General features: G+C 35.3%; 1 long non-coding RNA gene and 1 pseudogene across 5 annotated transcripts; one reads left to right on the top strand and one right to left on the bottom strand.

Moving 5' to 3' along the window:
* Positions 1–21,294: 21,294 nt before the first annotated feature.
* LOC150007323 (small ribosomal subunit protein eS1 pseudogene) lies at positions 21,295–22,137 on the bottom strand (annotated as a pseudogene).
* Positions 22,138–44,526: 22,389 nt separating this feature from the next.
* On the top strand, positions 44,527–128,925 carry LOC150007322 (uncharacterized). Of its 5 annotated transcripts, XR_016511806.1 has the most exons (8): positions 44,527–44,645; positions 86,226–86,370; positions 98,498–98,667; positions 110,616–110,726; positions 112,110–112,255; positions 114,284–114,401; positions 120,396–120,570; positions 127,449–128,925. It is a non-coding gene; the product is annotated as an uncharacterized LOC150007322 (long non-coding RNA). The 5 variants fall into 5 exon arrangements; XR_016511807.1 differs by lacking the exon at positions 120,396–120,570 and having other exon boundaries at positions 98,603–98,667; XR_016511805.1 differs by lacking the exons at positions 112,110–112,255; positions 120,396–120,570 and adding an exon at positions 112,281–112,374.
* The last annotated feature ends 15,254 nt before the right edge of the window (positions 128,926–144,179 follow it).

Raw genomic sequence — 144,179 nt, 5'->3', positions numbered from 1 at the left:
CCCCCCCACTAAAAAAATTTTTGTTAGTTTTTCCATTACAGTTGTCCCACATTTTTCCCCCTCTTGCTTCCCTGCACCCTGCCCCCCTTCTCCCATATTCGGTCCCCACCCAGTTTTCCATGTCCATGAGTCATTTATCATGTTTTTTGACTAGACCCTTCCCCTTCTTACCCCCTTCTTTCCCTCCCATCCCCCCCTTTGTTACTGTTAGTTTATTCCTTGTTTACATACCTCTGGTTCAATTTTGCTCATTTGTTTGTGTTGTTCATTAGTTTCCCATAATAGGTGATAGCATAAGGTATTTTTCTTTTGTTGTCTGGCTTATTTCGCTAAGCATAATTCTCTCTAGTTTCATCCATGTTGTTGCAAATGGTAGAAGTTCCTTCTTTCTTTCAGTACTTCTTCATTGTCATTTTACCCCTTTGTACTCGTGTTCCTCTCTGTCTGTCTCTGTTTCTTCATCTTCTTAAAGCAGACCCTTTAGCATCTCCTGCAATTCTGGTTTGGTGGAGATGTATTCTTTTAGCCTTCTTTTGTCTTGGAAATTCATTATTTCACCTTCCATTTTGAATGAGAGTCTTGCTGGGTAGAGTATTCTTGGTTATAGTCCTTTGTTTTTCATTGCTTGGAATATTTTTTGCCATTCCCTTCTGGCTTGTAGTGTTTCTGCTGAGAAATCTGATGATAGCCTTATTGGAGTACCCTTGTATGTTATTAGTTGTTTCTCTCTTGCTGTTTTTAGGATTCTCTCTTTGTCTTTGAATGTTGCCATTTTAATTATGATGTGTCTTGAAGTGGGCCTGTTGGGGTTCATCTTCATTGGGACCCTTTGTGCTTCCTGGACTTGCATGACTCTTCCTCTCCTCATGTTAAGGAAGTTTTCTGTCATTAGTTTTTCAAAGAGGTTTTCTATCCCTTTCTCCTCTTCTTCTCCTTATGGAATTCCTATGATATGAATATTATTACGTTTCATGCTGTCCTGCAGCTGTGCTAGAACATCTTCAATCTTGTTCAGTCTTTTTTCATTTTGTTGCATTGTCTGGGAATTTTTGTCTACATTGTCTTACAGCTTGCTGATCTGATCTTCTGCTTCCTCTAGCCTGCTTTTAATTCCTTCTACTGTGTTCTTCAATTCAGAGATCGTATTCTTCATGTCCTCCTGGCTCTCATTGATAGCTTCTATGTCCTTTTTCATGCTGGTGTAATTCTCAGTAAGTTCCTTGTAGTTTCCCTGGAGTTCTTTGTAGTTTCCGCTGAGCTCATTGAGCTTCTCCATAATCCATGTTTTGAATTCCATGTCTGATAGTTTGCTCCCCTCTATTTCATTTAGCACTCTTTCTGGGGATTCTACCTTCCCTTTTGATGGGGGGTTGTTTCTCTGTCTCCCCATTTTAGTGACTCCTATTGTTTGTTGGTGCTTCTTAGAATGATCTGCACTTCCTGGATCTGCCCCTGGTGGGGTCAGATCCTGTACCAGTCTGGGCCTAGGCAACCTGTTGGAGACTTCCAGAGATCTACTGCCTTTGTCTGATTTCATTAGTTGTTAATCTATTCAATCTGTGATTAGCCATCAGGCTTAAGGGCCATGGGTGTGGCAGCTTAATTCCTGTCGGCAGGGCTTTTGCTTCCCCTCAGGCTGATGCCACTTGGAGGGGGGTGATGGTCTGCCTGCAGTACCGGGGATGAGTCAGTACGGGGGACCTGGTCAGCTGCCTCCTCAGTTCTCCCCTCAAAGCCACCACATGAAACTCTCCCCAAGCACCTCTAGTCCTCTCTGCCTTTTCTCTGCTCGAGCCCAGGGTAAGTGGGGGCCAAAATATTTTGTATGTGATCCACTTAAGAGCTCTTTTACTCCCGTTGTTTCTCTCTGGCTAGCAAGAAACCCTGTGGCTTTTCACTTTTCATAGCTGGATACTATTTTACTTTCCACTCTGTTGCTCTAGGCTGAGAAGCTCAGCTGGGGGTTTAGACCCTGCCCTTCTTAGGGGGAACCCCCGGCTGCTGAGCTGTTTCTCAGTTCCTTCAGCTGCCACCCATGTGATCCCAGCCAACTCTTCCGCATCTCCGCACTCACTACCGGTCACGTTGTGATGTAGTGGCCTTTTCTGTCTCTCCGTGGTTATAAGACTTCTCTCCAGCCAGTGTTCATTTGGTTATTTCAGATGATTTCTCCAAAATGAAGTTGTAAATCCAGACTAGTTCTGGGAGGAGGTTAATGTAGCTTCCACTTACTCTTTTGCCATCTTGTTTCTCTGTCCATAGTTCATTTCTTTTTAGCACTGAATTATATTCCATTATTTATCCACTTAACCATGAGGACATCTTGGTTGCTTACAAGTTTTGTAAATTATGAGTAAAGCTGCTCTAAACATCCGTTTGCAGGTTTTTCTGTGGATGTAAGTTTTCAACTCCTTTGGTTAAATACCTAGGAGCATAATTGCTGAATCATATGGTAAGGGTATGTGTAGTTTCATAAGAAACCCCCCAAATGTCTTCCAAAGTGGCTGTAGTATTTGTTATTCCCACAGCAATGAATGGAAGTTCTGTTGTTTCACATTTTTGCTAGTATTTGGTGTTGTCAGTGTTTTAGATTATGGACATTCTAATTGGTATGCAGTCATGCAGTTTTTGTGTGGATATAGTTTTCATATCAGTGGAGCGACTACCGAAGAGTGAAATCGGTGTGTCACATAAATCTGCATTCAGCTTTATGACAAAGTGCCAAGATCTTTATCAAAATGGCTGTGTCATTTTGCATTCTCATTAGCAATTGAGAAGAGTTCCCATTGCTCTGCATCTTTGCTATGTTATCAGAGTTTTAAATTTTAGCCCTTGTAATAGGTGTGAAACAATATCTCATTATTGTTTCTGTTTGCATTTCCTGAAAATGGTTTACAACATTTTTTCATATACATATTTTCCATCTGTATACTTTCTTGGTGAAGGGTCTTTTCAGATCTTTTGTCCACTCTCATACTGAGTTGCCTGTTTTCTTATTTTTAACTATTCTGTGTATATTCTGGATACAAGCATTTTATCAGATACTTGATTTTTAAAATTATACTCTTAAATCTTTAGCTCTTTTTATTCTCTTAACATTTACAGAGATGATATTTTTAATTTTAATAAAGTACTATTTATATTTTTTTATTTCATGAATTTTACACTTGCTTTTATATATAAAAACTTAACATTAGATTGGGTAGGTTTTCCTCTATGTTTTCTTCCAGAAATTTTACCATTTTTTATTTTACATGTATGATCTATAACTTTGAGTTCATGTTTTTGTGTATGATGTGATATCTGTGTTAATGTCTACTTTTCTTTGCATATGGATATCTAATTGTTTCAGCACCAGTTTTTAAAAAGACTATCTTTTCTCTAATGAATTGCCTTTACACTTTAGTCAAGAATCAGCTGGTTATATTTGTGTCAGTCATAATACCTCCTGATAATTAGTACTTAAAATATACATGGTTTTTATTCCCAACCTTATACTCTTAAATACTGCAATCATATTTATGTTTAATGTTCATTAGTAAATATTAGCTACCATTCTCCATTTCTTTTTTTTTTTTTTTCTTGGAGCATTTTATTGATTAAATTATTACATTTGTGCCAATTTCCCTTCCCTCTGCTCCCCTCCACCCGGTGGCCCCCCTCCCTCCAGTTGTCCCCCCCTTTTAGATTATGTCCATTAGTTGTGCATACAGTTCCTCCCAATCTCTCTCCGTCTATTCCATTCCCTCCTACCTTGATCCCCAATTCCTATATCATCTCCCTCCCTTTCCCCATTCCCCCTCCCTGTTGACCTCCCCCCAGTATGCTTCCTGTACCCACAGTTCCTCTTTCCCTCTCGTTGCCTATTTAGTTTGCCTTTGTTTCATCTCCCTAGCTTCTGTTTTTTTTTTAAACCAGTCCCTTTAACATCTCATATAACAGTGGTTTGGATCTAATGAACTCTTTCAGTTTTATTTTGTCCTGGAAACACTTTCTCTGTCCTTCTATTCTGAATGACAATTTCGCTGGATAGAGTATTCGTGGTTGTAGGTTTTGGATTTTCATTACTTTGAATATTTCTTGCCAGTCTCTTCTTGCCTGTAGGGTTTCCCTTGAGAAGTCAGCTGATAGTCTAATTGGGACCCCTTTGTACATAATTCTTTTCTTCTCTCTTGCTGCTTTTAAGATTCTCTCTTTATCTTTAATTTTTGACATTTTGATTATAATGTGTCTTGGAGTGGTTCTCCCTGGGTCCAGTCTCTTGGGAACTCTCCTTGCTTCCTGGACCTGCAGGTCTATTCCCTTTCCCAAGTCTGGGAAGTTCTCCTTTATTATATTTTCACTCAATTTTTCAAGTTCTAGTTCATCTTCCTCATTCTCTGGCAAACCAATGATTCTTATGTTGGGCCTTTTATAGCTGTCCCAGAGGTTTCTGATCCTTTCGTTGTTGCTTCCTATTTCCTCTCGCTGCATTGGTTGACTGCTTGTTCCTTCTCCATATTCCAGTTTGTTGAAATGAACTCTGGATTCCTCACCTTCTGTCTCGTATGTGGTTTTGTTCCTTTCGTTATGAAAGTTTTTCGCTTCTTTCATATCTTTTTCCTGCTCTTTTGTGAATTCTGTAAGCCACCTGATAACAATGGCCCAGAACTGAGCCTCTGACAGGTTTCTTATCTGTTCATCTGTCAAGTTCTCTATCTGCTGCCTGGTGAGTTGTGTTACCGGTATTTCTAAAGTTGCCTGCCTCATTTTGACAGATGCTTTTTGTTTTCTTGGGCTGGCTGTGGGGGCAGTGCCTGTGTACGCGTCACAAATTAGTGACCGGCGCCTGCTTGTCCGCGACCTATTTCGCAGCCCTGTGGTGCTTTCTTTGGGGGCGGGGGTCCAAGATGGATTCACACAGTTATTCAGGTAGGAGACCGGGATCCGTCCTCCCGCCCCCCTGGGCCTCACTGTTCAAGGCGATGCGGCGGCCGCTCTCCCCAGCTCCGGAGTCGCGCACCGCCAGGGACTTGGCCACCGGGCCGGGGTCGCGCACCGCCAGGGACTTGGCCACCGGGACTCCTCGCCGGGGTCGTGCACCGCCAGGGGCTTGCGTAGCCACTCTCCCCAGCTCCGGAGTCGCGCACCGCCAGGGGCTTGGCCACCGGGACTCCTCGCCGCGGCCGCTCCGGGTGCGACCGCAAACAGCACTGCCCACTTTAACTCTTACCTGCCCAAATGGCACCATTGGTTTATAACTTCATATGTTGGACTTCTGCGTAGTTTTATTTTCTGGAATTTCTAGTTATCCTTTGTTTTGAAGTAGTTGTATTCCTCTATAGTTGTAGAGGGAGACCTAGCGTGTCCGTCTAAGCCTCCATCTTGGCCGGAAGTCCTCCCATTCTCCATTTCTAATGGAGGAGCTTGGCAGTTACAGAATGAATGATGATGGTGACTGGAGAGCAGCAGGATACAGTGCAAAGAAATGTGGTTCAGAATTTTGGAAACCTAGGCTCAAATTCTCTCTGTTCATTTAATATTTATATGAATTTGAGCAAAATATTTATTGTGTCTAAGACACATTGTATTCCTCTGTAAAACAGAGCTAATGAAGGTTACTTTACAACCTTATGATATGGATTAAATGAAATATGCATTATATTTGACCTCACAACAGCATTTGAAATAGTTGTTCACACTCTCCTTTAAGATAATCCTTTACTGTATAATTTTTAAAGCATTTATGAAGTTACCAGTAGTGACAAAATAAATATTGTAGCTACTACCTGTCTTAAGAAAAACATGGCAAAGACAATTTAAACCTCCAGTTTACCATCCCTAATCACTTTTTAGATGTACTCTGGAAATAAATAGTATAGTGATTGCCAGTCATTATCCCCTTGTATGTTCTTATAATTTACACTTAATGTTTTGCATGTTTTGTAAGCTAAAAAAATTGTTACCATATTGTTTGTAACCTTCTACAACTAATGGAGAAAAGTAAGAATGAGTCAGTTACTGTTTTCTTCATTAATAGGGTTGAATTCCATTTTTAGGTGTTAAAACTTTGATTGAACTTGACTAGAATAATAAGATAGTAATAATTACATTTAAAAATTATAACTGAAATTTATCAATTAAAAATCTCTGGAAAGATGTGAAGGTTAAAGAATAATGTCTATGACAGAAATCTATTAAAACACAAATAAGAGTTACTCTGATAATGCTACATTGAGAAATTCAACAAGCAGGTGAACACTTTAAAAATCAATCACAGGAGTTGTTTTGTGAATAATTTGGAAAAATCGTCGTCGTCGGCAGCTGTCTGTCTCGAGAGACGATGGTGTAGCTTCTTAAGAGTCTATCTGCACCGCCGAGAATGGCTGTGCAGTCCAACTCGGGAGTGACACGGTATCTGTCTCCTCCCGTGTTGAATTGACATCTTGTGATGACGCTGGAGTGTCCTCTCCAGTGAAGCTGAAGCTACAGAGCCTGGGCAGGGTGATATGGAGGGTCTGCTGTTGCCCATGCAGCAGACCCCCCCTCTCTTCGCAGCTGAAGGGTCCAAGGGAAAGACGGAGTCAATACAGCTTGGCTTCAGGTGCGCCGCAGGAGTTGCCGGTGTTGACTACAATGTCAAACCGCCTTAGGGACTCCGGCTCCGGATTTTCTGTCGGGGTTTACTCCCTTAGCCCTTCCCCTGAAGAGGTATGCCGCAAGGCAGCGGAGGTTTTTTGGAGTCAGAGTTTTCCTTCTCTGATGTGCCCTGACTGGAAGATCGAACCAGCAACACTTAGCTCGCAGGCCGACGCTCAATCCACTGAGCCAAAATATATGATGTAATAATTAAGACATTATTTTGTACTGATATTTTCACAACTTACTACATTGTTTTATAACTGAGTTTTTTTCTCTTAACTCAAAAGTGAAATTAGATGATTTCCATTTCTAGTTTTGAATGGCATAATAGGAACCAGATTTACTCCAGTATCACAAGCAACTAGAAAACCAGATCCCATAATGTCCCAAAAGGAAACATCACTCTTTAACATTGGACTACAGACATCTCAGGACCATCATCATTGAAAGAAGAAAAACTAGGAAGGTTTTTCTAATTGCCTCAGCTTACTGACTAGAAGCTGTGCTCAGGCTGTAGTGAGCTGAGAAGAAACCCAAAGAGATACCAAAAATTGCATTAAGTTGTGGAGACAGAGATTGGAGATTGGGGAAACCATGACAACTAGAATTTGTGAGACAGAGAGGAGAAAGCTACACAGAATAAGAACTTTGGAGATCTGCAGAGGTGGACCCTCAAGTCTTTGAGTGTTTATCTGTGGCATGTACTAGAAGAAATTACTCAGGTCTTGGAAGAAACACTGGAAATCAGTAATCCAAAAAGATATGGAAATATTTTTTGTTCCCTCAAACAAGAATATAAAGACATCATAATAGGATATTGAGTTGAATCCTCACATAAATATAGCCTCTGTAATGAAGTTAAATTAGCCTTACCCTGAAGATTAAAAAAAGATCAGTTTTCAAGTACGTTAGCTACGTTCACAAACTAATACTTTTTAAGGGCCTACAACAAAATCTAACAAGTAAACAAAGTGAATTCACATTGTCACCATCCAATTATCAATTACAAGACAGATTAAGTAGAAGGAAAATAGGACCCATAACAAGGACAAAAAAAAAAAAAATCAATGAAAAGGAATCCAGAAATGACACGTTTTAAAAAATATATACTATTAATTATTGGATTTTTCTCCTTGTAAGAACTCTACCCTATGTAGCTTTTTCCCAAACTTGTTAGTGTAATTCTCATACATTGCTGATGGAAATTAAAAATTCTATAGCCAATTTGGAAAACATTTTGGAAGTTCTTTATAAAGTTACACATACATTCACCATAAGATCTAGCAATTCCTAGGATTATATCTGAAGAATCTCGAAACACCAATTAAAAAAACCTATGCACCCCTATGTTCGTAGCAGCGCTGTTTACAATAGCCAAGTGTTAGAAACATGTAAGTGCCCATCTGTAGATGAGTGGATCAAAAAACTGTGGTACATCTACCCAATGGAGTACTATGCAGCAGAAAGAAAGAAGGAACGGCTACCATTTGCAACAACATGGATGGAACTAGAGAGAATTATGCTCAGCAAAATAAGCCAGGCAACAAAAAACAAATACCATATGAAATCACCTAATACAGGAAACTAATGGACAACTCAAACAAATGAGCAAAATTTAACCAGAGGCATGTAAACAAGGAGCAGACTAACAGTTACAAGGGGATAGAGGGGGAAGGAGAGAAGGGGCATAAGTAAGGGAAGGATCTAGTCAAGGAATTAGTATAAATGACCCATGCACATGGAGAAGGGGTGGGCTGTAGGGGGGAGCAATGGGGGGAAAAGTGGGACAACTGTAATAGAAAAACAAAAAACAAACAAAAAACGTCTAGTAATTTCTAACTGGATTTTCTTAGGCATTTACCTAAGAGAAATTAAAGTTTATGTCCACATATATATTTGTGTATAATCATTATTAATAGCCAAATAATTTATAGTACACAAATGTCCATCAACATGTAAATAAATAAACAAATATTAATATAACTATATAATGGAATACTACTCACTAAAAAGAAAAATGGAAAATACCTACAGAAACACACAATGTGGATAAATCTCAAAGTCATTATAATAAGTATCAAAAGCCACATGTAGGTATTTATAAAACATTACTAAGAAAGGCAAAACTTTAATGACTAAAAACAAATCTGAATTTTCTAGGGGCTGGAACTGGAGGAAGAAAATTCACTGCAAAGTGGCATAAGGGAATATGTACATATGAATTTATATTTTCTCACACATCAAATTGTACACTTAAATTAGTGAATTTTACTGTATGTAAATTTTTTTCTCAGTAAACTGATGAAAATAAGTGGAATGGATCTGAGGTAGAGAAAATTTCTAAGACTTGAGACAGGTTGACCAAATTTTAAGTTTACTGTTTTTAAAAGAGAAACAATTTGGTTGTAAAAATCAATAGAAAATAACAACTTTTGATAAATAAAGCTTCTTGAGTTAATGTCAAACATGGAAAAGTCTGCTCACATTCACAGAAGGCATTGAAATAATTCCAAGTAAACTGACATGCAGTAAAACTGGCAAAACAAAACAAACACTACATCAATGTTTTAGGAAAGCTAAGATTTTTGCAGGGTTAAAGTAAGTTTTAGAATTAAATGTATGGTTTTGAGTTCATTACCAGAATGTTTAGATTTTTGTCCTCCTTTGATTTATATGGTATCAGACACTTAAAATGAAAATAAAATTTCAAGGAGAAGAATTGCATACAGTCAATGACACAGCTCATAGGCCTTCTCAGAATTGGTACACTCCTCATGGAAAAAGGCTGTCATCATTCTCATTTTAAAACATTTGGGTGGGCAGCTCCTCCCCGTTCTGGACAACCAAGTTATTTGTTCAGAGGGTTTCTTGAGGATTGTTTATTGCTTTTACACAGCAACTGATGCAATTAGGAAAATATGTTACTTCCAATATCATAATTCTATATGTTGACTGCACCATTGTTAACATGAAAAATGTGTATTAACAACTTCACCCATGATCAGATATCTGGTCCTTTATTTGAGAAACTATATAGAGCTCCTGACATCAGAGTATTCAGCCTAGTAAAAGAGACAAACTTTCAATTAAAAGGCCACAAAAAGTGTTATGATTAATGACTTTTTTTGGTATTAGATGTTTTTTAAATAATATATTAGGGTCACAGAAGCTTAGAAAATATGACATTCAAACAGAGAAAAAAGAAATCTGAATAAAATTTTGGAAAATGATAAAAATTAATGCATTTAAGATACAACAGAAAGTTGGAGCTTGGTCACTGAATCTTGACAAAAAAATATTTTTAAGAAAAAAAATCAAAGTGACAAAAGCCTTTCATAAGAATCCCTTTCTCTTTAAACCATAGTATTTATACAGTTTTCTTCCCAGGACAGAGAGGATCACTTTCATCTGAAGAAAATAAAGATACTTAAACATATTTCACTGTAAGATAAGTTTTGCTTATTTATTTATTTACTAAGAAAATGGTCTATTATTACATGGTTTGACAATGGAAATAGTTCCTCTCTTTCTCCTTTCTGGCTCTTCATTTGGTCTCCTCCTTTCTGCCCAGACACTTTCATAGACATGTCTCTGCCGTGCGCAGGGGGCACTTGTGCACCACATCACTCCAGGGAACCTCATTCCCATCAGGGTGCGTTAGAGGCATCTGGTTCTTGGCATGTGAGATAAGCCCCAGTAGCATGTCCTCAACCTTCTTCTCTCCACATGTTCCATTCTTTTTGGGTGATTATCTCCTATGTCTGTTTCCAGGACACCTCCACTCTGAGCCCCAAACCTTGTACGGTTAACTATTGACAAAATATCTCCCAGTGGCCATGTTACAGACACCTCAAACTGTCAGTGTGTTTCCCCCTGGATTTATCTTATCTTCTTTAAAGCTCTTCAGATATCATTTCCAGACAATTCAGGAAACATCCCCTAAACACTTAAAGGAAGCAGTCTTCAAGGCACTGTGAAATACCATGATGTTTACAAACAAGAGATTCCTGGACTGGAGGAGCTCCTTAGCAAATATGTTCTGTGATTATTTTCTTTTTAAAAAATATTGTATTGTTTATGCTACTACAGTTGTCCCAGTTTTTTTCCCTTTTGCATCCCTCCACCCAGCCCACCCCCCAATTCCATAGTCAGTACCCACACCATTGTCCATGTCCATAGGTCCTTCATACATGTTCTTTGACTAATCCCTTCACCTTCTTTCAATCAGTCTCCATGGGGTAATTCTGTGATTATTTTCTATCTTCTTTTTCAGCTATTCCCTGCAATGCTAGTCCATTATCACCAGAATTAGATTGGTATCAGAAATGTACAACAGATGTAGAAAATCACTCTTAAGATTTAAGACAAGAGTCACTGGAATTCTTTGATAGTTACCAACTGAGTGAGAAATTCTGAAAGATTTCTTTGAATATGGCTTATTTACTTATTTGATATAAACCATGCTTGAATTTTTTTATGTGAAACCATGGACATTGAAAAGTTTGTGAGAGATACATTTTTTTCTTTGACTCTTCATCACAAGCTGTTCTCTGTGTTAATCAAGCCATTTTGTTTTCTGTCTTTCTGAGGCTTTGGTATCAGAGGCCCTGTTGACTCTGGATTGTCCCTCCCAACACTAGCTAATTTCAAAAAATAGTAAAAAACAAAAACAAACAAAAAGACTTGTAGAGTATACCTTTCATATGCAAACCAACCAATCCAGAGTCCACATCCCCACCATCTCCTCTATTGGGCTTTGGCATTCAGGGCCATCATTCCCTTGCCCTCATTACCCCAGATACCGTTACCAGAAAACTAGGAATCACCCTTATTCCCCTGAATCCACTGAAACTATTCAAACCAATCCTAAACTTGCTTACCCTGCCTTGCCAGTTCCTGCCCACAGAAACCACTATAGAGGCTTTTGCTCATGTTTTTATCACTCTCCTGCATCGTGATCAGCTCTGATGCTTTTCTATGTGACATGACATGCCTCCCTCCTTTTGGGAACTGTAACAAACTACCTTTAAAATGCCAGTCATCTCCTGATCTGTTGGCTTCACCATACCTAAAAAATGATAAAACACATTTTAAAACATTCTCACCCTTTCAAAGAAGAGCTAGATTTTATGGTTTGTGAAAGTTGTTGTTTTCACACCTGACAGAATTGACTTGACCAATTGCCTTTTCCTCTTTCCAAAGCATGTACTATTCTTATGCAAGTTTATCAATTCCATTAGTCACTATAGCCTCTCTGCCACTCAGGAAAATTGGTAAATATCATTGTTCATTCTTCTCTGAGGAAATGTCCTGTATTCTATGGCATCTACAATAAAATACATATTACATTGGTCGTTACTTTATGGTTAATAAGTATTCCAAATGTATTAATTACTTAATAGTATTTATTAATTAAGACCTATACACACACAATAGAGACATAAATTGTCATAAATTTTATCTGTCTTGGAGATGAGGGAACTGTGTCTCCAAGGACTTATATGGTTTGCCCAGGTGCATATTACTAACGGGTGGTGGTGGTGGGTGTTTTTTAATCTATTACCCAGGATTTCTGGTGTCCATCAACATGTGAATAGGTAAACAAATTTTACCCAAACAAATTAATGAAGAAGATTTCTAATATCTATAAATCTTGTGTATTAGTAGAATAAAAATTCTAATAAAAACTTCATGGAATTGGGGGTTGGGCTAGGTGAGGGGAAACAAAGGGGGGAAATGTAGGACAACTGTAATAGCATAAAAAATACTAAAAAAAGAAAAGGCAGTAAATTGAAATGATCTCTGTATCAGTTAAATTAATCACATTTATAATTAGAATGGGAAAGATTGAGCTCATTTCTTTCTTCTGCTCTGCATAAAGTTGCAGTGCATCTTCTGGGTATGTATTGGGGAAGACTGTTTTCCCTGGCTACTTGCCAGCATACATATATATCATAGAATCAGGCTGATCCTGTGTTAATTTCTTTATAGTTTTGAATTCATTTGTTATTATACTGATTTTTTAAAAAGGGCTATAATTATAATTCCAATTGAACTTTTCAAGTAGAAAGCCACAAATGCTGCAGTACAACTCTTACGCTGTTAAGGAGAGATAAAAAATTAGAGCTGGAATTAATTTTACAAATCACGCAGTAGAAACATTTATCAAAAAAGCATAATATCAGTTTGCCCAAGAAACCACAATACTCACTCTCAAAAATTTGTCATTTTACTACTAAAGTTCTAGCTAAATTTCATACACCCTTGAGGATGTTTTAGCTCAGAATGTCTGTATTCTAATGTATAAGATCTGTCCAGAAAGTATCCAGGCATGTACTATGGAAAATAGAGACATTTATTGAAGAAGACCCAAGATACAAGAAATATTGTACATAGGAAAATGATGCCCCAGTCCCCTTCAAAGTAAGCACCTTCCCAAACAAAAAACACAGTTAATCTGGTCTTCATCTTGCTGCAACTTTGCTGTGCCTTCTTTGAGTGTGGAGAACCAGGTGACTTCCATTGGGATGACTAGGCCTTTGTTTCTGGATCATAGTCATAGACCCATGGGTCATCTCCAGTTATGACTTCCTGGAGGAAATCTGGTTCATTGGTAGCAGTTTGAATCAAGTCATTAGCAAGTGCAGCACAATGTTCCTTCTGCTCTGGTATCAGAAGTCATAAAATGAATTTTGGCACAACACATTTCATGCCACAATCCTGCATTAGAACCTTGGGCACAGTAGTTTTTGGAATCCCCAGATCAGCTTCTAGTTCTCACACTGTCAATTTCTAATCTTTGTTGATTGTGGCTCATAAATGTTCAACATTCTCAGGTGTTCTGCTTGTTGTAGGCCTTCCAGAGCATGGATCACTTTCAACAGATTCTTGGCCATCTTTGAAGTATTTTTGCCACACTTTTATTTGTGCTGCACTCATTGCATCATCCCCGAAAACCTGAATCACCTGAATATTTTCCACAGAGGAAGGTTCAAGCTTAATGCAAAATTTGATGCAGACTCATTGCTTTACTTGCTCAGTCATTTTGAATATGAGGGCCACACAGTACACATACTCACTCAATGGTGTCTACTGCCCCCACTGACTAGTACAGTGAAGTCATCATTGTTCACACATGTGCATTCCAGTCCACTCTCCTTGGCTGCCAGGTTACATCAATGTTGCACAAACTGTTCTCATTATATTAACATGGCTGGACTTTTCCACACAGACCTCATATATTGAAAAATCCAATATCTGGTGTACCGTGAAGGAGGAAAGTAGTCTTGAGTCATTGTTTTAGGAAAGTAATCATGTTCTCTCTTGTAGGAGTTAAACCATTTGAAGATGGGGTGGAGGGAGGGATAAGAGATAGGATCCAAAGTTTTAACAAAGTTTGAAAGTGAAAACTTTAAGGAGAATTTCAGAGGCCATTCATTCTGTACAATCTTATGGAATCTTGGTGTATTTCAAGTACTAGTCTGATCTCAATCTTACATCTTATTTCCCTTGAACATAGACTCTGCAAGAAGGAAGGTCTCCCAGTATTTTTCCTTGATTCCAGAGTATTGGCCCCGAGAAGCCAAAACTGTCTTCAAATCTATGAAAATAATTTAAAAATCCTGTAGTACATTTGGGCCTTTTTAAATAAAAACTTTAAAAGATTTCTGATGTTTGTGAAAGATTCCTTTTATTTATCACTGAAGGTTGGAATTACTTAAAGCAAATTTGCTTCATTTTTCTTTAATGGAAGGCTTCCAAAATTCATAGAAGTTCTGAGAAACAAAGTACTGAAATTTTCTTCAGCTTGTGAGCTATTGAAACTGGACTGAGTTATATTTATTAAACCCATCTCTATATTTTTGGCAATTAGTTTCTCACACCTTGACTTTAGAAATCTGGAAATCATTGACATGTTAAACCTTCAAAATATAGAAGGCCACTTTTTCATAAATCAACGTGCTTAATCACTGGTATTATTTTTTGAAATGTTTTAATTCCTGACCCTCCCAGGATTCATACATGGCTAATGAACTTAAAATGTCATCTACCATCTGGACCCCTACTTTCAAGCCCTCAGGAAAATATTTTTGTAAACAATTGGACCTTGAAAGTATCCTTGGAGCCAGGAAGCTCATGTTTCATTGGACCAAGAGAAGAAGCACATTCCAAAGTCAAGGATCCTCTAAGGACAAAACTGTGATTCAAGGTTCATCATGTAATATCATTAAGCAGCTTGATTAAAATGATGTCATAAGTCCAGGGTCAAAAAGAACTGATAAATTTTACCTCAAAAGATCCACTGTTACACCTTCCAGGGTGTCTTCTGAAATTTTCATTTTTATTTTAAAAATTGAGACAATGATTATGAACTACAAAATTTGAAAACCAATGAAATAAGTGCAGAGTTTAGTGCTTAATCAACAGAGAATAGAACAAAATGCATCCAACATATGATGAACAATCTATACAATTATGATAACAAGACATTAAAAAGTAGTCATAAGTAGTAACTAACAATGAGATTGGTGACATCTACACAGCTGATTTGAGCCTTTTGAAGTGTCACTTGGAAGGATGATTGGTAGACTTGGCTAAAAAGAAAACTTCTCAGAGCCTCTACTCAAGACATTGTAATAAAAACCACCTGAAATGAAAATTAAAAACATGATTCCTACTCTGACCAGTATGGCTCAGTTGGCTGGATGTCATCACAGAAACCAAAAGTTCACCAGTTCAATTCCCCAACAGGGCACATGCTTGGGTTGTGGATTCAGTCCCTAGTTGGGGCGTGTGCAGAGGGCAGCCAATCGATGTTTCTCTCTCACGTCGATATTTCTGTTCCTCCCTTTCTGCCTCCCTTCCCCTGTCTCTAAAAATAAATAAATAAAATCTTTAAAAAATTTAAAAAAGTAAAAATCCTGATTCCTGAATATCTCCCCAGTAAGAATTCAAAATAAAATGCAAGTTATCAGTTAAAATTGAATTTTATATAAATGTTCCTATATTTTATTTCAGATAAACATTAGATAATTATCTTTTTATTTGATAATGCTGGCCATATCCTGTGAGCACATCCAAACTTTAAAATCCTGTCCATTTCGTTTGAAAACAGTGTAACATTTGTGAATCACTCAACCTTTCTGAACCTTGGTGACCTCTCTGTAAATTGGAGGTGATGGTTGTTGTAAGGATTAAATTCAGTAGCATATAAGAGATGACCAAGAAAGTGTTGTAACCTAGTAGACATTCAGTGAATTAGGTTTTGTACTAATTTTCTAGAGTTGCCATAACAAATTACCACAAACCAGGTAGCTTAAAACAACCAGAAAAGTATTGCCTCACAGTTCTGGAGGCTATAAAACCGAAGGTATCACAAGACCAGGCTCCTTTTGAAGACTCCAGGGAAGAATCCTTACTTATTTCTTTCTAGCTTCTGGTGGTTCTCCACAATCCTTAGCATTCCTTGGTTGTAGCTATATCACTCCAGTCTCAGCTACCCCTGTCTTCACATGACTGTCTTCCCTTTGTGTGTAGCTGAGTATCTCTAAATCTTTTTCTCTTTATAAGGACACCAGTCATTGTATTTGGGGCCCACCTTAATCCAGGGGGGCCTCATCTAAACTTGATTACATCTGCAAAGATCTTGTTTCCAAATAAGATCTTAAATACAGGTACCAAGAATTAGGACTTCAACTGATAACAGGGTTTTATTATAACTGGACTAAATCACTTAATCTTGTTTTCTTTTCTCTCAAAATGAAGCAACATCACAGAGGTTGTAAAATTTAAATGAGGTATTTCAGGCAAAAAAGCCTGTCATGTGTCTGAACCATCCAACACAGAAAGTTGATCTGAATTTTCCTTTTAGTTTAATCATAACCAGCCATTCCACTTCTTAATTTTTATACACTATTTTTAAATACAAGAGCCAACTCTTCCACAGCTTAAAAAGTGTTGTAGAATTTTCCCAGTTGAGAAGTTCTCAACTGTATTTGGAGCATCTGGGTAAACACAGTCCCTATCACTTACATTCACAGATTGAATTTGACTGATTAGATGACTAACATGTACACTAAGCCCTTCCCTTTAGCTCATGGGGCCTGTTTGTGCCTTCTTTTAAGGAGTGAGTAAGGGAATCAGGGGAAACAGTTATACTATTCTTTGCCTGAGTGACCTACATAAGTGACTTCCATGGAAAGATGTGGTTACTTAGTTTTCCCTACACACAGAAAAGAACTAAGTGTCTTTTTCTGAGCTGCACCAAGAGATATTTTCCCAAATTTGAAGAGGGCAGGAGTGTTAACCACTATTGTGAAACAGAACCACTTAAATTCCTAAAGAAACTTGTGCCTTGCCCCTGGGGAGAGAATGACAACAGAAAAGGTAAAACAGAAAATCCTAGAGCAAGAATGCTTTTGTCTTGTATCCAGGTGCAGTCCAAACATTCACTGTCCTTGCAAAAAACACCACATCAAGAATGGTGCACATTTGTGGGCAGCATGGGCAGAATTCTTATGCTGTTAGGCCCTAAAGGAAGCTTCAGATATTAGGGAGGCAGGAAAGAAGGAAGCCAAAAGGCTGCAAGAGCCTTTAAAATTCAGGTAGAGAAGAGCTCTGTGAACTTGGACATCCGGTATCATAGTGAATCTGAGGACCTCAGCAGCAGCATTAGCAAGCACATTGTGACATGACCAAATAGGAAGCACAGTATCTCAGGGGAAGCTGATGTGAAGAGATAATCAAGGATCAAGATAAGCAAGAATTAATGCCATGAACTACTAGTACATGCTCCCCAGAACCTCAGGAGTGGGAGGGAGAAAATTCTTAATTATACACTTCAACTCAGTGAATTTAAATCCACAGTTGATAAAATTTAGAGCCTGAATAGATCAAGTAATTATTGCTGAGTTTACTAGGTAGTGACTAGATGGTGTTTTTTTGATATTAGTAAAAAGGCAAGACTAAGATAGAAACTGCATTTGATTAAGGAACAATGACAGAAGTCACATTCTTGAACATTGAGTTTTGTCTTGGAAAACTGTAATCAGTCACACACAAATAAAAGTGACTCCTTCCATTCATCTGGGAGCACTTCAATTTTTTTCTGTTGCTCTCTGCACTTCTGATTTCTTCTTTTTAAAGAAAACAAGTTTCTCTGCTGTTTTTGCACATAAGTCAAACATGGATGCATCAAAATAAAGCTCTCAGTCCCTGGATGTGCTTCATCTCAATGTCAGTGACAGCAGAGACTAGTATTTTAACTCCAAATATTAAAGATTCCCAAAGAATCTGATTGTCCTACTGGAAATTTTATCCACTGTTGATTAAATCACTTATTGTTAGGGGGTTGGATTTGTGATCATGTAATACCAACCTGGTTTTATACCAATAGATGAGATAAAGGAGGAGGAGAAGAGGAAGAGGGGAAGAGAGTTGAGGAGAGAAGAGGGATGAGCTGAATATGTCAAAATGCATTTGTTACAAAAGCTACATATCTGAGGCAGTGGAATCAAGTGACTATATTTATAGACAGTTTGTCATCATTTTCTACAGTTAGCATGAAAGTTAAGAAAGCATATTAGGGAGTAGAAAGTCATTTGGAAATGTGTAAAATTCTAGTTTCTCAAACTCAGCAATAGATCCTGAATTTATCACAACAAGCAATCATTAAAAAACATAATTTTCTTGAAGTATATGCCATATCCATAAACAGTTATTGATCATCTTCTATGAGCCAGGCAGAGTAAGTGCAAGGTGGTGGATGGTGGCATACAAGACATGGCCCACACCCTTGATTCTAGCGAGAGAACTTTCAGTAAGAAGAGAGTTATAATGTAAGATGACAACCACTATGGTAGAAGTAAGTACAGGGTACCCTGAGAGTAAAAGCAGTACACTCAATTCAACAACAACAACAACAACAACAAAAAAGAGACATGGGGCATACTTTTATTTAGAAAAAATCTAAATACAAATACAAAAAATGTGTTAGTGTTATTTGTGATTTACTACATCACAAATAAGGTTTAACCTTAATTCTGGATAATTAAAGTATTCACTGTAAATTTTAGGAAAACTTTTAGTAAACTTTACAGGAACATAACAATTTTGTACAAATAGAGATGAAATGTGAAGTCAAGAAGCATGAATTTAAGAAGAGGGTGAGGATGATCATCCTGTTACCTCCAGATCAATCACTCGAGGTTTTCTCAAACAGGCAACCAGTAACAACAGTCTCTTCATTAGCTGCACCTCAAGGTCTGTTCTGGTAAAAGACTGAATATTTAAATTCTGCATCTAAACACTGTAATTCTTCACGTTCTCTTTTGTGTAGCTAGTCACACATTCTAGGAAGAGCACAGCAACAACAAGAAACGAGTGATTCAGGTATTTCTAGAAAATAAAAATTCTGATTTAAAAATCAAAATAGGTTTTGACAATACCATATACTTAAAAATGTTGGTAACAAGAAAAGTGCAACTCAAATTTATAATGTCTGATATTATATACCAATTGGGAAAAAACACATGACAATTTGGAACTGGAAGCTTTATGCCACTGCTGAGTAACAGAGGACTGGTTGGATGTTTACCTCTTCAAAAGGGAGAAAATGTAGTAAATTGTGGAAGCTATGACATAGTAATTTATAAATGTATGCTTTTCCATCTGTTCTTTAAGTAATGATAGTCAAATGTAGTAATTAGTAATAGTCACACAAAAAATATCTTGTTTTAACTTATGATTGTTTGTTGGCAGAGACAGCACTATGTGATCATGAAATTTCACCTAATTTTCCTCTTTGGACACACAGAAAGTTTATGTTTCTGAACCTCCTTGGCTGAGGATGTGGGTGGAAATAGTGTATAATTTCTAGTAAGCCTGGACATAAATCTTTACATGCTCTCTCTTCTCCTTCTGTGACAAACTTAGGGAGCACAAGTTTAAGACAACAATGTCTCAACTGGAAGGAAACTGCGTCCCTGAGTTACCACTTCGAGGAGGGTCACTAAGGAGAGCAATTCTACCTATATATATTGTGATGATGAGGAAATATAAACCATTGTAATGCTGAACCAACAAGACAGGGGGGCTTGTTTGTTACTAGAGCTTGGGTTAGCTTATCTTGACATATATGTTACTTTTATAAGAATCCCAAATTAATTTTTAAGAGTTGAACTTCTTATTCAGATAGGAACATTTAATAATGAGTGATAAATAACTCTAAACATTTCTGTTTTTCATTGAAGGTGATTTGAAAGAAAACTTCAAGTAACAAGTAAAATGTTAAAAAATGAGCAATTTCCTCAGTACCTTGTATAGTCCATGATGCAAAATAAGCATGCAAAAATTTTGTGAAAGAATATTACTTCATAAAAGTTCATAAGATTTTTTCTTCTGAAAGTGTAGAAGAAAAAATAATCCAATAGAAAAAATACAGAAAATTAGAAAGAGAAAAAAATAAATATTTAAAAAATTAGAAATCACATCTTATAATCATTTGGAAAAGATGCTCAGACTCCCTCATAAAAGTACATTGAGACACTATTTCTCACCAGAAGCAAAAATTAAAAATACAAAGTTTCACAACATACTTTGTTGAAGATACTGGGGGGAAACAGCACTCTTTTTGTACCTGGTTCCTGAGAATGCAAATGATATAACCCCCATAGTGAGAAATTTGAAAACTCTAGAAAAATTATTTATCCATTTATCTCTTGATTTAGGAATTGTATTTCTAGGCATCTGTCCCAAAGATATGCTACTAAGATAGCTACTGTGTCTGTATAAGGCTATCCAAAGTAGAGCTATTTGTAACATCAAGAACTGGACACACTCAGATATCTACATGGGATTAGTTGGATAAATTTTAATGCAAATGCATTCAAAGGACAAAAGGCAAGGTAGAAAGAAAGGGTGGATAGTTTGCTATTGCTTAGCTCTAAAAATGTATATCTACTTGTATTAAAATTAAAAAAAGACAATGGAAAGTTAAAATGCCATATTTTTTAATATACTGACTTTTTGAAAAATTCAAACTATGGTTATCTTCATTTTTTACTGTCATTTAAGTGAGGAGTAGTAACTAATCTTTAGTACTATGTTCTGGATGTTTGAGAAGACCTCAGTATCTAAGGAAGTACCATCTATGAATTATTTAAGTTTTGACCTATGAATTTTGGTTCAGTTTATAAGAATGACCATTTTGTTGTAGTTTTTTATAGGCTAGTACATTTTAGATAGACATATGATTAATTAAATTTTAAGCCTAGACAAATACATGATAAGAAATATAAACTTTCATTATATCACTCTATAGTATCTATTTATTCATTAGTTTACATTTTATATTTAAATATAAAATAACAATAACAGGATTTAAAAGTAAATAAAATATTAATTGCTTTAAAAATAAAATTTTCAAAAATGTTGCTTATAAGGATTAAATGGAATGGGTCAAAGGGAGAAAATATAGAAACCAGATTTTTTGAATTATAGCTTTTCTTGACTTGGGCCTATATAAATATTTCACCTACTTACAAAATAAATAAATAAATAAATAACAATTCTTAAAAATGAACCTAACTATGTAGTCAGTGCTGTAATCACATGATAATATTCCAAGTGATTTTAAAATATAATTTTTTTTTAAGTATCACAAATAGACCTTTTTATTTGTCACCATTAAATGTCTGTATTTTAAACAGATTCTTGAACTGGGGGCTCATATCCATCTGCTCGCTCAACATTAGCACCTGTCTCATCCCCAGTAGTTTTTCCAGAACTGCTGCCTTCACCATGAAGCTCCACGAGTTTTCCCAATTCAAACTTGGGCTTCTTCAGCATTTTGACTTTTCTAACAAAGACATCATGAAGCAGATAAATAGATTGGCAAGCCTTTTCTATGTCTTTTCCAATGCTATCTGGAATCAATTTATTGACCATTCTTTCAAGTCATTTGTCTGTACCTCTCAGGTCATGATTTCCCTCATCTTCTTCCGGATTTGGCGAACCTGTTGAGGCTGCGCATAAGAGGTCTTCCGAATCTGATTGTTGCGCTCTTTAGTAAAACCAACACAGAAGAGACTAAGCAAATACCCATCGGTAGTCTTGACATCAACATGAGCTTCAATCATAGTCTGCCACTTTTTGACCAAGGAGCAAGCACATTTTGTCACGGGTAAGATCCATGTCGTGGAAATTAGTCAGGCAGTTTTTGCCCTGAACATCCTCAGTAATTAGCTTGAATTTTCTAAATGCAACTTCATCGTTCTGCAGATCAGCAAGGCTCACTTCAAAAACACGACCCTTCAGACCATCAGAGGCGATTTTGGTTCCTTGAGTTCTTGTGACTAGTGTTTTTCCACTATTTCTTATATTGAACATAGCTGGTGCTTTCACATCATACCAATCTTTCTTAGAAAATGGATCAACCACTTTCTTCTTTGCTCCCTTTTTGCCGCCTTTCGTAAGGCGCTTATTTTTGCCCACCGCCATGGTGCTGCACAGAGAGCCAAAAGGAAAATATAATAATTTTAATAAAACAATATAGTAATTTGGCTATACACTTAATGAGATATATCCAAAAGATTAAAAAACTTTAAAAAATAGTTGTAATTATGCACTCCAAATCTCATTTCTTCTAAAATAAGTAGTGCTTCTTGAGAAAATGGCTAGATTACCTAGATTTAAATGCAATTTCTACCTCCTTTTTAATCAGGTCAGGTCAAGCACATTACGTAGCTTTCCTATGCTAAGAAAATTAGGGCTAAAATAGTACTTTTCTCATAGAGTACTACTCAAGATTAAAGTAACTATCATGTGACATTTTTGTGGACATAGGGCCTGACAGTTGCCAGATACTCAGTGAATGTATGATTTTCCTTTCATTCTCCTTCAGTTCCCTTAAAATGTAATTTTCCAGGAATATAGAGGCTACCTCGAGGTACATATGTACTCTTCAGCCAGAGAAAGGCTTTGATGGAGCACTCCACACTTCAAGGATGGTAAGACCAGCTCTCTGAGAGTAGACTTACATAGGGATTAGCATCGAACAACTCTTTCATGCTCAAACTTTATTATTTTATTTGAAAGTCAAAATAATCATATAAAATAATTATTATGTCTGTTTTACAAGTAAAAAAACCAAGGCTCAGGAAAATGTTGAAAACTTGTCTGTATTCAGGATACAGGTGAGAGAGCCAGGATCCAAGTTTTAAGCCTCCCTGAACACTGAGCACTTTCCACATCACTGTCTTTCTAAGGAAGGCCTCCCATGTCTTGCTGAGTGATGTCTGAAGTCCCACTATTACAGATTTATGCTCTGCCTTACCTCGTTTCCTCTGTTAAATACAGATGTCTTTGCAATAACTCTCCTTGCAGTGTTATTGCTCTCTTGGACACAGAAAAAAAGATATATTTATATTTGGAAAAATTACACTTTCATTTTATATCTTAATTTGTGTTCTCTGGGTCATTCTCTTTGAGCTTGTCTTAGAATTTGAATAAGAAAAAGCTCTTCTGTAATGTCTGGTGGGAAAAAAATATATAACTCCTCCAATAAAAATTGCACCTTGCTGAACAGCTATGGAGGAAGGGGTCTCCAGAAAACAAAAGTCCACTGGGTTATGTTCTTTAATTTTATATTACTTTATTCTTGTGTCTTTCTCTCCTTTCCTAAAATGCAATTTTAGATGTGAGATAGTCTAAGACACTTATTTCAGACTCTCATATGTTTCCAAATATGGCTAGTAAAAACATTTGGAACTGATGGTGGTAGTTATAAAATTAAATCCACTTTTGGTATAATTAGTCAAAAAGTTAGCATGATAGTTCAGAGCACTTAAAATACAGCCAATTTTTACCATCTTCTGTTCCTAATTTTAACCTCAGGAAAATTAGATGTGATGAGTTGATTTATATTTCCTTAATTACATAAACATAATTTTCTTTTATACCAGAACTATGCATGTGATAAAATGTAAAAATGGATGAAAGAGGAAGAGAAAATGAATTATGTGCAAAAAAGGAAATGCCTTCAATAGGTGGTTACCACATAGTACATATTTCTAGGAATTATTTTTGCATGCTTGGAAATGGCTATCTCATATGAATCATTTGTTATTCTAAGAACATTTGGCATAGTTGAAAAGAAATAAGTGAGCTTTGTATGAGTTATACATATTTGCAAAGGAAAATTAAGTGTTGTTTATGAACATAGAGCAATTAAATTTAAAACACCAAAAACTCCAGCAGAGAACGAAGTTCATATTTTTTCAACTGTTAGTATTTTATATGCACTCTAATTAATATTATTCTAATTTCTTAAGAAAAATGAATAAATAAATATAGTAACTATAGAAATATCTAAAATTAACTTCTGTGTCTGTATATGAATTTAAACAATTTGTCAGTTGGGGATTTATTTCCAAAGTCTTAATATTAGTAATGTATACATACTGACAGATACAAAAGGCTTAAAAGAAAAGGATTAGGTTTGGAAAAATTTCTGCAAAAAACAGAATTAGATAACCTTTTAAAACTTAATTATTCTGTAACTGACTTCACTAAAAGCAGTTTGATTAGTAGAAACAGAGTGGAAGAAAGAAGATATAGACCATTAAAATCCCATTATACATTTTATGAAAGTTGTCCATGCCCCTAACACCTCCCCCACACAAAAGAATTACTTATTATGTTGAAAAAATGCATTTCAAATGAAATCTTTGAAATAGGCAACATCTTGTCTATTTCTTACACAGTCTTGGGGGCTTAAAGATTCCAGGACTTTCAAATTTCCTTCTAGATTAGTTTTATGATCTCTGGGTCAGTTTTCAATATGGGAATTTAGGAAATTCTTGATTTTACTTACAGGTTAAACTATTATCTGCAGAAACCAATTAGAAAATAAATTTATTTTGTTGGTATGGTATTTTTAAAGCCCTTATTTTCTCTAACCGTAATTAGATAAAAGACAATACAGAAATATAATTTGGTTAAGAGTCTGTAACAAGATGCATAGTCTTCCTTTGGTATTTCTTTATTGTGTATAAAAATACCAATTCATGAGAAAAGTATGGTTTGATTTACAGTTTAATTGAGGTAAAGTTGCAATGCGATGGCATGACATTAGCCTTTGAGAGTCTGGAATTCCCATCTTAACTGAATTGTTTCTCAAGCCACAATGTTCTCTATGAGAAACTAGTTTTTTGTGTGTTTAAAACCCTTGACCTCTCATCATATTTCTAGTGTTCCTGGTCCTTTTTAATGCTGACCCCTCCATCCTAATTTGTTGGAATTCAATAACTCTTGTTATCCCCTGGGACCCTAGAGTTACCTATAGGTAGATTCAGCTGAGCCTGCTCCCTTATAAGAACATCTAGTCTATATTTCATATTAAATTCATTTTCACCTCATAGCCATGAACTCAGTTTACAACATGGTAACAACTTTCCATATACTTTCCAGCATTTTCCTAATTTTTCCTGTCTTTTCCCATAATATAAATATTTCCATTATTTTCTGGGTCAGTTTAGATCTGGCAAGACTTTATTAGACTTGATGAAAATTGACTGCAATGTTTATATTTCCACTAAACTAAAATTAAGACTATTAAACTATCAAGACAGTTCAGGATGGGCCAAAGTGACCCTTAAACAATGACAGGGACAGGTCATTTCAATGATACTAAAGCAATGGCTGAGGCTGAGTGGGGACGCAGCTGCACATGGAGCACAGTTAAAGGGTGTTAGAGAATCCTGTGTACTGAGAGCATGGAGGATCCATTCAGGATCCGCTCCTGTCAGCAGTCTTTCATATTTTCTGTCTCCATTCCCTCAGATGTGTTCATGTCCTATCACACTTAGCCCTGTACCTTACCCCCTAAACTAGTAAAATCTACTCATCATTCTTCTGCAAGTTTTATTTCTGTTTCATCATTGTAACTATTCTCTCTCATCTTATACCTTCTTCACTTTATACCTACCTTGTACATTTGCCTGCCCCCTCACTTCTACAACAGTGTCTTAGATTGGGCCTCTTGCTGCTTCCTCACTTTCAGAGGGGGATTTGCATTCAGGAGGTTTCCTAGACAGGCCTGTCTGGAGTTACATGTACAAGGAAAGAAAGAAGCAGGATTGAGCAGAGTGAGAAGTAGAACTTTAATGAAGCTGCAAGAGAAGCTCCAACAAATCTTACAGGGAGCTCTGGAGTTGTCATAACCTTCAGTGTTGTGACCATGAAGCAAGAAGGTGTGTTTGTCTTCCAGCCCATCCCCCAGTTCAACCATTTATTGGATTGGGGTGAGTGGGGGGATGGTCACCACCTATAACTTTAAACAAGCAACCTGCTTCTGCCAAAGTTAATTTCTATACTCTATTTTTTGAAGATGAATTACTAAACTTAAACCACACCTGAAGTTAAGTTTCCCCTCTTGGAGGGGTGGTTATCTGCTTATATTATTTGAAATTCTTTCATATGGAAAATTTGTCTCTTCTCCCTCACTTTTTGATTAACTCAGTCATTCGTTTATATCAGTGTGGACTCATGGTATTTCTATTGTACTTTGGGAGGTAATATTGTATCATATTGTTTATTGGTTGCTCAATTTCTTCTAGCTTTGGATATTGAAGCTCTTACTGGTTGTTTTCTGTATCTTTTTTCCTGATTTCATTATTCTGATTTTTTTTTTTGAGCACTTCCTTACTTTCAGGCACTACAAGATGATCCAAGCTCATCATTTGTATTCTGTACCCAGCTTTAGACCCTTCCATTTCTCTAAAAATTCCTGTTTCCTTCTAAATGGTACTTAGAAATCAAGGTCTGAGTGTTAAGCATGTTTATTGCTAAGTGTGCCTTTTTTTGGTCTTTTATTTATTATAGTCCTTTATTAACATGAAATAATTTAACTCAGATGAATATCTGTGTTTAAACTATATTAGATGCAATGTTATTGACTTTTCCAGGCCAGGGACCCAAACCAAGTTTCTTCTGTCCACTACCAGTGCCATTGATGCCAATATAACAAGACTGAGTTTGGCAAAGCAGGGCAGAACATTTATTCTTTGATCAAAAAATGAAGAAGAGTGATCTCATGCTCTAATGGCACCTTCTCCCCTACTGAGGAGGAGCCTTCTGTATTTATAGGCTTTGGTGTGATTTTTAAAAAACTTCATACATTAAAATTCATTTTGGGTCCTGACCGGTGTGGCTCAGTTGGTTAGGTGCCATTCCACAAAGCAAAAGGCTGCTGGTTTGATTACCGGTCAGGGTACATGTCTGGGTTATAGGTTCAATCCCTGATTGGAGCATGTGCAAGAGGCAGACAATTGATGTTTCTCTCTCTCTTTTTTTAAAGTATATTTTATTGATTATGTTGTTAAAGTAGTTCCAATTTTTTTCCCCTTGACCACTATGCCCAGTACCCCTCTTCCCTCCGGCAGTACCAACCCCCTTAGTTCATATCCATAGGTCATACCTATAAGTTCTTTGGCTTCACCCTTTCCTATATTATTCTTAATTTCCTATGTCTATTTTGTACCAACCGATTATGCTTCTTAATCCCTGCACCTTTTCCCCATTTCTCCCCCTTCCCCCTCCCAGCTAATAACCCTCCAAATGAACCCCATACCTGTGATTCTGTTCCTATTCTGGTTTGCTTAGTTGGATTTCGTTTTTATTCTTTAGATTCAGTTGTTGATAATTGTGAGTTTGTTGTCATTTTAATGTTCATAGTTTTGATCTTCTTTTTCTTAAATAAATCCCTTTAACATTTCAAATAATAATGTCTTGGTGATGATGAACTCTTTTAGCTTTACCTTGTCTGGGAAGCATTTTATCTGCACTTTCATTATAAATAATAGCTTTGCTGGATAGAGTAATCTTGATTGCAGGTCTTTGCTTTTCATTCCATTGAATACTCCTTGCCAGTCCCCTCTTGCCTGCAAAGTTTCTTTTGAGAAATCAGCTGAGAGTATTATAGTCACCCCTTTGTAGGTAACTCTCTGTTTTCTCTTGCTGCTTTTAAGATTCTCTCTTTATCTGGAAACTTTGTCATTTTAATGATGATGTGTCTTGGTGTGGTCCTCTTTGGGTCTAGCTTGTTTGGAACTCTCTGTGCTTCCTGGACATGTATGTCTATTTCCTTCACCAAATTTGGGAAGTTCCCCTTCATTATTTTTTCACATAAGCTTTCAATTTCTTGCTCTTCCTCTTCTCCTTCTGGCACCCCTATGATTCAGATGTTGGTATGTTTAAAATTGTCCTAGATGTTCCTAAGCCTCTCCTCATTTTTTTCAGATCTTGTTTCCTCATTCTATACTGGTTGACTGTTTTTTAATTCCTTATGTTCAAAATCATTGATTTGAACCCTGGTTTCCTTCCCTTCACCATTGGTTTTGTGTGGACTTTCCTTCATTTCATTTAACATCCTTCACTTCTCCTCTTATGTGTTTGCCCTAATTAAGCATATTGGTCAAGCCTGTGAGCATCTTTATCATCAGCGTTTTCAGCTCTATGTTAGGTTGGCTATCTCCTCATCGCTTAGTTCTCCCATTGGAACCTTGATTCATTCCCTCTTTTGGACCATATTTCTCTTTCTCTTCATCTTGACAGGCTCCTGTGTTTGTTTGTCTCTGTGTCTTAGGTAGAGCTGTTGCACCTGTTATGTTGTAAGGGGCGGAGCCTTAGGTATTCATCAATAAGGGTGACCTGTTTCACCACGTTGTGGCGCTGTATGTGGGGAAGGGGTCTGAGAGGGAACAATGCCGCTTGTTCAGCACTCGCCCCCTTTCCAGGCACTTCTCCCACTTCTATATGGTACTGGTGCCCCTCTAGCTGTTGCCCTGGCTGCCATTTTCAGAGTGGGTGGATCTATAGATGTTTTAGGACCACGTGGGTCCTTTAAACAAGTGGACTCTATTGAGAGATCGGCAGTTTCTTCCTCTACCCCAACCCCCAGTGGTTTGCACAGTCAGAAGCAATGAGGCTTCATTTTCCTTGGCACTGGAACCATAAGCTATGTGGTCTGGTCTGGTGCTGGGAATGCTCCCCAGGTGTCCCTCCCTACTTTTTAAAATGTGTGACTGTGCTTTCCACTGGTCTGCCACTGCCACAGCTGCTGCCACTACCACACTGCATCCTCTCTGCCCTGGCTCCATCCCTCCTACCTGTCTGGATTAATATTACTTCTTTATATTTTTGTTTGTTGTACTTCCATGCAGCTCGATTTTCTGGAACTTCTGGTTGTCTCTAGTTTTGAGGTAGTTGTATTCCTTCTTAGTTGTGGAAGGAGATGCAGCATGTCTGTCTAGGCCTCCATCTTGGCCAGAAGTCTCCTGTTGTTTCTCTTACACATCAACATTTTTCTGCTTCTCTCTAAAAATAAATAGATAAAATCTTTAAAATTAAAAAAATTCATTTTGGGAGATGTATAGTTTTAGGATATTTGACAAACACATATAGGCACATCCCACCTTTCCAATACCATATGGAACACTTTTATATCAGGCTCTCCAAAAGCCAGCTGGTATTGAGGCATCAAATCAAGGACTAGTTGAGGAATGCACACCTATAGACCCTGTATTTGCCTGGGTCTTCTGAGGTTTGATTCAATGTGGAGAAATTTTACTAAGGGAAAAGCTTGTATAAAGAAAATAAGATTGGAGCTAGAAAAGGTTAGGAAAGACATGAAACCAAGATGCAAATTGACCTCAAGTGAAGGAGAAGGTAGAGAAACTTGAGTGGAGACCTCTGAGATTTTTACGCAGTGTAAGGAAGGTTTGACAAAGGCATCAGGATTTCTTGAGCCCAGATTGGCCTATGAAGGAGTCCCATGTTTTCCAGGATTCATCAGCTTTAGATGCCTGCAGCTCTTGGTCAAGGGTAGGGAGTGATGCACAGGTTCTAGCTGCATTTTTGCCTCACTCTTCTCTCCTTCTGTGGCTTTGCTTTCTCTGTTTAAGGATGACATGTATAATTGACAGAGAGAATCTCACAAACAAGAGAATTCCCCAGAGAAAAGCACGTAAGTATATCTATATATGTCTGTTTATGTGTTACATGTATACATACATATGTTAATTTTACATATATTCATTTACAGGTCAGTTAAAAATAATTTTAAAAATTTAAAATAAAATGTAAGAGGGATAACTTTATTAAAAATGACATAAACTTACCTTCAATTTGTTAAGACTATTTTGGGTTTCTTTGAATCTTGCATTAATCTTTCATTGTGCCAGTTTTCAGTAAATCTCTCTCTGCTGATTTCAAAATGCTATTTATACCTAACCTGTAAGACTCTATTAATATTTTGTAAGTAAATAAAGCTATACCTGACTTAAGAGGGATTTTATTCTAGCATCATAAAAGGTAAAAATAAATAAAAACCCTTTTCAATAAAAGTTCTGTGTAGAGTGAACACAGTCTTGTGTTCTTGAGTCCCTTGATTCCAAATGTATGGTAGTCATAATTGTTACCATCTCAGAAAACCCAGGCAGCACCAGGAAACTGAAAAATAACTTAAATCTATTTGCTTCAATGCAAAGAAAGCTAAAAGCAAATGTTCTAAAATGTGTGAAAAAAAGAAAATAATTAAATAATAATTATTATAGATGTCTAGATCCCCACCTCTACTACCCCTGAGGAAGGAGCAAGGCTATTGGGACACAGAATGTTTAAGTAGAAATTGTGCTGTAAATAAAAAATCAGAAGAATGTCAGGAAATCAAGAGGGGCAATAAAGAAGAGAAAGCAGGGACGAATTTTTTTCTAAACATTATTTTTAATGTAAATTGGCTTCACTGGGGAATTAAGCTTTCCAGAGGTTAATGAAGAACACCTTACAGTGAGATTTAATACTGTAGAGAAAATAAGGATAAAGAAGATAACATAAATATGTAACTCTAACTTAAGTTTTCTGATTTAGTGTCTGAAGAACTGAGGGTTTTATACGTTTTCCAAAGCATTTTAAAATGAATTACCCAATTAGTACCTTCCTTTTCATTGTTCCCCTTCCACTTGCACACAATAGCAGTTTTTGGCCTTGCCCTCACATTCCTTCACTCCCACATTCCTGGAATGAATGAGCTACATCAGTTCAAGTCACCTCATTGACTATAAATCTTTCACCCTTAAAAATAAAATAGGGCATAACTCTTAGTTTCTCATCATAAACCCAAATCTTCATTATTTCTGAAAGTTGCAAACATCAATATTAATTGCTATGTCAGGAGCAAAAGTTTCCAGTAATATGGATGAGCCTAGCTAAATTTTACTACTCCTCTTAGTTTTCTGAAAAATTTTTAATGTATCAAAAAGATTGACCAGGACTAAAGATCTATATGTTAAGGAGATTTCCATATTTGCATCATTGTATCTGCAAGAATAGATGATAGAATATATAATAGATATTGGATGTATAAAAACATATTAGAAATATAAGAGTAATATGTTATAATATAAATATAAATTAAGTAAAGCCCAACTTTATAAGTCAAATCTAAATTTTTGGAGTTTTGGTGAATTTTGAGATAAAGAACATACAAGTTTTAAGTATAACAATGACACATAAAATAAGCATACTGAGAACTTATGTATATTAATCAATTTCTTTAAATTTCAAATTATTTTGTTCGCTTTCTGTCAATCACAATTGTTTTCTAACTTAAATATTATAATAGCTAGAAATATCAGTATTCATTTAATGTGGCTGAAGTAACCTGTAAACACTTAAAAAATTCTCTAGATAATTGAATGAAGGTTTTACATCAAGAAATAATATGAGAGATTTCAAATGATGGTTAGGTTTGCATCTTCCAATGATGCTTTTCTCTTATGAGAATTTTAATGTTCAGGGTTGTAGGATTGGTTCACTGCCATATGGAAGATTTTTGAATGTAAATATAAATTATTCCAGGGTGTCTATTGTTTTAGTCAAGAGCTGACCAAATAGAAGGATAGAAATGTAATCTGAATGAATTAATGGATAAGTGAGTGTGAAGGGACTATGGCATCATGGGTGATCGATTGGTTTGGTTGATGAAACTTACTAAGCAATTTATCCTCCTTCCTCAGTTCTACACATGTGTCCTTCCAAAATCTGAGCAGTTAAAGGGTATTATTCTTTTAGTAATAAAAGAATCAGACTTCGGTCAGTGGGATAAAAGTAACTGGTGCACCTTACTATAATCTTTGTAAGAATCAGCCAGCCCTCTGACTGAAATTTGTTATAAGCATAATTTGATTATGTTAATAGCTTTTACATATTTTAGAAGATTTGGGATAGGTTAACTCTAAATCGAAGCTTTATTCTGAATTTTAAAATTGAAATGATATTTGCTTCACATGCTTTTGTTTTCAAATAATTATCCTGTTTGAAATGATTTTTCTTCAACACTTGCTAGTAGTCATCATTTATTCTGTTTCATGACAAGAAGGCTTATAGACAGATGTAAACCAAACAAACAGATAAAACATTATTTTGTCTTAAATAAGTTACTGTATTTTTTGCATTATAAGATGCACCTGACCATAAGATGCACCTATGTTTAGAGGAGGAAAACAAGAAAAAAAAAATCCAAAACAAATGGTGTACTAAAATATTTAATAAAATATAACAGAATAATATTTCAACCATGTAAAGGGAACAGCAGTCAACAGAGGTATTAAGGACCATCATCACTGTCATTAACAAATGAGGAGAGACTTTAAGGTTCAAGCACGCTTCTAGTTTTCTGGGAACCCCAAGAACTCACCATTGCTAGTGTCAGAATTTATGGAGGCCTTTAATAACAAATATTGAGGGAGTTAAGAATGTATCGCTAGTTGTAACAGTCACTAAGAGTATCACTATCCTAGTTACAGGTTCTGAAGGACTATCCCAGTGCCTGTTATGAATAGTGATACCCCTTAATCCCCTCAGTGCCTGTGTTGCTACTAGAACAATGACCCCGCCATAACCCCCTTTATATACTACAAACTTCAGCATTTATGTCTGCTCACTCAGTTACTGCTGGCCCCCTCATACAGAAATCTGGTGTGCACTGGGAACAGTATGGAGGTAGATGAGATAGCTGTAGCATCTAAGGGAGCCAGTAGCCAGACAAGAACATGTTACTTCAGCTCCACCCATCTGCTTTTCATGATTGGCAGAGCTTAAGACACACTAATTAGTGATTGGAGGTGATTCTACTGACACAGACCTCACCCAGTGTCAAAGACAATTGGCAATTGGCACTGTGCCTCATACTCGTTATTAGCCTCCGCTGATGCAACAGGTCGGCAGTTGTGGCTGGAAGTGTCAGGTGACTTTCTGCACACTCCCAAGTCCTGGGTGATGGGGAGAGGCAGACAGCAACTGACCAGATGCTCTGAGATTCAGCAGTAAAGTGGGACATTTACACATTCCTGGGGGTTTTGTGTGGACCCACCGCTTCCTCTTCTCACAGCTGTCGCCACCGCTGACAGATACGGTAATATACATCACACTCAGTGATGCAATATTTGCCCATAAGATGCAGCCTCCCCCCACAACCAACTTTTGGGGAAAATAAGGTGCATATTATGGAGCAAAATATACAAAGTATTTGGAACTTGAGTAGAGGCAATCTATTTGCCAATCAAATTACACTTTCTGCATTGCTTAGTAAAAGAACACTGGTTTTTAGCAGGTCACACATTTTCCTGGAATAAAAACAATACATTTCTCAGTGTCCCATGCAGGTAAGTGTGTCTTATGACTAGCTTCTAGACAAAGAGATGTAAAAGGAATGATCAAGGGAAAAAAGAGCTCACTGAAATTACAACCATGACAGCTGATACACAAAGTTCAATGGAGTTGCAAGATGACAGTGTAAAAGTTTCCTAGAAAGAAAGAAAAAAAAGATGAAAAGAGAACATGGGGAGAAAAGATAAGGACTTAAAGGATCAATTCAGAAGTTGCCATATCCATTTTAAAAAATATTCCAAATAGGATTCAAAATGGCAGAAGAAGGAATTATCAAGAAATGATATAAGAACATTTCCCAGAATCAAAGGACATGATTCTCAAGTTTTAAATGACTCACTGCATCTCCAGTTGAATGAATGCACAAAATCACATACAAAGGAAGAGCAACACTGCAGTTTAGACCAGTGCTTCTCAAATAGTAATGTGCATACAAATCAGCTAGAGATCTTGTTAAAATGCAGATTCTAATTCAGTAGGTCTGAGGTGGAACCAGAGATCATTTGTTCTAAAAAGCTCTCAGATGATGCTGATGATGATGCTGGCCGTGTCTATAACTGGAGTTACAAAATGCTAGGAGATGGATGTAATGGCTTCAGTTTTTGAGAGAAAATGTCTTGAAAACCAGAATTCTATGTTCTGAAGGTAGAATTAAGTCATTTCCAAACACAGGGACCTCAATGCTATCTGTTATGTCTGAAGCTAGCAGAATGAGGGATGAACCAAAAAGGAGAAAGCACAAGATCTAGGAGAAAGCAATATAATGTTACAAAATAGTGACTTTGGTCACAAGACTGAGATATAAATCTGATGGAAAAACTAAAACACTGCGTAAGAAAATAATAAAGTATGATCAATTTCAAGATAATATAAATTTTATAGGAGGTGATTTATAATCATGGAATACTGCTTGGCTCAGGAGTGATCTATTTTGTTTTTATAGTTATATGAGCAAATACCACACTGACAAAAATGAAACTAAGCAAAACTTACATGTATATATGAATATGTATATCATTTAGATTTTTACATATGTAATATGTATATATTAACTTATGTAATTTACATATCTAGTTGTTTTTCTGTAGTCAGAAACAACCACAGAAGAAAAAGCTACTAGAGTTAAAAGTCATTGTTTCTGCAGAGCAAATGGATGAAGATTAGGAGACATCAGAGATGAGAGACTGCTTAAATTAGTTTTAAACTTTCATTACTGTTTATTTTTATACAATAAGAAAATAAAATACAAAAATAAAGCAATCTGTATATTTTAATGTGATCAAACCTTAAATACCACAGTGAGCCAGAAATCCTCTATACTTATTACTGTAACTATGTTACTGTGAGACATTATCTTTTTCTAGTATTTTTAAAAACTTTATTTTTATTCTTGACACTATTACAGATATCACCCTTTTTGTCCATCTCCACCTAGCTCCAACCCCCTTTTCCTTCAGCTATCACCACACTGTTTTCTGTGTCAATGTGTTATGTGTATTTTTATTTTGGCTAATCCTTTCACATTCTTTCACTCAGTCTTCCAAACCTCCCCTCTGACAGCTTTCAGTATGTTCCTTGTATCCATGCCTCTTTCTATTTTGTTCATTAGTTTATTTTGTTCATTAGATTCCACATGTAAATAAGATCATGTGGTATTTGTCTTTCTCTGACTGGCTTATTTCACTTAGCATAATCATCTCCAGGTCCATTATCTTTAATAAACAACTGACCTGGAATTACAAAATTATGTAATTTATTAATTCACAATAAAATGATAAACTTGAAAATACATATTTTTAATGCTGCTAGTAGTAGTAACTAAATATTAAGTCATTCAACTCTTTATATATATTTATATTTTAATTATAGTTGATGCTTCAACTGGAGGACTATTGTTGGATTTAGTATTTTAAAAGTAACTACATTTTATGTTTTCTACTTGACAGGAGGGTCTACAAAAGAAAATTTAAAACACATATGTGAAACTAATCAATTTAGTCTTTTAAGCATAAAAAGTACCAACTGAAATTGGCATTACCAATAGAGAAACTTAAATTTTAGTATAAATTTTATTGATTTTGAAAAATACAGTTTTAAATACAACTTAACGATTTAAGAATTCAAGACATAACACATTTATTTACTCAATAATAATTAGACATTCTTTAGTCTGTAATAAAATTTTAAATACAATAATAGTGCTTTATGTTTATTTATAAATTAAAAAAAACTTTGGTGATACTAATGCATTAACAATATATTTACTTAACTAATATTAAACTAATTGTATTAACTATACAATTATAATCCCCCCAAATTGTATTTATGCATCTCAATGTCACAGGAGAGATCAAGCTGGGAGATGGGGTCTTAGTTCCTTAGTGGAAGTTAAAATTATGAGAATAAATGAGCTAGTACAAGAAGAGTATGTAAAGAAATAACCATGGATCCAGTATGCAACTGTGAGGTGCACCAATATCTAAGGCATATTTTACAAACAAGTTCAGCATGTTTGCTTTGGTTGATACAGTCAAATTAGAATATTTTATAAATATGTAAAAATCAGTAAGTTCACTTTAAAATGAAGATTTCCAGATTCTCTTAAAACCGAGAGTTCTGGACCCACTGGGCTTGCATTTTCACATAACAACATTCTGCCAAAACTGAATAGTAGCTTCCCCATTTAAATGGGATGTGTGTTCTCTAATTCTTTACAGCCTTCACTACTCTCCACTTTCTAACACTAAGGCTACTGTAAACTCTCATTAATTGTTACTATGGTGCTGCTATTTCAATACTTGCTGCATTTGTTTATATTACTTGCCTGGCCCTGGTAGATACTTGACTTTTTAATTCTTAGCTTAAAAGATAAACAAAGTAAGAGGATCCCATGGAGAGATGAAGAACAGTCAGAGAAATGGAAAGAAACCAGAAGAGAAATTTCCTAGTAGCCAAGAAATTTCAAGAATGAGAAGTTTAATAGTGTTAAGTACTATAAAGAGATATATATAACAAGATAAGGATTGAAAAGTGCTTATTGGATTTGTCAACACGAAGAACATTAGAGATCTTTGCCAGAATCATTTTCAACAGAGGGATGGATAATGGAAGTCAGATCTCAGGGTTGAGAAGAGTGAATGGGAGGTGAGCAAATGCAGAAGCAAGTTAATTTTTCTCTTTCCAGATACTTGGCTAGAAAAGGCAGCAGAAATCTGAGCAGTAGCCAGAGGCTCTGGGAGGTGAAAAGGGCCAAATTGGAGCACTTAATCCATTTACATTAGGGTTATTATTGGTAGGCATTTATTCACTGCCATTTTTTTCCCTTTGTACCTGTGTTTCCCTCTCTCTCTCTCTCTCTCTCTCTCTCTCTCTCTCTCTCTCTCTCTCTCTCTCTCTCTCCATTCATCTTCTTAAAGCAGTCCTTTTAGCATCTCTTGCAATGCTGGTTTGGTGGAGATGTATTCTTTTAGCATTTTTATTTTTTGTCTGGGAAACTCCTTTTTTGCCTTCCATTTTAAATGAAAGCCTTGCTGTGTAGAGTAGCCTTGGTTGCAGGCCTTTGCTTTTCATTAGTTGGAATATTTCTTGTTGTTCCCTTCTGGCTTGTGGTGTTTCTGTTGAATAATAAGCTGATAGTCTTATTGGAGCTCCCTTGTATGTTAGTAGCTGTTTCTTGCTTGCTGCATTTAAGAGTCTCTCTTTGTCTTTAAATTTTGCCATTTTAATTATGATGTGTCTTAGAGTGGGCCTCTTTGGGTTCATCTTGATTGGGATCCTCTGTGCTTCTTGGGCTTGTGTGACTTTTTCTTTCATCAAGTTAGGGAAGTTTTCTGTCATTACTTTTCCAAGCAGGTTTTTTATCCCTTACTCCTCTTCTCCTCTGGGATCCACATGATATGGATATTATTATGTGTCATGTGGTCCTATAGCTCCCTTAAACCTTCCTCATTCTTTTTGAGTCTTTTTTCATTTTGTTGTTCTGTCTGGGAATTTTTTTTCTACTTGTCCTCCAGCTTGCTGATTTGATCCTCTGCTTCATCTAGCCTTCTTTTAAATCCTTCTACTGTGTTCTTCACTTCAGATATTGCACTCTTCATTTCCTCCTGGCTCTGATTGATAATATCTATGTCATTTTTCATGCTGATGTAGTTCACAGTACATTCCTTTTAGCTTCCCTGGAGCTCTTTGTAGTTTTCACTGAGTTTGTTGAGTGTCCTTATAACCATTATTTTGAACTCATCATCTGATAGTTTTCTTGCCTCTTCCACTTGGGTCTCTTTCTGGGAATTCCTCCTTTCATTTTGACTGGGTGTTGTTTCTTTGTCTCCCCATCTTAGGTGACTCTGCTTGTTTGTTTCTGCATATTAGATTGATCTGCTCTGACTCCCTGTCTTTGTGATCTGTCCTTCTGTGGTAGGAGACCTGTGGTACTCAGTGGTGCAGTCTACTTGATCTCATGAGATTGATGCTTTTGGGATGCCTTTTATGCCATTTATGTGGGCTCTCTGATTGTAATTGGTTTTGGTTGTCACTGGGTCATTATTTGCTGGGTTCTTCCCCCTGGCTGGATGACTGAGAGTCACACCGCCTGCCACATTTTGTATCCTGCTGTACAGGTGCTTCAGAACAAAATCAAACAGCGCATAAAACATACCCATACCCACAAAAATAGCCTCCATCCATAATAATACTATAAATAGCAAATGAACTGATATTAATAAAGGTATAAAGAAATTAAGGCTATTATAAGAAAGGAAAAATGAATATGGCATGACTAACTGAAAGAAAAATTATTTTGAGAGAGTAGAAAGAGGAGAAATAATAAGTAAGGAATAAAAACAAGTTAAAGATAGAAATAAAATAGAATTTACATTATAAATAAAAAAGAGATGGAAGAAGGTACAATGGAATAAGAGAAGGGAAGCCTATAGTATTAAGTTTAAATAAAAATTTTAAAAATATGTAGTAAAAAAAATGGAACAAAGTTGGAGAAAAAAGATCCACCACAGCAATATTAGCAACAAATGAGCAAAGATTAGTATAGGTGGGATGGGAATAGGAGGGAAATAATAAGGAAAAGCATAAGAGATGTCTAGAGGAAGAGTAGTGATTTTGAGAGGATAGAGTGAGAAAGAACAGTAAGAGGGAGAAATGAAATTCAGGCTCATACAGAAAAAATTAAAATTTAAAATGAAAAAAAGGGTAGGAGAGAGGCAAAATGGAGTAGGAGGGGGAGCAGTAAAATTTGAGATTTGAATTAAAGATCTGGAAATCAAATTGAAGAAATGCAACAGCAATCATTGTATCCAGGACCAACAAGCAAAGGTCATTAAAGGTGGATAGAGGATAAAGGATTTAAGAATGGGAAAAAGAATGTGAGATGACTAATGACAAGAAAAATGGCTTTGAGAAGCTGGCAGGGGGAGAAATAGTAAGAGTGTGGAATAGAAAAAAGTCATTGCAAGAGCGAAAATAAAATTTAAAACAAAAATAAGAAGAGGAGGGAAGCAGGTAAAATGGAGTAAGTGAAAGGAAAAGCAAAATATGAGATTTGAAATAAGCTATAATATCAAGACTAGTGACACATAATAGACACAAACTTGAAAAAAAATTAATGCTAAAAAGCTATGCAAGAGAGAAAATACTGCAAATCATGAAAAAAAAAACATGGCAGAATTTGTCTCAGTAGAATCCAGTGTTTACCACTGTTTTATCTTTCTGGATCTGCCCCTGGTACTGTCAGATGGTGTCCTAGTTTGGCCCTAGGCAGCCTGTTTGAGGCTGCAAGTGATCCATAGTCTGCAGCTGTCTCCTTCAGATTTGGCTGGTCCCCACTGTTCTGCCCTGCTGAGTTTCCATCAGCCCTGGGCCCAGAAGTGGTTCCTTTAATGACCTTAGAGGACTGCCAGTACCTTCTCCACCTGCCTACCAGGGGGCTTCTGGGGCAACTGGGCAGATAGGAACCCTGGGTTACCCATGGGGGCTCTGTTCAGTTTTCAGGGAAGATAGTGGGAGTGTTTCCCCATCCCCTCACCACACATCTTGGTCTGTTCCAGATTCTTTCCAATAATGTACAATTTTTGGTGAATATGCTGACCGTTTCCTGTGAGGGGCCAATCTGTGTAAAAGGGGCAGCTCTCTCCTGCCTGGCAAAGGCAGCAGCTCTGTCTAGACTCCAGGGCTGGGTGGGGCTCTAAACCCCCCTTGTTGCTCCTGTCTCTATTCTCTCTGCTCTACTGGGTTTAGTGGATCAGGGCTGGAGGAACAGTGTCTGGTGAAGGGCCCTTTCAGAGCTTTTTCTTTTTTACCCTGTGGCACTGCACCCAGCAGAGGGCTCCTGAGCCTGGACTCAATGGTGTGCAGAGCCTGTAATCCTCCAGGTGGGAGCTGGGCTTGCCTGTCTGTGAGGGGGTCTGGCTGGCTGCAGCAAATCTCAGGAGTTCAGCTCCTGGCCTTCCAGTCCCCAGCTTGCTGCTCTTTTAGGAGGTTTGGGCCCAACCTCTCCACTCTGAACAACACCCTGCTCTCCAGCCATGCTGGGTTGGGAGCCACAATCCCTTCAGTGTGACTCTATCCCTCTAAGTTCTCTGTTAGCAGAGCCTTGTGCCTGTGCACACACGCACATGTGAGCCCTAGGTCTCCGCTGAGACTCGGGTTTCGCCTCAGCTCCACCTTTAAAAGAGTTTCTTTGTGGCCCCCACATGGCAGCACCACGTCCTGGGGGACCTGTTCTTCATGTGCTCCTCCTCCCCCCAAATCACAGAGTCTTTTATTGTCAGGTTGGCCACAGCCTGTCAGGGCTTCCGACAATTTTAGATAAAGTTTCTCTCTGGATCTTTCCCAAATGGTGTTGGGAAGAGCCCCACAGCTCTAATATAATAGGGAGGTGGTGGGGTGCTGTTCCTGCTTCCTCCAGAGATTTTCAGCCTCTGGTGCTGTTTCTGGATCCAGCACCTCTCTGGCCATCTCTCTCTGCCACCAGTGCTCATGGCTTCTGGACCAATCTGCAGCCATCCTGACTCTGAGCAGCCAAAAGTGCTGGTTTGCATTGCAGTGGCAGCAGCCACTCAGCTTGGAGAGCCTGACCTGCCCGCTCCCGGTTGCCCTGCAGGCAGGCAGGCTCTTGCCCGTTCCCGTGCATGTATGTGCTCACTCACACGTGCTCTCACTCACTCTCTGCTGGATTTTCAAGTTGATTACTCTGTAGTTTGGCTGCATGACCAGTCTGGGCGTGGGAGCAAGTGGACAGAACTTGCAGCTACTCTGAAGCCATCTTGGATTCCCCCAAATATACTCTTTTGATTTTTAAAATTTAAGTTAAGAAATTTTGCTATAGATATTTGTTCATTTAAATTTTTGCAGTAATCGAAAGACAATTTTTTAAATATTAAAGGAAAATATCTATGTATATTTCTTATTGATTCAATTCAGAAAGATTGAAAATTAATGTATTAATAAATATATCAGTAGTAATATTAGCCTTTATTTAAAGGACATTCACTCTGATCCAGATATTTTAATAGAAACTTGTATATTTTGTCTCATTAGTTCTTACAGCAACTTTATGAACTATGTGTTATTCTCATTTAATAGATTAAATACAGAGGCTTTAAATAGTTTGTCCAAAATTTCACCACTAACAAGTATTAATCAGAGCATGGAATCCAAATCTTTCTATTAACCATGATATATTTAGGATAAAAAAATCCACACTGAGAATCAAATTACTTAAATAATTTGCTATATAAGTAAAATAACCAAATTATACAATGTTCAGTTCAACAACCAATTCAATGTATCATACTGAAATAAACATTAAAAATAGTGGGGCACAGAATGGCTGAAAATGTTAACAGCTGCCTGTCTAATTTTTCCCTCACCCAACACAAGAATTGTCACAGAGCAAATACTCAATAAATATATGTTGAATTGAAGCATCGGCCTGTAAAAAAAAGAAAGCATAGGATGTGGTGCTTGTCTTCAAGTAAAGAACTTGCCACACTCCCATATGACAAAAGTTTTACTGTCAGTTGGACAAAGCTGGATTGGAGCCCAGCTTTTCTCAGGTTTTTATTACTGAGAACTATACCCTGAGGCTCATCAACAGACCTGGTTTCAACAACTTTGCTACATAAACAGCTCTTTCCTTTTAATAACTGCTACATAGCACACCTGTTTTTATAGATTTTAACTGGGAAGTAATGGTAAAATAATTTTTGCATATTGATAAATTATAATTCATAACCTATTTGAACATTGTTCAAAAACTAAGAAAAAAATTTTAAAATAAATTATAATTCAGAATGAAATCATGCCATAGTTATATTGGTACTGAGTTATAGCAAGTTATTTTAGTACTGAGCACAGGAGTATTTTCTCAGTCTTCTTTGCTTCTCTGTATTATATATATATTTTTGTAATGATCATTTAAAAATCTGTTAGAATAAAAAATCTATAACAAATTGCATTTAAAATGTGACAGTTTTTAAATAAATGAAAAGAAACCATTAGTCCAGAGACTCAAGAAACGTTTAAACCTTACTTAAATTAAGTAAGGTTTTTAGGAAGTAAAAGAGTGGATAAAAACACTTATTTCCTCCAAAATGTTTTATTGTTGTTTAAAATATTTGTCTCAACAGCTAAAACATGTTATTTATGCATTTAATGAATTTTTTAACCAAAAGGTTGTAAAGGCCAGAGCATTGAAACAGTACAAATTAATTTTTTTTCTAGATGTCATGCACTGGAAGGTATCTTTTATTTACATGATTTTGTTTGAAAAGTAGCATTTTTTAATATGATATTCTCTTGGCATCAGTATTTCTTTATCCTTTAGACATATGGTTAGACTGAGTAACATAAACTGCTATTTGAAAAATAAAATCCCTTCAAAAGTTTAAATATTCATCTTTCTGATTTTTCTGTATGACATGCTAAGGAAAAAGCATGTCAATGTGATCTGTTTCATTTTTACATTTTCTATCAATTTTTATCCCAATAAGAAAAAGAATAAACTTCATTTTTTATTGTTTTGTTTTGTTTTGTTTTAATCAAAACTTCTGAATTACAGTAATTAGCTTCACTGTGAATGCCACAGATCAGGAAGTCTGTACAATATCATTTGTTAGAGTAATAATAGAATGTTTAGATACATAATATATTCAAGGATGTCACAGATACAACAACAAATACCAACTAGCTTCAAATCAATATACCTTCTCCATGTACTAGGTCAGGTTCTCCATCCTAGTTGTAGAAATGGTGATAACAGGAGATGATTTACCTTTAGGATGTGTTTGGTAGAGGTTACCTAGCATTTGAAAGTCAGTGGGTCTATTTCTGAGTGGGAGAGGTATTAATTCAAACCACAAGAACAAAACAATAGGCCTTGATCTTTTCTAAATGATTAACAAGTTCTGGGGAAATAAACACTAACAGGTAACATCTACTGAATGTGTACTAAGAGCCATGCTCTCATTCAAACAATTTATACATGACTTCCTTTAATTATCAGTTATTTTCAACATTTAAAAATGAGAAAACAGTGGCTCAGAACAGTTAAATATCTTCCACAGGATCACACTGCTATAAAAGGGCAAAGAGTGACCCACAGCTGTTCTTGCAAACTGCATCATCACAAGAGAAAGGGGTCTGACTCCATCTACTCCAGAAGCTTCACCTCTATTAAGTGCTCATAACTGAACATACACATTCACAGTCAGTTCACCTCTCTCCCTTCAGAATTCAAGGATAAACTAGACACTGTGACTGAGATATTTAGTGGTGGGTAAGAAGAGTACTGCAGAAACCCACTCCTCTCCACTCTGCAGCACCTGCAGTCTCTACCTTGAGTCCACTAGGCCAAACCTTCTTCTGCCCTTTCTCCTGTTCTCAGCTTCAGGATAAGCACTGGCTCCCAAGGCTTCCAAGGCCTGTTTCATGTCCTCCTCTCTTCTCCAGCTCTTTCTCTCTGTCTTCTGGCTTTCTTGGTTCATCTTAAGCAAGAGTCTTTATTTGGTCAACCTCATGCCAGGTTTGACTCTCTCCGGAGTACCCTGTTATCCCTAGGGCTCTCTCAAGTTGTGCTTTATTTTTATATTTCTGTTTTATTTTTCCTCTTACAGCCCTTGTTCTACCTGGCTTAGATATTGTCTGGGTTCCTTTTTGTCCATTCTTGATCTCCGCATATCCTTCCCTAAAATATCCTATATTTAAATCCCATGTCATCAGATTAACACCCTGGTATGGCCATTCACCCTCAGGTAATCATTTCTCCTTTCCTCTTGATCTTAACTTCTTACTTTCTTTTTTCTAATTCCACCCTTGTTCTTATTTTATAAGTATACTATCTTTCTGCAGTCTTCCTTTCCTCCAAAGCTGCCGTTCTCCACACTTCCTCAGCTACTCACATTGATGGCCATTCCCATTGCCATCACCAATTCCTGAACCCTGTATAATTTTAACTACGGATCCCAATTACTAACTGATAACCTTTGATCTTTTGAGCTCATTCTGTCTAGAACCTCAATGCCAACAATGCAGTTGCCCTAGAGGGACCTCCAATTCATTGATTCTCTTAGCTTTCTCTGATTTTTACCTCACTGAGGTGCTTTACCCTCATTACTCAAATTAAACCTTAAGGCCAGTTAGTTAGCCAGCTGTAGCCTAAAACCACCTTTTTGTGTTTCCTCACATCTGATTATTAAATAAATTCTTACAAATAAGGGAATATTCATTAAGAACAAGGTATATACTACACAATAATATTAAGGTCCTATTTCATTTTGGGTGTGAACGGGTATATGTATAAGGAAGTATCTGTTAAGCTTTGGGGTTAAGTTTAAGTACCCAAATGCTGCTATCATTAATCCTCCTATGCTTTTGGAGTTCTCAACTAAGAGATGGTGGCACATGAAGAATAAATGTCATGTATGAAACAACATGGCAATTTTATCAGACCTTTGGGAAGTGCTTGATATGACAGAGGAAAGATTTGGCAAAGATTGGATTTTTGAGTGTGGCCTAGATATCATGCCAAATTGGGGCTTCCTCTTGAGAATATTCTGAATTTGAATATTAAAGACCACAAGCTCACACATGCCTGCAGGAGAGAGTGATATGACTGTGATTATGGGGAAGATACCAAATCTCTTTACCAAACAGACTCATATAAAAGCTGGATTAGAAAGTAAAAAGGACAGACTTCTCCCAGCAAAAAGAAGCCCTGTCCAGGTGGAAACAGAAAGAAGAGAGCCTGGTGCATTGGTAGTAGAGGAAGTGAAACTGTTGTTACCCACCAGGTAGAGTAAGCTGATCCATTACTGAGCATGGCCCAATTGTTTCAAATTCTGAGCAATTGGATTAGCAACTTCTCTTCCCAGGAAGAGTTATTCGGAAAGTGCTTGGGAGAGGAGAATTTGAATGGGGGAGGGGGGGTCAGAAGCTTCATTTGATCATTCGATATATTAATTTAATACACTTTATGGTTGTTCATACTGAAGATGCAATGATAAACTTGATGAAGTCCCTGTCCTTAAGGGGAACACATTTTAAAGGGGGATGATGGGCTACTAACAACAACAAACTGTGGGTTATGCTCTAGCTATATAAGATTACATGGGAACCAAACAAACTAGAAGTCATTTGTGAAGTAAAGGAAAAGGGATGATACTGTTGGCTTGAGCTAGGGAAGCATTCTGGCTTCTAATTTTTATTTTGAGAAATTGGCTGTCTATTGTTACTTTGTAGTTAATCTGTGTTTTCTCTCTTGGTTTGTATTTGGTTTTGTAATTTCACCATAAAACGACTATTATGAATTTTAGTTTATTTATATTGTTTAAGATTTTGCACTTTTAAATCTGAAAATATGTGTCTTTTATCAATTTTGAAAAATTCTCTGTGATTATATCTTTAAATCTCTCCATAATTCTTTCTGTTACTTCCTTTGGGAAATTTGGTTAAGTGTATATTAGAGCTTTTCAGTTTTTGCTTATATTTTCCAATTTTTTTCTGTTTCTCCTTCATGCATTTTGAGTAATTTTTTCAGAATTGTCTTGTAACTTGTTAAATATCATGAGCAGTTTCCAGTCTGCTGTTTAATCTCTTCCAATGCATTCTTTTACCTTTTTAACTATTATATTTTACATTTATAGTAGTTACTTGTAATATTTTATTTTTACATTTGTTTAACCATTTTTGATAACCTTTATTCCTTGGCATGTTCCTAACCCCCTCCTTTATTTTAACAAGCACACTAATTTGACAGTTAAAGAACAATTTCAATATGTTAAGTCTTTGAAATTGTTATTTTTCTCTTTAATGTCTCTGCTTACTCTTAATTTTGATACTTTTTTTTATTTTTGGTATATTTTGTGTGACTTCAAGTTTATAGGAAATTTGTCTGTAAGAAATCAATGAGATCTGAGTTGAAGATGTTCTCTTTTTTTTTTTTAAAGAGAATAATTTCTTTTTTTAAGTTACCTAGGTATGATGCCTAGATATCCATAAACTAACTTACCAGTTAAAGATTTGTGGGAGTTTTTAGTAGCTTGAAGTTACTGTCAATTTTAACCCAGGTACTTATTATCTTCCCCACCCATTCAGCCCCATACCTTTCCTGAGAGTCAAGGCTTTGTCAGACAAGCTTCATTGTTTTCACTTGTGGGGTAATTTCGTCCCTAGTTTTCTCCTTTTCCTAAGGTAGTAACCCTGTGGGGACGCTGGCCTGATATAAAGGATCTCTCATTGGAATCCCCATCTTTAAGTCCCTGTCTCTTCTTCCTTGTGCTCCAAGAAGACTTATAGATCCCTGGAAATCAGCAAATGTCCCCAGGTCAAGCTTCTGGCTTTCGGCATCATTTTAACCATTGTGAATTGGCATTCTCACTTTATTTTTGCCTCCTGAAGATTCTCTGTACTTTCTTGTAAGTGTGGCTATCCACTGAAAAAAGATATCTCAATATTATAAAGATTTTATGAGGATAAAAATGTCAGGATTTATAGTCTATTATAATATCAAAAATAAAAGTATGTTTTTGCTAAATGATTTTAGAGTTATAATTATCAATTGATTCTCATTCTATGAAGGCATTAAGTAATTTGAATAATTTGTAGTTCTAGTGATAATAATAATAACACAAGTTACTATGTAAGTAAAAGATGCTTTGAACTTATTTTTAAATACTCTAATTTTTTAAACTTAGTAACCCCCTTCACCACTCCCCCCCAAAAAACTCATTATTTTTGTTCCAATTTATTGAATAATACAGCTGCACTCTGATGAGATCAGCCTAGTTAACATCTGATCCTTGGTGGCTTCACAGAATTTTAATCATATAAAATTTTGGTTCTCATCACAAGTGCATAGAAAAACATCATCATGACATCACATGTGCTTTATAAATGAACATATAGACAGTGGAAGAAAATGTGCAATGTGGTTGACTTTTAGGGAGATACTAATATGTCCATATATATCTTTGCTTTTAAGATTATTACACACCAAAATCTTTAACATGATAATTGTAGGTCATGGTTTCTTAGGTGTCTGTTATCACCTCTCTATCATATAAATGTTCTTCTTAATTGATGTAAACAAATTTCAGAGTTATACAACTTCAATTATTTAAGATCACTTATATCATATAATAAGTACTTCATGGTTTTAGGAAGTTGGCGTTGAATATACAATAATAGTTTTTAAGCATTGACATAACCACAGAAATATGTTTCTATGTGTTTATACGGTAACAGAACAAGAAACACCTCAAACATTTTCTTAAGAGTAGGCTGGGCGTGTTTGTGTGTGTGTGAATGTGCGTGCAGAATCATGTGTAGGTACGTGCCTCTCCATATTTTAATTAACTTTCCATGTTGTGTTCTGGTCTCTTAGCATGTCATAACTCTGTGTTAGGGAATCTGTTATGAAGTGACTTGTTTTCTAAGAAAAGTTTCCATTAAAGAGAGTATGTTCAATCCATGTCCCTCACAATCAAATATAAACTTTTTGCCTAGAATGGATATTAATCTGACCTTTAATTGGTAATTTTCTGTCAATTGGAACTGACAGAAGTTTAGTAGTGATTTGGGTAAGATTTCCCTTTGTTTTTGCTAAAGATTTTTTTTTCAAAATACACAAAATTTGGGGAAAATGGTAAGATGCACCTCATATTCAGCAGCATCATAATACTTACTTTTCACAGAAAAGGTAAAAAGACAGGAAACAAAGAAAATACTGCAGAGAAGTGCTGTTCACCATTGCTAGACATTGTCTGAAGTCTTATTAAGTGATGTGAATCCAAGAAAACTCTGCCTCTCTGCTTCTCTTTTCCCACCTTGCTTATCCTCTTTCCTTATTGGCTTTTGTCCAGGCCCTTGGTTTCTCTCCTTTTCTTATTTTATTGGCATATTTCAAACCTACCCCAATAATGGCCCTCCCAGCTCCACCACTCCCAGGGGAGTGGCCTGGGTTGACTTCCTAATCCTCTTTCATCTTTGCTCCTTCATGTCCATAAAACAAGGAGGGCAGGATAAGCAGGGAGAGAGGGTGAAAGCAGATCATGTCTTGGCAGTGCCTAGTGCAGTTGCTGGAACATAGTTAGTGTTTAAAATAAGCATTATAAATAAGTAATAAGTGTATACATATTACTAATAAATAAAATATAAAAATAAATAATAAAATAATAGGTTATATTAATTACAATGCCTTGACTAGACATGTTGGATGTCGGATCATGAGAAAGTAGTCCAGGCTTGAATATTATTGATAAAAAGACCCTGAATGATTAAAAATAGATGGCAGTTGTTTCTTGTAATTATTTTTCTTTCTATGTTTCACATTGCTCCTAGCATCTGATAATTGATAAATCAATTTGACACCAAAATCTATAGTAGAAAACATGTTATCAAGGCCTTTCCTGAAGGATTACTATGCTGAAAGAGAAAGTCACGGCTGTGCTTTGCATTTCACTGAACTGCTACTGCACCAATTGCCTGAAATAGAATTTAAGGGCCTTTCGGAGAAAGTCCTGTTAATGCCTTCTCCCTAGTGACCCAATTCCATGTCATGCTTCTACTAAACAAAGAGCTTGACTTTGCAACCAGCACTGGTGCCTGCTGCAATATATGCAAAAGGATGTAACAAAGTGTTGGATTTTTTAATTTAAATTTCAGTTTTAAAGTTTTTTTATCACTTCTATAATGGAATAGATTAGACAAATTCCACTTCCTGGCATCTAAGAAAAATAGGTAAAGTGTTGTGCCTCATTAGATTGGAGACCTAAGCTAAATTAATGAGATAATTTTTTGCAAAAATCAAACATAAAACAATATTTAACATTTTACCAAAAAAGACTTATGGCTCAGTGGAATTTTTAAAATTATTATTATTGTTAATTTTATTATTACTATTTTCTTTCCTAGGACTCATACTAAATTTATTAATGTCACTTCAACCCCCTACTTCTCAAATTTACCAGTGGCAGAATTGATGGAGCTCCTTGGAGAAAACACAGATTTCTGGGCTCTACCTCTAGGAACTGATTCAGTTGTCTCCAGCAGCAATCTACTATACAACAAGCCACCTAGATCAGGGGTCAGGAAATCATGGTCTGTGACTTGTGGGCAAAATCTGGCCCATGGTTTGTTTGTCTTTGTAAAGTCTACACAAACATAGTTTTTACATTTTTAAATGGTTAAAGAAAGAAAGAAAAGAAAGAAGGAAGAAAACCAAACAATATGTCCCACAAAGCCTAAAATATTTATTATCTGCCCATTTCCGGAAAAAGTTTGCCAAACTCTTACCATAGATGATCCTGGTTCATTCACTTTACAAATGTCTAAGGACAGCTCACTCTGCGTTGGGCCTGCTCCTTGGCCCTGGTGGTAGGGGACTAGAGACCAAAAATGGCAGAAACCAGTGCCTAGTCTCATGTGGGTTACATTCCAGGTGGGACTGATAACAATAAACTTGCAGTTACTGTGAACTCACAAATACATCAACGTGATAACTTTAAATGTGTTACATAGAAAAGAAATGGCATCTCCAAAATAACATTTGAATTAAACCCTTGGCCATAATGTAAAGATCTGTGGAGATCCCTCAGCAGAAGAAGGGCAAAGGCAAAAGCCCAGGGTCAGGAATGAGTTTGTGAATTCAGGTTAGAGAGTAGAGAGAGAGCTAGAAGAGTTGTGGTCAGAGAGCAAACCTTGCAGGCCTCCGCAGGTTATCAGGAGGAGTGTTATGTTTTATTCTAAATACAATGGTACTCACAGTGGCCTGTAAACTCCACTTTTAGACACATGCTCTAGAAATGAATGAACAGTAAAGCACTATTATAAGACATACTAATTCAAATTAGAATGATTAAGCTCAAAGAGAAATACCTAAAAACAATAGTAGTATCTGTCTTGCAGATCAGACTTGGTATTTTTCCTCATTTGTGTTCATGCATAATCTTAAGGAATATAAAATACAAAATTAATTATAGACCTATGTACTAAAATAAATATATTAAAGTTCAGTTTTTAAAGAGGAAAACAAAGGTTTAAAAGCATTTTGTTTTTATTAAACTATGTGCATAAGACTGAGTTCATTAAAGATAAAGATTATGTTTTATTTAAAGTTATAATACCAATATGAAATAATCCTTAGCCCCTGATAATGGTTTTTAAATATATATATATATATATATATATATATATATATATATATATGAAAAAGAAGTCACTTTAAAAAGACTAGTAATTTTTGGTTTTAGAAATTTAACATTCTCCATGGTAACTATGATATATTATGATGACTTAACCATAAAGGCAAGTGTGAGAACCCAATGAATAATTCATGCTGTCTGACCCTAACTTCATGCATTAATTCCATTAGACATCAGCTTAAGCTTTCAATGGAAAATCCATTTAAAAATAAACTGAATAGCACTGAACACAAATAGGAAAGAAAAGTTTTTAAAAGACCATATGGCAAACTGCAGCATTTATTTTTTTTAAAGTTAATTTTGTTTTGCCAAAGAAAAAATATAAATAATGCTTAATATAAAACTTATTCATATGCTTCCAACACATTTCAAAATAGAAACATTCAAAATACGTTTTTTTAAAAATCACATCACATCCAGCTGGCTTTCAATTTAATGTATTTGAAGAAATAAGTCTGGGACTAAGAATATGGTAGCACAAGTTGAAAAAATGCAGTGATTTCTCAGTTGCCTGGCAAATCATTAATGGTTGTTATGACCTGCCCGTATGTTCGTCTCCCTGATAAGCACATGAGCTTATGATGATAGAATTTACTCTTCGGTACCTCATCTTTGTAAGCACTCAAGATATTTGTTAAAAGAATAAATGAATTTTCTCTGGGTGCAAATATCAAGCAAAATACTAATAATCCTAAACTAAGAACAAAAGAAAGACATATTATGAGATACATGTGATAAATAGAACAGAGTTAGTATCGCTGCCTTTATGCAATCACATTTCTCTGGATGCCAGAGAGAAAGTGAACTTTGTTTATTTTTCCAGGAATGGAAGTGAGCAGGGATTGACTCTTTTCTGGAGTTCGAGAGTAGGCAGCATTGGAAGCAGTTTACTGGGTGGCTTTGTACTCTGATGAATGAAGTCCTAAGTAATAAATGAAATGATTAACCTGAAATGACACCTTCAGATCAGGGAACTTCTGGTCTAATGCTGTCTCTGACTTACCTTGATTACTTATCTTTCCTTGTTTCTATAGATATATTTTTAAGAATAATAATGTCATTTTCTATAAAGGTGTCCCCTTAGCACTGAGTCAGGGCGACGCCTTGAAGGGTCTGTGACGTAGCAACACTAACTCTCTCTTACATTTAATGCATCTAAGATATAAGAAATAATACTGCTTCCCTTTCTCAGGACATGAAGAGATTAAGCAAGGAAGCTGATGGTCAGCAGTTCTAAAATGCTTACACCTTAAGTTTTTACAGCTGAATCTGTTCACTAATTCTGTACAACATTTGACAGCAACGCTTTTCAAAGAACAGGTTAAATTTGTGCATCTACTGGTTCATCAGGCCCTGGCTGGTTTGGCTCAGTGGATTGAGCGTCGGCCTGCGAGCTAAGTGTCGCTGGTTCGATCTTCCAGTCAGGGCACATCAGAGAAGGAAAACTCTGACTCCAAAAAAAAAACCTCCGCTGCCTTGCGGCATACCTCTTCAGGGGAAAGGCTAAGGGAGTAAACCCCGACAGAAAACCCGGAGCCGGAGTCCCTAAGGCGGTTTGACGTTGTAGTCAACACCGGCAACTCCTGCGGCGCACCTGAACCCAAGCTGTATTGACTTCGTCTTTCCCTTGGACCCTTCAGCTGCGAAGAGAGGGGGGGTCTGCCCCATGGGCAACAGCAGACCCTCCATATCACCCTGCCCAGGCTCCGTAGCTTCAGCTTCACTGGAGAGGACACTCCAGCGTCATCGCAAGATGTCGATTCAACATGGGAGGAGACAGATACCGTGTCACTCCCGAGTCAGACTGCACAGCCATTCTCGGCGGTGCAGATAGACTCTTAAGAAACTACACCATCGTCTCGAGACGGATGGCTGCCGACGAATGCATGTTTATTACTTCAACCAATACACACACATACAATTTTAAATCCCACTACCTGGAAATAGATATTATTAACATTAGATAAACATAATTCCAGATATTTCTACACATACAATTTTAAATCCCACTACCTGGAAATAGATATTATTAACATTAGATAAACATAATTCCAGATATTTCTATGTGCATATACATATGATACACAGAAGAAAATTATATTTATAACAATGTTACACCATGCATACTATTTTATATGAGGAAATTGAATTAATTGTGGGACTTCAGTTAGATATTTCTACACAAGAAATATTAATCTGTAAAAGACCCACCAAGTTTAAAGAAATTATGAAAAATGCATAGTTATATTTTAACTAAATGTTTACTTTTAGATGGTAACAATTGGATCCCAGCTATGAATATAAAGAAAATAGTGAATTTCTACTCTGAATAACCTCCTGCAACCTGAACCTAAATTATGTTATTTAGATATTATTAAGTAATTAAGGGCATAATAACATTCACATACTATTGTATATAGATGATTTTCCATTGCACTTAGACTTTCTGTGGCTTTTCCATTTCTGACCTCAATTTAAATCATCTTTCAATTGACTGAATTTCACTGTTTGTTAAAGAGAGCTTCCAAGATTTTACATTCCTTGAGTCCTTACAGGCTTGAGAATGTCTGCCTATTGCCTTCTTAAGAGAATAAAATATCCAACTACAGAGTTTGGTCACACTGTTTCCTCTTGGAGTTTTCTAGACATTGCTCTATGGTCTCATGATGCTGAGTGCCTTTCACTGAGACTTCCCCATTAATGACTTCATTAGCTTGATTTAGTTGTATGGTAATTCCCCGCCCCCGCCCTCGACCCCTCCCCCAAAGGGGCTTCAAAGTACTTTAATTCCCGAGTTCTTTTATATTTGAAAGGGTCTACCTCTTTCTTGCCTTTATACTTGAATGACAGCATGAAAACAGCGTGATTCTGTTGGAGTCTTTCCACACATTTTGTAGACGCTGCTCCATTGTGTTCTGGCATTAAATGTGACTGGGATAAAGCTTGACCTAGTCCATATTGCCCCCATCTTTCCCTCTAACTAAGTTGGTTGTCTACATGGATGCCTGAAGAATTATTATTTTGGAAGTAACATAACTCACCTAGGATATGCCTGAAAGTTGATTACTCCATATAAATTTTTTTATTGGAAGAAAGTAGGCTCTTGCACTCTGCAGATGAAATTCTACCTTCATTTCAGGGATCTGTTCTTCGTATAGATTATTTTCTCCTCTGCATTTACTGTGATTATTTTAATCATTTCCTCTATTAAAATAATTTGATTTCAGCTCTATTATGTTCCTTGTTATTTCTAATTTATTTAGAAATTTATCATCAGTTTTGAGTGAAATCTTAACCTTCAGAGCTTTTCCACTGTAATCCCAGCTCATTTCATTCTATGGTCTTATGAATACTTGTGTTATTCTATTCATATGAATATTATGTTTTCTTTTAGTAAAGCTACATGGAAATTTTTCTTCTATTTTTCAGGCTATGTTCCTAAATTAGGTTATGCATGACTTCTATATTGCTGTAGTACTCCGCCCCAACTTTTAAAAACCCCTTCATACATAAAAGGTCTTCTAGCCAAATTAAAAAAATGACACTATTATTGCTTTTATTATTTTGTCTATTTCAACTGATGGTATCTTTCATTAATATTATATGAACCTAGCAAAATATATATTTATCATCAATAGCCATGTAGTAATTTACTCCAAAATGTCTTTAGAGTTTTTAAACATCTTCTTAATGGTTTGTAAGGATGTTATTATTGTGTGAGTTCAAGAGAGAAAAGAATAGTGGCCACATGGAATATTGTGAAGAATTCTTTTCGTTTACAACTAGCTTTACTCAATTACACTACTTTTTTGTATCTCCCAACCAAATGTCTCTACTGTAACAGTGAAAGCGTGAGGATTCTTGAGTCTTTTTGACATAAAGATAAATCAGATTTTTGCCCGATGTTTTTGCTTACTTTTTAGCATTCACTACATATGAATTATTCTAATGTTATCTTAGAAGGATCATATCTACATGATAGCAAATGCTTTAAGCTTTCAGTTAACATTTTACAGAGATGAGAGGACATCTACCAAAGCATGTAATTGGATACAGGCCAGGTATTTCATTATAAGGGCTGCCTGAAATCTGGGGAAGATGTTGGGAGGAGGCATTTTCCAACAGTTGTTCTGAAACTGGATTTTGTGTGCTATAACAAGCTTCCTAGTTGATACCATTGAGATTTAAAGAGATATATATGGGTGATTTGTGATCTTCAAAGATACATCTTGCATTTATAAAATTTATAATTTGAAATATCACCAATATTAATTTAGTCAAATATTCTTCTATAGAGAATGTGAGAACAGATATGAAAAGTAGAGAATTTTATTTCAGATAATTACCCAAAGAGAAAACTCTAAGAAAATGTATTTCTGAATTACTGGCACAAATATTTGCTCTAGTAGGCCTCACTTTTCTCACAGTTATCAGTAAATGATAATTTTTACAAAGCTAACTGCCTTAATAGTTACATATACCATACAATGAGAATTCACTTTGTGCCAATGTTAGGCATTTTATACTTTTTATTTTTAATTATTACAACAGTTATGCACATCATATTTCCATTTTATGAATGAGGAAATGTATGTATAGAGGATTTAAGGAGATACTAAGTCTAAAAGCCCAAGGTTTAATCTAAGACTATCTGACTCTGAACACTAAGTACTGTTTCTTCTATGAGTCACTCAGCAGACATTTATTGAGCATCTTTTACATTCCAGATACTAGTCTCAATGCTAGGGAGATGGAAAAAAACCCTGTTCTTATGGAGCTTAAATTATGAGATCCTCAAAAAAATCTACAAACGAGTGATTGTAATTTCAGTGAGCTCTTGATAAGTATCTATTAAATAAATACACAGTATGTAGGCATGCATGATTGAATGGTTTCAGTGGACTATGGAACCAGCTCTAATAAGGCCTGAAAAAGTACAACATTTAGCTTAAACACTAGTGGGGAAGGAAATTGTGAGAAGAGAAGGGTGGGTAGAGGTGGGAGAGGGTATAAGGGGGATAAATGGTAATGGAAAAAATTATAATTAAAAACTATTAAAAAAGAAATTATGTTATGAACTCCATACAGAGAGAGAACCTTCTCCAAATCAACAAGCATGAATAGTATTTTAATAAAAAAATTATTTTGAAATTGGAGTAGGAAGCTAGCAGTAGTTTTTTTTAGCTATTGGACAACTATTTGCAAAAATTACAGAGAAGTAATAGAAGAGATTCTTACACGATACATGATCTAGCACTATATATAACTTAACTTTCATTCTGTGGCTTATAATTTTGGCTAATCCCTATAAACAAACAATTAAATAATAATTTTTAAAACCAGGTAGATGGATCTACCACCCTAATAGTTATTACAGTACAAAACTGAGGTTTTCTGTAGTTAAATGTAGAGGCTTAAACAAATAATAATTATATTTTCTACAAAATGAGCTTAAAAAGAAAAAAAGAGTATCTTTAGTTCTTGAGTAATTATAGGGTAATATGTTTGATGTTTACTGTTTTTAATTTTTCTTGATCACTATATGCAGATAGTTTTAAAAGGCAAATAAAAACCCTAAATAAAAAATTAATAAAAACATTATATTAAAAAGAACAAAACAACTGACTTCCACTTTCCCAATTTTTTAGACGTTCAATTATTGATTAAAAATTTAATTTTTAAAATTTATTTTTAAATTATAATTGACAATAATATATCAATTTCAGGTGTACAACATAATGGTTAGACATTTATATAACTTAGAAAGTGATCCCACAGAAAGTGTAGTATCTGACACCATACAGAGTTATCACAATACTATTGACTATGTTTCCTATGCTGTACTTTACATCCCTATGACTATTTTTTTAACTGAAAATTTTTACGTTTTAATCTCTTTCACCTTTTCCACAAATTCCCCTCAAACACCCTCCCACTTGGCGACCATCCTTTCATTTTCTGTATCTATGAGTTTCTGTTTTGTTTGTTCATTTATTTTGGTTTTTAGATTGCATGTATTAGTGAAACCATGTGGTTTTTGTCTTTCTTTGTATGACTTATTTTACTTAAGTCCATCCATGTTGTTGCAAATGACTTATTTCACTTAGGTCCATCCATGTTGTTGCAAATGTCAAGTTTATCCTTTTTTATGGTCAAGTAACATTCCATTGTATATATGTACCACATCTTTTTTATTTGTTTATTGATGGACACTTAGGTTGCTTCATATCTTAGCTATTGGAAATAATGCTTCAATAAACATAGGAATGCACATCTTTTCTAATTATTATTTCAGACTTCTTCAGATAAATACCCAGAAGTGGCATTTCTGGGTCATATGGTAGTTCTATTTTTTAACTTTTGAGGAACCTCTATACTGTTGTCGATAGTGGCTACTCCTAATTTACCTACTCACCAACAGTGCACAAGGGTTCCCTCTTCTCCACAGCTTTACCAATATGTGTTGTCTGCTGATATATTGATGATGGCCATTCTGAAAGGTATGAAGTGATATTTCATTGTGGTTTTAATTTGCATTTCTCTGATAATTACTGACGTTGTGCATCTTTTCACATATCTATTGGCCATTTGTTACCTCTTTGGAGAAGTGTCTTCAGGTCTTCTAATTTTTTAATCAGATTTTTTTGGTGTTAATTTATATGAGTTCTTTGTATATTTTAGATATTAACCCCTTATTGGATATATTATTAGCGAACTCCTTCTCCTAATTAGGGTTGTCCTTTCTAAGATAAACTCAAAATGGATTAAAGACTTAAATGTAAGGCCTGAAACCATAAAAGTCCTAGAAGAAAACATAGATTTTTAAAAAATATATCATTTTTACAAGTAATATGCATACAGTTCTGTTTCTTCAATGACCAGTTTTAGGTTTCCTATTGATTTTTCTTTTTCAGTAGATAAAAACTTTTTTAGCTCTCTTTTACTTCTGCCTTCTTTCCAATTGCTCAATATAGTTACATAATATTTTAAAATCTATTATATGACTATATGAATATTACTTATTGATTATTATTGTTTTCACACAGCAAATATACAGTATTTACATTTCCTTTTATTTTCCTCTTCATATGAATGCAGTATTTGGTTGTGGAAATTTTACTCTTATTACTTCTTTGGTAATTGATTTTCCTCTATTTTCCCTTTACTCTTCATGGATTTTGTAACTCTTGGATTGATTTTACCCCCTTTTTTTCTCCATACCTCCCTCCTTTTGGGTTATTTTCTTATTTTTTGAAAAGCTTTTCATCATATTTTTAATTTCAAAGAATTTCCTTCTTTCCTTTCTTCCTTCCTTCTTTTCTCCTTTTTATAACTTCATGTCTTTGTTTCATGAACACGTCATCTCCTTTCTTTGAGGACTTTTTCTGGCCCTTCTATTGTCTCTTCTTCAGGTTGTTTTGGCTCCTTTTATCCATGGTGGGAATCCACAAATGACTGGTGATCCCTGTTGGCTAGCTTTTTATAATTAAAAGTGAAGCACTAAAAAGCTGATGTGTCATATTGTATTCCTTTATTAGCTCTCCATGTACATACACCATAGGTCAGGGTTACAAAGCCCAAATAGTTTTATTGAAAATAGAGATTATGTGTTTTTTATTATTTTTAATAAAGTAATTTGATAAAGATAATAGGCTGAAAAGGTTTTTTTCTTTTTACTTTATATTCTATTGATTATGCTATTTTAAAATAAAAATTCTGAGTATTTTATTTAAAGACCTAATGCATACTAATTTCCATTTTCAGATCAGTCTAGTCTCCCTGCTTTTATATAATTTATCTAGAATCAAATTCAGATTTATATTTTATTCAAAACTTCCCTAAACTCGACACAATTAATTGTTTCTGATTTCCACAAAGGTTTTTTAGGACTTGGTACAGCTCTCTACTTTAAATGTTAATCTCATTAGCCTGATGATTATTATAATTGCATCCATTTGTCTTCATTACTCTGAATCTGTGTTCATTTATTAATGTCCAATAGAACTTTCTAAAATTATTGACATGATCTATATTTGCACCATTTCATAAGGCAGCTTCTAGCACATGTGACTAATGAGCACTTAAAATATGCCTATGTGATTGATATACTGACTTTAAAATTAATTTCATTTAATTTAAATTTAAATAGTTATATGTGGTTAATAGCTACCATATTAGACTATATAATATTAAATAAATATTTATTGAGTGCCTTTTATGTGCACTCCTCTAGATATTGAAATGTACCAGCAAAAAGGACAAAGATTTCTGCCTTTTGGGAGTTTACATACATTCTATCAGGGAACACATTCAGTAAACTCTAGAAATAACAAATAGATTTATTATAATATATTAAATTATGGTATTATAGAAAAATGAAAAGGAATATTCAGGTAAAAAGATGCAGAGTGTTGAATGTGGAGAGTAGTTAAAATGGGGTAAATAGCAGAAGAACACTTGCACTAGTAAGACAGATAAATGTTGATTTTATGTTATCACCATTTCTACTTCCTGCTGGTGAGATAACATTTTCCCTTTCTGCTGTTCTTCCCAGTAATTTGCAATGCACTGGCTTTTTATTGTTTATCTTTACTGTATTTTTTCCATTACCATTGAGTCCTCTTATGCACTGGCTTTTTAGCCAATGTTGTTAAAAATATTTTCCTATCCCTTCTTTTTTTGAATTGATTTATAACTTAATGAAATGTAACTAACCTGAAGAATATTTGTGACACAAATCTTGATATGTTTTCATTCAGTGATATAGAGACTTTTATTCACCTCTTTAAAGATCACTACACACTTCCATACTTCATAATGATGTTATTTACATTCATATAACACACATTTATTTTCTGGCATTCTCCAATCATCTACACTTCTGTGGAAAATATCCCAAATACCCAGGCCCTGCTCTCAGTCTTGTGGTTTTAGAAGGACTCAGGATGAATGTGTGACCGAGACCCTACTTCACTCAATTGGTGAAGTTCATCACCCTGGCATTGGTCATTTTTCAAGAACAGGGACAAATCTAATTATAGCAAGTGAAAGCTGGTCCCAAAATTTTAGTTTCAAATGGTTTGGAGAAAGAAAAATTCTCATTTCCTCTGTACTTGAACTTGAGAAGATACTGAAGTTAGAGCTACAATGGCTCTCTTGCGGAAGAATGGAGTCTTGTGGCAGTTTCAGTTACATGAACCAACAATACCTCCTTTAAACTCCAACCACTTTGAATTAGACATTTCACACTTCCAACGAAAAGAATACTTCTCAGCTGATGTTAGGGGTTGAAATCACTGTATCTGAGTCAGAAGACCTTCGTTTACATCCTAATTCTGCCTTTGCTTAGCTGTGTGTCTTTCAGCCAATCACTTGATTCTCTAAACCTGACTAAAAAATGTGGACATTAGATGAGACATTCTCTTTGATACTTTCCAGTTCTATCATTCTGTGAAGGAGCTCATTGATAAACATGTTACTAAAAAGACCATGGCATGTCCTGAAGTTCTCTCACACTAGAACACATGAAGTCTGTTTCCTGTCAGCTGTTCATGCAGGAGGAGCCAGGACTCATTTGCAGAAGTGTCTGTTTTAACTCTGCTCAAGTGTTGGTGCCTCCTGCTAAAACAATCAAGTGGCTCTGAGACACGTGCTAGAGCCTGCCCAGTTCTGATGCATGGTCCAACACTGAGCCAAAAAATGTCAATTTGAGTGGAAACGTGGCTATATGGATTGCTTAATTTCTATTCCTTGAAAATGTCACTTTTTTCCATTCTGAATAATTATTATGAAGTGGTTTTTAAAAAGAATTCTCAATAATGAAAACTAAGATAAACAAGTTTAAGAAATACATACTCCCATGCATATTGCTATGCTTAGATAGCTTCAGTGGGGTTGTGTGGGGTACTTACTGTCTGAATATATGGGCTATAAAATCAGGCCAGCTTTTTAAAAAAAGCATTATAACTCTACCCCTTTAGTAGCTGGGAAACTTGAGCAAGTCACTTATTTGATCCTCAGTTGTCTCTTCTATAAAATGGTGATACTAATATTATATATCTCATTGGGTTCCCATAAAGATGAAATGAGGAAATAAACACATTTTTGAATAGAGGGCCTGGCCTGAGGAGTACTTAGTAGCACATATAAGAAAGGCACCTATTTATAATCTATACATATGTATTTATGTTATATATATGCACACATATATACATATATAGCACATTTGTTATGCATACATGTATTTTTATGTGCATTCATGTCATTTCTAGTGATGAACATTGAATATGTTGCTTTTGTATTTCATTTAACATATATAATTTTAAAAAAGTGAAAATTTCAGAAGCTGCTTCTTTTATAGTTTATAATGTGAATTATCTGAATTATTCTTCTAAATGGATTATATTGATAATAACTAGATAAATTCCAAATTAAACACTTCATAGCCTATTTTGAGAAAAAAAGAGTAGAAATTCAGCTCATAACATTGGAGTGTCCACCAACAACTGACTGCAAGTCCCAAGGTTCATGGCTAATATAAAAGTGAATGATATTTAGGATGCACCAACTTTGCCAACACCAGCAATATATATTTTCCTCTAACTGTTAGGTTTGCCTATGTGAGTAAAAAGAGGAGTAAACAATCAACAGAGAATTAGAGGAGAACTTCTGCATAATGTAATTGGATGTGAGGATAATAAGATGAATAACATTTTTAAAGCTAGAAAGAGTAGAAATTGTTTTAATAATAAAAGACAATGGAAATTTAAGTTTAGCCAATTTTGTTTGTCTGTGCTACAAAATAATATTTATGTTAACTATTTTGCAATATCATATTTCATTATAGTCAAATAACTTTTTCAGTTTGTCTACAATGCAAAAGTTAAACATTGAATATGACTTAAAAGCTTCATTTATAAACTTTTATAAGCACTAAAAAATAATACTTACTAAACTTATATACAAATTGATTATATTTCCAGAAACAAATTATGGTAACTCTAGACTTCCATATCAATGTGTTAGCTGAGGGCACCAGAAAAATAAATAAGATAGTCATCTTAGGGATGTCCCCCATGTTTGTGTGTTAATGAAAAGATGAAACACCATAAGTTGGGTTTATTTCCACTAGCAGGCTTTATAAATTTTCATGGAAACAGGCAGAGCCCTCCTTATGGAAATAATACAGTTTTTTTTTCATTTTATTCACCTTTCATGTTTAAAGTACATTCCCCTCCCTCCCATAGAGTCCTGATTCTCAAAATTCCACACATCTTGCTGAACTTAAGACTTCCTAAACTTCAGAGGGAAGGAATATATTTACCTCTTCCCTCTGAGCATAATTGCAAAAGCTTGTAATTTATTACCATATTGATAGATGATGCAAGTTTTTGTTTAAATTGTGATATATTGAATTAATTATAAATTCACAGGAAGTTGCAAAAATAGTATAAAGAGATCCTGTACACCAATTCACCAAGTTTCCCCCAATGGTTAGAGCTTATGTAACAGTAGTACTGTATCAAAACCCACATTGGTACTATGAATGTGTATACTAGTTTTGTACCATTTAATCAAGTGTAGATTTGTAAGTTCTAGCCACAGCAATCAGACAAGAAAGAGAAATAAACGGCATCCAAATTGGAAAAAAGGAAGTAAAACTGTCATTATTTGTAGACAACAGGATAGCATACATAGAAAACCCTATAGACTCCATGAAAAAAACTACTCGACCTACTAAGTGAATTTGGCAAAATGACAGGGTACAAAGTCAATATACAGAAATAGAAGGCATTTCTGTACACCAACAATAAAGTATCAGAGATAGAAACTAGAATAAAAATCCCACTTACCATAGCAACAAGAAAAATAAAGTATCTAGGAATAAACTTAACCAAGGAGGTAAAAGACCTGTACACAGAAAACTACATAACACTGAAGAAAGAAATTAAGGAAGATACAAATTAATGGAAGCATATACCATGTTCATGGATGGGAAGAATCAACATTATTAAAATGTCCATACTACCCAAAGCAATTTATAGATTCAATGCAATCCCTATTAAAATATCAATGACATTTTTTCACAGATCTAGAACAAATACTTCAAAAATTTATATGGAACCAAAAAAGAGCCCGAATAGCCACAGCAATTTTGAGGAAGAAGGACACAGTAGGAGGAATCACGATACCTGATATCAAACTATACTACAAGGCCACAGTAATCAAAAAGTCTGGTACTGGCATAAGAACAGACATATAGATCAATGGAACAGAATAGAGAACTCAGAAATAAACCCAGGTCAATATGGTCAACTAATATTTGTCAAAGGGGGACAGAGCATAAAATGGAGTGAAAAGAGCCTCTTCAACAAATGATGTTGGCAGAACTGGACTGGGACATGCAAAAAAATGAAACTAGACCACCAACTTACACCATACACCAGAATAAACTCAAGATAGATCAAAGACTTAAAGGTAAGCCATGACACCATAAAAGTACTAGAGGAAAACATAAGCAGGAAATTTTCAGATATCCCACGTAACAATATTTTCACAAATACATCTTCTAAGGCAATGAAAATAAAGGAAAGAATAAACAAGTGGGACTACATCAAACTAAAGAGTTTCTGTTCAGCAAAAGAAAAGATCAGCAAGATGAAAAGGGAACCAAACATATGGGAAAATATATTCGCCAATGATATCTCAGACAAGGGATTGATATCCAAAATATATAAAGAACTTACATATCTCAACACGAAGAAGACAGACAACCCAATTAAAAGATGGGCAAAGGACCTGAACAAACACTTCTCCAAAGAGGACATACAAAGGGTCCATAGACATATGAAAGAATGCTCAACATCACTAGCCATCAGAGAGATGCAAATAAAAACCACAATGAGATACCACCTCACACCAGTCAGAATGGCCATCATCTGCAAATCAACAAACAACTTGTGTTGGTGAGGATGCAGAGAAAAGGGAACTGTGGTGCACTGCTGGTGGGAATGCAGACGGGTGCAGCCAGTATGAAAAACAGTATGGAATTTCCTCAGAAAACTAAAAGTGGAACTGCCTTTTGAACCAGCAATTCCACTACTAGGATTATATCCAAAGAATCCTGAAACACCAGTTCAAAAGAACCTATGCACCCCTATGTTCATAGCAGCACTATTTACAATAGCCAAGTGCTGGAAACAACCTAAGTGCCCATTTGTAGATGAGTGGACCAAAAAACTATGGTACATTTACACAATGGAGTGCTCTTTAGCAGAAAAAATGAAGGAACTTCTATGATTTGCAACAACATGGATGGAACTAGAGGGAATTATGCTTATTGAAATAAGCCAGGCAACAAAAGAAAAATACCTTATGCTATCACCTATTTCAGGAGACTAATGAACAACACAAACAAATGAGCAAAATTGAACCAGAGGTCATAAGCCTATCATCTCATTACCTGAGTGATTGTCTGTACATATAGACCTCACTTAATCCTGTCTGCATCGCTGCCTCTTGAGACTCAACGGTTTGGCTGAACTAAGTGGCTGGGTTGGTGAAGAATGAGGTGGTCTGTGGGCTTCACTTTAAAACTGGTTTCTCTTTTCTATCCTAATGGCTTGGACAGAAAGGGCCCAGAGGTCTGAGATGGGGGGGTGGGGGGACGGGACCTAAAACATTCCCCTCAGCCCAAACTAAGTATAGTGGGCAAAAGGGTTTTGGACAAGTGTGATATGCCTTGCACACCTTCCCCCAAAGCAGTTCTTTTTTCCCTAATGTGGGGCATTGAAAAATTAATCCCTGCCTTTTGTCATCTAGTAGTTATGGATTGAATGATGCCTTTTAACCCTGTTGCCAAATCTGTTGCCCCCAGAATACAACAAGGATGCCGGCCTGTTAAACCAAGCACACTGTTGTCCAGGGACAGCCAACTGACCTGGAGTCTGCACAATCCTTCCCCATGTGGGAAGGCTACCCTCCCCTCCACACCCCCACTCTTATTAGGGATTTCTAGACCCAAGGATAGGTAGGATGATGACCATGCCCAGCTTGAAGCAGTTAGAGGAGCACGAGACCTTCACCCATTGTCCTTTATAAGATTATAAAGGGTCTTAAGTCTGAGGGGGGTGTTGTTATTTTTTATTGTTATAAAAATAATTAATTAATAATTAATAATATAGGAAAGGGTGGAGCCAGAGAACTTGTATGCATGACCCATGGGCATGGACTTGGGGTTGGGGGGTGGGATTGCTGGAGGAGGGGGAGTGCTGGGCAGAGGGGAGCAAAGGGGAAAAAATGGAACTATTATAACTATATAATCAATAAAATATACTTTTAAAAAAGTGTAGATTTGTTTTTACTACTACTGCAATTAAGATACAGAATTATTTCAGCACCACAAAAATGTCCCTCCTGATACGCATTCATAGTCACACCCACTCCTTCCCCTTATTATCCCTAATACCTGTCAACCACTAATTTGCTCTCTGTCTCTACAATTTTATAATTTCAAGAATATTGTATAAATGGAATCGTACATACTATTAGTGCATTATTACATTGTTTATGTATAACTCATCATAGCCAATGGTTGTTACGACTTTATCAGTTGAAGCGAATATAGAAACTTTACCTCCTTTCACATTCCTTTACCTTCCTCATTTATAATACTTATATTTTAAAATTTCATCTATATACATTTAAAATAACATCTGAGATGGTTATAATATCTGTTTCAAATTTTCAAATACAATTTAGAAAACTTAAAGTGTCCTAGTCTTTACCCATAGTTTTACTTTTCTCGTTCTTTCTTGCTTCCTAATGTTCAAAGATTCTTTCTGTATCATTTCTTTATGTTTAGCAAATTTCCTTTAGCCATTTCACTAGAGTAGGTCTGCTCATAACAGATGATATTAGTCTTTATTCAATGGAGAATGTCTTGATTTCCTCTTCATTACTATAGAGTATTTTCATTGAATGTAGGACTCTGGGTTGACAGTTTTCAAGTACCCACCTGGCCCCATACATAGTTATTCAAGTACATGATTTTCTAACCACTATGCTGTACATCTGAAACTAACAGAGTAATATTAAATGTAAACTGTGATTGAAAAATAAAGATATCAGACAACACTCTGCTATCTGTGTGATAAGATGTTATGACTGAGAAGAAAAGTACCTTCCAAATCAAGATGGAAACCACTTTCTTCTTCCCTTTGTAAAATATTATGTATTTTTAAGCCAATTAGGGGAACTCTTAAAGTTACAAAGTAGAATGTAGATTTTCTCCAGAACCAGCTGCAATTAAATGTAAAAAAGGTAAACTTTTTTGTTATTTATTAACTTCCCTCAAGATAAAATTCCAGAAATAACATTGTACATTTTTGCGATATATATTATTTATTTATTCATTAACTTTTAGTTATGTACAAAACCATCAGCATAGGCTTTAGCAAATCAAGTAACCATATCAAATAAAATATGACAATGAATTAAACAAATAGTTCCTCTTAAGTGAGTTATAATGTTTTGGAGAACAAACAGAAGAGAAAAGTAACAAAAGGTTAGGGATCATATTTGAGTATTAAAGAATTTGGACTTCACTTGGGGCGGTAAGAAATGACTGCAAGTAAGTGACAATATTCAAACTGCTCTTTAAGCAAATTGTTCTGAAAGCTAAATAATGTAGATGAGAAGAGAGGGACTAGATATAGATAGAAAAACTAGTAAGGAAGCTATTACCTTTTATAACAGATGGGTCAAGACTCCCATCAAGTAACAATGGGAATGACAAGCTGGGATCTGTCAATGGATGCTTGGGTGATGCACAACTGTCAGGAGCAGACCCTGGATGGGGCTAACTTTTTGTTTTGTTGATGGCTTTTCTGTTCTTGTTTTCTTTTGTTGTTGTTTGTTTTTTATGAGAGAAAACATTTTAGTTGAGCTAGTCCCATTTATTTATTTTTTAACTTCCCTTGTCCACGGAAATTTATAAAAAGAAAAATATTGTTAAGAGAAATGTCGGAGATTTTACTGCCAATATTTTCTTGTAGAAGTTTTATGCTTAATAAAGTCCTTACTTTCATATAGCTTAAAACTTGTCCAGAGAGATCATCTCCCATTTTGTTCTGGGAGAACCACCCCTTTACCATTGTTAAATAATGTGCTTACTTAAAACCAACTCTCTCCAACCCCTTGAAATAGTGTATTTGATATAAACGCAGACCCACAGAAGAAAGGGACAGTGCCTTCCTCCCTCTGGTTTCAGTGATTGTCCAAGATAGCATAGAATCCATGGTGGCCCCTCATAGCTGCTTAGACTTCATTCTGGGTCACTTATTTCAACTATCAGAAAAACAGACACTCTTCCCTACATGGTCAGAGCCTGGAAGTGTGAAGTACTTGAGCAGTGGCAGCCAGTTCACAAGGTTGAGACTTTTCTGTGATTTGAACAATAATTTTCTACTATAAGTAGAAGGTAGAGCCAAGAGTTACAGAGAGAAACCATGTCCAGATGATATCACTGAGTCTGGTCAAGCTCTGACCAAAGCTAGATTTATCCCTGAACTTTTTGGGTTACGTGAGGCAATAAATTCTATTTTGGTTCAAACCAATTTGGTTTGGATTTTCATTCACTTGTAATCAAAAGAAGTCTAACCATTACAACTCAGCTCTAAAAAAATGTCCTGTTCTTTTACTCCAGACAGCACAAATTTTGAAATTTCTGTAAACACTTTATTGCAAAACTATGCTGTTTTGCAAAATTTAAAGCATTTGAAATCTAAGAAGAATGGTATTTTTGTGGAAATAATTAAATGACTATCTACGGAAAGTTATAGTATCTTCCATTCTCTTTTAAATTATAGTATAAAGTTCACAGCTGAAAGTTCTTCAATTACCAGAACTCAGAAAAATCTTCTATTCATACTGTTATAAACTTACATTATTTCTCTTTTGAAATAGCAAGATTTTACTTAGTAATTATTTTATTGGCAAAAATTGAAGTTCACTATTTCTCAGTAAAAATATTTAAAAAAATTAAATAGTTCTTGTTTTTGAGAATCTCCTATTTTAGTGGAAGTGAACATATAAACCACTAAATGCACTAAAATCAGTATATATGTTGCCTTGATCTTTATCTTTACCTTTTAAGCATTGTTCATTGGAATGTATACTCATGTCTTTCATCTGGAAACAATGAAAACATTGATTGGGTATTTTGAGGAATTTTTTCACGCTATGTATGGTCATTATTCAAAATCAGCTCTGAAATACTGTATTAGGCATAATCAGACTTTCAGACATGAATGAATACAGTTATGCTTTCTTAACCCAGAGCTTCCCTCCCACACAATTATAATTTACAGTCTTACTTCTGTATACTTTTTGAGCAACCACAAGGATTTCAATTCCACTATTCTGTATTTTCTCTTTGGGGAATAGTATCAGGCTAAAAATACTACCATTTCTAACTACCTCACAGGCTTATTAGGAAGAGTACATAAAATAATTCCTATAAAAATAAGTTGTACATTTTCAGATGCTATACATAGTCCTACCTTCGAGACAAGGTGGGCAGGCTGTGCATTGCACAAGGCTGTCATAACATATCACATGGATGTCTAGATATGTGTCAATAGTTTTTCTGGTAAATGGCAACAAAGAAAGTCTTTTCCAACAGGAAATGGTACCTTTTTAAAATTCCCACAAAGGCCCTTTATATAGTGATAGAGGAAGCATTGCCTTAGCCTCTTTTCTTTCTTTCTCCAGTCCAATATTCACATTGTAGTCTGATAATTGCTCCTAAAATGCAAATTAATTATTATTATTCCTCTGCCAAAATCCCTACAGTGGCTCTCAGTTGCCTTCAAAATAATATCCAAATTTCTAAATTTGGCAAGGCTGAGGACCCTCCCACCCCAGTCTTGTCTCTCCCCACTTCCTGCTAGCTCCACCCTATGCTCCAATGAGAAGAGATATCTACAGTTCTCTGAGCAGTTGCACTTTCTTGCCTCTGAGCCTGAGGAAATACTCCTACCTGAAACATCTTTTTACCCTTTCTTTCCTATATGCACGTTAGACGTCACATTATATAGCACCTCCTCCAGGAAGCCATCCCTAAACTTCCCCTTTTAACTTAACTCTATAGGAATCTATGTTTCTATGTCTCGTATTGTAGTAATCTTGTTAGTCATTCACCTCCCTCAAGCAGATAACAAGCAACTAGAGAACAGAGAGTGTGCACCACTCAGCTTTGTGCCTGGTGCACATTAGATCCCACATTCCTTTGCTGAATGAAATGGGGTGTGGCTTCTAGTTTTGGATGTGATGCTTATTTGTCTTGTGACTTTGAGCAAGTCACTTTATCTCTCTTTATCCCATTTTCCTGCTAGAAAAATAGTTTTAATTAGTCAATCCATAAAGGGGAACAATTAAACTTGGAACTATGTCATTCATTTTTTACACATAAATTCAGAATCTTCTATTTGTGCTACTGAAGTAGAAAGGAAAAGGAGGGAGATTTAGATAGTTGAAATCAAATATATATGAAATATGTATGTGTATATTTCCTTTGTAAGATTAAATTCCCCTGAAAAGCTTTAAGAAGTTTTCTAACAAGTGATCACGGTAAAGAAAATGCTTGGCAATTGAAATGTCAGTTATTTTACAGTGGTTTAACATTTTCCGAACGCCACATATATTATAGGTGTTTGACATCGTACATAATTGAAAGGGTCTCTTTTTCATTTTTGCTATAAATATACAGATTGAACTTCAGGGTAAATGGCTTCAACACACAACCCATGACTATTCTGACACTGTGAGATGGAGCGTTGCACAATGACTTTAATTCAAAGTCAATAAGTATAACTCAAGTGCCAACCCAGGCAGCAGTGTCAGGCTCTTAACCATCCTGAAGATTTCGGACTGCGGCCAACAGGGTGTTAATAGGATCTGGGAGCAAGTAGCAAAAAAGGAGAGGGGCTATAAAGAGTTGGAAAGTGATGGGGAGAAGGAAAGATGTGGGTCACAGAGAACAGTTGTTGTTAAAGCTCAAGGTGCCTGAACATTAACGGACTGAGCGATAATATCACGTAAGTAATGTTGACCAATGTTTTGTAATATGTGCCTTTTGATACTTACAGGACACAAATGCTTTCACAATCCCTGCCAATTTTTATATATTATTCTGGAGGGTAATTCCTAGGGGAATCCACTATCTTCTGTGTATCCCCACTATACAAGTTTTTGCTGAGCTTCATTTCCTTTAGGTTATATTATAAAAACAATCTTTTTCCAAAATTAAAAACTGCAGTATAACCCTGAATATGGCATTCAACATACACATGTGCTCATCCTACAATAATGAGATTAACACATGCTCTTTGGGGGATGTGGCCCTCTAATCTAGAATCATAAATGGGTGTTGAAAAAGCAATATAAACTATAGAGAATGACAGCCAAAAAAGGAAATGTAACTGAGCTACATTTGATCTAGAACAATTTCTGAGTAAAACCTTTGAGTCATTAAGAAGTTCACCTCGTGTGAGATGAACACAAATCCATGGGCAGCACTGAGTGTGAAGTGAACGCTGGACTGGAAGTATCAATTGTGTCATATGTCAAAGCAACAGTCATAAATGCATGCGCTTCAGCTCAGAGAAAGGAACATATTTTACTACCCTGTCACCTTTTATAGAGTCACACGAGTAGGCCCCTGCTATATATTTCAGTTGAATTACTGATTTTTAAAGACCTGTCAGTGAACCAGCGCCATACTGGCTAGATAAGAATCATCCAAGGAGTTTATTATAAATAAATTCACCTGAGTCTCTCCCCAACACTCCTGAATTGGAATCCTTGTGGGGAGAGTCTAGGAATCTTTATTTTAAAACAGCTTTGGTGGTAATTCGTATGACCAGGTTTTGGAACCACTGTTATAAATCTTATTTTATGTGCTAGTAGCTTACAATGAACTCTTTCCTCACCATCACATTGTACATAAGTAATACCTTCTTCTGGAAAAATAACTGAAAAGTTTGATAATGTAAATTCTTTTTAAAAAGTAAGCATTAATGGGTGACAAAGCACAATATCAGAACTGGGACATCCATTGTCCATCCTCTGCAGATTAAGCAATTTTTATCTGTGGAATCTTAATTGCCCTCTTGGCTGGGTCATGAATTTGGAATCTTCCTGAAGTGGAAGTACATTAGTAGACTTTTACTCACTTTCTGGAACAAAATGAAAAAGTCTGTATTCATACGCACCAGAAAAAAAAATGCTCTCTTGAAATCAAAACGTCTTAACACTTCAAACTAGGCCAGCCTTTACTACTGCACAACATGAAATGTTTTAAAAGAAGTGGTAGGACTTACAGTAGCTCATACACTGCCAACAGTGCACCTAAGTTATGCAGTGCAAATAAATTGTAGCAAGTATAAGATGTATGAGTTTAAAGGTAAAACTTTAACCCAGTTTCTTGATACCAAAATTATGAGATTTGAAGAGAAGCTGAAATGCCAGACTGGTAATTTATATCAGAGATGAAAAAAAAAGCACTGTTAAATGTGAAGCTTTATAAATATACATGAAAAATTATTGAAAAAAACGTTTTTAGCAGGGTTATTTTTTCTTCACTTCACAAGAACACCAGAAATGGCATTTGTTCATTCACCCATTCAACAAACCTATTCTGAGGTCTAAAAATCACCTCTACAGTGGACCAAGCACCCTCATTAGCTTGAGCACTCAACTATGTAGTTTACATTTAATGAAGTCTTTCCTTCCAATTGAACAATTATTTACAAAATCTGGATAGAGCTAAAAGATGCACTCATTCATTTAAGTAATTCTCTTTGATTATCTTGCATAGCACTGAGCTAAGCTTTATTAAAGATTTTTAAAAAATCATATACAGGGCTTTTTGTCTAACAATTTCCAATCCTTAACAGCTCATAAAAATTACGGCATAACATGTCCCTCAAATAGTAGAAAATAAACGTTTTTACTCTCAGCTTCCTGAGAGGTAAGCCAAAGAAATACAGGTGCAAATTCTTTCCCAGGAGAGTTATATGGGGATTGATAAAGTATATTGTTTCTTTTAGATCGGCAGAGAGGGCATCTTAAAATTTAATATTTTTTTTATTTCTAATTGGTCTGTTTTTATGGTTTCTATAACTTTTTCCATGCTGTTGAGCATCCTTATAACCATTACTTTGAACTCTACATCTAAAAAAATTATTTGCCTCCATTTCATTTAGATTTTTTTCTGAGATTTCTGCTGTTCTTTCATTTGTCTGAACATTTTGACTGCCTCTTTGCGTTTGTTTCTGTATATGAGACAGATCTGCTATGACTCTCAGTCTTCATGGGTAGCCTTATGTAGTATGTGTCCTATAGGGTCCCGTGATGCAGCCTCCTTGGTCACCTGATCTGGGTGTTCCAAGAATGCCCTTTGCATGGGTCATGTGGGTGGGCCCTCCTGTTGTAATTGAGTGTTGATTGCTATTGGCCTGTTTATGTGTGGGGCCGACTCTCAGTCTGGTTGAACATGAGGCTCTACCCCAACCATGGCATGTGAACTGCTGTGCAGGTGCTAACCACATGAGGTGGAATTAGCCTCAGCAGGGTTTGGTGCCTGCTGAGATCTCCCTTTGGATATACTGCTTGTGAAGCTTATTGGAGCCTGTTCTGATGTCTGAAGCTGGCCACTGGGTGTGTTGGTTCTGGGCCTCTTGGGAGGGACTCCAGTGTAGGACAATGTAAGACACTGCCTGTGACTGGTCCTCAGCAACTGGTTTGGGGTTATAAGTGATCTACAGTTTATGGCTGCCTCTGTTGCACCTGGGTGTGTATGGGAGGGACTAAACTGAGCACCAAGGCCAGCTTTTACCAGCACTGGGCCAGAGGTCTGGTCACCAAAATTCCCAAAGCAACCTGACATCTGCTTCTGCTTGCCTCTGCCTGTCAGCTGCCTGTTAGGCTCAGTTACTGAAAGAACCTCTGGCTATACTTCTCAGGAGGGCATAAGCTCTACAAGGTGGGGCAAGAGGAAGTTCAGAGAGTGAGGCAATTGCTACACAAAGGGCAGTATTCCACCCAGGAAAAATGGCATCTGCAGTGTGGGAAAGTGACTCAGCACAGGGATCCTGGTGGAAGTCCTTTCAGCTCCCTTCCCAGAGCCACACACCCCAAACTCACTTCACCCAGCTCTAGTCTGCTCTTCCCTCCCTCCCCTGGAGCCCAGGGTGAGTGGCTGCAAATGGAATTTTATGTGTTAGCCTTTTAAGAGGGTGCCTGTGTCTTCAGCAGATTCCCATCTCTGCCTGGCAGACAGAAAGCCCATTGTTCTTCACAGCCATCTGCTAGGTGAACTCCTCTTCCCAGCTTTGTGATCTGGGCTGGGAGCTGGGCTTGGTTAGACCCCATGCTTCCCAGGGGGAAACTTTCCACAACTAAAATATCCCACCGGAACCTCAGCTGCCGCCCATGGGAGTGGGGCCAGCCCTTTTCTCATCTCTGCCCTTCCTATCAGTCTCTATGTGGCTTCTGTAAATCTTTTGTTATAAGACTTCTCTTCAGCTAGTCTTCAGTTGGTTATTCAAGATGATTGTTCTCTTAATTTATTTGTAATTCCAGTTTGGTTCCAGGAGGAGGTCAGTATAACTTCTACCTACTCAGCTGCCATCTTGGGTCTTCAAAAACAAAGTTGAGCAATTTTATATCCTTTTGTGACACTCAAAATGGAAGTAATAAAAGTCGGTGGCAGAAAAATATCCAGTCCCACTGGGTCATTTCTTCTCTCTCAACCCAAAACTACTGGAGAAAGATTGGTGCTGTCAAAGATAAAACTCTCAGAACCAGAATATGCCAAATAGAAGCGGGGCTATTGAAGAGCAAGCCCACCAGTGAATTTCCTCAATAAACAATTTATATAATTCTAAGACCATGGCATTCTAAGTATGGAGATAGGAATCGAAACAAAGATACATTAGGATGCTTTTATAAGAAACATTTCTGGCTCACATACATACACATGCACTTTCACACCCACCCACACACATATCTTGGTAATTCTGATTTTGTTAAACTAAGAAAATTGCATTCTTTAAACATGCAACACTTGATGATAGAGCCATATGTCAAAAAGCATGTGGAGTGGGAGAAGGATATATTAAGATTGAATATTTGCCATGGAAAATCCAAATACAGATCAAGAACATTTTAAAGTAAAACTTCTAATATTTTTTTTGTAGTTGATTTAGGCAACAAGATATTCTATATGCTGTGAAAACAGTCATTAATCTGAAAATAATATTGATTATTAAAATCCATTTCTTCCCTTTGGCCACCTTTATCAAGTTAAACACAATCCAAATCCTTTCCCCAGTTCTGATAATGTCATTAAGTCCACTTTCTCCAAAATCTAATAACATCACACACTGAGGCTAAAACATTTGTCAGTTTCATTTTAAGTACTCTATCCATGTAAAAGTATGTTATTTTTCATCTCCGAATACAACTTTGGTTTGAGGAAAACAGAAGTTTTTTGGGTTGTGTGTAAAGGAAAGGACTCATTAATAAACACTTCATTTTAAGATTTTAAGGAAAGCTATCCAAAAATTACAGCACAATGATAAGCTGACATTGTTTTGTCTAAATAAATCCATGTGTTGGAGCGCCGATTCTAGGATATCTTCCAAAGCTACAGACCTCTGGTGTTGCCCTTGTTGCGTGCATATGCATCTGCTGAGCTAGCATGCTAGGCTGCTTTGACTCAAAAGAGTTGTCCACATCCAGGCATTAAGTCACTATACCAAACACGCACCACTGGAATGCTGTGACCTACATACGGTGTATGTGGTTTACATTTTCAGTAACTGGGAGGCAATTTAATTGTCTGACTCAATTACAGTAAGCGAGAGCCAGACTGCCAACTCTTCATTCACCTCACTGAAAACGGACCCCTCCGAGTTGAGCCAAATTCTCCAAAGAGAAGCTGGGTCAGCAAAGCTGCTGCTGCAGCACATATGTTCCAGCCTGTATCTTAAGAAAGCTGTTGGTTTTCCTTGATCCTTTACTGCCAGCTCAAGCTCGGAAACTGGTCAAACTCTAGGATCAACAGGACAATTGAGTTTGACTCTAGCAGATTGAGGATCCTATTTTGGGCAACTGTTTCTTTGATTAAAGCCAAAGGAAATATTGCCCAGTAGGAAGAACGTTAATAAAGCTGGATTTTGATTTGGTTGAAAGTGTACATTTTCCAAGCAGCACTGATATGCTTGGAATTCTACATTAGTTTCAATCTTTGCTAGAAAGGGTAGCCTGAGCCCTTGGGACTAGACTATCTCACGTCCTCTGTGGTCAACTGCCTGAAGATTAATTTTTCAAGTGACTCATTCTTTGACCTGCCCAAACTGACTTGTGACCAGAGGTGCAGAGTGTGCTTAGTAAAAGAACAGCCTCCTAGAAGCAGTCCAAGTGTCCATTGAGAAACAACTGGTCTGACTTTCAGCTCCTATTGAAGCAAAGGGGATCTGTTCAAGTCTCTTTCTTTGGAATGTGCCAAATGGTAGACATTAGATTTGAAATCTTCCCCTTTTTGGTAACTATGTTAAGAGAAAATAGGGATAATTTCCAGTACGAGTAATGACAAGCTTGATCTACTATAAGAAGCTAGAATAAGAGATCTTTTTCTATTCATCAGCTCTGAAAGCAAATAATTCTGCAGTATTTATAGTAACTATGAAAATCCCCACAACTTGATATAAGCAGGTTGGTCACTGCTACTACCTAGACCACTAATAATTTTGATGGAAACTTGTTTCTCTTTCCCTCACAAGATGAGTTTATGTTATAAAAGAAAGGCTCAGTTGGGGCAAAAGAAAAGGCAACAAAAGAACACACTTACCTGTGGCTGATTCTTTTTTGTTTTTATTTTATTGTATTTTTTAAGTATATTTTATTGATTATGTTGTTACAGTTGTCACAATTTCTTTTCCCTTTGATACTCTCCTCCCAGTACCCTCCTTCCCTCCAGCAATCTCACCCCCCTTAGTTCATGTACATAGGTCATGCATATAAGTTCTTTGGCTTCACCCTTTTCTATATTATTCTTAACTTTCCCCTGTCTATTTTGTACCAACCAATTATGCTTCTTAATCTCTGCACCATTTCTGCATTTCTCCCCCTTCCCCCTCCCAGCTGATAACCCTCCAAATGATCCCCATACCTATGATTCTTTTCCTGTTCTGGTTGTTTGCTTAGTTTGTTTTTGTTTTTATTTTTTAGATTCAGTTGTCGATAGTTGTGAGTTTGTTGTCGTTTTAATGTTCATAATGTTGATTTCCTTTTTCTTAAATAAGTCCCTTTAACATTTCATATAATAATGGCTTGGTGATGATGAACTCTTTTAGCTTTACCTTGTCCGGGAAACACTTTATTTTCCCTTTCATTCTAAATGGTAGCTTTGCTGGATAGAATAATCTTGATTGTAGGTCCTTACTTTTCATTGCATTGAACACTTCTCGCCAGTCCCTTCTTGTCTGCAAAGTTTCTTTTGAGAAATGAGCTGATAGTCTTATAGGCACCCCTTTGTAGGTAACTCTCTACTTTTCTCTTACTGCTGTTAAGAGTCTCTCTTTATCTTGAACCTTTGGCATTTCATGATAATGTGTCTTGGTGTGGTCCTTTTTGGATCTAGCTTGTTTGGGACTCTATGCTTTGTGGATTTGTATATCTATTTCCTTTTTTCAAATTTTGGAAGTTTTCCTTCATTATTTTTTCACATAAGCTTTCAATTTATTGCTCTTCCTCTTCTCCTTCTGGTACCCCTATGATTCAGATGTTGGCACAGTTAAAGTTGTCCCATCTGTTCCTAAGCCTCTGCTCATATTTTTTTTTCAATTTTTGTTTCCTCATTCTGTATTGGTTGACTGCTTTTTTTTCTTCCCTTACTTCCAAATCACTGACTTGAACCCCAGTGTCTTTCCCTTCACCATTGGTTTTGTGTGTTTTTCCTTTGTTTTATTTAGCATAGCCTTCACTTCTTTCCTTATGCATATCTAATACTTAAGCATATCTGTGAAGTCTGTGAGCATCTTTATCACCAGTGTTTTGAACTCTGCATCTATTAGGTTGGCTATCTCCTCGTCACTTAGTTCTCTCACTGGAACCTTGATCCATTCCCTCTTTTGGGCCATACTTCTCTGTCTCCTCATCTTGACAGGCTCCTGTGTTTGCTTCTATGTCTTAGGTAGAGCTGTCACACCTGTTACATTTTAAGGGGTGGAGCCTTAGGTATTCATCAGTATGTGTGACCCATTTCATCATGTTGTGACGCTGTGTGGGGGGAAGGGATCTGAAAGGTAACAATGCTGCTTGCTCAGCACTTGTCCCTTTTCCAGGCACTTCTTCCACTTTCATATGGGACTGGCACCTCTCTAGCTGTTGCCCTGGCCATCGTTCCCAGAGTGGATGGCTTTGTAGATGTTCTAGGACTGTGGGGGCCCTTTAAACAAGCAGACTCTGCTGAGAGACCAGCAGTTTCTTCCTCCGCCCCAACACCCACTGGTTTGCACATTCAGAAACAATGAGGTTCTATTTTCCCCGGTGCTGGAACCGTGAACTGTGCAATCTGGTCTGGTGCTGGGAATGCTCCCCAGGCCTCCCTCTTGACTTTTTAAAATGTTTGGCTGTGCTTTCCAGTGGTCTGCCACTGCTACCACTGCCACTGCCACTGCCACCACACTATATCCTCTCTTGCCCTGGCTCCTCTCCTCCTACTTGTCTGAATGAGTATTTCTTCTTTATATCTTTGTTTGTTGGACTTCCATGCAGCTTGATTTTCCGGAACTTTGGGTTGTCTTTAGTTTTGAGGTAGTTGTATTCCTTCTTATTTGTGGAGGGAGATGTAGCATGTCTGTCTAGGCCTCCATCTTGGCCGGAAGTCCAGTATTTTATTTTTAATTGTAGTAAAATGCACATAAATTTTACTGTATAATTATTTTTAACTGTACAGTAAGGTAGTATTAAGTACGTTTACACTGTTGTGCAACAAATATCCAGAATTATTTTCATTTTGATATACTGGAACTCCATACCCATTAAATGAAAATTGGAACACTATACCCAACTCCTTGCTACTCTGTTTTCAAATTGGTGTTATATCTTAGTAAGAAATCTCAGCGAGTACAAAACAAAGAATATGTTTATTTTTAAACCCAGTAAGATACCTATATGTGCAATGAAAGATTTTTTCTTTTTTTGCTACTGTTTGAATATTTATAAAATGTAAGTCCAAGCAGTGCTTTTTTTGTTTATATATTATCAGTGTTTTTAGGATCACATGGCTATCTTTGAAAGACCAGTGGGCCAGGAATTATCAAAATTTAGGTTCTATGACATTATGTCCTTTAAAAACATATGATTTAGAGAGGATATAATAAAACACTATAAAATTTAAAGCAGATATGCATTATCCATCACCACCAAATTGCTGAAAGCTATTCTACTTGAAGATGAGGATTATTAATCAATGCTAGCTGGCTCTTTTGGGGTCTTTGCTTGTCTTTCTGTAGAGTATATTTTTCAATAATATATCACAATTTGTTAAAAATTTATTAATGTTAAGGTGGTTTTTGAAATTTTATGCCTTGAAATGTATTCTTAAAATAAATGGGTCCCCACAGTTGTTGGAGGAGAGTGATAGAGAGTGGAGGAGTGTGGTTGAGTGTAGTGGACCCAGAACTAGAAGAATTTGGTTTTGGACATAAACTCTGCCATTGTGTAACCGTTGGCTATACCTTTTCTGGTCTATATTGTTGACTATATTCCCTGTGCTATAATTTACATCTCTGTAATTATTCTGTAACTGCCAGTTTGTATTTCTTAATCCATTCACCTTTTTCACTCAGTCTCACTTATCCTCAACTGTCAATCTGTTCACTGTATCTATGAGCCTAATGTCTGATATCTTTAAAGAAATCATTCCTAATTCACAGGGGGAAAAAAAAAGTCAATAAATATAAAATGCTTATCCTGAGTAATTATAATAGAAATTCAAATTAAGATAACAGATTAGTATTTTTAATTTATCAGATTAGCTAAAATTAAAAGTTACTTGTCATTTGACAAATATGTGGAAAAGTAAGCATGCTCATAAGCCTGTGGTAGAAAGGCAATTTAGCAGTAGCTAATCAAATTAAAAAGTGTGTTCTTTTAATTCACCTATTTCAATTCTAGTAATTTATTCTACACATATTCTGAGATAATAGCACAAAAAATATATGCATAGGGATGTTGATTTAATTTTTACTTGTAAGAATTGATTATTGGTAAGTCATGCAGTAGACTAACATGTATAAAGTCAATTTTAACAGAATTAAATAGGTGTATGTGTGTAAAGGTGGTAATCTGAGTAAATGTGGAAAAATCTCCAAAAATATTAAGTGAAATAAAGCAATGTAAAAATACAATCTATTTGTTTAAAATGAACAAAATTTTAGTAGCATCCTAGAGAATAAGAGATGGGAATGGGGCCAGTAGGTAGTGGGAGAGACTTTTGTGTCTTTTTATTGAATTTTCACCATACAAACCTAGGTTGTTAAAAAAAGAAAAAGAAAACCAAATACATACAAATGTAAAAACACAAAGTTCCTACGTTTTGTACACAGTTCATTTTTCACATTTATTGATACATTAATTTTTTCAATATCTATTTAATGAATGTTATTCATTATGTCCAAACATGATGTAAGTTTCTTGTTTCCTTATTTAAAACATGCACACATTCTTGGAACTCGAAAGTTGTTTTACATATATGTCCCTGCCCACAAATACAAGATATTTTGCTATCTGTTTGGAAATTACTACTCACATGTACAAGAAGCATGCTAAAGTAATTAGAAATTTTCAGTTTTGTGCCCCAGGCTTATCGTTTCCCTTTGGTCTGGATTTTCAAGTGATTGTTGGTGGTGTCAATTCAACTACCAACAAGAATCTCTAATTTGGAGTGGGGTGAGGAAGGAAATTTTATTCAGTGTGATATAGCATGGCTGTTAAAACAGCACTGCTGTGGAATAGCTCAATTGTGATACAGCATGGCTGTGAAATCCACTCCGGGATGGTCTGCCCTGCTCTGCTCCACTCCACCACTTGTGGAACATATTCAATGTCTCAGCTCTAGAAGGAGAAACACAATCTTCTGACTTAAGGAAAGTACACTCATGTTGCCATTGGAGATAGGGCTTATATGGACAGAAGTCTCCACCCCCAGTTCTTGATTGGTCCATCCTCATGCAAATTAAAATGCTATCCTTGCCGTTTGATTGGTCCAAAAAGTAACTGTCCTGATTGGTCAGAATGGAGATGCTCTGATTGGTTAGAGCTGTACAGCTCTGATTGGATGGTGAAAGTGTCAGTCTTATTGGTTGAACTAGAACTCCAGGAACTTCTTTAAAGGACAGCTCAGAAGGCAGGAACAGTGCAGGCAGGCAGTTCAGTGCAGAAGCAGAGAGTAGTGCAGAGGCAGACATTTTAGTGTAGAGGCAGGAAGTTTAGCACAGAGGCTTCTCCTTGAAGCATAGTTTGTGTGAGAGGCCCCTTAGCAGAAAAAGCTGCCGGGCTCTTCTTTTTTAATTTGAGCTCAGTTAGCCATCAGGAGCCCTTATTAGTAGGTGTCTCCTTTCCCCCACCCCCTTCCTGCCCTCAGAGTGCACAAGATGAAGGGCACTTTGTTTTTCTTGAACATAAAATAATTGAAAACAGATTTCTGAGCATAGGTTAGCTTCATAAACAATAGCAACAGCCTGAGGAAGTAGAGCAGTGCTGCCCCCTGACCAATGACACTAATATTGATTGTGCTTTGCCTGATGGGTACAGGAGACAATTTCTTGTCATGGACAGACAGGCTGAGGAAGAAAAGCATCTGTTTGCATAGGCTTAGCTTTGAAAGTCAAACACCACTTTTTCTGGCAGAGTAAAATCAACTATGCCTTCATGAGACCTCATCACACATTCCATTATTCATCAAAAGAACATGAGATAGAGTTGTCATTTATGGCCCAACAAATTTTATTAGGGTTGATATGTCAACTTTAAAAAAATAATTCACTTTTTTCTTTAATGAATATGTCTTCAAGATTATGCTTATACTGACCGGAAAAGGAATGTATTCCTTAAAAGAACAAAACACTTAAATGTGTAAATCAGAAGCTAACTTAAGGAAAAAGTTGAAATTCTTCTTACACAGTATTCAATGTGTTTTGCCAGAACAGAGAAGCCAGTGGCACTGAGCCCAGGCCATAGGTTAATGACGGCTTTTGTAAACACATTTATGATAGATGCTATAAGCACAATGGCCTGTAACAAACCCATATTAGAACAAAAAAAGTTTAAATAATAATGGGCATTTAATGTTTATATACTTATATATTAATATCACTAGGTAACCAGAAATCATCAGGGAATAGACTTATGCTAATGGCTCACTCAAATAGTAACTTCCTATAATTTTCCCTATTTCCTGACTTTAAGTGTGTCTATTGGATCATGTATTTTTTCTCTCTGGCAAGGATAGACCAGTGTGAATGGCTAATACATGTTTCCAAGTTTTATGGACCAACCATACATGTCAGCCATACATGATTTAATGAAAAACAATAACCCAATTTATACAAATTCCATGAGTTGTGTTGTAGAATTTTGAGTAGTTCCTCTTTAGATACTTGATTCACAGATATTAAAGACTATTAATCATTTCCAATGATGTTTGCCATTTTTTAGTTAAGAGTGCAAATGTTCTTAATCTATACTGGATCTAGCCTGATCTTGCAGAGTGGTACCATTTCAAATACTCTATTTTCCCATAAATATATGTCTATTTTTTGTTATGTCATATGTACCACTTTTGTGCTCAACAAATATTGTTTAATCAAAAAAGAAATTGTGGAAAACCTTAACTTCTTTTGTTTTGCAGAAAAAGGAAATAATGTTTAATAAAAAAAGAAGAAATTATGGAGTATCTTATTTTTCAGAAAAATCTATTAGTCATATAGCCTTTAATTGCTGAAACTTACAGAAACACTGTATAGTCTATGGCATATCACTACTCTTATGCCTTTAAAGAGCTAGAATATTTTTTTTATGTTCATTTATTTTTGCATGGAAGGTCCTGAAGTATTTAATTTTAACAGCTAATTTCCCCACCCTCCAAATATAATGTTTAAATTGCTAATTTCAAACATAGTAAACCAATATTTTGTATACAAAGAATTTTCTTAATTTGAACTTGGCCTTCATCAGTCAGTAAAGGATTAAACTGTTCTAAATATGTCACCATATTTCTCTTGAACTACTAGAATTTCCACTTGAGAAAAATAGGACATATGCATGAAATATATTTAAATGAAACTTTCATAATGATGTGAAGGAAAATAATTGGAAATACTGTTGTAATCAATCCTTTATAGGTAATTTGCTTCCTTGGTTGTAAAGTGTGTTATTCTAAATGAAAGTACCCAAAAATATGAAGGAATAATATTACTGAAGCCAACTATTACAGGATATATAAATACTTGAGTAAATCCTTATGAGGAGGAAAAACGCTTTCAAGTCATCAGCTTTTCAGAACAGAAGGAGTGTTGATTCTGGCGCTGAGTGTTAACCACCTATGTATCATTTTTCATGAGCTACCAAAAGATGAAACCAAAAGGCAAAAATGTATACCAAAATTCCTCATTGAGAAGATGGAAAAAAAGAGGAGAAACCCCAATGGAAATATTGTCTTCATATTTAATAATTCTAGACTATGCCAACCAAGAAGTGAGAATTATAAACACATAGTCATATCGGTTTCTTATATTCCATTTATTATCTATTTTGAAAAACACTAAGAAGCCTAGCCTACATTTTATCCATGTGATTGACAATGTGGAATTGCCTAAGGCCAGCTCTGGTGAAATAATATTTTTTTCATCGGAAGACTTCTCCTCTGAACCACGTAACTACAGAGTAGAAGAAAAAGATTGATGGCAGATCTCACTGCTTTTGTTCTTGGTTATTTATCTCCTTTAACCCTATATTCTAAACAGAATACAGTGTTGTTACTATGTTAGTGCAGATGATAAACTTTGATCTCTTAAATAAAACAACAGGAAGATTTTTTATATTTTTAACCTAAAATATTGTATTTGATGAAGTCTTGTGAATTTGACTATTTGTAAGCAATTTTTATCTCATTCCTTATTCCTACTATAATTTGCAACCAGGGTAGCTCTTTCTTCCCATAGCTTTCTTCTCATTGGAACTAAGTTGACTAAGTATTTCTCCCATAACCCCTGGTACTTCTCAGTTAGCCTGTACTATATAATATTAAACTGATTTACTTACAAATTTATGTCTTCCAATAGACTACAAGTTTCAGAGAGCAGAGGCTGTAATTCATAATTCATTCACCCTAGTGCTTAGCATGGGTCTGGAATATAGCAGGGACTCAATAAATGTCTGAGGAATCAAATTGAACTTGTAGTCACTTAAAATAAGTTTAGAGTCAATATCTTGCTCTAGAAAAGTAATGATCAAGTATATTAAGGACAAGTCAAATAGATGTTGAATATTACAATTAGGTAGTCATTAATAAAATCTTAAGAAACTAATTAGTTTGTTAATATTTCTGACTCATTCAATTATAGAGACATTGTATATTGAAGTTCCTTAGAGATCTATGGGCAAAGAAGTGTGTTCTTTAAAGGTATGAAATAAAATATAGGCAACAATATTTCACAGATTAAGTGGGAACAAGGTCAAACATTGTCTCAGTTCTATGTCGTTTCTGTGGCTTGGGAACTTCTTTCAGAGGCATCATATTTTCCCTAGCCATTACCTAAGAGGACATACCTATGGTTTGGAAATCACCAGAGAATATCTATTCCTGAGACATTTCCAGAACTTTGTGGTTCTGGTCAAGATGGTCAAGAGCACTGTGTCGTGTATCCTCTTGGTATAGTTCCAGGCTTAGCAAAAGATAATCCTGGAGATCCAGGTTCAAATACCAATTAACCACAGGCTGTGGGAAGAACACATAAATGCTTGGGTTTCAACTATGTCTCTGTGATGTGTCAGCATCAATTATACTCAGCAGAGAAGAGGTCAGTGGTCTCATTGAACATGGCTGTTGCTTTCACTGCCCAAGTTGGTCTCAGAAACTACGAAGCAGGAATATGGATCAAAAACTACCTTTTAGCACATTACCATTGGTTTCCTAAGATGCTTGGCAGAAATTAGACCCATCATTCTGTTTTCTTTTCAAGAATGAATATCTGAGGCAAAGATTACAGTTCAGTTTCACCTAGCCCCTGTTCTCTATACTATAAAACTTATCAAGACCTGTAACTTTGCTTCTTTCATCTTCTGAGGAATAATTTTATAGCTTAGTTTTCCTTTCCTTATAAGGCAAATATAAGATGCCTATTGCTCACACATATTATTTAAACATACAATAGCATTCAATATGAATAATTAGAGATGTGTCTTTGAAAGGTAGTGAAAGCATTTGGATATTATTCAAAGTATTAGGTTAAACATACTAATTTTTTTTGTCCCAAACTGTATTACTTCATGATCAAAATTATTTGTCAGAAATAATAATCTAATAAAAATAGCTTAAATTATTTAACTTGCTGCAAAGTTATCTGGAATTAAAAGAATAAAATTAAATTTTCATTAAATTTTTTAAAGTAAGAATTTTAATGCATGTGAAATGTTGCCAATGACTCTGTGAGAAAAATATTAAAATGGAAAATAGATTATTATAATTAATCATGCATATTTTATAGAAATAAATATAGAGCATGAAGAAATTTATTCTAAATAATATAATCCACTCCCATTAATCTGCCATATATTGGAGTTTCAATAAGTATATAGTATAACTAGATTACTAAATAAATACTAGAGCAAGCTATGCTGGTTAAACTTTGCCATTTGGAGAATATATCAACTATTTAGATATTCTTGATTAAAGAAATTCTAAGAAACTTTACTATAAAATAAAACTGGTAGTCAAATTCATTTAAAATTATGTATCATAATTGCTGATAATTTTAGAATATTAGGAAGCCACTTTTTAATTAAATCATGTCATAGAATCAGCCTATTCATAGCAGTGGCATAGGAAAACATGCATAAATTATGTCATGTTATGATGTTTAAAGAACTCAGATTAAATTAACAGGGGTGTTATGCCTCTGACTAGAGGTTTATCATTTCCCCTTTTTATTTTGGATATGAGTTATGACATTTTTATAAAGTGAGGTTGATGTGTTTCTGTTGAAGGAAAGATTCAGGAACTAAAAGGATAGACAAAGGGATGATATATGGTATGGACTGCATTACACAGTCAATAATAATAGGATAGATCAGAAAAGAGGCAATCTATTATCTTTGACCAGAGATTGGCAAACCTTTGTGTAAAGGGCCAGACAATAAATATTTCTGAATTTCTGAGCCATTCTAGTCTCCGTTATAACTACTTAACTCTGCTATTGTAGCAAGAAAGCAGACAGACAATATATAACTGAATAAACATGACTATATTCTAATATAAATTTATTTATGGACCGTGAAATTTTATTTTCACAAAATTTTCATGTGTCATGGAATATTCTTCTGACATGCTTTCAACTATTTAAAAGTGTAAAACCATTATTAGCTTTTAGATCATACAAAAAAAAGGAACATGTCAAATTTGGCCTTCTATTTGCGGTTGCCAACCCCTGTCTTAGATGGATGGCTTCTTGTCCGGATGGTAAGAGGCCAGGAACCAGTGTTGTTACCTGGGGAGCATTCACAGGCCACACCCCAATGCCTGTGGTGAGTAGCGGAGCAGACCACACCCAGTTCCGTTTTAAGCAGCACCCAAAAACACTGTGTGTACAAGATAGCGGCGAGCAGAGGACAAACAACTCTTTTGAATTATCAAGATTGTTTTGGTTTTAAAGTCTCCATAGTTAATGTCTGTCTTCTCCAAAAACCTGGAAACTCAGAGAAATCAAGGGCACTGTCAATCATATTTGCTGCTCTAGGCCAATGCTTATCACAGTACTGGGCATGTAGCAATGATCAGTATATAGTAGATAAACTGCACTGAATAGACTAGGCAACTAAAAGGACCCTAAGAGACAGATAATCTATTCCAAATGAATCAATTCAGTTGTTTTATTAGAATGATTCTGACGTGGGAAAAAAAGGTAAAGTAATACAAAATAGGAGCTATAGCAAAAACTTCTGCTTGTTTATCTAAGTAGCTAAAAAGTCTCATACCAGCTTTGAATGAACTTGACAGCTAAGAGGTCACAAATATATTACTTAAATGCAGCTTTGTGTATTTTTAACAAAACTTCATAAAGTTGCTGAGTCTATATAAAGTTTTTTATAAACTTGAGCTGATATAAAAAGAACACCGCCAGAGAAGGCCTGATGAAGTGTGCCTGCTTTAGCTTGAGAACACAAGCTCAGCTCGTTCTCTGGCACTGAATCAGATTAGCAGCAAATGGTACTGGACCAGACAAAATTTCAAAGGGAAGAGATACAAGACATTCCAAAGTGCACAATGAACTTTTTTCCACAAAGACTGGTGTCACTTATAAAGACATCGTATTCACTGCATTTACACATGGCAACTGAATTACCTCAAAAGTAAAGCAATTCATTTTCATAATCTGATGTGCTTCAGTATTTGGAGAAAACTAATAACAATAAGCAACTCTATAGCAGCTTTTTTTGTAATGTTTTGATATGTTCTATTCTAAATGTTCCACTTCTTTACACAAAAGAATAGTCCTCTTTTATTTTACATTTCTTTATTTATATTAATCCTTCAGTTTTAGAAAAATTATTTAAGTCAGCAAAATAACTTTCTGAAAAGTATAAACAGTTAAGCCTATTTAAAAGTTTCTGTTATAGATTTTATTTTTCCTGCTCTATAACCCCAACATATTTTTAAACAAACAAAAAAACTGATATTTTAGTTATAGTGCTCTCAACTTTAGTATGATCCAGAAACACAAGTTTTCACTTTTAGAACAGCAATGTTTGACAGCTATTTATCAGAGGGCGTTTGGAAGCAATCACATGAAAAGGTGTTATTGTTTTATTTATCTCCTATAGAAACCCAGGTATATTATTCCAGTGGTGGCTCTGACCACCAGTCATTGGCCACACTGGGGAGATCACATCTGCTGTGGATAAATCACCCTGGGTGAAAATCAGTGAAGACTACCAATTTTTAAGGTGAAGCAGACTACAAGGAAAAGTAAGTCCTCAATGAGAAGTACTCAGATTGTAATTCTTTAGAAAACAGGTTAGATTAGGCAAAAAGAATACCAATGTTACTATCTACCTCAGGTACCTTTGGTTGTTATACTTAACACAATAGGTAATCTAGCCAACTGGTTTTCTGTTTCTCAAGAAATACACCTTCTGCTTTCTTGCCTTGCTGTTTCTACTCATGCGTTTCTGTCATCTATCCCCTGAAATCCAATGCCTCCCATTCTTACCTTCTTTAGGACCTTACCTGAGCCTGTGGTATTCCTCTCTTCCAATGGTCCATAACAGTTATTAGTTTAACACAGAGGTTGAAAACTTAGCTGCGTCTGGAGGCTAGGGTCATAGTGAATGAGCTGGGTTGGATGTAACAAGATAGACAGCTCCTTACATGGAACTGCAATGTTGGACAAATCTGCCTTGTCTAGATAGAGCTACCTCTTCTCCAACCTACTCAGATGTGCCCCATGGAAATATGGGCCTGATGTTGCCATGAGTTCTGACTACTAAAATAATTTTGCAATGTCAGTGTGAAACTTTTTAATTTACATGTTTGCCCTTAAAACTTCAAATTATCAAATATAAGCATTGCACATCTTTGGCCTTAGGACAATCAAGCTGGAACCCCTTTTTTAATTATTCATTTGATAAATCTATTTCTATGTGATACTTTGAGTATTTTACATTCACTATGTAGCACAAACTTTTATTTAGATAGGTTATTGTTTTATAATACTTAGTTTTTCTTCTTTATCCAAATAGAATATAGATTCCTTTAGACTGAGACTATATTGTACATACTTGAACTTCAGAAGTGACAAGGTGATGTACAAATAAAGATGTTTCATAAATGGTAATTTAGTTGATAAACTACATAAATTTTAAAAAGAATGTGATGTTTAAGTTATTGCAGAAAGATGTATCGAGTAAAATTGAAACGGAATGACAAATTTTTCAAAAAAAAATCTTTTGAGAGAGGCACCTGCTTTGGCCTAAAAGAAGACTTTGTTATAAGGCTCATGAGATAGGAGATCTGAAAACTCTTTGTAAATTGCAAAGGACTATAGAGATGTTAACTGTTTTGCTGTGAAACACACACACACACACACACACAGAGAGAAGCTATTGTACTTCTCTAACAGTGTAAAAATTCCCACTCTTATTTATAATACTTACCAATGGTTGATCATTGTACTTATTTCTGGTCTATAGTTGGCCTATAGTTGGTAGTTTGGTACAAAGAAATCTCTAAGTAAAATAATCTTCATTCCTTTAAGATTTATTCCCTGTGTATTCACTTTCTTTCAAAACAATTCTGTTTTTTAGATTTGAGGAAGTACATACTTTGAGCAGGACAAAAAGATAATCTGATCATCCCTAAGAACTCTCAAGGCACAGAAAATGTATGCCCTTTGATTACTATGGTAGTTTAGCTGTCTTAAGACAAGAGTTTTTAAGCTAAAATTTGTTGCCAATGAGTACCTTTTTAACAGAAAGAAATAATTAAGGTTGTTTGAATGAAAATCAGTTTTATACTATAATAAAAATAGAAATAATACATAAAATGTATTTTCTCTTTATATCCTCATTAAGAAATTTTATATACATACATTTTAAAAAGAGAAAAGTGAAAATGTTATTATTTTTATTTCAAGAAACAAGAATTTTTTCTGACATGCTTAAGCTATTAAAGAGGGAGTTCTGTTTGCATTAAGAGATAGGTTATTTATAAGATCAGCTTCCATACACATTTCACTTTTTAAAAACACCATTATGGGCTAATATTTTCCTTTCTCTCCAACAAGGGTTCTTCTTATGTTTGAAAGGGGTACACCTCAAGTGACCTGAGGTTAACCCCAGCCTCTCCTTTCACATTCCTACATGGGTTCCAAAGGATGGGCCTGCCCTTGGCATTCAGGTGAGCCAAATCCTGACAGCCAAGTCTTAGTGAGAAATGGCAAGCCGATTAAAAGGAAAGTGGCATTAAACTCTTCCATTGGTAACCAGGAGTAGAAACAACAGTGAAAGAAAGTGTGGCTGGGAGCAGGTCTGGTTGGCCAAAAAAGGACTGAGAGACTCTGTAATATGTGGTCAGTCATAAAGCTTCATCTTGAGCCTCTCTCTCTCCCTCCCCCACTCTCAGTCTGAGCATTTTCCAGTGGACTTAAGACATGAAAAATATAAAAAGCAAAATGGTGTTTCCTGTCAGTATTTTGCTTTTGATACACAAGCTTATTTGACTGTTTGGGTTACTTGTATGTGAAAGAAAGAGATTAAGAATTATTATAATTCAAGAATCCATTTAGAAGGGAATTTCAGTTAATGATTCTTCCCATGAAGACTAGTATAATTTTTGATGTTCACTAGCTTGCTGATGACATTGATGAGCCGCCAATATCTGAGGAATAAGTTTGTTATAACTTTAGAATGTAAACAATTTGAGTCATCTACACTTTCTGTAACTAATCATTTTGTTTGAAAGCTTTCATCTGGGCCTCTGATTCTCACCTCAGCTGCCTCCTAAGTTCCCCACCAGGGATCCATTGCTTCTTCAAAGGGTCAAAAAAGAATTAAGCAACGAAAAAAGGACATATGACTATTGTAGGCAGAGGCTAAGTAAGAAGAAATTGTAGGTTCAAACATCTACTAGAGGCTGCTAAATGCTAGAGCCTAGTGAAAAGAGATGGCCAAGTCCAGAAGGACTTTGAAAAAGAGTTGAAGAGTTTGGATTTTATCCCCCAGGGCCATTGGAAGGTTTTGACCAGGAGTGTACATAACAAGATTTTCCTATGCCAGATGTTTGATCTCCTCGAAAGCTAGTTAATTTTTTTAATGCTTCCTTAACTGTAAAATGAAGTTAAAAACTGTTAACTTGACATCGCAGAGTAAAGGATCATTTTCCTCTACTGATTCCACCCACTACCACACATATACCTCATATGAACACAAATTTCAATCCTCCACATTTGTCCCCTTAGAACCACCAAGACTGAGGTGGAAAATTTAAAGAGCTGGGAAACTGAATGTATTCCTCATAACAGGGAGAACAGAATGGTGATAAAGAGTGCAGAAGCACATTTAATATGATCTAATGGATTACAAATTTATTGAGTGCATATTTTTCTGACACAGTAAAAGTACTAAGGTTAACAACAACAATAAAAAAGTCAATCTCAGTCTAACATGGTCAATTACTATTTAGTATAATCAGCATTACAATCATGTCAAGAAAAGTTATAAAATCTAAAACTATGTCTCAAGTTATTTTCCAAAGTACTACAGAAATACAGATGAGGGTACTGTAAATTATTCTGAAGAAGAAAAACATCAGTTTATAAAAATGGCTATGGATCAAGTGGAAGAAAGAAAACATATAAAAAATTTATTTATTAATGTCTTTCCATTCATTTATTTAATTGGCCATTTATTCATTTATTAATTCAATCAACCCCTCAGTTAACCAACTGAGCAGTAAAGATTTACTTCCTATCCATGCATTATGTCAGTTGCTAGTGATTCTAGAAAAAAATATAGCAAAGTCCTTGTCCTCACAGATACACAGATACATGTATGATGGTTAATTTTATGTGTCAATTTGAACTGGCCACAGGGTGCCCAGATATTTGGTTAAACATTACTTGGGTAGTGCCCACGAGTGTGCTTCTGGTAAGATTAGCATTTGAATTGGTAGACTGAGTTAAACAGAATGCCTCCCCAGTGTAGGTGGGTCACATTCAATCCACTGAAGGCTTGCATAAAACAAAAAGGCAGAGTAAGAGAGAATTAACTCTCTCGCTCTCTGTCTGACTTTGAGCTGAGACACTGGCCTTCCACCTTTGGACTGAGAGTGGGACAGAAACTATGCTATATACACTCTTGGTTCTGAGGTAATTGAATTCAAATAGAACTATCCCATTGGGTCTCCCAGGTCTCCAGTTTGCCAACTTCCACTTGCAAGTGTGAAGAGCTTCTCACCATACAAAGTATTTACATACACATCACTTAATTCAGGTTTTGCAGCAACATTTAATGAGGTTTAGCATAATTTTCTGAGACAGATGTTATTCTCAGAACTGTGCCTTAAATGTAGACCTTTATACCAAAGACCATGTTCTAGGTACCAAATACTGAATGAAATGACTATTCAGAGAAAGGAAAAAGGAGAGAGAGAGATTTAGAGACATGCCATGATCAACATAAAAAAAAGAAAACCCCAAACACCTGTAAATTTATGGAGAAGATGAAACCTTGTAGGATTTCAATGAGTATATATCAGAAGAAAGAGTGCTGCAGGATCAGACAGTGCCATGAGCAAGAGCAGAATGTTGAGGATCACATCTTGGTAATGTCGTGCCTCCTCATTTGGTAGAAACATAAGATTTTTACAGGGCAGAGGAGATATGGGTAGAAAAGCAGGTAGGAATCAAATTATTTGTGTCATGGATATTATAATCTATATGAGTATTGGGAGCATACTTTTTCAAATAGCTATAATAAAATAAGGAATATGGAATGGAAAAGCTGTAAAGTTTCTTTCAGCTCTATTATTTCATGATTTTTAAATACTTTGTCCCAGGAATAGAAAATCTTAATAATTATGAGGATTTTAATAACCCAAGTAATATCTCTTTCTAAATCATCCTAAATCTTATTTAATCTTCCTATAAAACAGCTTTGGCCATGCTCTCCTAATGAAAATTTATTAACTGACAACATAACAGAGTCCAACAGGGTCCTCTAGTGCTATAACAGATGGTTTTCATGTTCAATACATATTTATTGACCAACTATCTTTAAATTACATATGCTCTTTAAGCCTAGATAGATCCATGAGTAAAATAAGAGAAAGTTGGCATACTTGTTATCTATAGTGACTTTTGAATTCTTTGAATCAAAATAGCTTCCATGAATAGTTCAGGATAGGACAGCTCTAATATTCATACAAAATATTATTCATACAAAATATATGTTCTAAGGCCAAAAAATCTATAATGAGAAATAGAGGAAGCCTATTTTAAAATATCTCAGAGAAAATGTTCAATGCAGATCCTCTGAGGTTCTAAATTTTGAAGCCTAAACACTTAAGAACTAAATAAAATATTTATTGGAACAGACAGAACAAAATTAATTTGCACAGGTTATTGGATAGTCCTGGAGACCAGAGGGCAGCAACTGTTCAATGTACAACCCTAGACACTTAGTGTTCATGTTCTAATATACTCCAGAGGTATCCGCTTAGACATCAGCTTGCAGAATGATGCCTTATATATCTTCAGAAACCTCCAACTCTCTTATCAAATGTAGGTCACATTTAGAGTTGCAGTTTTATTCCATGATCTCAGTCTCAAATAGCTCTATTTTTATTTTGTTGTTTAGTTTGACTTTTTTATTTTCTTTTAGAAGATTTCAAACATGTGGCATTTCTTTTAAAGCAACTTTTACTGTTGAAAGTTTTCAATGATGGTCATAAATTTAAAGGCCTTAATCACATATTTATCATTTTTATAGGATAATTTAAGATCTATTACTTTTCCTTTTTCTTTTTTTTTTTTTTTTGTTCTCTGCTTAGATTTAGTTGGCCTTCCTATCTTGTAGATTTCATACATATAAAATAAGGAATGTATACTAGGCTGTCCAGAGCTATAACTTCTACACACAGGCAACAGGAGTAAATCAGAACAAAATAACCTTCTTGAGTTCTTTGATGCAAAGAAGTAGTTATGACATAATGAACTAAAAACATATTTTCTTGTGATTTCAAAAATTTCTGCTGGAATAAACATTCTCAATGGGTCAGTCTAATTATACATTTCATAGGAAAATATTGATGAACTAGAACCCATCTCCCAAATCTCTCAAGTTAATAGAATTATTTATTAAACTTTAAATTCAGAAGACAGTTGTAAACTAATCTCCTATACCCCCTTTGCTATGAACATGTACAAGGTGTTCATAAAACAACTGTAAAATTTTTCCAATTATCAATATGTGCCCTTGAAATAAATAAAATACCCTTATTAAAATGGCAAAGTATATTGTATATTTAAAAATGCTTTGAAAGAAAGTATTTCCTTATCCTGTGTTTACCAGAAAATGAAAGTATTTGGAACAAATCCTTAACCAGCAGAATTAACAAGGCTTTGTTAGTTTCTTTTCAAATATACACACGATTCCTATTTTATACCAAAATAATTACCACTTAGAATTACTCAAAGAAATTATTTTTCCTATGGAAAATGGAGAGGGGATTAACTGTGGGAGAGAGGGGTGGGCTGGTTGGAGCAGGGTAAAAGGGAAAAAATTGGGACAACTGTAATGTAATAAACAATAGAAAATTTATTTTTACTCAAGATAGAGAGAAAAATATTGTTTTTTTTAATTATGCAAAGTACATTATAAATCAAGGAAGAATACTGAGTAAAATGTGCCTCTAAATTAAAACTAAAGGGATATAAGATAAATATTGTAAACTTAAATAGTCTAAGTTTTTGACTGAAACTAACAAGATTAATAATACCTCTTATTTATTATCTGGCAAGTGCATTGAGATCCCATATTTTAGGACACCATATTTTAAATACAAAATAGATAGAATACAGACTGCTTTTTCTGGGAATTTTTTACATCACTTGTAGAAGCGAAAAATATATTCTACTAGTGAAAGATGCTAAAACTTAGATAATTTTAATATAAATGAAATGCCTATAAAGCTGATATAGGAATTCTATTATCATGAGTATGAAATTATACAAGTAGCTTCTCATTTTAAAAAATCTAAAAAGTATTGATCTATTGAATCAGAAAACCAAGCACTTTTAGTTTTTCAAATTATGACCTGACTAAATATGTGTTCATGCCTATAGTTCCCTAGATAGGGACCAATATATTTAAGAAATAGAAAAGTATACTATAACTTTATTTTAATAACATCTTTAAACTTTGTCACATTAAATTTAAATAAATTTATTTTTGGTATTTCATCCTAATAGTAAAATTTGAAACTGAATCATTTAGTAAAAGGAAATTTTTCAAGATAAAAATTAGTTTACTTTCTTCATAAACTAGCCATAACTTAAGAATACCCACAAAATTATTGGGAGAATTAACTGAAAAAATGCAACCTAATATATTGACTACTTGAAAAGATAAATAAATTTTCCTAACACTGGATCATGTTTGATTTTCAAGGAAATTAAGTCAATTTATATATAGTTATAAAATTGGTAAGTGTGAGTCAACTGTGAGGTGAATGCTGTCAACATCAGAGTTTTACTTGATTTTTGTTTTCAATTATGCATCACCCCACAATTTTATGAAAGTTTTGTTTTATTTATTATTAAACACCTTAAGTCAGATAATGGCAATGCTTAAATAAAATTCAATGTAATTATGTTAATTCAAATTTAAAAGTTCATTTTAATGACAGAATATTTTATAGAATTTAGAGCAATAGTTTAAAAAAATATTTTATTTAGAGGAGATGGGTTACATCAGAAATTCCACTAACTAGAGTTCAATGTTAGCATGCTAAAATAGATATCTATATAAAAAGAACAATAAAATAAAAGCTACAGTATTGGAAAGCATAAAATTTTACAAGCTAAACTGAGAGTTTTTTGAGCTATGTGGAACATATTTGGGTAATACTTAGTAAATTACAGCAATAAAATATTCTATAAAAGCTCCTTTTTAAAACAGAGGTTTCACAGCATAAAAGATAGGGAAGAAGAAAAACTATCATCATGAATCATTTTTTTAAAATGACTGTCATAAAACTTTCTAGAGCTCTCTGACATGAAAACTTTATTAGCAGTGGTATGTTTAATAAGCTAAAGAAAGCCAAATAGCTAAAAAATAAGACTTAATTTATTTGTCTTTTCTGACATATAGTGTATTTATTAAGTTTATCTTTAGTCAAAATTCCAGAAAAACACCTTAGAGGTAGTACACAGTCTTTCTGTTTTAATAGGCTCTCACATAATGAAAGTGACCTCTATATCAAAGAAACAAATAAGCTCTATGTGTCTGATAACAAAAGAAGCAAAAAAAAGAATTGTAATTTTAAACATTTTTACTTTTTAAAAAATGGTATGAATTATTCCAAAATAAGCACTACTTGCTGATTAAAACTTGCCAATCTAGCTTTGGCTGGGTGGATCAGTTGGTTTAAGTGTCATCTTGTACACAAAAAATGTTGCAGGTTTGATTCCCAGTCAGGGCACATACCTAGGCTGTGGGTTCAATTCCCAGTTGGGGTGCTTATGGGAGGCAATTCTCTCTCACATCATTGTTTCTCTCTCTCTCTCCCCCTTCCTCTCTCTCTCTAAAATCAATAAACATATCCTTGGGTGAGGATTTTTTTTAATTGTCAATTTAATTTACAAATCAGAAGACATCTTATAAAATGTCAAACTATCATCACAAATGTCTTACATTTCAAAAGACAAGGTATGTTAATTTTTAATTGTAATATATGGCCCACTTGAACAGGAAAAAAATTGGTTAAGAAAGAATTCTTTAAAGGGAGCTGTTTTTCATGGCAGCCAACTAAGCTATAGAACGTTTTCTCAATGGTGATTTGGGTCTTGCTGAATTCAAACATCACTCTTCAATACTGTATTCCCTCACTTATCATGGGTAGTACATTCTAGATCCCTCCGCGATAGGTGAAAATCCGCAAAGTAGGAACCTTACATTTATTTTAGTATTTATATGTATTTTAAGGCTTTATAAACCCTTCCCACACACTTATAAACCATTCCCAGTCCCTTATTAACCTTTCCCACTCACTTATTAACCTTTTCCACAATTTATAAACACTACTTATGTTCTTAAACATATTCTACATTCTTAAACCTATGTAACTTTAACAACATACAGATACAGTACCATAAAATCCCATGATATAGCAAAAAAAAGTGATAAAAAAATTAAATATAATATATATATTTTAAATCCCACAATACAGTGAGGCCACGATATAAAGAGGGACTACTGTATACCTGGGCTGCAGTTCTTTGAGCCTGGGTTGGTCTCAGAGCAGAGCTCCTCTGGCCAGGGGTTCCAGAGCATGGATGTATTGGAAATCTATAAGTAAGGCATAGATCAAGACAAGTGACATTTCTGTTGAGGGACTGAGGAACTGGGAAGAAAAATAGAACAGAACAGGTGTGGAAAATGGAAGTCAGAGCATTGGGAACACCTCTAAGGTGTTACATCAACTAAGACTCTCCGTAGTTGTACCTGTAGGCCTGACCATTGATGGGAGAGAGCCATTAAGGGGATTGAGCATCCCTGGACACCAGTTTTATGCAGGAGATACCTGCAGAATGTGGTCCCATTGAGCCTAAGTCACCAATTCTATGTCACTTTCTTTGTTGAACTATCAAACATCTTTTATCTCTGTACTAATTTAAAAACTCTAGAACAAATATTTCAAAAATTTATATGGAACCAAAAAAGACCCAGAATAGCCTCAGAAATCTTGAGAAAAAAAGAACAAAGCAGGAGGAATTACAACACCTGATATCAAACTATACTATAAGGCCACTGTAATCAAAACAGTCTGATACTGGCATAAGAACAGACATATAGATCAATGGAACAGAATAGAGAGCCCAGAAATGAATCTATATGTCTATGGTCAATTAATAATTGACAAAGGGGGCATGAGCATACAATGGAGTAAAAATAGTCTCTTAAGTAAATGATATTGAGACCACTGGACAGGGAGATACAAAACATGAAGCTAGACCACCAACTTATACCATTCACCAGAATGAACTCAAAATGGATAAAAGACTTAAATGTAAGTTATGACAACATAAAAGTTCTAGAGAAAGACATAGGCAGTAAAATTTCAGATACCCCACCCAGCAATATTTTTGCTGATAAGTCTTCTAGGGCAAGGGAAATAAAGAAAAAAATAAACAAATGGGACTACATATAACTAAAAAGCTGCATGGCTAAAGAAACCATCACCAAAACAAAAAGGGAACCTCTTGTATGGGAGAACATATTTGTCAATGATACACTGGGCAAGGGTTTGATCTCCAAAATATATAAAGAAGTCATACAATTCATCCCCAAGGAGACAAACAATCCAATTAAAAAATGGTCAAAGGACCTGAACAGATACTTCTCCAAAGAGGACATACAGAAGACCCATAGGCACATGAAAGGATACTCAACATCCCTAGCCATCAAAGAGATGCAAATTAAAACCACAATGAGATATCACCTTACATTGGTCAGAATGACTACCATTAACAAATCAACAAACAAGTGCTGGTTATAATATGGAGAAAAGGGAATTCTAGTGCACTGTTGGTGGGAATGAGAATGGTGTAGCCACTGTGGAAAGCAATACGTAATTTCCTCAAAAAACTAAAAATGGCGACCCTGGCTGCTGTGGCTCAGTAGATTGAGTGTCGGCCTGTGATCCAAGTGTCGCTGGTTCAATTTCCAGTCAGGGCACATTACTAGGTTGCACGTAAGGTTCCCAGTTGGGGTTGCGAGTGAGAGGCAAACATACAGTAATGTTTCTCTCCCTCTCTTTCTCCTTTCCCCTCTCTCTAAAAATAAAATAAAATAAATAAACAAACAAACAAATAACTAAATAAATTATTTTTAAAAAAAGATTAAGTTTAAAAAAGAATGAGGTGGTATTAAAGGGTACAAGGTGAAATAGAAAGGATAAGCTCTGAAATAAGAAAAAGACAACTCTTCCATTTTTTGCACTGGTACTCAAAAAAATTAATCATATTTCTTCATTTATAAAATGAAGATAATTATACTAAAACATTAGAAATGATACAAGAATTAACTGAATGATAAATAATAATTGCATAACATGGCTCTCTCTCTCTATACACACATACACACACACACACACACACATTGTATTTAGTACAAAGAAAACATGTGTTTTCTTCCTTTCCTAAAGAGCCAGCTAAGTGCTGGTGCTCTGCAATCAAATATAAGGTGATTTCACATTGACTTTCATGGTTTTCTCATGCATGGCCAGGAGTTCTAATTCTACTAGAACCATTTCTTTCCCACCCTCTTCATCTCTCATTGCTCTCTCTCATGTCAGCATCTTATCACTCTGGGTCAGCTGAGGACCAGCTAGCTGCCTAAAGATGTCTGCCTCGAATGGAAGGCTGCATTGCTGACCCCAAATCTTTACCCACTTTGTATCAATGACCTTTGCCACCTTTGCCATGGCTTGGCTCTGCAACTGTCTTTGGCTAATGGAATGTTAGCAAACATGATGCTGGAAGGTTTAAAAGCATGTATTCGTTATTAGTTTTTCTGTCTTGGGCTTCTGCCACCACCCTAAGTATATATATGGGCTAACCTGCTGAAGGATGAAAGCATGGGGTAGAGCTCAGTCACCCAAGCTGCCCCGGCTCAGCTCAATCTAAATTGCTAACCTACAGACCCATAAACTAACTAAATGTTTATTTTAAGCCCCTGTGTTTTGGGGGAGTTTGTAATCCAACACTATTTATTTATAAGTAACTGATAAACTCTGTCAAAGTTGAGTATTTTATTAATTGTCAGTAATTTCGTGCTGAAGCTATTTCTGTTTCCTGCTGAATTAATTACAAATTTTCTATTAAAAACTTTTAACTCTGCTCTGCCATAGAAGCAGGGCTTATAAAGAGTGGAGCATGTTCCTGTGACCCCCAATATCATATAATGACTCCTTGAGGCTGTAACATTTTCCCCTTTCTCCTTCTCCTTCCCTTTCCCCTTAGGGCTGGGTGGGAGAATTAACGCATCATAATGATCATTAGTAGACCTTACATTTCTGCCTCTCCCCAATTCTATGTAGATTGAGCACTAGACTTAAAAACTCAATGTAAAATGCTTGGACACCTTCCTTTTAGCAGAAAGACACAGCAGTGCATATTCGTCCAGTTAAAACTTCATTGAGTAGCTTTTCTTTTGGCCCCACAGTCTGGAATGAATAAACTAGAAAATATGGGAGCATTGTCTGCATTTTTAGCCCCCTCCCATGTGTGTGCATTCAATTGCTACTGGTTACTATTGCCCACAGGCCCCATATTGCTGGAAAATTATTAGAGGATAACTAAGTTCTTTTATCACAGCTGGTGCAGTATAGCCACAGTTACAGAATGTTCAACTATGGGAGGAAATGAAGCCATTGGACAAAGTTACCTCCCCTTCCCTGATCCTGTGCTAAACTGTTCCAGGCAATGGAACCTTTTAAGCAGTTGCCCTGGAGCTGGTTCCAGGATTTCATCTACTTTGCTGCAAGGTAAGATTATTTTATACAAATAATATCTAATCTAAAGTCAGTGAAATTCTAACTATGCTGTCTTTGTGAAATATAAAATATAGAAATATAAGGTCAGAAAAATGTCAGAATAAAAGTCTTAAAATAGTTTGGCCACTATGTGCAATTCTTGAACTTCTTTTGGGGAGAATGGAACAATGAGAATATGCATCTGCTCCATGATCCTCATAACATCCCTTGCCTTTCCTGTCCATGTGATCATATAGCCATGTACCATTAAAATAATTCAACAATTAGCTTAAATGTATTTGCAAACTCTGTATGTTTGTTTCTGTTATTACAGATCTTTTTTGGTTAGACTTTATTTAAGTAATAATGGCTTTACTTCATAGGTAAGAAAAAAAGCCATCCTGGATTTTCCTTTAAAAACCAGGTTAATATCTCCTAGTTTAACAAAAAAATTTTGTGGCTGCCATCCTTACTTGGAGATTGTTTTGGAAAGTCAAATGGCATTTATATATAATGCTCTAAAAGACAATAGGAAAATCCTTAGCTGAATATTATCACTATATCAAAGACTAAAACTTAAACTTGGAAGTTCATGCACTCACATGTAAAAACAAAGACACAGACAGACACACACACACACACTCAGTGAACCAATCTGGTAAGTGCCCTAAATCATTTTGACCTGCCCCATAATAGGACCCCAGGTTAATGGGATAGAAACAGACCAATGTCAAGATCAAGACCTAATTTCTGCTTGTAATTTATTTTCCTTAAATCTCTTTTTTTCTTCCTGTGTTTCACTTACTGAGTTGTCAGAACAATCCTACAAAAAAGTGAATATTACTTATTGTCTTAATCCCTGACAGTACTGAATCCCTGTCTGCCTCTCTTTCCTTTTTTCTGTCTTTCTCTTCCCCTCCCTGAAATAAGGCATTTCCTCCCAAAGAATTGCCTCTGCTACTGTTGTGGTTACTCTCCCTCTCTCTCCTTTTGGAATGTATTGTGAAAAGCCAGACAAGATGACTCAGGGAGAACAGGGGAAAAAGTTTGCAAGTCTCTTGGTCTCACATTATGTATGTAATAGAACATTATTAAGGAGAATTCACTTTGCTAAAGAAACCAGAATAATATGCTGATAATATTTTCCACTATCAAATGCAATACCAGGAGGACATGTAAATGATGAATATGATCATAAAATTGTCCTTAATGGCTTAATTCGTGGAAGAAACATGCAAATGTGGTGTCACAGTCTGGCTAGAGGCTCTGTGTACATTTAGACATTGAAAAAAATAATATAAACTTAGTCTAAGGGATGGAACCAGATGAGGAAATAGGTACGTAAGAGACCTGTGCTTTTCATTTAGTAAAAATATGTTCCTTGAGTTCTGTCAGTGTAACTTTAAATGTATCATTTAGTATTTGAACTTTTGCCGGTGTTGTAGGAATCCTCAAGCATGGGAGCTCAATAATTCCAGAAATCCTTTGATCTCAGTCTTCCCATTTTCATGCTTCAGAAATATTCCCTGTTCGGTAGAAACACAAAGCAGAGCAGGAACGGGGAGGGACTGTAAGGATTGGGGTTGGAGGGAGGGGTGAAGAAAGATGAAGAAAACAAGAGTTTCCGTAAACAGACCTTGTTTATACTAGGTTTTTCACTAGGAAGTAATTTTTATTTTACTGTATTTTATTTTTTATTATATGTTGAAGTTGACATTATGGCTTAAGAAAACAACTTCAGGTAATATAATGATATTAACTCTTCAAGGTAATTTTATTATTGACACTCCTGTTTAATCCTTTGTAAACTAGAAAATATTTTTTAACTTAAATATGTCAAAACCCTAAAGGTAGATCCTGGAATGACTAGTAGATCTACAGGATAATCTGATTCCTTCCAACATATGTCTATGTATTATGTTCCATATGAGTAAAGGAAACATCAGGAGCATCATACATTACATCCTACCTTAGGATGGGGTCCTCCTTCACTCATTCACAGAATTAAGGAGTTGAACTAGGTATCTTCCAAGGTTATTTTTTCTTCAAAATTCTACTGTTTTATGGAAGTATAATGATGTATCTGAACCCTTTTTCCTTCTTTCCCCCTTCATACCAAGGGATGTATACATTTTTAAAAATATATGCTTTATTGTTTATGCTATTACAGTTGTCCCAATTTATTTTCCCTTTGTTCTCCTCCACCCAGTGACACCCCTTCCTCCAGTTGTGCCCCCCTTAGTCCATGTCCGTTGGTTGTGCATATAGTTCTTCTCAACATCTTCCTATCTACTCCACTCCCTCCTACTATGCTTCTTAATTCCTGTACCATCTCCCTCCCCCCCCCACTGACCTCCCCCCAAAATGTTCCCCATACCTATAATTCTTTTCCCACTCTCGTTGCCTACTTAGTCTGCCTTTGTTTCAATTCCCTAGCTTCTGTTGTTGGTTGTTGTGATACAGTTTTCATTTTAATGTTCATAGCTTTGATCCTCTTCCTAAACAAGTCCCTTTAACATTTCATATAACAGTGGTTTGGATCTGATGAACTCCTTCAGTTTTACTTTGTCCTAGAAGCACTTTCTCTGCCCTTCTATTCTGAATGACAGCTTTGCTGAATAGAGTAATCGTGGTTGTAGGCTTTTGCTTTTCACTACTTTGAATATTTCTTGCCAGTCCCTTCTTGCTTGCAGAGTTTCTTTTGAGAAATCAGCTGATAGTCTTATTGGGACCCCTTTGTACATAATTCTCTTCTTCTCTCTTGCTGCTTTTAAGATTCTCTCTTTATTCTTAATTTTTGACATTTTGATTATATTGTGTCTTGGTATGGTTCTCCCTGGGTCCAGTTTTTTTGGAACTCTCTGTGCTTCCTGGACCTGTAAGTCTATTTCCCTCCCCAAGTTTTGGAAGTTCTGCTTCATTATCTTTTTTCATAATTTTTCAATTTCTAGTTCTTCTTCTTTACCTTCTGTCAACCCTATGATTCAGATGTTGGCCCGCTTATAACTGTCCGATAAGTTTCTGAGCCTCTCCTCATTTTCCTCACTTCTCGTTTCCTCTTTCTACACTGATTGACAGTTTGTTCCTTCCCTATGTTCTGATTTGTTGATTTGATCCCTGGTTTTCTATCCTCACCACTAGTTTCTTATGTGTTTTTGTTCATTTCAGCAGGACTAGCCTTCATTCCTTCCCTGTCTTGTTTAAGATCTGCTGTTAGGTCTGTAAGCATTTTTATAACCGAAGCTCAGAACTGAGCCTCAGAAAGATTTCCTATCTGCTGAGCCATTAGATTAGATATTTGCTGTCTGTCTGGTCAGCTGCGTCACTGGGATCTCTATCATGATCCATGCCATCCTGACCATTTTGTGTTTACCTTTGCTTCCTGGGCAGGGCTGTCACACCTCCTACACTATAGGGGGCAGAGCCCCATGCACTCATCACAACTGGGTGACCCGTCTCACAACGCTGTGGCATTTTCTGCAGGGGTGAGGGTCCAAGATGGATTCTTGCTGTTCACTCTCTGCTGAGAGACGGAAAGCCTCCTCCTCCATCCCTACCGCCCCCAGGCCTCACAGTCCAAGGCACTGGAAGTCTGCCTTCCCTGGCTTTGGAATTGCAAGCTGACAGGTCTGGTCTGCAGACAGGGGTGCTCCCCAGGTGCTTCTCACCTCCCCCTGAATATGGGTGTCTGGGCTTACTGCTGTCCTGCCTCCATCGCTGCTGCTGCCACAGACAGCACAGCTTGAACTCTCCTCCCCGGCTTCACCCCTCTTACCTGTCCAGACGAGCACCACTTCTTTATAACTTTATACGCTGGACTTCCATTTATTTTCTGGAACTTTTGGTTATTTCTGGTTTTGCAGTAGTTGTATTCCTTCTTAGTTGTGGAGGGAAATGGAGTGTGTCAGTCTAGGTCTCCATCTTCGCTGGAAGTCTCCTGTGTTTGTTTGGTTCCGTATCCCAGGGAAAGTTTTTGCTCCTACTACATTGTAAGGGGAGGAGCCTTAGGTATTCGTCAGTAATGGGTGACCTGTTTCACCACGTTGTGGTGCTGAATATAGGAGAGGGGTCTGGGAAGAAACAATGCCACTTTCCCAGTACTCACCCCTTGTCCAGGCACTTCTCCCACCTCCGAACCAGACTGGCATCCCTCTAGCTGCTGCCCTGGCTGTCGTTCCCAGAGTGGGTAGGTCTGCAGATGTTCTAGGTCCATGGGGGCCCTTTAAACAAGCAGACTCTGCTGAGAGACTGGCAGTTTCTGCCTCGATCCCAACCCCTACTGGTTTGCACAGTCTAAAGCAATGAGACTTGATTTTCCCTGGTGCTGGGACCGTGAGCTATGTGGTTTGGTGAGGAGCTGGGAACACTCCCCAGCTGTCCCTCCTAACTTTTTAAAATGTGTAACTGTGCTGTCCACCGGTCTGCTGCTGTTGCCACTGCTGCCATCACCACACTGCGTCCTCTCTACCCCGGTTCTGCTCCTCCTGTTACAGAAACAGGGTGTCCAAAAACAAACCCAAGGGTTTGCGGCTGGGGGTTGAGGAAAAGGAAGCAGCTTTTAAGATGCCTTTGCATCCCTGGGGCTAGTTGCTAGTGTCTTTGTTATACAAAATGGCTTTGATACTTCCAAGGTTCAAAAAGATGGGAGGAGTCTTGAACTGTGGGATGGTATGGAAGGAACCTACAGAGCCTGGGTAGGGTTCTGTGAATAGTCAGAACTGGCTGCAACACCCACTGCATCAGAGGACGAAGTCAGGAATATATAAGCAGCTGCGGATATTTTAGCTCAGGCTTGCTCTCTTGCTCTCTTGCTCTCTCGTTCTCTGGCACTCTCTCATGCTCTCCCTCCATGTGGTTTGGAGGAGGGGGCTCTCCAGGTTTCTCTCTCTCACACACTACCTCCATGCAGCTTGGTGAAAGGGCCTTCTCCATGTGGTTTTGAGAAGCTAGGTTCTCCATGTGGATTAAGGAAGCTGAGTTCTCCATGTGATTTTGAGAGGGCTCTCCAGGCTGCTTTAAGAGGCTCTCTCCATGCAGTTTTGAGAAGGAGAGGAGATCCACGCAGTTTTCAGGAAGAAGGCAGTTTACAAGGAGGCTGATAATCCACACGGTTCTGCATTAAAAGCTGGAGGGCACCACGGCGCAGAAAGGACCTCCCCAATCAGAACTGAGTGATTGGCCGCTACTGATAAAGCTGAACTATGCCTAAGAAGTAGGGAAACAGTGTTTCTGACTTTTCTAAGGCTGGCCTGGTTTGGTAGGGAGAGACAGAACTATGTGTTTGTAGGTATTTTAAAGAATATAAGACTCAACAGCAGAAATCCACAAATAACCTAAATCTATTTAACTGTTAAATAAACAGTTCTTTTTCTTTTCACTAAACTCTAGTACTGAGAGTTGTAATTCTGGTGGCGGGCAATCAGGTCCCTAACTAAATGGCCTGTGGGTTCTGTTTCAATCGGAGCAGCCCATAGGTTCTGTTAAACTCCTACCTGTCTGGATGAGTATTTCTTCTTCATATCTATGTTGCACTTTGATTTTCTGGAACTTCTGGTTATTTCTAATTTGAGGTAGTTGTATTCCAACTTGGCCAGAAGTCTTGGGATGTATCCTTTTGTGTGGAAATATCCAGCTTCTGGAAATTGCCGGAATAAAATCAAGTTGCTATCCTTTGGTAGGACAGCCTGTAAGTGCTTAATTATATTCATATAACTATTTCAAATTCTTCATGGATAAATGTGGAATTAAAAAATAAACAATCAAGACACCTAATTGGCCAGTTTACTATAGGGATAAAAAGCCTGGGTTAAAGCTGTAATTCTTGACTAGAAGAGTAAGATCATGTCTAGATACTTTACAGATAATCTCCACAGGGTGTAAGAAATTACTTGAAGAAATGGGTGAGGAATACTTGTTTCAGGAGAAAATGATAAACAGCTCACAGTGGCAGCCTAGCCAGGTGGCACAGTGAATGGGTCATCTGTGATCAGTCTTCTCGGATTATTTTGCAGCAGAGTTTGGAGCATAGAAAAAATTCTCTACCAAAAGCCACAATTGACCCTGAGTTGCTTATCTGCATACACATTCTTTGTTCTTTTCTTGAACACATAGATAGGGTCAAAATGTCCAGAGGTACAGTCAAATGAAATGTGCTATCAACAGACAAAAACCTGGGGCTTCCTGTCTTGGTATGCATGTCACTCACTTGGGGAAATCAGCCGCCAGGCATGGAGCACACTTACAAGTGTCCTAGTGATGATCCTGCTTCCTTGTAGCTCTGTTTGCTTCTTAAAATATGAAGCAGCAGAAGCTCAGAGAAGTCACATAAATCATTTGCTGAAGATGCTTACTAATTAATGACTAAATTGTGATTCCCAGACATGGACTGGTGTAAAAGCTTTAAAACAGAATGTGGCAGGACTAATCTGAGTACTTAGACTAAACTCTTTACACTCCACGGGAACTTAAAGCTATTTTTCCCCTCTGCTCTATATTAGACTTAATTTCATGTCAGTTGGCTAAGAGCCTCACCTTAAATCCTCTGGCACTATTTCTCATAGGTTTAAAATATGCAGATTGCCTGGAAGAGAAAGACCCTGCACTTTTCAAAGAAGAAGCAGATTAAAGAGGAATAGCATGGGTTTTGCGTCAGACTTGAGGCTGAATCTTGGCTCCACTGTTTGCATGGGCAAGGCCCTTAAATTTCCAAGCCTCTACTTTCTCATACATTTAATAGAAATAATACTTCATAAGATTGCAGTGAGATAAAGGAAATATAGGAAGGGTTTGACACAGTGCCTGACAGATAATAAATGGTAGGTGACTCTCATCATAATTGTTAAATCTGTTAATATAAGAAATAATAGAGATGAAAACTGGGATTGACAAACTTTTTCTATAAAGGGCACGATAGTGTATATTTTAGGTTTTTCAGATCAAACAGTTCTTGCCATAACTACTCAGTTTTGTTGTTGTAGCATAAAAGTAGCCATAGAAAACAAATTAATGAATGAATGTGGCTGCATGGCAATAAAAGTTTATTTATAAAAATGATAGGTACATCACATTTGCCCATTGGTATCATTTGCCCAACCCTGGGTAAAGTGGCAAATACATTAATTTTAAGAAAATAAAATTACAATATAAGTAAGTGTCTCATAGTCTCTAAATGAATTATATTAGAATTAAGAGTGCAGTGTATTGATCTCCACAGGTAATTCCCAAGTATCTGGTTTGGTAGGCAAACCTTATGAACTTTAAAGAACTTCATTCAAAAGCCATTTTTTGTGTGCGATGGCATTTACCATTTTATGTCTGTTAACCCATTTTGTTGACTAAATTGCGAATGGAATCAGATGTTCAAATCATAAGTTAGGGTGTATGAGGAAAATCTGGGATTCAGATCAGTTTACATTGCATTTTAGAACAAAATAAAATCCACTACTGAAATGCCACACAAATTTTCTAGTGAGGGGAGTCTTGGGGATTTGAAGCTTTTCTGACTGACTGTAAAATTTGGCAGAGCCCATCTTAGTTAAAAATATGAAAATCCGAGCTATTTGAGTGATGTAGTACAGTTAATAAAGTTATATTAATCTTCCTGAGCTTTGTACAAAGCTTTTTAACAATTTGATTCTATATTTGGTAAGCAGTTTATTTTCCATTCCTATGGGGAGATTTTTGTGCTATCAATTATAATTTAATGTGATCACAGTGAATTCTGTTCAAACTGACAAGGAATAAAGTTCAATCAAGACAAAATTCAATCAATTATATACAGACAGTCAAAAAGAAAATTAGATAAAATTAAAAAGCACAATGGCTATGATGCATCATTAACCAACGTAAATCAACAGTTTTATTAAATTGGTGCCTCGTGCTCAAATCTAAACTTCATGGAATGGGCACTATGCTCTCGAGTCCTCAAGGAGTTCTGCATTTTAGGAAAAGTTGGCTTCTCTGTCCTAGAGTGGAATCTGACCAACCCCAGTCTTGCTGAGTGTTCTTGCCAGAAAGCTATTCTCACATGAAGAAAAATAAAACATTCCCTGTGATTAGACATAAACTGAATTGCTCATTTTGAAAATTTAATTTGCTTTATTATAAAATGTTTTTCTTTTCCCCCAGCTTTACAGGATAATCCTAAAGCTTCATTCATTTCCTCTGTTATTACCCTCTTGTTACTTCAAGACTCCAGAGGCCTGGGATAGGTAGCTACCTTACTTTCCTTTGGGCAAATGTGCTAGTCACAATAAACCAAAAGGAGAAAACCTTTATTAATTTCTACTAGATTATAATTGTTTTATTGTTTTATGTGTATTATTGTTTTGCTGATCCTTCCTAGTAGCACTTGGAACTACTAAAGCAGCAAGTTTTTAAGTTATTTTTAAGATCAAATGGTAGATTTGTCTTAAAACTATATTTGCATAGCAAATGAACTTGCTTTTGTTAGTACATCTCTTTGAAGTGGCTTGGTGGGGCAGATGGACATCATGAGGGTATCTATGGTCCCCCAAGCTACCCCTTGCACCATTACCCCTTCTAGCTCTTTATGCCATCTACAGTCTTCTAACACATCTACCACATTATTTATGCCACACCGCATAGGAAGTGTTGACATTTTTCTGTGTGTTCCTTATTTTTTGTACATGGCAGAAACTATTGCTTTACTTTAAGGTAATAAAAGGGGTATAGGGGGAAATTCTATCCCACACAGGAATTTCTCTGAAAGCTTGTCTCTACTGAAGACATACATATCAACTATCCTGTCGAGAGCTGACCACACAATAGAACTATTCAAGAATATTAACTGAAAATGAGAAAGAGGTATTGCAGCAAGTAGACCAGTTAAATAGTGTTTTGAATTTGATGTGTTTTTATTGTAACTTTTCCTCTAGATTTTCCCAACTATTAAATAATATTCCGAACTAAAATAGTTTAAAAGTAGACTTCTCTATAGACATCTTATCTCTCCCTTCTACCTCGAATGCATAATAATGAAGGTATTTTAAAGAAAATTAACTTAAAAAATATTTATTCTATTACAATATTCCACTCACAGAATTCTGGTCACCAAAAGTCAGGATTATATATATTTTTCCCATGCCATGTAATTCTGTGATACCATTGGATGTCCTACAATTTCATTCATTTCTGAAATTATCTACCTGGAGTTATATCACAAGAATGTTTCTTCCTCCACTTCATATGACAATCAAAAGTCTAGGACATTAAGACCTACCAGCTATAAATCAGAGGTTTCCACCACCCTCTCCTTGGGTTTTATTAATTTGCTAGAGGACATCACAGAACTCAGGAAAACAGTTTACTTACTAGATTGCCAGTTTGTTATAAAATGTGTTACTCAGAAACAGCCAGATAGAAGATATGCATAGAACAAGGTGTGTGGGGAGGGACCCAGAGCTTCCATCATCTCCCTAGGTGCCACCTTCCTAGTCTCTCCATGTGTTCACCAACGCAGAAGCTCTCCAAATTCGATTGTTTGGGATTTTTTTGCAGTCTTCATCACAGAGACATGACTGGTTAAATCATTGACCATTGGTGATTAATTCAGTCTCCAGCTCCTTTTCCCTCCTCAGAAGGCAGGTGATGGCATTGAAAGTTCTAACTCTCTAATGAAAGGGTTGGTTCCACTGGCAACCAGCCCCGATCCAGTAGTTATCTAGAAGCTTTCCAAAAATCACCCAACCAATGTAGACTAGGGTGTGGTTAAAAGGGGCTTATTATGAATAACAAGAGACACCCATTTCACTTTTATCATTCTAGAGCTATTTCAGCAACTGGGACCAAAGATTAAATATTATAACAAAGGTTGGCTCTGTGGCTTTTAGCACTTAAGAAATTACAAGGGATATAAGAGCTCTATGCCAGGAATCATGGACAAAGACCAAGATATATATTATAAATCACAATATCTCAGGTATTTTTCTACATTATAGTAAAAAATATTATTCATTAAGTTTAAATTAGTTATCAATACTTAAAAATCAGTATATTGCACATAAACATCTTGATTTAATTCTTTCTTAGAAAACTGAGATGTTTGACATGGCCTTCCCCCTTTTTAATTTTAAGAGCACAAGTTTGTCTTATGGGGGGTGGGAGTCAGAGGAAGTAGTTGGTTCTAAGGATGGCCTACTTTTTGTGCTCCACTTACACTGAAAAAACAAAAGGGAAGGGCAGAAAAAAATGCAGGCCTTTGAGTAAAATTTCTATGGCTGTTTGAGAGTTCATATTGTAAACAGCCTTGATGTCATCAGTTTTCTTTTGGAATTAGATATAGGGGTTCTCTCTTTTTCTACAGACATGAGATTTGATGGCAGACTTGTTTCTTTGGCCTCAACAGTGACAGGAGGTTCTACCACAGCAAGCAGGAAAATGTGGGTGTAAACCAGTGATCAAGGACACTACTGTATAGCATATTCATTAGACACACTTATAGATTCCTCAAATCATTGGGCAGTGAAAGTGAGAATGATTTTTGTTTCTGAAGAGAATTCCACAATGAATTAGTAATTATTATTCTTTTAAAAAAATTTACAGGATGGTGTCAGATAATAAATTTTGGTTACTTATGTTAAATTTTATATTACCTCATTTAACTCTGATCAAAGGATTTCTTTAGAAAAATTTTATTAAATGTATTGGGATGACATTAGTTAATAGAATACTATAGGTTTCAAGTGTACATTTCTATGATACAAGATTCATATATTGTACTGTGTGGCCACCAGTCAAAGGATTTCTTAAAGTCTCTGAGTTGCAAGAGTACTTGATACTATAAATATGTTAACTATTATTATATCATTACTATTTTTATTGAACTAATTAGGGATGGCATTAGTTCACAAAACCATACAGGTTTCAAGTGAACAACTCAACAAAATGTCATCTATACACTGCATTGTGCACCCATCACCCCAAGCAAAGACCCTTTCTGTCCTCATCCCCTGCTTTGCTCACCTCCACCAACTCTCCACTCCCTTTTCCCTCTGGCTAACACCACGCTGCTGTTGTCCGTGACTATGCTATATATATATATATATTTTTTTTTTTTCTTAATCCCTTCACCTTCTTTCAACTGACCTCCCAATCCCCATCTCCTCTGACAGCTGTCAGTCTGTTCCATGTATCGAAGCTTCTGTTTCTATTTTACTCATTAGATTCTACATATAAGTGAGACCATATGGTATTTGTCTTTCTCTGACTGACTTATTTCACTTAGCATATTTTGGTATTATTCTTACATTTTTATATGAAGAGAGTATCTTGAAACTTCAATCCTCAATGTAATTCTTTTATTCAGAATATTAAGAAAAATAATCACTACATCATAGACTTTAGAGGCTAGATATTACACTTTATAATAAAAGCTTTTAGTGATCTTTGGCTGAAGACAATTAGTTTCAAGTCCATACTTCTTTTGAGATAAATTCTTACAAAGAGCAATACTGAATGTCTGAGATTATTTCATCAACACACACATTTTAATATATTTAAGGACAGACTTGCCAACAACAAGCTTATTAAGATATAGTTAGCATCATAATAGAATGAAAGAATTTAATAACCTTTGAAAAGTTGGGAATGCCAGCAGTATTACTTATGCAGAGAGATTCTGCTCTTAGCACTCCAAAACATTAAACACACTAGCAGCTCACAGACAAGAACTGTCGAACAGAATTTCCTTTTCAAACTTCCATCTTAGTCAGCTAAATAATATGAAAACTATTTGTCATGCCACATAGATCAAACATGAACTGTTTGCAAAATAAATTACCCGTGAGGTCATTCCCAGGCCAAATGTGATCCTGGAAAAAATGTGTATATGGAAAGATAATGCCAGAGTGAAGAACAAGTATTAAAAGTTTTTCCAAATAGGAAAAAATGAATAACTAAAAATTCTTTTGCTTCTCATTTTCATTGACTCTCTTTTGAAGGCAAGAATTGTGTAGAGATACCTTCAACTGAAGCTGCTGTTTCCCAGTCTGGCGTCTGATTTTGATGCCCAAGTTTTGTCAAATAAGAAGATGATATCATTTCCTGCTGAGGTCAGGTGTTTCTGTGATTATATCTTGCCCTGAAGTTTACTCAAAGAATAGAAAAATTGATATCAAGTATTCATACCTAAGGTTGATTTAAAGTTGTTGTGAAGTATGCATGTGTGTGTAAAGAAATTCATCCTGGAAACAGAATTTTTAAAGTCGAGGCTTCTGCTGTGGAGATTTTTATACAATTTCTCCAGAAATTATTGCAATTTTTCTGCATGCTTACTTGTGTGAGACAGAGTTCCCTGAATGCAAAAACAGTATTTTATTAGTCTTGGGATCCCAAGCACCAAGAAAAAAATGGGTTTGAAGTAAAAAATAATGGAAAAAATTGGATTCAAGTCCTAGTACCCATAAATTACTGCTGTATGGCCTAGAGATGAGCATGTGTCTTCAATGGGGAATAGGTGGGAGTATGGGTGGCAAAGGAGTGAAGCAAAACAAAACAAAAAAATAAATAAAAAATAACTACATAAGAAGAACAAAAGATAATTGATTTTAGGTAATTTTTTTCAGTCATTCAGAAAACATATTTTAAGTTCTTACTATTTGTCAGGTGATGGAACTACAGAAAATATTTCCTGTATAATATAATATTGTATTATATTTATTTTATTATATATTTTTAAAAGTGTTATACTTTTCACCTCTATGGTATATAGTATGCAGTGTATTAGATAACACTGTTGATTGGTATCTTGGAAAATATATTGACACATACTATATTAAAGAGTGACATGCAATATTACAATAAGCAGCATGAAGACAAAATAAATCACTGTAAGGCAATGGGGTTGTCATCTTAGAAAAGGTGGTCAGGGAGATGTCATTTGAGTAGAACTTTGAATGAAGTATGACAGTAAATCATGAAACAGCAAATAGGGCTAGAGTATTCCAAGCAGATGAATCTCAAATGAAAGGTCCTGTGGAAAGATTCAACTTTATTTCTTCAACAACAACAAAAAGAAGTCCTGTGTGACTGAGTGTGGAAAGTCAGGAAAGGAGCAGATAATGTTAGAGAACTAGACAGAGGAGAAATCATGAAAGATCTTCTTCTTCCAGGTTAAGGACTGGAAACTCAGAGAACAGGTCATTTTGGGAATAAGTTTATTTTAGAGTCATCAATACATAGATACCAGTATAATGAAATAGAGAAGAATGATTTTCAATGACTGACCCCTGGGGAACTGCTGAAATTGAGATCTGGGATCTGGATGAGTGTACAGCCAAGGAGACTCAGAAGTGCCTGATGAGGTAGGAGGAGAATATGTCCTCCCCCAAGCCAGTTTTTGAAGAAGGATGTGTTGCCATTTGTGTCAAATGCCCCTGCAAGGCTGAGGAAGATGAGGACAGAAAATTACCTTTTGTATTTGATGCCCTTCACAGAACACTTGTTTGGAGTGGTGGAGACAAAAGCTGCCTATAGCTGATTCAAAATAGGATATGAAATAAGAACTTTGGGACAGAGAGAAAAGTACTCTAATGAGAATGAGGAAGGAAGAAATGCAGCTGCTGAAGGATGATCATGTGAGGTAAAGGAACAATTTTTCTTGTAAGGTGGGAGAGAGTATAACCTACTTGGAAAACAGACAGCCTGATTGGACGAATGGAGGTTGTGGTGAAGAAAGTGTTCCAGGAAGAACAAACACAGGTGAGAAAAGGTCACAGGTATAGTGGATGTTTGAGAATGGAGTGGAGAATAATTCCTATTGTCTGTGACCTTACCAAATTTACACTCTCAATTTTCTAACCCTGAATGTTACTGAGAGCACTTTGCATTATCAAAATTAAGATAGAAATATAACTAAATCCTTTCTTTATTTTTGTAAAATTATATCCTATTTAAAAAGTTGATAGTGGAATACAATAGAGCCTCAAGTCAAGAAACAGTCCCAGTTCCTCTTCTAAATCAGTTTTGCTCATAACCAGTGTAGTAGTATCCGTAAATGCTTAACCACCAGCTCTCCGGGGAGAAAAGCACCCTGATTTGCAGTAATTGCCAATTATTGTAGTGTGAATACTCTGGCTGTGGCTGATTTCAAGGCACTATGTGTATAACAGTCAGCTTGCAAAATGTCTGAATATTTAACAAGCAGCTCTGACAAATCCACAGGAGCTGGCTCCAATATACCTTGCCAGTCATAATTTCAAATTTATAATCCCTCCATTGAAGATAAAAGTGTGTCTGGCCCATTTTTCTATCATTTTAAACACTAAACATATTGATTTACATAGTATAGCCACACCCTAAGTATTTGGGAAGGAAGGAAGAATCGATACTCTCATTATTATCTGGAATAAATGACATCTGTGAGCAAGTCTGCTTAGTAAATGCCTATCCATTCTACACACTTGGTTCTGACCTCACATGTTGTAGGTTAAATGTCCCTGATGGAAAGGACTTCCTACTGATTCTCTCCAAGTAGGTCCCACAATTATTTTTATATCCTGTATTCTGTAGCTTTTTCTCATAGTACTTGTCATGATCTATCATTTTACACTATTTGTTTACTTACATACTATAATCTCAAAATAGGGCAGAGATGATGCTTATTTTATTCTCAATGCATAACTAGCACTCAGAACAGTGCTTAACTCATAATATATACTTAATAAGTGAATGTACTTTGAACAAATAAGTGATGACATGATTTATTAGTAGAAAAAGCAAGCTACTTAATTTAACAAAATGCTAATCTTATTGTTAAATTATTTTGATATCTACAATATCATTATACTTTATGTTCACCAACTTTGTTTTCTACAAACAGATGTCATTGTTATTTTGAAATTAACTTTTACATGGTTTTATATTCTAGAATGTTTCCATGTTCTCTGCGCTTACCATGTAAATTTATATATGCACACAGCCACACACACATTAAAGATGGGGGCAAACGCAAGTAGATCAAGGCTTGCACTCATCCTACTAGTAATCATGAGAGTGTGAATTTTTATATCATAATAAAATGACAAAGGCCTCTATCTCATCATATTTAGAGACCTCAAGCCTTTCCCATGTCAGACAGCACTGCTTACCCTCTACTCATGCTTGGAACATTCTCTTTGTCACAATCTTCACCCATCAAAATTCTATTATCCAACAAGTTTCATTTCTACTGTTTTCTCTAACCTTGAAGTGTTTCTCCTTTTCATACCTTACTTCTTAAAGAGACATTTACTGAAACACTTCTAAGTCCCTGGCACTAAGCAAGTACTAGGAATTCAAAGATAAGTAAGAGGTAGTCCTGCTGTAGGGAGCTGACTGTACAGATAGGGATCAGACTTATAAGTTTTGTGGGCTTTCCATAGGGTCAAATGAGAGGCTCTAATCAAGTCTGAGTTGTCAGGCAATGCTTCCTAGAAAAGAATGCCTCTCCTGACTTATATTCACTGAAGATGGATTTTCTTATTTATTCAAGACTGCAGGAAACTTATTTTCTTATGACATTTGTAGAGTTCTATACTGATTATAAATAATATGTTTTTAAAATTATGAGTATATGTTTATTAACACAATCAAGTTTATTTCTCATTCATGTCAATTAATTATCTGGCAGGTTGCCAATTAGATGGTTCAGGGACCCAGGCTCCTTCCACATATATGGCAGCTATCCAAGTACTTCTCTGAGTCTGGCCAAGAGATGAGGAAAGAAAAAGAGCCAGAAGAGTATCAAGGTACAATTTTAGAGGCCAGCTACAATGCCAATTGTATTTAATTGGCCAGAAGTAGGCACATGGCCCCAATTCATTTGTACCTATTATTAAACTGTGAACTTAATAAGGCTATTGATTTCTAATGTAACTGTAATATACTTCAAAATATATTTATCACAATAATTTTAGCATTCTTTTTTCCTCTGGGAAAAAAGTTCAGAAAGTTTCATAATATTCTTTTCAATAATGTTTCTGTGTAATAGTTATTCAACACATCTGGTATATGATCCTCAGGAACATTCCATGCTGACAAGTGAGGTGTCCAACGAGAAATTTCTTCCCTGTGTTAAATGTGCAGCCCTGGTCCAGAGCTAGCTATGGGTCACCAAGAGGTTGCGCTGTTGAACATAACACTTTCTGTCTCTTGGCTTATAAACATAATTCAGCATTTTAAAGTGAGATTTATTTTTTTGCAGAATTTTAAGGAATGTGTCATTTTCAAAGCATTCATCCAAACAAAAAAAAAAAAAAAAAAAAAACCCAAGCTCAACACTTTTATCTATGACAATACCTCCATGTTTCCCTTTTTGTTTTTTTTTGGCCTTAAAAAGCAAATGCATTTGGGTCACCATGCCTCTTAGGTAGAAATTGTACCCAGGTACACTCCAGTAATATAATGAAGGCCAATGACAGCTGAAGGACTAATGGCTTCCTAAACAACTGTGTATACTGACAATAAGAATAACTTCTAAAAATTTGGTAACCATATAATTTATCTTCCTGTAAGATATAAATAAATTAACATCCAGGCAATTTATCAACACATGGTCAGCAAGAATTACATAATGTGAAATTTATGGTATGACATAGGCATGTAAAACAAAAAAAAATCAAGCTGTACAATTAAAGTAGTAACAGAATCATTTATAGCTCTAATCTCATTCACTTATTAAGCACAATGGTTTAATGGAAAGAACATAAGTTTTAGAGTACTTGGCTTTCAGTTCCATTCAACTGTTTATATTCTGTGATATTAAGAAAATTAATTATTTCTCATCTAGACAGGTTTAAAACATCTGTTACATATGGTCGTTATTAATCATAAGAATGGAAATTCACCTGCAACAGTACCTGACACAGGAAAGCCCCATGATGACACTATAATTCATCTGAATTATTTTTCAAATTACACTTTTAAACTATACATGTACAGTACAGAAATGCAGTAAGTTTCTGAAAATAAAAAAAAATTATAAAGAAGAAATAAATATGTTCTGTGAACTCCAATACCAAAGGGTGATCATGGTAAGATTTTGTTATATTTGACATATTTTATAATCTATATACATTTCAATATTAGATATTATGAGTGCAATATTTCAAAATATATGCAGAATAAATTTGGGCTTTATATAGTTCTGTGTGTTTTTTAACTTATCATTAGAAATTTTCAACATTTTAAAACATGATTTATTAAAACAAGACAGAATAGATCAATTAGTTTTTTTGACAGCCATAATACTAAATTGGCTTAACCTAACAAATATAAAATTTAAGGAAAAGTATTAGTGAACACATAAAATCAAAGGAACTGAGTAAGGACAGGTTAGGTTGATTCCTCATAAAAACTGGGAAACCATTGGTCAATTATGGCGGAGGTGCCACACACACCCTAGGCTCGGTTGGAAGTTGCTCTGTCCAGCAGAGGCTTTGTGACCACGGCAGAACAAAATTTTACCCAGCACACTTTGTTATGTCTGGGGGAAGGAAGGTGACTGCCTCTCTAGTGGAGACCAGCAGCCAAACCTTCATCCCTCATGTCTTTTATTGAGGAGGATACATACAAGAGATACAAGGTTAAAATTCATAAATTGTCTATTGTATTCAGGCATTTAACTATAATAGATAGCATACACTAATTTGGGAATCACACTGACTGATTGGAGTCAAGGTCTAAAAACATTCAGACCAGGTGCAGGGTTCCATATACTCCCTGCTAAAGATAGCTTACACTACATTACTGATAAGGAAAGCAGAGCAAGTTTTAAAGCACAATGAGCTTAACAACCGCTCTTTGATCTAATTTCCATGGCAACCCTCTGAGTGGTTGACAGTTATATTCCGCACACAGCCTTATGTTGAGACTTAGAGACAAGCGTGGCCAGGACACTTGGTGGCTCATCATGCTCAGGCCGGGTCTACAATTTCTTAAACCATGAGGAGTGGTTGCCCACAATCAATATCTTGCATTTCTAAATTTTTTGTTATTTGTGTAATTTTAAGTAAGTTTTAAGATCGAAAGTTGAAAGAATTAGCTTCATTTACTCTCTAAATTATAACTAAAACTTTTAAGATTTAAAACAAGAGAGTATCTATGAAATTGTTATGTTTATATTGCAAGAGTCTGAAAACTTTTTCTTTAAAGGGTCAGATTGTAACTATGTTAGGCTTTGTTAGATATACAATCTCTGTCACAATGACTTAACTCTGCTACTACTGTATGAAAGCAGCTATAGAGAATATGTAAACGAATGTGGCTGTGTTTCAATAAAACTTTATTTCAACATCATGTGGGATGCCAGATTTTGTTCCATGAGCAGTATTTTGCAGACCTCTCCTATATACCATTATAATACTGATTTAAATACAATAACTTTGTGAAATTGTTTATTATTATACTTCTGTAGCTGACATGAATTACTGAGACATTTGTAATTATAATTTTCATATTTTAATCATGTGTATATAGTCTTAAGACCATAAATTAATTATAACCTTTGATTTCAGTATATTGAGCTCAGCCAGAATGTAATGATTTTAGTGGAACAATGATGGTCACGATGTATATGATAAATTTCCAATGGAATAATATCAACAATGAGGATAGCCAATTTTTCCTAGTTATTATACCCAATTAGTCCTTATTCCCAATAGAAAAAATCTTGGCTTTTGGAAGCCCATTGTTAAGAGAGACCCTCTGTACTATTACTAATTGATAAGGAGAAAAGACTAAGATTAGATTAAGATGAAATGAGATCACAGGTAATCAGTCTAAACTTGAACTTTCTGTTTGATTAAAAGGTATGTTAAGGTTCAAGAGAGAGCTGTGAGACCAAAATTAAGACAAGACAGTCTAACGTTGAAGTTTGGATGGGGCTTCTGAAAGCATTCCCTTTCAGAAATTGAAAGTGGGTGCTTTCTTTTAGACAAATCTCATTAATGAAAATACTTTAGGGTTTGTTTTTTAAATTGCATTAGTTTTCAATTGCTGATGTAACAAATTGTTATAATCTTAGTGGCTTCAAACAACAAAACTTTATTTTCTTATACCTCCAGAGGTGAGAAGTCTAAAATGGGTTTCACTGGGCTCAAATCAAGGTGTTGATAAAGCCAAGTTCCTTCTGTTGGCTCCAGAGGAAATTCTGTTTGTCTTTTCTAGCTTATATTCCTTGGTTTGTGGCCATCTCCTTCCATCTTCAAAGTCAGCATTAGAGTGTAAAGTTATTCTCACATCACACCAACCTAACCGCCTTTTCTGTCTTCCTCTTCCATTTTTAGGGACCCTTGTGATAACTTTGGGTCCACATGGATAATCCAAAAATAATATCTCTATTTTAATATCAGGTAATTAGCACCCTTAATTTCATCTGCAACTTTTATTCCCTTTTGTCGCATAGCCTAACATAGTCATAGGTTCCAGGAAGTATTAGTTGGCCATGCTTGGGAGGACAGTGTTCTGTCAAACATAAGAATCAAATTATGCAATTAAATAAATTGAATTGAACTTTTCTATAGAGGAATTGATTGGCCCTGAGTCATATTTACATCTGGTGTACCTAAAGAACAAGGCCATGAATTTGTTTAAGAGCAGGAGTATGCACTATTTTTTTTTTTATAAAAAAACCCTCTGATTTGGATACTGATCATTTTCTTGAAGGTTAAAAGCATGGCCCTATAACCAGAGAACCTAGGTTGGAACTCTAGTACCACCATTTATAGGCTGTATGGCTTTCCCTAAATCACTTAACTGTAGGCTTTAATTTATTCATCTGTAAAATGGCTATGGTATAGGCTTGCTGGGATGATCAGATGAGAGAGCACATAAAGCTCATACAAAGATGTTTGAAACATAGGGGAAAAGACACAGTTACCAGGGGAAAAAAAATGGCACAGGTGCCTAAGTTACCTGAAAGACTATTTATTCTCCAACATTATTTGCCTGGAGACACAGAGGAGACAGGAAGCAGGTCAGAATGCATTTTCCAACTTTGATCTCATGCTCATATTCTTTTTCAGGGTGAAACAAAAAAGTCCTCCATATTTGATTGTTCAAATGCAAATTATTTTCCTGGATTCTGAGAAAGATGAACAGATTAGTGGATATGTTTCTTGGAGAACAGCATGAGATAATTTACGAGAGTGTTTGGCCTTGAGATGGCTTGCGTTTGCTCATTTATGGTAGTTAGATATCTAAAGTGATAAAATTTAAAATATTGAACTCCATCCACCTTCTTGGTACCCAACACCTCTCAGACACTCTCTTAGCCTCCCAAATAATGCTTAACATATTTAATGACCCTGCTCTGTCATTATCTTAGTCAATTAACAGAGATAAACTTATATCTATATAGATAGACATTTTTATAAATTCTAATATAAATTCATACTTTATAGCTTTGACACATACTAAAGTCCAAATCCTAGGCAATTTTTCCACAAAATTGCTGAAACACAGGTGGTTACCAAACCTTGGAACAGAAAATTAGGAAGCCCTCAGATAATTAAAGGAGTCTCTCTTAAGTCTCTCTTTGCCATGCTGGCCAGGTTCAAGGTTTTTTTTTATTTTTCAAAGGAGTGGTAGTTTTAAGGTTCTTGAATTTTAAGGGGAGGAAAGTAGAAAAAAAATTTTTGCTTTTATTTATTATCTATTTATTTATTTGTTTATTTATTGCTTTTCTATTACAGATGTCCCACTTTTTCCCCCATTGCTCCCCACTCTTCACCCAGCCCACCCCTTCTCCCACAGTCAATCTCCACTCCATTGTCCATGTCCATGGGTCATTTATACTAGTTCTTTGACTAGACCCTTCCCCTATTTAGCCTCCTTCTCTCCCTCCCCCTTTGTAACTGTTAATCTGTTCCTCGTTTACATGCCTCTAGTTCAATTTTGCTCATTTGTTTGTGTTGTTCATTAGTTTCCTGTATTAGGTGATATCATATGATATTTGGTTTTCATTGCCTGGCTGATTTCACTTAACACAATAAGACTTTCCATTTCTATCCATGCTGTCACAAGTGGTAGGAGTTCCTTCTTTTTTTCCCCTGCATAGAATTCCATTGTGTAAATGTACCATAGTTTTTTGATCCACTCATCTACAGATGGGCACTTAGGTTGTTTCCAGCACTTAGCTATTGTAAACAGTGCTGCAATGAACATAGGGGTGCATAAGTTCTTTTGAATTGGTGTTTCAGAATTCTTTGGATATAATCCCAGCAGTGGAATCACTGGATCAAAAGGCAGTTCCATTTTTAGTTTTTTGAGGACATGCCACACTGTTTTCCACAGTGGCTGCCCCAGTCTGCATCCCCACCAACAGTGCAGTAGGGGTCCCTTTTGTCCACATCCTTGCCGGCACTTGTTATTTGTTCATTTGTTGATGATGGCCATTCTGACTGGTGTGAGGTGGTATCTCATTGTGGTTTTAATTTACATCTCTGATGGCTAGTGATGTTCAAATGGAACACTGAATAAGACAGCAACATTAAGACCAATGTTTTATGGCCACAGTTTTAAAACTAAAAAATATATTCTTATACCAGTTATTTAGATTTATTGCCATATTCGGCAATTCAACTTCTGTACAAGTGTATATAGATGTAGAAATACATATACCTATACTGAGGTAAATATATTGGTATACTTTATTTTCAACTTAATTTTTTTTACATTAGGAAAATATAATAGATTATTATAAGCATTAACTGAATTTAAATCAGTGGTTTTGTTATCTTAAGAGTAGTTAAGACTTCTGGCCAAGAAGGAGGCCTAGACAGACTTGCTGCATCTCCCTCCACAACTAAGAAGAAATACAACTACCTCAAAACTAGAGACAACCAGAAGTTCCAGAAAATCCAGCTTCATGGAAGTCCAACAAACAAAGATATAAAGAAGAACTACTCATCCAAACAGGTAGGAGGGGCGGAGCCAGGACAGAGATGTGGTGTGGTGGTGGCAGCAGTGGCAGCAGCAGCAGGCTGCAGAAAGTGCAGTAACACATTTTAAAAAGTAGGAAGGGACACCTGGGGAGCATTTCCAGCACTCGACCAGACCACACAGCTCATGGTCCCAGTGCCGGGAAAAATAAAGCCTCATTGCTTCTGACTGTGCAAACCAGTGGGCGTTGGGGAGGAGGGAGAAACTGGCAGTCTCTCAGCAGAGTCCGCTTGTTTAAAGGGCCCCCACTGTCCTAGAATGTCTGCAGACCTACCCACTCTGGGAACGACAGCCAGGGCAACAGGTAGAGAAGTGCCAGTCCTATACAAAAGTGGGAGAAATGCTTGGAAAAGGGGTGAGTGCTGAGCAAGCAGCATTGTTCCTTCTCAGACCCCTCCCCCACATACAGCTCCACAACGTGATGAAACCAGTCACCCTGTACTGATGAATACCTAAGGCTCTACCCCTTACAAGGTACCAGGTGCAACAGCTCCACCTAAGACACAGAGGCAAACAAACACGGGAGCCTGTGAAGTTGAGGAGACAGGAAAATATGGCCCAAAAGTGGGGGAATGGGTTAACGTTCCAGTGGGAGAACTAAGTAGCAAGGAGATAGCCAACCTAACAGACATAGAGTTCAAAATGCTGGTGATAAAGGTGCTCACAGATCTGACAGATATCCTTAATTATACCAAATGCATAAGGGAAAAAGTGAAGGCTGTGCTAAATGAAATGAAGGAAAGTCCACACAAAATCAGCAGTGAAGGGAAGGAGACCGAGGTTCAAGTCAATGATTTGGAACATAAGGAAGAAAAAAAAAAACAGTCAACCACTACAGAATGAGAAAACAGGAATTGAAAAAAATGAGGAGAGGCTTAGGAATCTCTGGGACAACTTTAAGCATGCTAACATCTGAACCATAGGGGTGCCAGAAGAAGAAGAGGAAGAGCAAGAAATTGAAAACTTATGTGAGAAAATAATGAAGGAAAACTACCCAAATTTGGTGAAGGAAATAGGCATACAAGTCCAGGAGACACAGAGAATCCCAAACAAGCTAGACCTAAAGGTTCAAGATAAAAAGAGAATCTTAAAAGCAGCAAAAGAAAAGCAGTTATCTACAAAGGGGTGCCTATAAGACTTTCAACTGATTTCTCAAAAGAAACTTTGCAGACAATGGACTGGCAAGAAGTATTCAAGGTGATGAAAAGCAAGGACTTACAGCCAAGATTATTCTATCCAGGAAAGCTATCATTTAGAATGGAAGAAAAGATAAAATGCTTCCCAGACAAGGTAAATCTTAAGGAATTCATCATCATCAAGCTATTATTATATGAAATGTCGAAGGGACTTAGTTAAGAAAAAGAAGATCAAAACTATGAACATTAAAATGACAACAAACTCACAACTATCAACAACTGAATCTAAAAAATAAAAACAAACCCCACTAAGCAAACCAGAATAGGAACAGAATCATAGGTCTGGGGATCATTTGGAGAGTTATCAGCTGGGAGGGGGAAGGGGGAGAAATGAGGAAATGGTGCAGGGATTAAGAAGCATAATAGGTTGGTACAAAATAGACATAGGGAAGTTATGAATAATATAGAAAAGGGTGAAGACAAAGAAGTTATATGCACGACCCATGGACATGAACTAAGGAAGGTGGGACTGCTGGAGGGGAGGGCGGTACTGGGTAGAGGGGAGCAAAGGGGAGAAAAATTGTGAATCTGTAACAACATAATCAATAAAATATACTAAAAGAAAGAATAGTTAAAACTATAAATGTTTTAGGAACCATAAAGTAGCAAATATTTTTATTATGAGTAAATAATATATAAAATAATCCAACAAAGAAAACACATAATTTATATACACACACAAGCTAAAAGTATGTAAATATTTTCATGTGATTTCATCTTCTCAATAATTATAGGAAACATATGGTCTTTTGATATCTCCCACAACTTTTGTCAAAATGGTCATTCATTCAAGAAATATTTATAAAGTTCAATGGAACTCATAGCATGGTATTTATTAGTTGATAATAACATGTTGCATTCATATAATATTTTATATTTCCAAGTACTTTAATATTTAGTCTTTCATCTGATTCTGATCATAGTCCTTTGAGTTATACATGATAGGTAATGTACCTTTCTTTGTAAAGAAACAGATTGATCTGGAGAAGATAAGTAACTGCCTCCAGACTGCAGAGAATGCAAGCCAGTTTCATTTTTTAAGTATTTTATTGTTTATCCTATTATATTTGTCCCAATTTCCCCCCCTTTTTCCCTTCCACCTAGTTCTCCCCCACTTCCATAGTCAATCCACACATCTTTGTTTATGTACATGGGTCCTTCATATATGTTCTTTGTTTCTGATGCCTATTTGACATCTCTTTCTACTACAACATAGAGCTGCCTTTTATTGTTATGAATACTTTGTTTTCAAGCATTCCAAAACACCAGTCATTGGCAAACAAGAAATCAGACAAATGAAAACCTTGTGGGCACAACTCAGTCAATAAGTTGATTCTCCTCAAGGAATTGTAATAATTACCTTATTTTTCATGATCAAAATGTGGCTCTAAAATTTCTCCTAGACTCTCTTCTATGAGAACCAATAGTAAACCTAAATGTCAATAACTCCACAGTACCAGGTTTATCCTTTAAATACAAGATGGAATATAAAAGCAGATGGGATGCCACACACCCAAGACAACTTGATCCATTTTCCAATTCAGTAGTCCTCAAAATGCCTCATTACCAACCTATTTGCAAGGTTCCCCCAGACATGACAACAACTCAGGAAACCCCAAACCTCAATCAACTTGGATGAGATTTCTATATCAAACCCTGAGTCTTTTCCTTATTTTCTCTCTGCCTTCATGGAGTACACAAAAAAATGTCTGGGTCTTTTTATGATACAAGTATAGAACCATTTCCAAACTACCCAAAATGCCATTCCACATGGTAACTTGAGTGGCAGAGAGATTATTCATGCCTCAAACAGCAAAGTAAAGACCTTTCTACCCTGCAATTTCGGCTTTACTTTTAAGGTCTTAGAGAAAGAGCTGCATTCAGGAGCTTGGGTGGTCCCATACTGGCAGGGGCTAGAGAAAAAGTGAAGCAATGCATGAGACACTACGTGCAACTATGACACTAACACATCAGCCAATATCCACCCCTTTCTGTTGTAATGCATGATCTTTTAAATTTAGTGATTTGTTTTTTACCAAAATGCCACAAAGTATGTTCTTTCATTCTTGTTTTTCATTCAGAACACTGTGTTCTAAAAAAGACTAGTTTCTATCATAAAAAGTAATTGGTATGACCATGTAAATTAAAGAAAAATTATTTAAATCTATTTTCTTCTACTCATACACTAACCATTCAAATATGTTCCATAAAAAATGTAACAGGACAAGAACAGTTAGTCTACATGAAAGAAATACAAACAGCCAATTATATTAATAGCCAAAGAAGTGCAAATAAAACCAATAATCAAATAGTATTTTCACCTATCCTATTGGCAAAGAATTTAGAATAACTAAAATACTCAGCATTGTTTATGATGTAAGAGAGCAGATTCTCATTAACTGCTGATAAAAGTGTAACTTGATAAAAACTTATCTGGAAAGCAATTTGGAAATTTATCCAAAATATTTAATATATACATTGAGGATCTTCTGTGTCAAAGGATATGATCTATTTTGACATACTGATTAAAAAGAAAGTTTGTAAGAGTTTATGTTCCAATCAGAAGAGAGCTGATTGGTTGGATGTCTATTATGATTGGCCAGTGCCATGCTGTGCTAGTTGTAAATATTTGGTTATCACCCCTGAATATGCCAGCACTCACTTGGATATTATTGCAGTTTTTTTTAAAATTAATAATCTGGTAAGAGGTAAATGGCATTTCTCTAATTTTTATTTATGTAATCATTGGTAAGGTTGAAAACGTTTTCATGTTACTCAACATTGTAGTTTTTCTTTTGTAAATTGCTTGTTTAAATAATTTGGCTTTATTTTTCTATCTAAAAGTTTCTTAGTGATTTATTATAGCTATTTATATATTAAGGATAGTAACATTTGTTTTAGCTATTTTTCCCCTTTGATTTTCATATTTTATACTTCTTAAGGCATACAAATTTTAAAATTTTCCTTTGAGCTCAAACTAATTTTTTCTTTATAACTACATATATAAAGCATTTAACTTTTTCTCTAAAACTGAACTATTTCTTCATTATGGTTGTTTTTGAATACATACAGAATTTTTAAGTTTTTTCTGTAGTCAAATATAGCTAATTCTTTACCTTTAAAGTCCTATAATTTATTCAGAAAATTATTTATCATGCTAAATTAAATACTTACCTAGGTTTAATTTTAAATATTTATCTCTTTACTACAATTACTGTTTATTTTGATGTCTGCATGAAGACTTTATGAAGACTCTTTTTTAACAGAAAACATTTTGATTCATTACAGTATTTGTGACCTTATATTTGGTTTAAAACACTAACTGACACATGTCCTAGGGTTTGTTTCCTTGGTATCTCTTCTGCTCCATTCTTCAGTTTATCTATATTTTTACATGTTCTCATAATTGCAATTATTCTAGCTTTCTTCTCCTGTAGTATCTGAGATAACATATGCCAGCACTTTTCTTTATAATCACATTTTTAATACCTCCTATACTGTATTAAATACAAGCAATAATAATAAAATAAGTTTTGATTTAAGTTGAGAAGAAGGAATATATTTATCATGGTTAGTCCTCCTATCTAGTTCTATGATATACAACTCCATATGCTAATGTCCTTTAAAATATTTCTAGGAAAACTTTGTAGCTTTCTTATATTAATTTTGGTTAGATAATTCATAGGTGATTTCTTTTGATAATTTTCAGTTTTATTTTGTCTTATGATGGTAATTTAGATTATTTTCAATTAAATGTTCTTATTTATTCTTGCTTAATATGTTTTATTACAATTTATATTGCACTTAGCCGGTTTTATGAACTTGTAAATTTTTAAAATTTTGTTTATTCCCCATATACTACTTTAAAATTCTGGATAGTCAATCAGATCTAAAATGATCATTTATTTACTCATTTCCAATATAAGCTTCATATATCTGATTAATATATTATTGCATTGTCTAGAACTTACAGGAAAATATTAAATAATGATATTTGATAGTAGGTCTATTTGTCTTGCACATGATTTTAATGAGAAATTCTGTAGTGTTTTATCATTAAGCATGAAACTGGTTGATATTCGGAAAAGAATTCTCTCATGGGTTAGAAAGTGTTCTCCTATTTAAAATTTTCTAAGAGTTTTGATTCATGAGTAAATATACAACTTCATAAGTAAATTTATTTTTTGCTTTTTATCCATAAGGTCATCTAGTTTTTCTCTTGCAACTTTTTGATACCTTATTTTATTAGATTTTCTAATAAGACTGATGTCTCAGTTATTTATTTCTGTATAATAACCTACTTAAAACTTAGTACCTTAAAACAGCCACCATTTCATCTTCTCATGATGCTGGGGCTTTTCTATATGGGCTGTGCTCAGTTGGGCAGCTGTCCTATTGTACTGACCTGGGTCACTTAGGCAGCTGAAGTCACCTGAAGTCCTCTGGCAGCTTATAAAGTTACATGACCTACAATGCCTTCACGCACATGACTGGTCATTGGTGCTGGCTTTCAAATGGGCCTACTTCCATTTTTTGGTCTCCTCCAAATATTTTGCATTTTACCATCATGGTGCTTTTTGCAAAATAAAACTATGAACATATATGTTTCTCTGCTTGACATCCTTCATTGGACCCCTCACTTAGACTGTCAAGTTTATTCTTAGCATGATATATAAAACCCTTTATGATCTGACCTCTACCAAATTTTCCTTCTTCCTAGAGACTGGAAGACTATAACATTTGTAGAAAACATGAGGCAGTGCTGACAGTGCCAAGGGGCAGAAGAAATAGCACTACATAGTTTACAAAAGCCCCCTACCCTCAAGAGGTGTAATTTACCATCCCAATCAGGACGATTTTTAAAGTGAAAGAGAGCTCACAATAATTAATGATTATGCCAGGAAAACAGACACGAACTGGTACAATCCTGACAAAATTAGGACCATCATTTAACCATATCTTAATCTCCATCCTCATTAGCCTGCCTAACAATACAATACAACTACAACTCTAGAACATAACCTGCTGATTCATGCTACCAGTACCTTTGCACAAATATTCCCTATTCTTGGAATGCCATTTCTCTTTTTCCAGCTACAGTCTTCTATTTCCATCAAAATCTAATTCCCATGTAGTTTTCTCTCAGAAGTCTACCCTGAATCCTCATATTCAGTTAACCACTCTCTCTTCTATGCTATCGTTATTCCTTGCACGTAAGTAATGCAGATAACTGGGACCTCAATACACAGGGTGGGACAAAAGTAGGTTTACAGTTGTGAGTCCATGAAACAGAGTTTCTTCTTGAATTATTATTTTTAATTATTGTATTATTTTCCATACAAACAACTGTAAACCTACTTTTGCCCTACCCTGTATGTTTCCTGTATCGTTTTATGAAGAACAAGAATTTTTTTTTAAATATTCACTGTTTTTGTTAGAAGGAGTGTAGCAACCATAACTTACAGGTTTCAGGAAAGGTATGACAATATTTTTTCGGATGTGACAGACTGGCAAATTCAATAAAGAGCTATAACTAATGCCTAAAAAAGCATAGTTATGGTCTTAGATATTAAAAAATTCCAAATATCTTTAGTATTTGATTTTATTATGACATATTTTTAAAGCAGATAATTTCTCTTCTAATTATTGTTTTCTCAGGCTCAAATGGACAGCAGTCTGGAACTACTGAACACATGTCGGCTAACATGGGAAGCAGAAGTTGGCTCAGCACTGTGCAGGAAGAAATTACAACAGGAAGGTCATATTCACCCCAGTTAATTCACAAGACTATAAATGTCCACATGAAAGATTAAGTGCCATCTTTCCATTGTGCGACTTCAGTCTTTCACTTAACTGGCAGGATGAGGACTCTTATACTTCAATATTGATATATAGCTGCATATAGATGACCAGATGAAAGTTTCATAGTATAACACCCCTTGTCAACTACCAATTAAAAATTAATCAATGGCAAATTCATATCAGATGTCTGGAGGAAAACTGCTTAAGTATTCTTTAAAGCATCCTTGAGAATAAGTTTCTGGCATGAACAAAAAAAAATTAGAGAATACTAATAAGTTATTAATTTGAACTTGAGAAACTACTAGGGTATAAAAAAACTGCATATGAAAAAAAATTTTTGTTGTTCTGGAAAACAGCTTGAAGTGCTTGTTCCTAAAAACTCTATAGATGATTTCCTTACTCACATCTATATTTGTCATGCCAGAAAAGGATGAAAGGCAGGAAGAAAAGGAATGTTGTGGCTGGGGAGGAACAGGAAAGCCTGATGTGCTTCAGGGATTCAGGTTTTACGTCACACATACTCAAGATGTTGACTCACACCAAAGACATATCACCAGTCTTCCCCTTAATTACATATATATACATTATTGTGGAAAGATTGAAGAATTAAATTTAGGATTTCTTTTCAGTATTTCTTCAGTATATTTGACAAATACACAAATGATGTAAAATTTTAGTTGGAAGTGCTTCTAAAAGAAATGCCACATTTTCCATCTATTCCTTGTGTTCTAGCTACTTAACCTGTGCCTTTATTTTCTAATAATAGCTCAAGCAACAAAGACAGTACTTTACAGTGGAAATAATGATTTTAGAGTCAAAATTTGCTAAAGAACGGAACTGACTTTTATGTTTATTTAAGGATTTTTTGGAACAATGATTTTTTTTCTTAATTTTTGATCGGTATATTGCATAGTGTTTCTACTACCCAAAGCCAAATCTGATTTTTAAATTAAGTTCTCATTTCCTTTACTGTAAGATTTTCACGGGAAAATTGCAGTTGGGATAGTGGGCTCTCTCTCAAGGTTAACCTCAGTCCTGCACTACAGCATGCTGCCATCACAGACCTTGTAAAAATCCCTTTTGCAGATCTGTATGGAAGGTAAATTACATTAGCTCCACCAGAGATTATGTGTCTACAGACAAAAGGTAGATTCACTGAACTCATACAAACAGAGTTCAATGGAAGAAGGCTATTGAACTACTATCATAAACAATACCACATTCTATTTTCAATATTACCTTAAAAGCAAGGCTAGAAATAACTATGTAAACAAAATTATTCTCTTTTAAAAATAGAAAATTATTTTTATTAAGATTTATATTTTAAACTACTTTGACAAAATCTATGTATATGAAAAGAAGTAAAATTATTTTTATATTTTAAATGTTATATTTTGGCTTTTATAATAATTCACATGTAGTCAGTGTAAGTTTTGATTATTAATTATTATCATATTAGAGAATAAGACTGAAAATATTTTGAAAAATAAAAATAAATCAACTTTTGCAATTAAAAATGTTGCATAAACTATTTAACTCCTTTGGAGATTATTGCATTTATTCACTTTCCATTCTTTTGCCCAAAAAAAGATACTAAGCAGATACACAGAATTTAAGACAACAAAATTGAGAAATAAAATTTGAAAATAGGTTAAGAGGAAAAGATACTAAAAATGGTAACCAGTACTTTATACAAGACATGATAAGACATAAAACCTGACTCTTAACCTCAAGTGTAGCAGAAATCAACACTTATTTTCTTTTTCTCTTGGTTGTGTAGCTAGAATACATTTTCTACTCAGTCTTGCACTTAGAAGTCATGTGACTGATTCCTGACCAATAAAATGGGGGCCACAGAGATGTGCAACACTTCCCTGCCTGGTCTTTCCCCATCTGTCAGTTGAATGTCACCTACTCTAGGGCTGAAGGGAGGATAATCAGCAAGCTAGAAGTAGCTTAGGTTTTCAAAGGACTACGTGGAAGGTGATCCACAGATGGAAATGCCCATATCAGCTTTTGCATGAGTGAGAAATAACTCTTTATTGTGTTAGTCCAAGGAGATTTTGGAGTTTGTTTATCACAACAGCTAGCATTACTTGCCAGAACTAATTCAGTAAGGTAAAGAGAAATTTGAAAAAGTAAATAATTTTACTTCAATACACACATACACATCACATACACAAATGACAACATATGTAAATGGAGAAATCTAAGTTCTCAGCATTTTATCAATGGCAATTTCTTAATATACTTATCATACTAGAGTTTACAAAATGTTAACTTTGGGGGGGGTACTAGAAGAAGAGTGTTTGAACAAATGTTCCTGTATATCTATAATTATTTCAAAATAGGGTGGAGGGAGGTGGAGAAGGTTATGGAAAGATAAATGGTGATGGATGGAGACTTGACTTGGGGTAACAAACATGCAATACAGTATACAGAGGATGAGTTGTAGAATTGTGCACCTGAAAACTATATAATTTAGTTAAACAGTATCACCCCAATAATTTCAACAAAATAATAATGGTAAAAAACATTTCATTTTTGTTAATTCTTCACTATATAGCTAAACGTTATGTATTTATATCATGGAAAAGTGTATACAACATAGACAATGCCAAAACGGAAATCATATGTCTAATTTTTATAGTAACTTCTCATAAAAGCTGGAAGACAATGAAAGTGGAAACATTATTTGGTAAAGAATTGACGATGACCTAATATGATACGGTCTAAAAGTACAAACTTTTGTTTGGTCAGCTTCATGAAGACTAGATTTTAAACAAATAAAAGAGGGTTGGTAACTGGCCAGCAATTTTCAAACATTCTTCCATTTTGATTCATACCAGATAATGCCTGTCTGCACGACACACTCCCATGTGTGTCAGGTGCAACTTCCCCTCTGCCACTCAGGAAAGATAATGGAATGCAAGGGCGTAAGAACAACATCCTCATTAGGTCAATTTTGATTTTGCTCTGATTTACTTTTAACAGAAATTATTTGTCAACTTCAAGACTTTCCTGTTGTTCAAAAATTAGTAGTAGTACACTGTGGAGGAACTCTTCTTTTTGCTGTTATTAGAAAGACTGTTAGAATGAGCTTCCTGGTCTGGCAGAGAAAGCCAAAACCAGTATGCTAAGGCTTTTTACAAATAATCAAATTAACATCATGTTGCTTCTAAAGCTAGATGTCTCTGTCATCTTTTCACTAGAGTGGAGTCCACATGACTTCTGCCTCGCTGTCCAGAGATGTAATGTCCCCGATTGTTGCAGGGGTCTGCAAAGGCATTTTAGCCTTGTCCTCCAACAAAACAAGAATTCACAAGTTAAGAAATGTCTTATTAATGGAAAAGGGTTTAAAAAATGGGGCAGCCAGGAAAAAGTGACAAAATCTGTTACACAGAACATAGATAGATTTAACACCAAAAATTAGACATTTTAACTTTGCAGTAGAGGATCCTGGCAAACACTGACTCAGCCAGGTGATGAACGTCAAGCTCACCACAGTGATAAGTCATGCTCAGACAATGTACCCCCAAGACACACCAATATGATGCAACGAGAATGGAAGTTCATCTCTGTGGTCAGCTTCCCAAAAATGCAGAATCACATTCTAACCATGAGAAAAGCATCAGACAAGCCCAAATTAAGTAATAAAATACCTGATTAGCACTCATCAAAATAGTCAAAGTCATAAAAAATAAGTGAAGACTAAGCATCTATCATAAAACAGAGCAGACCAAGAAGACATGATAACTAAATATGATATCCTGGCTTAGATCCTGGAACATAAAAACTAGTGAAATCTGGAGTTTAGTTAATAATAATGTACCAGTATTGGCTCCTTAATTGTGACAAATGAACCATAATAATGTAACATGTTAATAATAGAAAAAACTGGGTGATTGAAGGGTATATGGGAACCCTCTGAACTGTCTTTTCCACTTTTCTATAAATATAAAACTTTAAAACAAAAAGTTAGTTTAGAAAATCAATACTTCTGCCCCAGCTGGCTAATATTCTTATGGATATTGAAGTAAAAATATTCTCCACTTTTCTTCTTCCCTTTTACATAAAACATTAATGACTGGTATAGTATTTTGATACAGAAGTATTATTCTTAAGTTTTTATATTAGATACCATTGTCATTTATGGCTTCTTAATTTTATCCAAGATTGTTCAAAGCATTTAAGGTTTATTATAATTTTCTATTTTTGCGGCACCTCACAAATAATCACAAACAACCACAACTAACAATTTCATTAGATTATCAGATCCAAAAACCATTTTTTTGTTGAGGTTATACCTGGATAGTGCTGGTTGAAAGTTACATATTCGATAAGGACTGGGGTTGAAAATGTTCTTACCCTATTAAAAGAAAAGATTTAGTGCATGATTATGAAGATTGCAGGGCTTACTCTCTTATTCTCTTCATGTGGAGGTGAGCTGTGGAGGATTTACCTCAGGAATTTAATAAACCACTATAAAATTTCTTCTGAACATTTAAAAATATTATTTGTCAAATGATGTGTGACCAAAATGTGTTAGGCCTAACCCTTTAATTAAAGTCAAATTCATACTCAAGAAATATTTGTGTGTCTGAATTCTCAGCCACTGAGGAATAACCTTATGAAAAAGTGTTATTTAAATCTGTCTGCTGACTCTACCAGAATTTCAAAAGAGAAGTCGCTGCAAACATTTGGGCAGCATTTGAGTTTCACAGGAAGATTTTTAGCAACTCTGTGTGTTTATAGCATGCAGTAAACACTCTGTCTACACAGTATGTTATACTATCTCTCTGCCAAAATACAAATTCTAGTTCTGATGTTCATGATAAATAAAAGGTATTTAGTTATAACTTCTAGTGATACAGGCTGTACTTCAAAGAATTCTTACCAAAGATATTTTCATAAAAAAATTAAAAGCAGAAGAATAATAAGTTTTGTGGGAAAATTCTTACATGACATTGTAGAAGAAATATTTTATATCTTAATAATGAAAATAATATTTAAGGAATATAATGAACAAAATAAACTGATGAACAAAATAGAAACAGAGGCATGGATATATGGAACATACTGACAGCTGTCAAAGGGGAGGGAGGACTGGATGAAAGAGGTGAAGGGATTAGCCAAAGAACATATATGCCTAACTCATAGACACAGACAACAGTGTGGTGATGGCCAGAGGGAAAGGAGAGTGAGAGCAGGGGGGTAGGTAGGCAAAAGGGGGGATAGAGACATCTATAATAATGTAAACAATAAAAATAAAGAAAAAAGTATTATTTGAAAACCCTGTTAATTATATATAAATAAAACCATCCAAGCTATTTTATACATCTTGTCATAGGAACTTGAAACAGAATTTTATCAGCAATTTAAAACTGGCTAGTCAAAATATGTAATTCACTGAAATATGTAACTTAGTCATTCCTGCTTAAAATGAATTTTGGAATGAAATAATGGTTAAAATGTAGCATGTCCCAGAAAGTGCCAAAAGACAGAAATCACTGAGAATGGGACTTTCTACTAAGAAAAAGGTAACTTTGGAGCTTATTTTTACAACTTTGTTCAAATTTCACCTTCATCCCCCAAAAGGCAATTGAATATATATATATTTGTAAACCCATAATTAGTTGACCATAAGAGCAATTAAGTCATTATCTTCTCATAGAAATGGCTGATAGTTCTGATGAAACATTGCAATTTCAGAAGTCTGTATTACATATTTTTCTTATGGAGTGAGAAACATATCCTGATTACATTTCATCTTAGTTTTGTAACATATTATTGATGATTACAAGCCTTTGCTCGTGGTTTGAGACTTACTCTGGCAATATAAGTCTAATTTTGGATGAGCCTCTAAGTTTAGTTTAAATGACCTAATATGAATGGTTTACCTTATTAGGTAAAATTAGAAAATGTTTTCAACCACAGCATTCCAAATGAATGAAGATTTAACTTGTATATAGAAATGTCTTTTCTTTAAAGAAGAGTGAAAAAACAGTTCTTACTAAATATATAGTTTGAACCTTGAGTAAGTTACTATCACCTTATGCTATATATAATTAATTCTGTGAACACACTTTAAACACACATAGTTTAGAAATTTTTTTTAAGACAACTCTCCCCTAAAGAGTAGGATTCAATGAAAATGATCCTATACTTTATAATCTGCAACTTACTGAAGGCAAAATACCAAGCAGCTGGAAACCTGAATGACAATAGTATAAATCTTCAACTTCTGAACAGAAACTTAAAAATGAATTTGTAGGACAGAATAGAACATATTTTTGTATAGCTAATTAAACATTTTCAAATTAGTCTAGAATCACATTCATGTTAAACCCAATGTCAAGAATCATCAAAATCCATTTGATAACACAATACTAGGGTATTTGTGGTTAAACTAAGAGATCAGTAAGAACAGTGCTCATGTTAGTCTTAGTCAATATTGAAGTAAATATTTTAAAAAATAAATATAAAAGGTTGGGCTAGCAAGGTAAAATATAACATAGGTAAACACAGATCTGAGACCCTAAGGTATTACCTTCTTATAAATGTGATAAAAGAGACAAATCAGCAATGTGTGCAAATATAACCTACCTGTATCCAAGACAGAACTCTGATGTTGTTAAGAATGAAGTTTTACAGTATTTGTGTTGCTGCTACTGGCAGTCTAACTGAAATAAGAAGCAATTAACATCTTCTCCCACGCACACACAAACACTCACATGGACACCAACACACAGAAACACACACTTTTTGATACAACGATTTGTTAATATGGTTTTCACTGGTGCCTTCAAAAGGCTTCAAATATAAAGCAAGGTAATTCCTGGTGTAAAAAGTAAACTCATAATCAGCAGGACCCAATTATAAAGAATAAATTTTGAGAATAAACTTGGAGCAAGTTCATAAGTAGCCACATAGTATAAAAGTGGCGTTTCACTGCCTTTAAGTATATTTCACATAACCAAGAATATAAAAAATAAAGTTGACATAGAAAACAAAATCTGTCATGAACACATGGTATTTGAGAACATAATAAATGCCACACACAGAAAAAATTGATGGATAAGATTCCCTGGCCAGTGTGACTCAGTTGATTGGAGTGTCATCCCCATAAATCAAGAGGTCATGTGTGTGATTCCTGGTACATGCACATGCCTATGTTGAAGGTTCTATCCCAGTCAGGGTACATATGGGAGACAACTGATTGATATTTGTCTCTCATATTTATATTTCTCTCCCTCTTTCACCTCTTTCTAAACCAAATGGGCAAGTCCTTGGGTCAGGATTTTTAAAATGGTAGGATATGAATTATGCAGGAAGAGAAGCATATTAGACACTCAATTATATTAACTAAAAGGTTATTTTGGAAGTAAGTATAGGTGCTCAATTATGTGTCATTCTACAGGCAACTCTACAAACTCTTCCTTCAAAAAATTAATAATTTCAATTAATTATAATCCTGTAGAGTTCCAAGATAAATAATTACATTAAGTTTTGTTCTAAGTAGATACCTAAAGAAAATATTACCCCTGACAATCTCACTCAAGATTCTGGCTCCCACACTGGGCAAAGCCAGAACGGGGTATCTCTAACTGAATGGCAACTTATTTAGGCTTACTTCCAACTAGAGACAAGGAGATCACTAGAGTGATAATGAAATAATAAGAGTGATTATTACTGAATTCTTAGTAAGTGCAAACCACTGTGTTTTGTATTGACTCATTTAAGTAATAATCCTATGGGTTAGGTATTATTACCTTCAATTTATAGAAGACACTGAAACACGGTATAGTTATAGAACAATTAAAAGAGGATGTCCTAATCTAGTCGATGAATAAAGGAAAGTATTCTTCCTAAGAAGTTTAGTTTCTAGTTTCCTATAATGATTTGTTTAGGAAAATGCTTGGAGTGTTATTTGCAGTTTTATATGTTGATACCTTGCTAAGATAAATCAATTATAATGCTCACCTTGCATTCACAATCAGACAGAATTTCTACTCTCCTATTCACATGATGCCATAAACTGTTAAATATGAAAGATTCTGATTAATTCTAGAGATTTTAATCCCTGATGAGATAATGCAAATGAGTTTATAACAACGTAAAATTCTGAAGCTAACCTTTATACATTTTATACATTTCACTGGATCACTGGTTTAGCATCACTTAAAATATTTATCATATGATGTATAATAAAATGTCTTTCAAGCCCAGCAATGCATCAGAATTAGGCTAGAGCAGGTAACCCCCAAGTTAAATAAATCAAAATGTCTGAAGGTAAGACCAGAAATTTTAGCTCCTTAAGTAATTCTTATGAATCTTAGATTTGTGGATCAATGATCTTCTAATAGTCCTAGACTGATTTGGGTGCCTGACATTAAATAAATCAAACTTTGATAAGTCCCTTAAAGAGGCTATAAAATACAATTTTAAAAAAATCAGAACAATTTCCTGAAATAACTGTTAATGAAGGAAGGAACTTATAAATTTTTCAGTTCAGCTTAAGATTGAATCAAAGATTTGAATACTAATAAATAAAATATGTGGTGTCCAGATATGCAAAGTCAGACATACAGAAACATGTCAAGAAGACAGCAAACTTATAAAGGAGACTCAGAACTGGTTTTAAATCAACATTGGTTAGACAGAAATTATTTCAGTGCCAAAATTATAGACCTAATAGCTGGAACAAACTTCATGACATGATTATAAGAGATCATAAAAAGGAGAAGTGTTATATATGTATAAAACTTCAAAATACTAAAATTTTAAGTTATTTGAACATTTTATTTCCATCAAGAAGGATAATTATATCTTAATCTTCACTAATGCCAAGAAGCCCTTTAGACAGTACACTTTGTATTTTGCACAAAATATATATGGTATGTAAGGAAAAAATGATGTATTTTCAAGTGGTGAGATTTTATGACCACTTACATATCTATAGCTCAAAAAAAAAAATCCTCTAAATAACATTTTTCACAGGGAGTGTTTTTCTCTCAAAAAGGGTCCAGGATCTAGTAAGTCTGGAACTCTCCACTTGCTATTTTCTGTCTATTAGATATTCACGAAGCACATTAGTCTTAAAATCTCTGAGCAGTCCTGCCATAGTCTGTTCAATATTTATTTCAATATTTCCCAAACTTATTTCACAATAGACTTCTTTTTCAAAAATTCAAATACCATTATTCCCACAAAGAACATGCTCTGGGAAAGACTGCAGTAGACAAATTTGAAAATATAATTTCATGGGAAAATGCCTTTTTACCAAGAAAACAACTTCACAGAGTGGTCTTAAACATTTTTGAATATTATAATTATTTACACATATTAAGATAAAGATACTCAGCAAGTTGCACTCACTTGAGAAGGGCAAATATTTTAGCTTTATATTTTAATTTTAGTAACTTTTTAAATAAAACAACATTTTCTGTAATCATATTATATTTTAATCCACTTTTTAAAAATGTTTGAATATGTTTTATATATGTGACCTCAGCACAACCAATTTTTAAACATAGCAAAACATATAAAAAGCAAGTTGAGTAATGTAGACTAAATAAGTGGTTGTAACAGAATCTTTATTTTTAATTACTAATTTTTGCATCATGTAGGGAAAAAGAAACAAACAAAATCATAGCTTTTATTTATACAACATAAATAAAAACTAAGTCACAACTTAAGATGCACTGTCATGTTTATGTGTATGCAAAGTTTACATATTTTAATTGAATTTTTTAATTCATCTGTTATAATAAAATTCAATTTTAGAAATGAAAGGGATTATAGAGAATGTTTTTTTTCAAACTCCTCATATCATTTACAAGATAAAAAATGGCCCAAGGAGATAAAGAAATTTTACCAAGGTCATATAGGGCTAAAAAAAGTACTCTGGTAATATTTGCTTCTATTTCCTAATACAATTCAGTTCATCCAACATTTATTGAGTACTTAATATGAATCAGGATTATTCATTTCCAAGTTTAAATGACAATCTACTGAGACTGTAGGATGTTACAATCACTCAGTAACCTTATCCCAAAGGAATTAGGGAGATTTGAGACAGAGCTCTGTCCAGAAACACTTAAATCATTCAAAAGTATAATTATAAAGGGTATACTGAAAATGGGCCCAACAGTGCAAAATGATTGCGAATTAAAAAGCTTGTTCTCAGAAACAATAAATTTCAACAAAACAATTCCACCAGTAGTTCTCTGAAATGACAGCATGTGGCTGGCCTCTGTGGAGTCTTCAGAGTCAGGATCATATTAACAACAGGCTATGAAACCTGACAATGAGGTAAAAAACTCTCTTCTCTTTCCTTTCCTCCCTTAGTGAAAAAAATGTCAGAAAAAAAGCTATGAAAGATTACAAAATTTGGGGTTTGGGTCTTTGAAAGCTAAAATTATAGACTTCTGCTAAACACTGTCCCTCTGAGGATACAAGACCACAAGTGCCACTCTGGCTGAGCCTCCTGTTTATGTAGCCGGTGTTTACATGGACTCTGAGCTCCAGGGAGCTTGGGAATGTGCAATGGTGCTTGGCCCATGGGATGAAGAAATTAACCCACATCCCGCCGGGTGTATTGTTCAGCTATTAAAAAACCCAAATAGGCTATTACCCTTCAGTTTCACTGGGTGAGTGGTGGGGGAGAGTGGAACAAACTAAATCTTTGGGGTTTGAAATATAAAACATATACACTTAAAACACTCTCATTCTTTCCCACACTTAACAGCTTTTGTACCACTTCTAGAGAGTTGATGTCCAAAATTTCTATCACTTAGATTCTATTGAAGATTATACATACATGCATGTATAATACTTTTTTCTACTGGTCATGAACAAGAATTTAGATAAAAAGCTTGTTATCTATTATTATTTAAAGGTACCCCTTCCTTCCAAACAATAGTTACATCCCAGCATTTTTATTCTGACTGTATACAGATGTGTAGTACATTAATTTTTTTGCATATAAAAACATTTACTGTTTTAGAGCCTGTCACTGCATTGGTTCATTTCTCTTTGCCTTGTCAGTTGAGTTATATATTTTTTAAAAGCACAGTTCTAGTCACATCTGAGGCCCACTGGGACTTGATCATGTGTAGAGTAGACCTGTGAAGAGTATACCAAGATGGATCCTAATGTCTAACGAAGATGGGAAGCAGCTCACACTTTCCTGAATGTTAAAAATATTAATAGTGATTGGAGAAACTGAAAAAAACCATGAAAGCGAGACTGTCACTGCTACTTTATTGTTGTTCTTACTTTGTGTAGCCAGGATTGGTTCTGCACAAAGGCAAGTGAGTGTCCATCTATGCAGTGTTAGAATAAATAATTATGTTTATCAAAGTCACAATTATAATTTAGTGTAAAAATATCAACACCATTTCTATATACTAGTAATGAAAAACTGATGTTTAAAAATATTACAATAGCATAAAATATGAAATGATTATAGATAAACTTAATAAAACACATGGGATATCTATACCCTGAACATGACAAAATACTGCTGAGAAATTCAGGAAGACCTAAATAAATCAAGAGATAAGTCATGCTCACAGATTGGAAGACTCAAAATTAGAAAGTGTGAAGCTTCCCCAAACTGATTTGTAGACTAATCAAAGTCCTAATAAATATTTTAAGTGTTTTGTTGAAATTTAGAAGCTGATTCTGAGTTTAGATGGAAATGCGAAGGACATAGAATAGCTGAAACAATTCGAATAAAGCAGAACAAAGTTCAAAGACTTAAATTACCTGACTTCAAGACTTATTTTAGAGCTATAATAACCAAGAAAATGTGGTATTGGCATAGGATTAAACATAGATCAACAGAAAAAAGAAAATTAAGAGCCCAAAAATGTTCTATACCTCTACAGTCAATAGATTTTCAGTAAAGGAATAAACAAAATTCAATGGGGGAAAATATAGTCTCTTCAACTAGGACAATATACACATGCCAAATATAAAAATAAAAAATTTTTAAAGTTTTTAGAAAGAAAGAATTTAGCTCATAACATGCCAGTATTACTGCCTCAATATTATAAATTCAGTGTTACTGACACTTTCTGCAGAGGCTGCATGTCTAAGGTGGTTGTGATGATTAAATGTTTGACTTTGGGCAGGTTGCTTCATATGCCACCATCAGTCAAATGAGGGATGTAATTTCTATTTTCTCCTATTTCCACTACTGGTTTGAAGAAAAACAATGTGAAATCAGTAAAATAGAGGTAAAGTTTTTTCGACATACATGGCATGTGTTATATTTATATACGTTTATATGTGTTAGAACTTTGAAAAAATGAGTGGATGGTGGATGTGAGACTTGGTATAACAATCAAAGCTGATCAAAAGGGAGATTTAACTATGTACAATGTTTAATTCACCAGTTGTTTGACAAAAGCAAAAGAGAAAATTAGTTGATTTAATTAAAAACGTGTGTGTGTGTGTGTGTGTTCCTTTCCAATTAGTAATTTTGGCTATTTCATGGCATAAGACACAAATGATTAGTTTTTTGACTTGGTCCTATGGGTTTGATTTTGCCTTTCTGGAATTTAAATGTATTAACTTCCTTGCATACAACTGGGAATTTGTTGTTTTCTGAAGATATATACAAAGACTTTTGTGGTATACTGGGTCTATTGAAAGTTGAAAAATAATGAAAATACATTGAATGAACCAGAGCCCTGGGGGCAGCTAAAAGGAAAAAAAAAAGTTTCTAAAGTACTTAAAAAGACATTGTTTATGAAATGGAAAGTTACTGGGGATTTTTACAGAAGCCTTATTAGAATTCTGCAATATTTCTTAAGGAATTCTTCCATTTAAAATTCTTCCAGTTAATACCCATATTGTGTTATATGCAATCAGAGTTTATGATATTTGTTTAATACATAAAAACATTCATCGAAGTATGTTTCCACTCCTTAAATATTCCAGTAAATATTTAAATATGCTCTAAGACATTGGGGTATTAAGAAAAGATTGAGGAAATACATGAGCATTTGTTTTTCTGGAAAGTTAGACAAGGAAAGCAGATAAGACATAAAAGCTAGAAAATACCCAATTTTCAAACACAAGATAGAATGTGTCTTTCACTCCTTCTTTTTCATTATTAGAAGGTGCGTAAAATAAACATATCCTTTAACTTAGATTTAAAATTCAAGTGGCTGTATGAGTCAAACTGTAATGATGTTCTGCATATCTTGCAAGTCCTAACAAAATATAAGCAAATTACTATGGAAAATCTAGCCACAAACTCCTTTTTCCTCCCTCATCTATATAAATTATGTTCTTTTAAACCAAACCAAACTGCATTGGTTACAAACTTTATTTTTATAAAATTTTTAAGTGATACCACCAAAAATCCCTAAAAAAAGAAAGAGAGAGACAGACAGACAGACAAAGAAAGAGAAAGAGAGAAAAGGAAGAAAGGAAGGAAGGGAGGGAGGGAGGGAAGAAGGAATGAATGAAGGAAGGAAGGAAAGAAGGGAGGGAGGAAGGAAAAAAAATACCACAAGGAACTTTTTGCTTTCTCCCTAATTCATCCAAAGTAGAATTCTGAAATTAAACTTGGTTACAATTATATAGTAACTTTAAAAGTATAAGCTAGTTTTATTTTGTCATTGAGGTATATTGATATTCTTAAGCACAATATATTGTTAATATTTAGCTCTTTGATCCCTAAAGAAAAATATTTTTATTTAAAAAGCAATGTCATCACCCTTGCCAGTGTGGCTCAGTTGGTTGGAGCATAGTCCCATGGCTGAAGCGTTGCAGGTATGATTCCTGGTTGGGGCACATGTCTGAGTTGCAAGTTCATTCCCTGGTCCAGGTACATGTGATCCCTTGTCTGGGCTCATGTGGGGGGCAACAAATCAATGCTTTTCTCTAATATCAATGTTTCTCTCTGTCTCTCTCTCTCTCTTCCTTTTTCCCTTCCTCTCTCTCTAAAAGCAATGAAAAGAAAGTTCTTGGGTGAGGCTAAAAAATAAATAAAAATAAAAAGCAATGTCATCTATCACTTTGGAGTACAATCTGGTAATATCTAGTTAACTATCTTTCTATCATCTATCTATCACAAATACGCTTATTCTTCTATCCTAGAATTCTGTTTTAAGGAATTTATTTTGCAACTGCATTTCAACAATTCCACAAAGATTTATGAACAAAGATATTTACTGCTACATTAGTTATAATAGCAAAATATTGAAAACAATTCAAATACCTATCAGTATAGTGCTATTCAATAAATGGAGGTAGGTCAAAATAATGTAAAGCTATGCAGAACTTAAAAAGCACAAGGCACCTTCATTTGGACTGATATAAAATACTCGTTGAGATTTTTTTTTAAAACTACATTTTTATAACAGTATGTCAACTATGTCTGCTTAAAGTTATAAGTGCATATGTAGGATATGCACTTGTAAACTCATATCTCTGGAAGAATATATCGGAAATCAATCATTCAGTTTGCCTTTGAGATGGAATTGAATAGATCAACTATTATACAGGGTGGGTGGGATACTTACCTTTCATTTAATTCCATTTTATGAATTTTAAATATACATGTATTCTTTATTAATCATGTTAAAAGGTAATATGCATCTAAAAATATTGTTTACCTTGAGAATAATAAAGAAGTAAAACACTGTTGATGAAGGAAAAAAGATTTTAATAGATAATAAACATGCCAGAGAAAATAAAGCCTAGTCAAAGAACACAAATGATTTTAAGCTGCTAATATTTAGTGCTAATAGTTAAAAATATTACTGAGAAGACTGCAATGTGCAAAAGATCACTATTTGCATAACTTTTGTGGCAAAAGAATTGGAAAGTGAATACTTGTCAGCAGCAATTAGAAAAAAAATTAAAATAGTGTTGGCTGATTGAATGTTTGCAAACCACACATAATAAATAGGCTTTCCTCAGAGTGGTTGGAGTCAAGGAGAACAAATTTCCTGGAAAGAAGCTAACTTTTTCTTGCATGATTCAGAAGCATGCCCTGTGTCTTCATTACCACCTGCATGCCTAAACCCAGGAACTAATAAATATAAGTCAAGACCCAAAGGAAAAATAAAACAAGATTTATCTATGAATATTCCTGGAAAGTGGGGATTAGGAAGGGTGCTAACATATTTTAATTGGTGAAAGAATAAACTGTAATCAGAAGTTTTCCTTTAAAAGTATATTTTGTGTTTGGAAGGGAGAAACTGCTGTTCACTTTCTCGAACTATGGAGCCATGACATATCCAGTCAATTTACCAATCCAGTTAGAATTATAAGATTTTGTAACTGATTGCTACTTGTTTCTTCTTGTGTGCTAATGCTCTTCAAATTTTTAAATCATTTTGATGAGGTCAAATACTTATAAAGTTTTATTAAGTTGAGCAAGACTTTAAAAAACACATTCCCTCCACTCCTACCTCTGCACAATGGTTACAATAACTTCAATTATCATTGCTAGATGATAATAGGGACATTCCATCTGTTGTAAGGAAAATAATCACTTTATCTGGCATATTTTTAACTTCTTAACCCTTAAGTTATGAGTTATACCCAATTAGGAAAAACAAAAATTCTTAAATAACAAATATCTATCATTACATAACTTATTGAAATCTTCATTGTTGTATTTATTCTCCTCCTCCAATTCTTTCATCTTGCTCTCTTTATCACTCCCAGAATATTGTTAAGCTTTTCAATATATTCATGAAACATATTTTTCTACAGTATTTTTATGCATTTTGAAATTTCCAATAATAGTATAATATTTTGTGAGAACTTATAACCCAGTTTGCCCAAGATAGTCTGATTTACATTCATTGTTCTAACATAAGTATTAATAGCACTTCTATTTAAACATTTTTATTTATGAATTTGAGAGAGAGAGAGAGAAAAAAAAACATTGATTTCTTTTCCACATATTTATGCATTCATTGGTTGCTTCTTGTATATGCCCTGAGAAGGGATCAAACCCACAACCTTGGTGTATCAGGATAATGCTCTAACCAACTGAGGCACCCAGCCAAGACCTTAATAACACCTCTTTTATTATCAAAAGCATTTAAAGTCATACCGTTTATATATTTTTTCTGTCAGCATTTTTCACTCAATACTTTTTAAATATTCATATTGTTACCCATAAATCAATATTATAATAAACTAGCTACATTCTCTACATTCTTACTTATTTTTTGATTTCTCAATCCATCAACCTCTCTCCCACTCTCCCTCTCAAAAAGATGGGCAAAAATTTCTTCTATGACTGTGAATATTTTGTTTTTATTATATGTCCATCAATTTTTCCTTTAATATATTTTAAAGTTATATCATTTAATATATAAAGGTTCAGAATTGCTTTACTCTCATGGCAGAGTTGTGACTCACCTGTCTTTTATAGACTGTGGCAAAAATGAGGCTGCATGACTTCCAATGCAAATTCAACAATGACGATGCAACTTCTATCTTGTTCATTGACACAGTCACTTTTGAGCTCTGAGTGATTATTAAAGAAGTTTAAGTATCCTGAGGCCCCCTGAGGAAATATAGGCCACAAGGAAAGACCACATGCTC

This window comes from Furipterus horrens, unplaced genomic scaffold (assembly GCF_987537825.1).
Source record: "Furipterus horrens unplaced genomic scaffold, mFurHor1.1.pri manual_scaffold_6, whole genome shotgun sequence".
Lineage (NCBI taxonomy): Eukaryota > Metazoa > Chordata > Mammalia > Chiroptera > Furipteridae > Furipterus > Furipterus horrens.
The sequence above is the reverse complement of the archived record's forward strand: the minus strand, read 5'-3'. Positions and strand labels throughout refer to the sequence as shown.